Genomic DNA, 114553 nt, shown 5'->3' on the forward strand with positions numbered 1-114553 from the left:
TTTTCCTCATGCTCCTCAGCTCCATCTTCTGGTCACAAGTTTTCTATTGTATTCATTTCTTGTAGTCGTTGTTGACATGTTCTGTGTCTACAAAGCTTTTCTCTGTTTCTGCAACATGAATCATATTTGGAAGTCCTGAAAAACATGTATTTACTTTGTTCGATGTATATTTGGGTGTTGATAGAGGCCAATTGTGTGTTTGGGGTCCTTTGGCTTTGACTTTTCACATTTTCACTTTTGCTTCATACACAAAGCACATTTTATTTTGTTGGGGAAAGAACGGAACTCTTCCAGAAAGCAGTTGGCCTTTGTCTATTTTCTGGTTTCAAAAATGTTATACAGTTTCTGATTTAACGTAATATGGAGCTACACTGGGGTACTTTTGTCAAGAGCACAACCTTTTTATTCTCAATCCCAAAAAAATAATTTGAAAGCAAAAACGAGACTTCAGTGTAAAAGAAAATGTTTTTGCAATCAAATATTTTGTGAAAGAGTGCAAAACAAAAACTCTTTATTCAATTTTGCTATCAACCACCCTTCATTTTGACTAGGCTGCCCCCTTTGCTTGCAGTGCTTCTTTTTAAGCTTTTAAATATTTTTTTTGATTGAAACACTAGTTTGCAAAATAAAATTAAAAGTTTAAAACTTCATTTTTTGTTCTCCAAATATTTCTTGGGAATAAAATGAATGAGGTTTTGCGCTCTATTACCAAATATTTGATTGCAAATGTTTTTTTTTACTTTGATGTCTCATTTTTGCTTTCAGAACAATTATTTTTGATTGAAAAAAAAAGGCAAAAAGACTCTTGACAAAAAGACAAATGTACCTCCATAATATCTGTTATAAAACCACCATTCAATAATTTAGGAAATGATTATGCCATTGAATAGCTTTTTGTACATTTTGAATATCAAAAATGTTATATTTTGTACAGCTTCGTTTTGCGGCATGACTAAAAGTGTAAAGTAATGGATGAGTTTTTTTGAAGCCCAGTTGCTGTATTTCATCTAACATCCACAAGGTGGGAGCACATTTGATAAATCCCCTTTAAGTTATCTTAGTATGTAACCATGTTTTGGTCCACCGTAGCATTAAGATTTGCTCTCTCTGTGTCACACAAACACACACACACAAATGTCACCATACAGATCCCAGAACAGAACCACTTTCATGGCCAACTTTTCCAACCAGAACCTATCAACCTGAAAGCTCCAGGGTGTAAAAAAGGAGCCTCTCATGGTAACGAGTGACAGGCATTATCAGAAGCATCTATCTCTCACACCAGTCACCCCGAGCAGTACACTCTTCAGGGCTTGGGGTGCACCTGCTCCACTTGGCTGGATGTGGGTCAATGACCCATGTGATGACCCATGTGATGACCTTGACTGAGCTGATACAGACAGTGCCTGGAAGACTAACACTTCTTTACACAGATGAGTCTCCTTTACCAAATGTGCCAGGATCCACTATGATCCACTTATTGCTTGGAGATCAGCATGACACATTATAAACCTGTTCCCAGGTTATTGTGCACAGTCTAAAAATGCCTGGTAAAACAAAGTGGGTCGCAATGGACGTACAGCATAAACTTTTCTGGGATGGACCTTAAGGGGTAAAATATTTGTCACGTTTAGATTTTTGCTAATCAAAACGCTGCGAGGCTTGGCTCCAATTGAAATTAGATAATGTGAATAAACACTTTTTCATTACATCCAGTCACGAAATAACCAATTCATATTATAGAAGAGAAGCTAACCAACTAGTAGCCTGCAGCACTGAAGACATTGTTCATTCAATAAGCTGCTAGTTACTGTAATAACATTATTTTATCACTGTGAACACCTTTTAAAGAAGCTGTTAACTGCTTTGTTCTGCCCGGAGACAATACAGAGACAGTTCTGTTGCGCTGTATATTCGGTCTCACAACAGGTTTACTACATTGTAATTGGCATTTTGCTGTGAAAAACATGCAGGATGATGTTGTGGGAGATGGATGGTCAGTAGACTTAGCAGACTAAGGCAATTTCTCCCAACTTTCTTACAGTCTAATCCACAGTAGGCCAAGTTTCAAACATTGTTCTCCCAAGGCATCTGCATAGGATTAGACTTTATGAAATTAAGGCATGATTAATTTAATTCTGTTTTGAATTTGAAATGTAGGAAAAATAATGCAAGTAAACTAATACACCCCTTTATTATACCATTGGTTAATACTAACATCTAAATGTTTCTAGTCTCTTCAAATCAGGGATTGTGTTTCTCTGCATTCTTTTGCACAATTGATAACTAGCATGAGCCCAATGGCTAGCCTGTACATTTCCAGGCATTGATTATAATCAGCTCGCAAAACAATGTCTGACAGGAGGAAGATACATGATAAAATACCTTTAAGTTATTTTGGAATATAACTAGATGAAAGCATTAACCATACGGAAGGAAAATACCTAGAGTATTTCCCGTGAGACAGTGTTTTCCTGCAAGTTTCTCCTTTGTGATCGACACAGTGCTGCTGAGTATCGTGTGTTCCCCATTTTTAGGAAACAAGTAAAAGGTAAAAAAATGTAAGCCCATTATAAGAAATACAATATTTTCACAATCATTCAAAAACATCAAAAATCTCTGAAATAATTCAAATATAATGAATGAGATGAGATGGTATTGACAACAACTCTGTCTCCTGATCAAAGAGTGTGTGATGTCACAGATATGATGACATACCATAGAAACACATCATTAGACATTTGGGGGTCTGGCCTGGCTATAACTGAATGAAGCACAAACTACAGTAGCATTTTATGATTTATGGGTCAGGAAAGTGGTGAAAGATAGAGGAGTTTATGCTGAAAGAGCAGAAGGTGGGATCCTAAACCTACACTGCAGCAGTTCATTTGCACTGGAAGCAGCAGCACAGACTTCTGGGCCACCCTAGGTCTGTGAATAGACTGTTTGTTGAGAACATCGTGGATCACGTGACTGTCATCAAAAGCCCCAAACAGAGAAAACAATCCGTTTTGATTCTGACCAGTGTCTCCAAGAGGCTTCAGACACTCCAAACACCACTTATCAGACTTTGGCCAGACTGCAGACACTATCAGCCGTGCCACAATCATTATATTCCTCCAGTCGACGGAAATGTAAATTGTGAGGTCTGAGAGCTGTGGATTATGGATTATAGACTGTGTGATGCTGCAAAGGGTCGGTGACTCATTGAAAGTGTGATTGGCAGGACTGAAAAGGCTAGGAATGGGTATGTAGATGAGAGTGAGTCGTTAAAGGAAAGGGCACTGGCAATATTGGATTTCTAAGATTCAGAATCTTCAGAAACACTACCGGGAGCCTCAGGAAGTTCACAGCATTCTACTTGCAGACTCCATACAGATAAACCTGCAGCCCTGTCACTGGCTATTGCCTTGAAACTAGGTGTGCACATCATCTTGACCAACACCCAGGCAGGTGCTGAGGTAAGGCTCAACCTGTGCAGAGCACATGCCCTTTTGCTATCTAGTGCCCTTTCCGGTTGACATGTGCCTGTGCGGCTTGGTGACGTGCGTCGCGCACATCGACGGGCATGCGTCCCCCGTCTTTTATACCCGCATCACTCACTACTATGGGCGTGCGCCGTCTGTTTATTTTTCACGCGTCACTCACTTCAACACATCGTCCGTCCGTGTCAGCCGACAACTCAGCCCGCTTTTTCAGATTCAGCACATGCCCCTCGAGTGTTCTGTGCATGGTACTGCCAACACCCTATCAGTGTCCATTTTCTAGACAATCTTTACAGGCTACATAAGGTATCTTATAGCCGATATATAACGCTGAATAATAACAAAAAACTATTTTCTTCCTACGACTCAATCTCCCTCAACTCTCACATGTGAAGGCATGGAAGTGATTAGTATGCTTCGTATCAATTTTATAAAAAACAATACTACAAAAAAAGAATGATCAACTTCAAAAGGGTATTGTTCTTGGTGAACACGGAGATGTCCACACAAATGTCCCTGGTTAGCCCTCAGAAGGAAAAAGTTTTACCTCAGCAGATGTGTCAGTCAGATGAACTGCCTCTGAAACTCTCAACAAAAGAATTGTACCTAGGGAGGTGGCGGCAGGCAAATGACATTTCCACAACTAAATCCAATTTAGTTTATAAACCCCTTTTTACATCAGCAGTTATGTCAGTTTGGACATTAGACTGAAATAAATATATGATAGAAACAAAGGGCAATTTGCAAATAGCCATTGTATTTTAAAACATGCATAATTCGGCCTATAATTGTATAAAATGTATTCAGGCAAACAACAGAAACATAGCAGGCATCAATTTAATGGGAGACACATACAGAACAAACCAACACACACACACATACACACACAGCTCCCTCCCAACTGAATCTTAATCAAACAACCGCCCAACTAAATGTAAGGTCTTATCAAAGGGCCGGTTTTAATTTGCCTCTCTTTTCCGCTCCCAGGATAATTATCCCCATTATTCAATTGACGCAGGGGCCACTGGAAAGCCCTTTAATATTTCACAGCCTCTTTGTTTCCTAACGCAGACACACACACTTTGTTCCCCCCCCCCCGCCCAACACATAAACACTCCCACATCTCCATCCACATGGGTTTCACATCTGCTGCTCAGGGCTATTTTGCAAACTAGTTCACAGCGGTCAGCATCCCTGACAATTAGTGAGGCAATCAACCTGGAGCCTGGGAGTTAGTCAGGATGAGTCACCCTTCCAGAATGTTGTACCTTACGTGGGTTGCCTTGGAATGTTTAACATCATCCTTAATGAAGCTCATGGTAATGTTCAACATCATCCTTAATGAAGCTCATGGTAATGTTCAACATCATCCTTAATGAAGCTCATGGTAATGTTCAACATCATCCTTAATGAAGCTCATGGTAAAGTTCAACATCATCCTTATGATGCTCATGGTAATGTTCAACATCATCCTTAATGATGCTCATGGTAATGTTCAACATCATCCTTAATGATGCTCATGGTAATGTTCAACATCATCCTTAATGAAGCTCATGGTAATGTTCAACATCATCCTTAACGAAGCTTATGGTAATGTTCAACATCATCCTTAATGAAGCTCATGGTAATGTTCAACATCATCCTTAATGAAGCTCATGGTATTGGGCTCCTAGAGGTCTAATGAATATGAGATGACCTTCAGCCTGACCAACACCCCAAGCTCTTCCAGGGTTATATTTGGTTTAGGGTTGGAATTAAGGTTATTGGGTAGCAGTTTGGGTTAATGGTAGGAGTTACTGGTAGGAGGTTTAGATTGAGGTTTAGGGAATATAAGACTTTTTAATGGTAATACATTTTGGACCCCAAAATGTCAACACAAGTGTGTGTGTGTGTGTGTGCGTGTGTCTGCGTGCCTCTTGTTGTCAGGAGAGACATCTTCACTGGCAAGGGGCCTAAAATGAACAAACTATGACATCACTGAGGGGGAAAGATATGGCATGTCACATAATCACGGCTCAGCCCTTATTCTCTGATCTTTCGACCTTCATTGCACTGAACAAAAGGCCTCATGCTATTCTAAAGAATAATCTCCATGGAACATTTTATTACTTGCTTTATCATCAAATTAACTGTTAGTTTAGGAAACGTCTAGTCTTGAGAAAAAGTACCCCCTGGAAACTTCTTCATATTGTTGTCATCAAACATGACTTCTGGCTTTGTAAATATACAACCCCTTTTTGACTCAAAAACGCATAACTCCAGTACTGTTGGTCTTTACATCAGTTGTGTCTTGATATTCCTTCCTGACCTCTTGTGTAGGCCAGGTTTGTGCAGTCTCTTTCTGACAGTTGATTCATGTACTTTAACACTGATTGTGGCAATAGAGGGCTGGGGATCCCTTTTATGTTTCCCTTGATGTTTCCCAGGGGTCCTTAGAGACCCTTTCGAGCAGCTTTTGGCCTGAATTTGGTGGGACGACCTGTCCTATGTAGATTACCCAAAGGTCTGATCTTGTCACCATTTGCAGATGATCCATCGCACAGTGGAGTGATGTACTTCAAATTGCTTGGAAACGGCTCTGTAACCGCCCCAGGGCATCTCATGGGCATCAATAATCTGTCTTCTGAGAGCCTCGGATAGATCTTTTGATCGAGGCATGATGTGATGCCTTAGTTTCTAATTATTCTGGAATCATTTGCAAGCCATATTATGTGATGTTCAAAGTAAACATTTTCATTTTTGCTGATTTGTTACATTTTGTAACCTTTATCCATCCATGTGGTTGGATGTAAGCTCAGATATCCATGTGTCAAAAAAAACTACGAAAAAACGTTTCAATGGGTGTACTTAATTTTTTCATTACTGAACTTACCCTGCCTGGCATCATTGTCAGAGAATAGGATCTAGTGGTCTTGGTGCGAAGAGATTAAGGCAGGCATTTTGATTTTGTTGCTGAGCTCTTTCAGCAGAGCTGTTTATTCTCCACGTGTAATTTCAGCACATCATGTGGCACTGCAGTGGTGCTATGGTTTTTTGGCCTACATATTCTGCGTTGCCCAAGAGGAATGCATGCCTCAGTACAGATGGTTCCCTTTGGGTAGGCTGACCATGGGCGACCTGGTTCATTGTTCTGCCTGGACAGTTTACAGGTAGTAAGGTACTTTGTAGTTAGATACTGTAGGTAGTTGAATGTGAACCCTACGGGCCGTTTTCAAGGACACAAATTGAGCCTATTGTAGGTCAAAAAAAAATTACGCTTATTGGAGGACATTTACTTTCAGTTCTAGACTAGGCTAAATCTGTGTCCAAAGTACTGAGCCTTTGTCTGATGTACCTGATTCCCTCCTTCAATGTAAATTATAACAATTTAGTGTCTTTCATTTTTCCCTTGTTGCCCTTTTGCAATAATTCACACAAACAGTGACATAGCTAACACATCCTAACATACAGTAAATTCGAAGAAATGTTGTCACCCGTCATTAAACTGAGCAAAAGTGAATGCAAGAAATAAACTACATAAACCACAACTCATATTTGGGTTAAAACATACCTCTATTTCAAGACAATAATTTCTCAAACACAAAACATTTAATTGGGTAGTTTTAAATGCAACCCAGAAGAGTTTCACATTCAAGGAAGTAGCTGGTAACAGCTGTAACCAAATGTTTTAATTTTGTTTGACATGATTTACTCAACTGACATCTACGTTACAAGCAGAGTTGTGCTAAAATGTGCTCAGCATTGACAGTGTCTTAAAGCAATAACAAATGATTAACTATTTTGCTAAAAAAACAATACAGCTTGCCTCATCCGTTTATCATGGAGCTCAACTTCACCCTGGCTTCATTAAAGGTCTCTCAACAGAAATTTTAATAAAGAATTTAATATAATACACACAAAGGCATCGGTTCATTAGCAGTTGACTTATAGCCACACATTACTCCCTGCTAGATAGGTACCATAACGGATGGATTTAATTCAAATTCCATTCAAAGCTGCACATAGACCTGTTGGCCTATCATGAAACAGTCTCACAAATATAGTACAGTATTTTGGGAAGAGAACATTTAATAAGATCTCTATGGTAAAACACACAGAACGGCTTGCAGATAACTTATTGCGCTTATATTACAAATCTATGACTCTGTCTAAACCTATATCACAATTAGTCCTAGAATTAGTCTTAAAACCTGTGAAATATGTTTTAAGGTTAATAGTTTGATTTCACTAAAACATAGTGGACAGATAATATTGCAGATTGCTCTTTGTCTGGAAAGATAATTTATTCGATATTGTCCAACACAAAACAAGCTATGAACATTTTTGTATTTAGTTTATAAGGTTCATGTGACAAACATATAACATAATTTTCAAAGGTCACTTAAATGCATTTTGAATAAACCTGGTAAATCTAGGTATTCAAAATAAGTTACTAAGTAGCAATTAAATTAGGCCTATTTACAGCTCCATTATGTAGAGTTGGTCCCATTATTTCTAATTGCATTACAATCAAAGAGGTTCTGTGGGAATAATGATTCTTTATGGAAAAGTTCAAACATATTGTGTGAGTTCAAACATACTGTTCAAACATAAGACAGCCTTTCAAAGCGCATGAAAGTGTAAGCCTGGTGAAATATTGTGTGACATCATAATACATTTTTCCACACACCCTTTTTCACATCAAAAACTGTAGTTCACATGGGATACTTTCTTCTGTGTTATTATTTTTATTTTTCTGAGAACAAAAGTTAGTTATTGTCAATAAAGATTTACGTACTACACCCTCCTTGTAGCCAAGAGAAAATCCATCATATAGACTAATCTATAGGCCTATATAGCCTTGAAGTTGGACATTGGAGCATGGGAAATGAATCTATAAGGAAGATAGATGGTCCCGGCTCGAAAACCCAAATGAAATATCTGCACTATTTCTAAGCACAGTAAAGTCAGGATTTTGACCAAACTGCCAGGGTGGACTGGAAATAATGTATTTAGTGTAATATTTCTAGTCTGCATTAACCTCTTTAATATAAGTATATAGGTTATGTCTTATTACCATACTTTTCCAGTCATGTAATGTATAATGTTCTGTGTTTTGTGTGTACCCCAGTAAGAGTTGCTGCTGCTTCTGGCATTGAAAAATGGTAATCCTAATAAAAGGCTAAATTCCAGTCTGCCAGAAGCACTCATCCACCTTAGACATAAGTCTGTTTCAGTATCAATATGTTCTGTGTATATGTATGTATTCTAAATCTATTTCACTGACACAGTATATGGCTAAATGTAACTGCACTAATTTCTGTGTTTGGGAGCACTTATGTCTGTTTGTGCCAACATCAAGCGAACTGTAGCAATACGCCGTTTTGACACAACTTCGTAACAGCAATGACATAAAACGAGTTACAAACATTATACTAATCATTTATATTTTAAGTATTTTAATATACTTATAAAAAAAACATTTAGAGTAAAATATATAGCTTTAGTCGCCAAGACATCACCACATTTACCAAACATTTTACCATAATATTATCTATTGAATTATAGATTTATATTATGAATAATGTGGATACAATTTATTTTGTACGTCTAATGCAGACAATTACTGCCCCTCTGACGTTTTACTTCCGTTAAGTTTATATTGGTAAATTCTTAGCTAGACTTCCCATGAATATACAGAGGGCCGGTGTCGTGTACACAGACCAAAATATCACTGGAGTTCTCCATTGCAGTACTCCTAGATTGGGCCTAATCTGTGTCCACGAAACCGGACCATAAAAAGGGCATTGGAGTGATTAACGCTGTGTGTTGTTCAGTCCCAATTAATCAAAGAGCAATGTGCAGCTACTAATCTGCTTAACTAATATTATTGGTTTCCTTATCAAAGAGATCTCTAATTCACAACAATCAATGAAGAGGCATTAACGTTTTCACACCTTTGCCACTACAAAGAGCAATTGGTTTCGATACACCACCACCTTGACAGATTTAACCCTTTGAGCTCTCTGTTCTCCCGAGGATCACACGATGACTTCAAAGGCATAAAGCAAGACAGCAGTCTTCAAGGAAGACAGGATTGTTATAAATGTTCCTACTCCAGAAGACAGCATCTCACTTGAGTTATTCTCTCCTGGAAGTGCTGTGACAGGGAGCTCTTCCCAACTCTGTCTCTCACTACAAGAGCTTCACTTGTTTAGAATTTATAGGAAAGTAATACCTTGGAACAGTCAATTTGGAACTATGGAAGGACTCACGTTTTTCTTCTTTGCCCTTCTGGTGGACTTGGTCTGTGTTATTGGAGAGCAGAATACCCCTGTGAACCACAAGGCATTCATCCACGGAATGCGTGGCTTTCCCAGGCCTACTGGAGGTCATCGACATCCTGTACATCATTCCAACAGGTTCCCACTCTATATGATGCAGCTTTACCGGACTCTCCTGGAGGGAGACACCACCAAGGTACCAAGTTTCAGCGACGCCCGGACCAAGAGCGAGGACAACCCCCGCCTTCACGACTCCGACTCGATCCTCAGTCTGGTAGCCAAAAGTGAGTATCTTTACTTTTTCAAACGCGTATATTGTTTATATTGTTATTTCAGTTACACATATTATATATATATATATTCATATAAATGTTGATGTTTTTACAAAATGTTACGTAACAATTAAATTGGCCTCTAACTTAACGTGACATCAAATATTAACTACTATTTTAACACAATTTAATTCGTTTTAGGCTACTCATTAACATTGAGTTGAATGCCTACTGCACATTTTAATTCGGTTACTTTGTAACTGTCTAGGATTCTTACATCGTGCGTTTTCATGAAATTCCACAGGAAGTTAGCTCATTCCTTTAGCGCGTATTTTTAAAAAGAGTGTAGAACTCGATCAATGTCGCTGTTTTTGTTTGCCTGCTCCGGGACAGCCCTGCAGCAAATGCAATCAAACATGGACATTTACAGAGTTGTATTAAAACATTTAGTCAGTATCTGTGCTTGAGTCCCTTGCTTATATGGGCCTTTTCATAAGCGCGTATGATCGTTGATCCATTGTAACCACTGCATGAACTATGTTAACTAAAGACAGGAAGTACAACACAACTGTACCTACTAGGGTTTTTTCACTTACTGATCAAGCGAAGGAGCAATACACTCGTATACAATACAACGTTACAACATTCTACTTTGTTAACTGCTCATCTGATTTTCAAAAGACTGTGTGAAAGCTGTGTTGTGGCCGCATTTTACTTGCTCACTGAAGGCACCTAAAAAGACATGTCACACTTTTAAGTGATTGTAATGAATGGGACATAGAAGTCACAGAGGTGAAAGAGAAATCTTTGCACACTTGTAACTCTTTTAATCCAATGTTATCTCTCCAGGCTGCCATCAGAGTGGTAGGAGGTGGTCTGTCACCTTTGACATGTCCTCTATCTCAGCTAGCGACAACATCCAGCGCTCTGAGCTGCGGATCCGACTGCCCTCCTTCTCTGCCTCTGAGCACGTCACTGTGGACATGTACCATTCCCAAGGAGGTCGCTGCTCCAGCCCGCCATGCCCAGAGGAAAGCCTCTTCCTGGGCCACCTGAGGGCAGAGCCCACCCTCGAGACAACCGCATCCAACTGGAGGGTGTTCAACATCACTGCCTTGCTTCACTATTACTGGCTGCACCAGGCAGGCTCCAAACGTGGCAATGAAGAGAGAAGGCCGGAGGAAGGAAAGGAGGGTCTGGAGAGGGTCACGCACCCCACAGCTGACCGGGTAATGATGGTGGTGTTCTCCAAGCATCAGACAGAGAAGCGGGTCCCCACCCTCATCCGCACCGCTGAGCACTCCAAGTATGTCACTGCGGACTGGGAGCGAGCTGGGGCTGTGGTCGAATTCGCCGTCAGCTCGGACGGTGGGAGGAGGACCAACCGCAGGAAGAGGCACGGGCATCACCAGAAAGCAGGAGTGGCCGGGGTGGCTCCTGGTACGGCCCGCTCGGAGGAGAACGGCCCTCTGTGCCGGAAGGTGGACATGTGGGTGGACTTCGACCACATCGGCTGGAGTGATTGGATTGTTTACCCCAAGCGTTACAACGCCTTCCGCTGTGAGGGAAGCTGCCCCACCCCGGTAGATGAGACCTTCACCCCGACCAACCACGCTTATATGCAGGTAAGTCTGCCAATATTGCGTCACGGCAGAACGCGCCCATTGATTCGTTTCTTATTGTATGATATCCGCTAAGTCTGAGTTCATTCGTCCTAAAGTCTCTCTCTTTCTCTCTTCAGAGCCTACTGAACCTTCACCACCCAGACCGGGTCCCGTGCCCCTCCTGTGTGCCCACCAGTCTGGCCCCTCTGTCCATGCTGTACTATGAGAACGGTGAGGTGGCCATGCAGAACTTTGAGGGAATGGTGGTGGAGGAGTGTGGCTGTCACTGATCAGCCGGTGCCCATGAACATTCATGAACACTGGACATTCAATATGCACTTGACTTCCACAAGAACACCACCCAGGTTTAGCCACGCTGAAGGATGGTCTATGTATGTAGTGAACACTGAAGCAGACTCTGACCGCAAGCACTGAAAAGGATGGACAGAACCTCTCCAAAATGTTTCTTTCATACATTTCTTATGTATACCTAAACACTCATTACTGAGACAACAGCCCAAACAAGGAGAAATGCAGTTGCCATTGTAAATGCAGACACGTAAAGCGCTTTAATTACTCTGTATTAGCATGTGTTGATGCAGAATTATGTAAATATTCATACAATAGATTTTTTTTTAAAGACCGAAATATGTTTGAAATGTAATTTGCATCTTTTTTTATTTATTATAAATCCCCGATTTATTTCAGTCCGCGTCTATGTTTTCTTCACAACATTTCTCTCAGTTAACAACATGGAAAAAAATCGGGTTGCACATTCTTATATTCTGGCCAAGTACAGTAACAACTCAACAGAAAACAAAACTATAATAATGTAATACAATATGTTTGTATTATTATATTTGTGGCTTTCAATTCCTCTTGAAAAATAAGAAAGCACAATGAACATATGACACTAATGCTTGAACAATTTGGTTCATCTGTAAGACAGGATAATTCATAATAATAATTTAATAATATAAAATCAATTGAGGGACTGCAAATGTAGTAGTGTTTTCTTCATTGCGTTACCAGACACTATCGTCCAAATTCGAAAGGTTCTGTGGAATAATGCATCAAACATGGCCTTCATAAGCAAATAACAACATCTTGGGAGAACATCTTGGCACAATAGCATTTGATTAATAGGCTTATTCTGCCCACCATTCATCTTCCAAGACACCTTCCCCCACATCTTGTGCACCAAAGCACAAATAGTTACAATGCAATGTTGTTTTGGGACAGCTGAGTGTCCATGCAGCCCAGCTATTTCAATAGATACTGTACTGATTCAGAGTAGAATAAGGGAGTTTGTGCTTCATTAAGATGTGAATAATAAGAATAATAACCACTGGAACAATACTTACCTGTCATAGAAATGGAATTTACAATTTACTTTTAAAAACATACATCAAGTTACATTTGATCCTCAAACACTTCAGGTATGTTCACATCTTTCTTTATTAATGTTTGTAAATGGTTTGCGCTGGTGTACAGGGAAGATGATCTATACATATATTCATGTCAGAATGAATCTGATTGAGACAAAGGCTTGTATACATATTCATGTTTGTTGTTCCTCTCTCCATGACAATAAAAAAAGAAAACAAATACCTACAAGCCTCTACATTCCCCATGATGCGGGCATTTGCCTATAGTCTAGTTAATATGCTTAAAGAACATCCATAACAACTCTATAAGGGTGCATAGCATTCTAATTAAATATATTTTTTCATATATTTATACATATATTTTCATAAAAACATTTTCTGTGCATGTGCGCAGTTGCATTCCTTAGTATAGAGCAATATGATATTGCGTTAATATTGTCATGTATCCATTCTAAAGGAGTATAGGTGATTTCTATTCTTTGCAACAGTTAAAATTGTACAATACTCTTTTAAAATACATTATAATTTTCCATGTCCTATCGTGTTGTGTGCCTACTTTTAAACCGTTGTCCTCTCCACTCCCCGTTCCATCAACGTCTTGATCACCACACACACACACGCACATGCGCACACACACCCACACACACACACACACACACACAAAGGTGGAGTCTACAGTTCTCACAGTGCAAAGGCTTGTGGACTGGCTCAGTTTTATGTTTGATCTTGAGAACTTCCAAAATCCCAAACCTCTAAACCCACAGATGTAGCTGCCTTTCATCTGAGACTCATTCATTTTAAACACCCTTCGGGACAGTGGTCTCAGTGTCCTGTTGAAGGACATCTGATTAATAGATTGACTGACTTATCAATTGCTGAATGAGAGTTTCACTCTTCTTCATCATCAGCCTATTCAGACCCAAAGCAGAAGCAACATAAGTCAATCAACTCCACTGCTGTATAAACAGAAATATTAAAGGACCTGGTGGACAAGCTTGAAGCACCACATCCCTTTCACCCAGGGATTCCCCCTTCATATTTCCTGTGTCCTTTTATAGTCACTTCCTCTTCACCTGTAACCTGTGACCCCTCCACCACACTCTCTCTCGTTCTTACACACACCATCATGTCCTATTCACACACACCCACACACACCCACACACAGCTCCACACAGACTCCTACCCAACATACCAAACTCTGGGTGCGGCAACACTCATGTCTGGGCTCTTAACTCAAAAAGAGGGCAAAGCTGGGATCCTGGTCAAACTGAAACCTGAGTGGAAAAACAGTGAACCATAAGTGATATGTGATAGATGTGGTTTAACAGATGAGGTTTTAATGTGCACTGTTTAGCAGGGAATGTGTGTCTGATGTTTCTAATCTATTCAGTCAGTCAGTGTCTCAATCACGCTAGCTACAGTTAATTTACAGTGGTTATGTTACATACATTCTCAGTAAATGTGTGCTACCATGAGAAAGTTCATTTCTTTGATACAATGGATGAAGTGTATCCTGGGTAAATTCTGCTACTTCAAATGTTGGACCAAACCCTTTTTCTAACTCTTTGCTGCCCTCCAGCTGCTGCTGCTGCTACAACCCAGTTATGTAGTATGTCATACCTCACCATGACACCAGGTGGCGGTGACACCACATGACTACAACAAAACAACAAGGTCAATGGAACAGAATAGATACACTTTTTGAATGTCAATTGTGAATGCCTCAAAAAATATCACATTTGTGAGGGGAAGAACATTTGCATACTGTCTTGGATTGTACCAATGTATCATGTTTCATGCATGCTTCTGGTTCAATGTCGGATTAAGAGAAATGCTTTTAATGCTACCATAATGTGCATTCAGAACACCCACCCACTGTACATATACATATATATATATATATATATATATATATCCCTTTGTGTTTTCCTTGTCTGATATTATTGCTGTGGCAGACAAAGTAGCTACATCATCAGTCTGACCATACCACTAGAGAGACTTTACTGTATGTGTGTGTGTGTGTGTATTAGTGACATGTGCGCACAAGTGTGTGTGTGTGTGTGTGTGTGTGTGTGTGTGTGTGTGTGTGTGTAAATATGACCTGCGTATATGTCTATGTGTGTGTAACTTCACAGTACAGGGTACATGGGTCAGGGGTCAGTGTTGGGCAGTCACAGTGCTATCTTTTCACCCTGTCCTTACTGGATTAGTTAGGATATTCATTTGCATCTGGTCTATACCTACACATATAACTCTCTCTCTTTTCCATGAATATGATTCTCCACAATGATCATTATGCCCTATCTGCTTCACCCCCTGCAACCAAAAGCACAGTTGAATGTGAACAACAGAAGGACAAAGCCATGTAGGTGCTACAGCCATAGCATAGAGAATGACTGGGAGAGAAACAGAGACAGACTGAGACACAGAGAGAATGTGGCCAAATGTGATCGGGTCAGATCACGGGAACTACAGGAGTTGATGGAGAGGAGGCGTCAACATGCTGGAGGGGAGGGCGTAAGGCGGGGGAAGGAGGCTACTGTAAATCAGTGGTGTGTTGGGGAGGAACGTTAGAGTCCACTGACTGCCACACAATGCTATCACTCAAACAACCTCATCTGGAGAAGCTTAAACACTCCTTTCAAAAACAGGGAGAGAAGGTTAGTCCGCGTCAGAGACGGACCAAGTGGAACTGGGGTGGACAGCCCTAAAGAAACACGAGAAGCACGTTCACAAAGGAAGGACGACACACACACACACACACACAGACAGACACTCACAAGCAAGGGAGCACAGGGACCTCGTTCCCACACTGGAAACGCTGTGACATCACAGGAGCTCTGACCAACCAGGACACGGCTGTATGCCAAGCCAGAAGCGAGAGAATACATGCGGTAGAGATACACACACACACACACACACACACACATACACATACACACAAACACACATCCACAGAGCATAGAGTGCATATATCACATAGAATAACAGGGAAACAGGGTCCACGTGAATGAAGCATTGGTAGGCTCACCATTGGCTTCGCTTGCAGAGACTTGCTTTTTTTGGCTGTAGTGTTACCAGACTCAAATTGCTAACAAAACCCACTCCAATTTCAGGGGGCAAAGGTCCTTAAACTCTCCTCTAACCCAGTCCTGGGTTGGCCACGTACCTTGTACCCATTCAGTTTGTAGATAATGACAGTTCAAAGGTCAAAGGTCATGCACCAGCAGTCAATCATGCGATTACAGTTGACAGGAAGAACGTTTTGTAGCTTTTTTTGGTTGGATTTTCTTAAGCTTTTATAGAAAAAAATCATGCCCTACTCTACTATTTTTTTCTTTTTAAAAATGTTACAAAACTACAAGTAGATCTCCATCTCTTTTCCCCTCGTTGTGGTGCCTTAGGGTCATTCTGCCCATTGTTTTGTGTTTTTATTTGTTGTTTTCACATATTCTTCTTCATTCCCTTCTCCTCTTCTCCCCTTTCTTTTCCTCTGTCACTTGGCTTTGTGTTTGTGGAGGATGGTTTGGCAGTGGATATCAGGTCCTAGGAGACACAGAAAGCACTTATTTTAGTAAACAGGAATTGTTTTTAACATTAATTATGGATTCATTTCAAATGCATAACATTTTTTACAAATGGGATGATGGAGACGGGATATGTTGGAACAATGTTATAAATGTAGACATTCAATTTGATCGATTGTCATGGTGGGATATTTTCGTTTATGCAGAATTAATGAAGAGGGAAATGCCAGTGGAAATGCTTTTATCAGCAAATATTGATAGGAAAGCCCTCATATTGAACTAAATTGAATCATGCGATTATTTCTGTGATCCTCCCACACTATACATGCAGTTCGTTAGGCTACAGATGAAATACATTCATGTGAAAAAGCAGGTTACACTCCCTGGAAAGTTTTGTATTTACATTCTTGGATAGATGGATATTTATTTGCTTCAACACTATTGACAGACAAAGGTAACCTATTTTAACAAATGAAAATAAAAGTTATTCATAAAAAAAAACAACAGAAAAGTGATTTAACTTTACAGAATACTTTGGCTGCAGTAACTTCATGTAGCTGTTTCTTTTAACTGTCAGTTACAAGAAACAGAATCTTTCTCTTTACATAACTGCTTCAACTGTGTTATATTCTTTCTTGCAGGCACAGCCCACTTCTAGACCCCCCACAGCATTTTAAATGGATTGAGATCTGTCTTTGTACTTGGCCATTCCATAGCCTTGCAGTTTTTCTTTTTAAACAGTTATTTTGTAGCATTGCTTTTCTGTTTTGGAACATTGTCCTTTTAATAAGATGTTCAATTTGGTTTAAGTGTTTTGACAGATGGCCTCACATTCTCAAGATTTCCCTGCTACAATATAGAATTCATGGTTGACTCAGTGATGGGAAGTTGACCAGACCCCGAGGCAGCAAAGCACACCCAAACCATAATGCCCACGCCATGATATACAGATGGTATGAGGTTCTTTTTGTTTTTGGTATCGCAGCCAAACTCCAACTTTACACAGTTTTTGTAAGGCAAATGCCAGTTGTCTTGATATTCTTTTTTGAGAGCAGAGGATTCTTTCTTCCTGACCTCCCATGTAGGTCAGGTTTGTGCAGTCTTTTTCTGACAGTTGACTTGTGCAAATTGACATTGATTGATTGGTCTGGAATTTTCTCCACCAGACACCAAACTAAGACCAACTTGCTGGTCCCTCCCGAGTTACGTTCTAATGATTTTCTAATAATTTGCACTTTTTTAGCCATTTTTAGCCATGGTAAAGGTAGGGGAGTGCCAGCATTTTCTGCATAGGGAATTGCATTTCTGTACATTTTATTCACATAAATGGTTTCAAAGTGCATTTTGGTTAGTGTGACTTGTTCAATTGGTTTACTGTTATCAATGAACGTGGTTGGAATGTAGCTCAAACATTTATGTCTCCAATTGTATAATACAAAAAAAATTATGTACTTACTTAATTTGACTATCATAGGGTGGGAAGAGTGCATAGGGATGAGCCTAAGGCTCTTTCCAACAATCAGCCTATCAAGAGTCTTGTTCTGGTCAAAAAATTATTAATGTCTGGTTGCAATTTTACAAATGAAAATAATCTATTATCCATAATAATGTCATCATGTAGCCTAAGGTACCCTCCCTGTACAGTATTTGCAAGCTGTTTCTAGAGCACAGGTGCCAGACCAGAGTTGGCACATCTGACGCAATGTATTTTCGATATGCAGATTTTACATGAAAATATGTAGCCAATTGGATGAAAACCTTGCTAAATTCAATGAAAAGAACAGACGCAGCCAAACAAAATAACAATCTATTGAACTAATTAATCACTTCATGAAAAATAAATGAAAAGGAACAACACAATAACGGGATTCATTCTCATTCGGAAGTGGTGGAATGTAATGTATGGAAACATGCTCTCATGAGGTCAAACATGATTGTTTGCTTAACCTCAAAACATCATTTCAAGTGAGTATTATGCAGGGGTTTTCATTAATATTAGCAGGTTTGACTTCAACACCGTTTGTAGGGTTTGATAGACACCTCCACAAGCATATATTTAACCACTGGAATATATACAGAAATGCTTGTGTGTCCCATACCTTGCGGACTGAGAATGTGTGTTTCAATGTTTTACTCTCCGCAGACTGGTGCGCGACACAGACGGAGGGCCCTTCATCACATCCACACCCACCTACAGTGCAGCAAGGAGGTAGGGAGCAGGGAAGGAGAAACACTCAGCATTTAGCACTTACCTGGGACGTGTGTGTGTGCGTGAGTGTGCATGAGCATGGGTGTATATGGGTGTCTGTTTACATGTCTATATCCTGTATGCAAAAGAGACAAACCAACCTTCCTAGTGACAACTTTTCCATGTTCGTCCACAAACTGCTCCTCAGCCGGAAATTCAGCAGCACAGCCTTCTTTATTAACATCAGTCTGTGCCAAAACAATAGGACATAACACATGATATTACCAAATCATGTTAGTATACAAGTTTACCAACACAACTTTACCCAAATTGCCCAATTTCCGGAAATTATGTTACAAAAACACGACGTATGGATTGTTTGTATTTTCTTGATTGTAACCATGTTGGACGATTGTCCAATCTACAGCAGGCATCGACGCCCCTTGTTGAGGCACAGGAAGCAGGAGGTGATGGGTCAGGGTGTCACTGACCTGGTCCCTGCCTCCACTCTCAAGTACCCCATGCGACATACCGGCGTCGGGTGCGTGTCCGGGGGTACCCGTGACCCAGTCTCAGCACTCTGCCGCGGGAACCTAAGTTTCTGCGACCCTGCCCGGCCATGTTGAGAGTCCTTGTCAGGTAGGTACGGCTGGAAAGCACCACTTCCCACCACACTGAGAGAAGGGGAGAATAAGAAAGGACAGGGAGAAGGAAGGGACAGAGGAACAGATAGACAGAGACACGTAGGAAAGAAAACAGACAGAATACAGGAAAACAGAATGCCATCATGGATTCCAGTCAGACATGGAATGAAGCAGCGGGCTGTACGACTAGACCATCCTAACACTCACCGATTGTTTCCGTTGTGCTCCGTGGCTCGGCTCAGTCCTGACACCTCACACACCTGGCTGTAGACCGGCTGCCCTGTAACAACACAAAGCCCTTCCTCTGAACTCTGCCCTACTGCTCCCCCGCCGGTCACACTGCTGCCCGCCACTGGCGCCGCCACCTCCACCCTCCTGCCCTCCGACCTCTGACCTCCCAGCTGGCCATTCAGGTTGACCTTTGGTACGGCGCCGCTGGCCCTCACCCTGTCCCTGTCCACCACCGCCAGCTCCTGCTGAGCCGTCTCCTCCTCTATCTCCCCTTCCTCCTCCTCCTCCTCCTCCTCCAGCTCCATGATGGAGCCGCTGGCCCCACTGGCCCCGCTGGCGGGGCGCCCCAGGCTGTACGGAAGGGACAAGGTGGCCCCCTCGGAGTCATCCGCTCGGCTGCTACCATCCAGGGACGAGTCCTCTACAGTGACCAGGGAGGGGCTGACCCCCGAGGGCCACACCTGAACATCTGACATCTCCATCAGGGTGTCTTCTTCAGTGGTGGCGATTGGGGCACACTCTAGGCTGGAGACCTCCTGCCAGTAGGGCTCATTGCCCAGCGGAGAGGGCAGGCTGTACTGCATGGAGGCTGGGGAGAGCAGCTCCTCCTGAACCAGCCCGTAACCTGGGAAGGAGGCGACATAAAGAGAGAGCGAGACTAACACCACGCAAGCGCAGGGGATTTTGGGAAGGTGGTGGGTTGAATTGGGACTTGGGACTGTTTCTATGCCCAATCAGAGTCAGGTCTGTGTCACAATATCCTGGGAAAAACTATGCAACTCGATCGGATTTCACTGCTTTTAGTTTATAGTGGTAAAAACCAATGTTCCCTATGTTCATTAAATTAATTCTTTTTTTTTCTTTCTTGGATCATATAACCCAATACCATACAATTTACCATCACCTATTTGTCCCTGGGTCTTACAGAACAAGTTAAGTATGCATCATTGATCCAAGCCATTGATGTACAAACATTTTGGGAAAAAATATGTTTCTGCTCACAAGACCAGGAATTTTGCTCACTGACCTAAAATAAATTAGAGGGAACATTAGCAAATATACTCACTAGCAAATCAGGAGTAGTGAAAAAAAGCTGTCACTTTCCTAGCGTTTAGTTTGGCACTGACTAATTCTTTCCAGGGATTTATCAGCAATTCTTATAGAAAGGCTGTGTGAAAAGTTGAACGGTATTGTGACACAGCCCGGTGTTCACCCTGAGAGTGGTGCTGTAAGTGCTGTTAGAAACAAAGTCTCACCCATTCTCAGTGGGAAAGAGTCGCAGTCAGTTTCAAAAGAGTTTCCCACTACGTAAGAAAGTGTCATAGCAGTCAAAATGGTGTCCAATGTAGGACGAGAGTGCTGGTGAGAGGGGTGTTTGGGGTCAGTTGGGTTGGCACGATAATCTAAACTAACAGTTAATCATCATTATGTCAGTTCAGCAATTCCTGTTTTTTGGAATTGTGTCCATGTTTATCACAATATAATTGTCTTAATTGTCACTTTGATAAATGGTTATTGGCAACAACATTTAGATGTCTCGCATACATTTCTGATTCATGTTAATTTAATTAGTGATATGTTTTTTAGTGTGATACTATTATCGTTCCAAACCAGATCCAGACCAGTGAGAGGGGCAGGATTTTTGCAGAGACAATTGCAAGTTACTTGCACTTTCACTCACCTCCACACAAACAAATGCAAACTCTCACACACACACACGCACAAACACACACACACACACACACACACACGCACACAAACACACACACACACACACACACAAACACTACTAGAGTAACTTTCAAAAGGTATAGAGAAATGAATTAGCTTTATTCATTTATATTGCTGTGTTCTGTTTTAAGTGATGCTGGATAAAGCTCTAAAATAGTCAATACTTAAGCAGGGAAATTCCTGTATTTGTGCATCTATCCATTTGTCTTTGTCCTACCATCTGGCTGAATGAATATCTCTGTCCTGACTATTTTACTATTTTTACTTTTCTGTGTGTCTCTACTAAGGCTCTGTCTGTGTTGTTGGGGGAAATATGTATGTGGTATAGTAATAATAAGGTGTAGAAGGATCTGTCTGTGTTGTTGGGGGAAATATGTATGTGGTATAGTAATAATAAGGTGTAGAAGGAATCCCTCTGTGTTGTTGTGGGTAATATGTATGTGGTATAGTAACAATAAGGTGTAGAAGGATCTGTCTGTGTTGTTGTGGGTAATATGTATGTGGTATAGTAATAATAAGGTGTAGAAGGATCTGTCTGTGTTGTTGTGGGTAATATGTATGTGGTATAGTAATAATAAGGTGTAGAAGGATCTGTCTGTGTTGTTGGGGGTAATATGTATGTGGTATAGTAATAATAAGGTGTAGAAGGATCTGTCTGTGTTGTTGGGGGTAATATGTATGTGGTATAGTAATAATAAGGTGTAGAAGGATCTGTCTGTGTTGTTGGGGGTAATATGTATGTGGTATAGTAATAATAAGGTGTAGAAGGATCTGTCTGTGTTGTTGTGGGTAATATGTATGTGGTATAGTAACAATAAAGTGTAGAAGGATCTGTCTGTGTTGTTGGGGGTAAAATGTATGTGGTATAGTAATAATAAGGTGTAGAAGGATCTGTCTGTGGACGCTGGACAATAGAATTGCCTTTGGCTTAATGTTTTTCAGTGTTTATACCTAAGGACAACAGAAAAACCATGTTAGTGTGCTAGCCTGTGTGTGTCTGTATTTAAGTGGGCATAAGGTTGCTGGAGTGGTAGAGAGATGGTAGAGAGGGGGATTATGGGGCGGACATATTAACTGAATGAAACAGATGTTGAAGACATGAGTTGGAATGATGATGTTTTGTCTGGGTTAGTCCCTGCTGTACCTCTTCATTTAAACACAAAATTGTAACATTACAACATAAAGTAAAGCACAACGACTCCACACAGGTTGTCTGCAAACACACAAACACACAACACATTGCACAGCACTATCAACTCATGTACAACACACACACACACTCATCATACTGAGACACTTGAAACACCCACCATTCACAGGTCACTGTACTCAGGAGGACACGCACACACACATTCTCCACACCATCGAAAACGCGCTAGCTGGCAAATAACATTCTAACAATGTATCTGTTACATTATGACAACGTTGTTCTAATGACAAAGCTGTCACGTCCCAGCTACATTGTTCAGAGAACATTATGTGCAGTGTCACAGCCTAGCATAAACTCAAAACCATAGAGTCAACAGAAAACCAGTGAGTTAGAAGGAGTTAATTGAGGATTTACAACAAGTTGGACAAAAACAGAGAAAGTAAAATACACACAAGGATATAGTAATACAAAAAGCATGCCATGCAAATACAAGGTTCTTATTCCAAAACAGCAACATTTTATTGATAACAACGCTTTTATTATGACACTCCACCATCTCCCACATCAACACAGAGTAAAAACCCAGGTGAGAGACACAGAAAGAGGTACAGAGAGACACAAAGACAATGAGAGGTACAGAAAGAGGTACAGAGAGTTACAGAGAGGTACTGAGAACTACAAAGAGGTACAGGGAGAGACAGAGAGAGACAGAAAACTACAGAGAGAGACAGAGAACTACAGAGAGGCAGAGAGAGACATGTACAGAGAGAGACAGAGAGGTACAGAAAGAGACAGAGAACTACAGAGAGGCAGAGAGACAGAGACAGAGAACTGCAGAGAGAGACACAGTTGTAAGGAGAGGTACAGAGAAATACAGAGAGGTGCAGAGAGAGACAGAGAACTACAGAGAGGCAGAGAGACAGAGAACTGCAGAGAGGCAGTGAGAGACACAGTTGTAAGGAGAGGTAAAGAGAAATACAGAGAGGTGCAGAGAGAGACAGAGAAATACAGAGAGGTGCAGAGAGAGAGAGAGGTACAGATAGATACAGAGAGGTACAGATAGATAGAGATAGGTATAGAGAGGTACAGATAGATATAGATAGGTATAGAGAGGTACAGATAGATAGAGATAGGTACAGAGAGGTACAGATAGATAGAGATAGGTACAGATAGATACAGACAGGTACAGACAGGTACATATAGGCAGGCATCATGCACATGCAGAAACAGACAGCTACATCGAGAGAGGAGAAGAGGGTCCCCGCTCGACTGAACACGGGAGCGCAGGAAAATAAGATGACAGGAGAGGCCCAGAGGTCAACATGAGGTCGATATGAGGTCAGAGGTCGAAGAGGAAGAGCTGTGGGGAGGAGGAGAGGAGGACGGCTGGGCAGCAGATATGACATGTCACAGAAAAAGAGAGCGAGAGAGAGAGAGAGAGGAAGAGGGACAGATCTAGGAGAGACAGAGGGAAGTACAAAGGAACAAGGTATGGAGGCCTCAACTCCCAGAGCACACACAGTAATGTTCACTAATGCCAGTTAGGACAGGGTATACATATCAGGCACACACACTTGCACACGTACACACACACACACACACACACGCAACCACACAATCAAACTCAACCATAAATCAGACTAAACCTTATGCAAAGTGTCCAAATCTATATTTTAGTCTGTACTACTTAACTCAATGTATAGTAATATTTTAAATTACTATATTCAAACTGTATATTGTTAAGGTTTCCACTACATTTTCTATTATATCATGTGAAAACCATAATTTTCTGCCCTAAAGGATGAGGTGTGAAGACAGCGAAGTCACCAAAATGCAGTAAGGAAATGCTTACATGCTTAAATATTACTGGGTTATGGTGGAAATCACACCATTCCTCAGATGTTACTCAAAATCCTTTGAGAATCATCATCAGCAATCAACCATGCAGCCCAAATCCCACTTACCCCTTCTGAACAATGGGTGTTTAATAACTTGTGGCTTGTACACTACAGGTGGACGGCCTGTGTCCGTGACCTCTTGTGGAGCAACAGAGAGAAGGTTCAATCTGTGTTACCCAAACACTTGGGAAGTACCAGTCTTGTCATTGGTAAGGGGCAAGTGAGCTATAACTATATCACTGACAAACTTGGTTAATTGTGTAAGTGTGAGGGGTGATAAGTGCCAAAACGAAAACCTCTCAAGCAACCAAACCAATTCATGATTCACCTAATGTGTCACTGAGCATGTCAAATGTGATACCTTGCTCTCAATGGCCTGACTCTGAACCAACTGCCCCTAAACCAGAAACTTCCTCTCGTATACCTGCTAAGGTTTACCTACACCTAATTTGGCTTTGAGTGGGGCCCCAACAGAGCAGCTTAGGGGCGGTCACAAGCCAACAGGCACATGCCCACCATGCCACTCCCAGCTGCCCTTCAGATATGCTCCATCATCCCATCCTATGTGGTTCGCCTTTTGGTTTTGACTTTCCCCTGAGCTGTGCATCTCCCTGTTACAATGTATATACAGAGGGGAGAACAAGTATTTGATACACTGCCGATTTTGCAGGTTTTCCCACTTACAAAGCATTTAGAAGTCTATTAATTTATCATAGGTACTCTTTAACTGTGAGTTACGGAATCTAAAACAAAAATCCAGAAAATCACATTGTATGATTTTTAAGTAATTAATTTGCATTTTATTGCATGACAGAAAAGCAGAACTTAATATTTGGTACAGAAATCTTGACCAGGTTTGCACACACTGCAGCAGGGATTTTGGCCCACTCCTCCATACAGACCTCCAGATCCTTCAGGTTTCAAGGCTGTCGCTGGGCAATACGGACTTTCAGCTCCCTCCAAAGATTTTCTATTGGGTTCAGGTCTGGAGACTGGCTAGGCCACTCCAGGACATTGAGATGCTTCTTACGGAGCCACTCCTTAGTTCCCCTGGCTGTGTGTTTCGGGTCGTTGTCATGCTGGAAGACCCAGCCACGACCCATCTTCAATGCTCTTACTGAGGGAAGGAGGTTGTTAGCCAAGATCTGGCGATACATGGCCCCATTTATCCTCCCCTCAATACGGTGCAGTCGTCCTGTCCCCTTGGCAGAAAAGCATCCCCAAAGAATTAAGTTTCCACCTCCATGCTTCACAGTTGGGATGGTGTACTTGGGGTTGTACTCATCCTTCTTCTTCCTCCAAACACGGCGAGTGAAGTTTAGACCAAAAAGCTCTATTTTTGTATCATCAGACCACATGACCTTCTCCCATTTCTCCTCTGGATCATCCAGATGGTCATTGGCAAACTTCAGACAGGCCTGGACATGCGCTGGCTTGAGCAGGGGGACCTTGCGTGCGCTGCAGGATTTTAATCCATGACGGTGTAGTGTGTTACTAATGGTTTTCTTTGAGACCGGTCCCAGCTCTCTTCAGGTCATTGACCAGGTCCTGACGTGTAGCTCTGGGCTGATCCTTCACCTTCCTCATGATCATTGATGCCCCACGAGGTGAGATCTTGCATGGAGCCCCAGACCGAGGGAGATTGACCATCATCTTGAACTTCTTCCGTTTTCTAATAATTGCGCCAACAGTTGTTGCCTTCTCACCAAGCTGCTTGCCTATTGTCCTGTAGCCCATCCCAGCCTTGTGCAGGTCTACAGTTTTATCCCTGATGTCCTTACACAGCTCTCTGGTCATGGCCATTGTGGAGAGGTTGGAGTCTGTTTGATTGGACAGTTGTCATTTATACAGGTAACGAATTCAAACAGTTGCAGTTAATACAGGTAATGAGTGGAGAACAGGAGGGCTTCTTAAAGAAAAACTAACAGGTCTGTGAGAGCCGGAAATCTTACTGGTTGGTAGGTGATCAAATACTTATGTCATGTAATAAAATGCAAATTAATTATTTAAAAATCATACAATGTGATTTTCTGGATTTTTGTTTTAGATTCCGTCTCTCACAGTTGAAGTGTACCTATGATAAAAATGACAGACCTCTACATGATTTGTAAGTAGGAAAACCAGCAAAATTGGCAGTGTATCAAATACTTGTTCTCCCCACTGTATGTATATATATATATATATATATATATATATAACATGACATGAGGCCGGTTATTGGCATTTATCACCCCCTCTGTGTATGTTTGTGCGCACACCTGTGTTTTTGTCTCTTACCATTGATGAGGCTGGGGGAGAGCAGGGTGGAGTCACAGTCACCCAGTCTACAGGCACCTTCCTCTGAGGCCCCGGACTGGTGCTGACACTCAACACAACTCACAATGTCTAACCGGTCGATGCTCTTCAGAGCCCCATACAGACTTTCCACTGGGAGGGGAAAAGACAGAGAAAAGGGGTCAGAAAATAAAGAAAGCAATGAAGAGAGTTGGGCTTTCAGACAGTAAGACAGACTCACTCTTGGCCCTCTTGCCTTCCCGACTGGCCCATAGGTTGAGAAGGGCGGAACTCTGGTCCAGGAGGGAGTTAGGATTCTCTACCCTGATCCTGTTAATGTCATCCACGCCGAAATGCAGTTCCCGCGCCAATTCTGAGAGACAATAAATAATTCAGTAAATCACATACTTTACAGGGCCTAATTATTAGGATTGTAAAGCTATATATTTTTTGGGGCTCAGTCCTACAATATTTTGGATTTAACTAGCAAAAAATTACTAATATAAAGTATGAATTTTCTGCTTTGGGCATTTGTATGTATATTGGACTAATGAGTTCAATCTGACACCAGCTGTTATTTATATAATGGCTGTTTTTCAGGGCTCTAAAAGTTGTTTTTCAGGGCACTAAAAGTATTGGGACAATTGCCTTAATTGTTTTCTGTTTAGTCAGGCGAAACCATAACCAAAATCTTAGGCTTCAAAATAATCATTATAGAACATTCTTTAAAAAAGAAAAGCACTGGTGAGCTCAGCAATCACAAACGTCCTGGTAAACCAAGGAAGACATTCCTTATTCCACCATATAAAAAGTGGAATAAGGAACACTCTACAGAAGGTGGGTGTGGCTATGTCAGATGTGTCTTGCAAGGTGAAATACAGAAACTACACTGGAAAGTGCAAACCATATGCAAGCCTAAAAAAACGGAAAAGGCGAAGCTGAAGCAAAACTAATGTACAAATCTAATGCCAGTCAAACTCACTGGACAGCACTTCATTATAAAGCAATTGCAAGACAATGACCCCCAAAATATCTCCCTAAACATAGTTTAAAGGGTGAAAAAGTGAAATCCTCACATGTACATCCAATTTAACATGCCTTTAATATGCTGTAAATGTGTTTAATGACAAGAAGACCTAAAAAAATGTAAAACATATGTTTGCTGCAGTATGGGCTTGGCAGAGCATCACCAGAAAAATGTCCAACTAGTGCAGGAAATGGATCTCAGACTTAAGGCGGTTATTGCTTGCGTAGGATATGCAACCAAATGCCAACCAAGTGCTTAATATGAATATTATATGAATACATCCCACTGGTGAAAGTAATATCTACACAAATACCCTCAAATCAACAACATCTATACACAACTTCATAGTAATCACTGAATTTAAAATCCACACTTTTGGAGAATAGATCCAAAAGAATAAAACATGTACGCTGTCCCAATACAGAAGACGCTGGACAAATAAAATACTGTGTACTTTGATGTAACCAGATCATATTGGATACATGTAGGTTCAGCATGTACAGGACACTGACCTGCCCAGCTCAATCCTAACTGCTCAGATATGAGGGAGATCTTGTGTTCGGTCCTCTCCATGGCATTCACTGTAGCTAAGGAAAGAAAGATACAGTTCAGAAAGAACAGATGTAGATCTAAATACTCAAACTATGTCTGAGGCAGCAAATCTACTGCAAAATACTAGAGTAAATAATTACTACACAACTGTAAAATGTATAAACCAAAACTACAGTTGATATAGATTTGTCAAGAGCTACATATCAACCCCACTATAATAATTTGCTAATATAAGAGATGAGAGCAAACTTACCTTGACAAAACCATTGGTTTGTTGAAGGCAATAACGTATTAACGACAGAGAATAGTGTTTTTGCCCATTCGATCCATGTGTGTTAGCAGACTATAGGCAGGGAAGGTTAGAGGTGGGTTCATTCAGACACCAGTCCTTTCCACAACCATAGGGAACAGATGCACAATGTGGCAGAGCTCTGCTCGCATTGACAGAAAAATCCCCGCCCTCATCTTCACCATGTAACAAATGAGCAGTCTATCCTCTCTTGGCTCATCTACCATGGACTAATCAGAGGACTCCTCTGCCTGGCTCCACTGCGAGGACCCACCCATTCCCAGCGCTGAGCTAAATGCTAAACATGCTAACAGGACTCGCAGTGGAGCGGCCAGCACCAGCGCCATGCAAACCATAGCAGGTAATTCAGTAGGAATGGATCAGGAATTTGGAAGGGCCATTGAACTCTTTCACTGTTTAGGTTTTTGCTCATGTTTGGCACAGAATCAAAATGGCTCCATCATGGCACTGTTGGGTGTATTGGAGGGCAGTAGAGCAGTGCATTGCATCCAAGGCTCATGCGTGTGCCAGAGAGAGACAGAAAGTAGGAGGAGCAGAGGAGTAGGGGTGCAACATTCAGGCCCCGCCTCCTCCTGTATAGTGGGGAGGGGGCTTGACAGGACAGGCTGGACAGGCATGGCGAGACTTACCCACACTGGGCTCATTCAGTGCATTGTAGCGCTCCCTCAGGGCCAACGGGGTCAGAGTTCGCCTGCGCTCTTCACTCCCCACGACCTGGACCACAAACACAAAAGCACACAACGAAATGACTAAACATGGGTCCTGTCTTCGAAGTACTGTATCACATTACTTCCAAGGTCATCTAATCCTATGTTGAATTGGTTCCTTTAATATGCGCTGCTTCTTGTAATGTTGGGGGAAAAAATTATTTGAGATGCGGTGAGTAGGATGCAAAAATACATATTTATATACTTTTGAACTGCCAATCAATAGTGCATTTTTTCCTGTATTTATTTAATATTTATTACATTTATGTCTTTTTGTTTGATGCCTAATTATCTGCTGAAGGTGCAGAGCTCCCCAGGAGGTAATGCCAGGGCTCACAATCTGATTGGTTATTGGCTTTGCAATATCTCCTAGGGAGCTCTGCTAGGGGACCACTGAAGCACAGCCCATTCATTACTTCCATTAAACGAGTGAGATTAACCTATATCAGCTAATGCAGAATGAAAGTCATCCCTTTCTTCATTGGCCAGGTTAAGAGGGGTTGTGAGTGTGTTAGTGAGAGGATTAGAAGGGGTGACAGGTGTGTCAACAGATGAGTGGGTGTATGAAAGACTGAGTGAGAGTATTGTTCATGGGTGCAAACCTAGAACCACTCATGGGTTCATGTATGCTCGTTGTACGAACCGTCAGTATTTAGGAGTTCCCAATATGAGAGAGTGGGTTGGGGTTTGAGCACATTCTAGCGTGTTTACCTTAACACAGGGTGGCATGGTGATGTTGAGGTTACACAGGACATGCTGAGAATCCTCATACTTGGTAGACTTCCGCAAGAACGAAAGGAACCCTGAGGCCTCCTTATTGCTGTCTCTGACCTGATAGGCACACAGAGAGAGGAGATACAAGAGAAAGAAATGGGGGGGAAAGATGGAGAGACCAAAGGGAATGCAGAGGTAAGGAGAGGTCAGCAGAACAGATGAAGGGTGTAGAGGAGGATAAGACAGAGGAGATGGGGGGGAAAGGAGAGACAGTGTGAGAGAAAGAGAGAGAGAGAGAGAGAGAAGAACAGAGGAAAGGAGGAATTAGATGGCTGGCATTTTGTCAGGGCTGTCGAGCAGAAACACAGGGGAAGGAATGGAGGCAGTCCATAGGCAGGCGAGAGAGAGAGATTTACCTGTACATTTACCTGGACGTCTGTCAGATCAGACAGTAACAGTGACCGTGAGAGAGAGAAAGAGAGACAGTGAGACAGACATACAGACAAGCAGGCCGCAAGATTGGCAGGCAGGCAAGAAGGTGAAAGAGTTAAAGGACGTGCACACAGTTACGTATAGAGAGTAGGTAGGTACACCACAATGGAGAACACTTCACAGGCCACTCATCTGACTGAGACGGAAGTGAACGTCACCCACAAAGCCACACAGACTGACTTATACAGAGATATGCGTGGACAGACAGCTGGACAGACAGATATGTGTATAGATAGACAGATATGTGGGTAGACAGACAGCTAGACAGACAGATATGTGGGTAGACAGACAGATATATGGGTAGACAGACAGCTAGACAGACAGATATATGGGTAGACAGACAGCAAGAGAGACAGATATGTGGGTAGACAGACATCTGGAGTGGCAACACTGGTAGGATGTCTGTGAAAGCAACATGTTGGTCGGAAGGTAAGTAAGGATCTTGTAAATACTGACACGATTTGAAATCGATGGAGGGAGGGAGTGATGGAGATAGGGGGAAGTACACAATGATTTTAATGAACATATACAAGATAGAGAGAGCTGGACAGACAAATGCATGGGCGGAGCTTAGCGTTCCCTCCCATGGGTGCGAACCTGAGCGGCGGAGACTCACTCCCCCACCCCCAACACTAAAATCGCACTATTGCTACCTGATTTCCCAAGATAGAGGCACATACATTTTATATTTAATACTCCCAAAAAATGTACTTAAGTATTTGATTAACACAAGCTTGTTATTAGGCTACAACAAAACGTACCTGCATTTACAAAACTGTGCTCCTAGCAGCTGTTGGACCTGGATCATAACTGTATTCCTCCCTTCACTTGAAGCTGCTCCTGTCATTGTAAATCAAGACCTATCCATCTTCTCATGCTTCTGCTGCTCAACAACTTTACTAAAGACGTTTCTCAAGGGCATATATCATATAACATTTTTATAATTTGCTGTGTTTCTTTCCTCTGAGTGGCAGACATACCTACGTTCCATTTTTACCTTTTGTTACATAAGCTAGCTATCTTCCACAGCTCAGATCCTTAGCCAACGAGCCGACAAGATCCGACATTACACCCAGGGTTGCCAGATTTCACAAAATATATACTGCACATCCACTGTCCGATCACACAAATGCATTATAGAATAACAAAACAAGTATATATGTGTATCACTTCAGTGTCAACTAAATAGTATCTGGCAAAAAAAATGTTTTTTTTTTCTTCTGATTGTGATAATTTTTTCAACTGTAAGATAAACATTTTGTGGGCCCTCTGTTTGGCTGCCATGGGTGCCCAGCACCCATCACACCCATTTAAGCTCCGCCTCTGGACATATGGATACGCAGACATACAAGACATGTCAGAAAGTCAATAACAGGCTGAAATATAAACACACACGTCAAACACACAGACATGTAGACTGGATAAACGAACATCAACCGACCGTCAGTCAATTCAACATGTCAAACACATCAACAGACAGCGTGACAAACTGACATGTCCTGGAAGGAACAAAAATGACTGACGGTGAAAAATGGGAAGCCAGACCTTGACTGAGACGGGCAGTCTGTTATCTCTGAAGGCTTGGAAGCTGAAGCTACGAGGCTGCTGAGTGGCCTTCCTCACAGGCACCAGGTTCCCAGAGCACTCCAGGTGTAGTGGCATTCCCTCCATCACCTGAGGGGAGAGAACCAAGGGGGAGAATGTCCCCCACTGACTTCAAACGGTTATATATACCAACATCTGTCTGAAAAGAACGATTTAAAGAGAGTAGAATCTACTGACACACATACACACACAACACTCTCCTCCTTATTATTAAATAGTATGAGATCAGAAAGGTTCAGAATTAATGTACGACAACACAGTGTGGTTGAAAAATGCACAGTATGACACAGAAACCAAAGATGGCGGTCTAGTGAGATAGGTGGGATGGGCTAACAGCAGCTACGCGACGGGGTAAAACCAGAAAAGGAACCAGGCAAGCCTGGTTCCGCCCTCCCTCGATTAGAAGGGATGAATGTTGTTGTCCCTGGCTGGTTTTCGATTCCACAGTTTCCTATCCTATGTGGCAGACTGTGTCTTTAACCATTACGCTATTTAAATAGCTTTTATCATTTTAGATATTATAGATAATTAATATGTTGAAAAAAACTTGTTGCATAATTTATAATACATTTAATTAACATTTATCTTTTCAAACCATCTCTGTCTTCGTAGTGGGGGAAGATATTAAATATAGCCTTATTTTTAATTTATAGCTCTTTTGTAAAAAAAAAAAAAAAACACTCAATAATGCCCCCCTGCTGACCTCGATATCTCTGCTCCGGGCCACCTCGCTGAAGTTCTCATGAAGCTCCAGTGTTTTGTCCATCTTGTCGTCTGTCATGCAGTAGCATCGTAGGCGGCCATCGCGTGCCTCATTCATTTTGGCAAAAATGACAAACTTGGCCATGTAGGGCACAGCCATTAGCTCTCGGTACAGCAAGTTGGCGAAAGTCACCGCCTCAGCTGTGCGTGGACAGTCTGCCAGCCAGAACCTGAGCAGAGGAAGAGAGTAGAGGTGGATATGTGGCACAGAGAAAAGGGTAAGGGATACAAAAGAGTGCCAGCCCTTCACTTACGTCCAACTCAGAAATCCATTTTAAGTTCCAGGTTAATTTGACATGGTAAAGTAAATACACTAAGTAAGTTTATTTTATCTAAATGTTTTATCTAAAAAACATGTTTTTTTCCCCAGACGTCTTTTTCCTGGGTTGCTAAACTTTGCTACATGTAAATAATCACACATACATCCATCAGATTGTTGATGACCAGATGTTGGGGTATTGTTCACACCTCAAAACAATTTAAGGAAATATTTTTAGGACATATCACTAATAAGTCAAATTTTGATTTGTATTGAAGCAATTGCAGTGTCTGCATTGGTAGCAGTTAAAAGGGATCCTAATAAAATACGAAAAACAACACTGAGTATTATAGCAAAATGTATCTCAGCATGATTACAATATTACTGCGTTCAGGACAGATCAATTAAAAAGTATATAGAGTGAAAGCCTGATGTCAATTTGGGGGAATCAAATTTCAGGTGAAATTAATTTCAGATCAATGTTGATTATGGATATAATTAAGTAACATAAAAAAAAGGATTATGGACTGCAAAGTGGACGGAACGGAATATGGTTTCATACAGGATTGCAAATGGTTATATGCATAGGTTAAATAAGCAACAGTTCTGCTTCATACATTTAGTATAACCTATAAAAGGAACGCACACGGCTGACTGACATGAGCGTGAATTAGGACTGACCTTGCGGAGACGTTAGTCGTAAAGTTGGCGCAGTTGTTGGCATACATTAGCTTGGTGGTGCCCGTGATGTCCTCCCACTGGGCTGGTGCTGTTCCACCTGGGAGACAAGGAACCATTTCACCACACACCTCCGCTGTCTCATTCTCTCTCTTCCCCTCAGAGACAAGCTACTGCTCCCAGCAGGCCTGTACCCTTCACCCCTGTCCTAACCTCACTTAAGTTGGCAATTAATGCTTTTGGGAAGGAGCCAGATGTTGATGAGGGCAAAAGGTAAAGTCCAGGGTCAACCATACCGATGACACTGCAGAGGAGGCGCAAGCTGGTGGTGTCTCCCTCTCCTGCGTCACGTGGACTCTCCCTCCAGGAGGGGGGCAGAGGGATGCGTAATCCGATTGGCCGGTGGAACTTGCGTCGTCTTGGCTCAACAGTGACCACTGGGCTGAAGGTTGCTTGGTTACCAAGCTGTCGAGTCAGCAGCTCGTCTGGGATAGGCTGAGCCTGTAGTGGGTAGAATGAGAGGAAAGAGAAAGAGAGAGGATGGATTAATAGAGGATACAAAACATGATAAAAGGAAACAATATAACAGAAAATATTTAGAACTTTCAGTCTCACATTGTTCACCCTGCTGAGAGTAGTCAGACAAAATGACGCGTACTGACTACATAACACACACAGCACCAGTCAAAAGTTTGGACATTCTGACCCATAGAGTGTGTATGTGAAAGTGTGTGTTCAAATATTTGACTGATACTGCAATTGAACATACCACATCTGACCAATTTATAAAGGACACGCAGTCATACTCACACATAAAACCAAGTAATATGCACATTTGAATATCAGTTCATCATCTTAGGCAATGTAGCAGAATGTTCAGGAAACTGTACTGTGATGAAAGGCTGGATAAAGGAAAAACAAAATAAAAATACAATAATGAACCAAAGCAAACAAATTCATGAATGCATAAATTCAAAAGGACAAAGTATAAATGAAAGGCAACTGTGACTAAAACAATATAAAATATTATGATACTATAATGAAAAATGGATGACATAAGAAATGAAACAACATGGAAAACAAACCCAGCTTCGGTGTATGAAGGTTGCCACAAGGGCCAGTATCTATGTGTTAATACCATAGTCAGTTTGATGCATTAAATCCAACCTTTTTTTTAGCAGGGCAGACAGCACTGATTGAGTAAGCTGAACAGAGCAGACACCAAACAAGATGTCCCATTCAATCAAAGCTGATTGAATGCAGCCCTGGGTGTTTGGAATAGCAGCGCTGAAAGCATGACATAGCCTGTTCACTTCCAGGGAGCCTGCATGAAAAACGGCCATACTATTTACACAACCAATAGGGAAGGTTAGGTCTCTCTTTGCTTCTCTCTCCATCTTACTCGTCTTCTTCCTCACCTGCAGCCCAAGGCGAACTCTCTTGGTGACCGCTGTCTCAGGGAAGATGGCCTGAACATGAGGGACCAGCTTGCTGGTCAGTTGCCCGCCCTCTGGGCCAATCAGATCACTCTCTTGCTGGACACGGGACACCACAGCGAAGTAGAGGGGGAAATCGGTGGAGATGATTCGTCGGATTCTCTTCTTCTCTAACTCTTCGTGACTCTCTAGGTCTAAGGGAGTAGAGCGGGAGTGTACACCATGTATGAATACATACATCCATTATGTCTAGAACTTTGTTGTTACAGTAACAATATAAACTGTTAATTAGTTCAATAGGCCACTACGGCTGACAGATCTTTTTCTTTGTGGGTTCTGACCAACTCAGCTAATTCAACTCTTAAACCCTTTCTGCTTAATTGCACATTATCTCCCACACGACCCAGAGGATATTTGGACAATTTAACCAGTGTTCACTTACCTTAAACTGAGTCACAGATATGACCTTTATGACTTTCCCAGGATGTACTGCTAACATCAGAAACCCATCCCAAGACGGAAAAGAGGAGGCCCTCTTTACTACTAGTGAACATACAATTGCTAGAAAATCAGTTTCCTGAGCATCATACAAGACCGTCCAATCAAAATCCCCTGAAAAACTATTGTATTCTATGCTTTACATTCAGTTTATTAGAGATTGACAACTTTGTCTCCAGAACAGCTTGAATTCTTTGGGCGTTCTACAAGGTCTAGGAAACTATCCAAAGGGGTGGGACAATGGTACAGTCATGCTGCGATAAGGCCCGTTCCATCTCATCCCAAACAATCCCTATTAGACCAGGCAATGCTTTTCCACTCCTCAATTATCCAGCCTTGGTGATCTTCTAGGTTTTAGCTAACGGAAGTGGGACCCAGCATTCAACACAATAATAGCCTCCAAGCTTATGACTAAGCTCAGCACTGTGAGACCTCCATGTAACTGGACCCTGGACTTCCTGACAAGATGCTGATAATAGACGAAGATTAGCAACAAACAAAACATTTGCCAGGCTGGCCCTCAACACTGGGGCCCCTCAAGGGTGTGTGTTAATGCTTTGCCGTGCCCAACTCCAACACCATCATCAAATTTGCAGACAACACTACTGTGCCCTGATGGACAGTCGTATGGGACTGCCTTGCCAATGTGTAAGCCCAACACAAACAGCACTGGCAAACCTTTAATTGGCCATCCACTACCTCGTAGCACTGCACAATCCAGTACTAAAACTCTCTGCTTATAGCCAAGCAGTTGTCATTTGTCTTTGTTAAGTATTACGCACTACAACTTTTGTATTATTACTATCTATAACGATGCAGTTCAAACTGGACCCTACTGTAAGTATTTCCCAGTCAGTCTACAAATGACGGCCCTTTTGAACAGGCCTGTCTCTGCTAGTGGGTATAACAATCATGGTTATTACACTGACCTTCATCCATGCCGTTCAAAATGGTCTCTAGAACCTCGTCACCATAGCGATTGCGATGCTCCTTCCAGACAGAACCATTCTCACTGCGCAGAACCACCAGCTCCCGGTCCCCTCGACCCAGAGAAGCGAAGTGAGGAATCTCCACTATCACTGGCCTATGGGTGTATTACACATTACACATACTATTACAAGGAACGATGATTACCGCGTGAAGGTCCTCACTGACCCATCCAATAGAGTTTAACATACAGTCCAGCAGACACACAAAACATGAACGCACTCAAGAAAGGAGGCAGAACACACAGACACACACTCACCCTAGAAACTGCATGCTGGAGGGGCCGAGGGAGATGATCCGGCTGGCCAGGCCCTCTCCCTCCACCAGCGGAGGTGGGGTGGTGAGTTTCTGGGGTTTGACCAGGCGACAGGTGATGCGGGTGGGGGCTGCGCAGGTCCGAGGGGGGATGATGACACGCAGCCCATGGTGTCTGCTCCCACGCATGGAGCCCCCCCGGGCATCAACCATGAAACTGACCAAGAACCTGACCGGCAACCAACGAAAAACACCACAAATAATAGAATGTCTATATCTATCCATTCAAGTCTATCCTGATAACATTATCAGTCAACAGATAAAAAGGATATGATTCAGTAATGAAAGAAATATAAAATACACGGCCAATCCATTACACTTATGCTGGGTCAGTAATAGTATTGTGTGTAGCAGACTGTACAGCTCTTGAGTGTTATAAGCATTGGTAGTAAACTAACCCGGTGTGGATAGGACTAGCCACTGGGCTGACATTGTCGGAGGTCTCTGTAGCAGGACTGCTGGGGATCAGAGAGTCCTCATCATACTCTTTAGGCAGGGGGATAGGTGTGTGCTGTGGAGACAGGGAACCAGACAGAGACAGAGGCACTTTCCAATTGTCAGCTTTAACAATGGTGTTTGATGAGATAATAAACCGAAAGATTATAAATAGCTAGTACATCTAAAATAAATCTAGCACCTGTTAACAATCATGTTAAATTCTTTAAACCATTACCCCTTCCAGCAGGACGGTCTCAGGGGACACACAGGGGATTCTGGGAATAGCAGGAGAGTAGGGACTACAAAAGAAAACCAAAGAGAAAAAAGCTGTGAGTGGGCCTCACATGACCGGACCCTGAAGGACGTTTTCAGGACAACGTTTTCAGGACAGCATTTTCAGGACAACGTTTTCATGACAACGCTTTCCAGGACGTTTTAAGGACAGCTTTTTCAGGACAACCCTTTCAGGACAACGTTTTCATGACAACGCTATCAGGACAATGTTTTCAGGACAACGTTTTCAGGACAATGTTTTCAGGACAACCCTTTCAGGACAACGTTTTCAGGACAGCGTTTTCAGAACAACGTTTTCAGGACAACGTTTTCAGTCCTCTACGTACGTGGTGCCCAGTCCACCCTCAAAGTCTCGAAGGGTCTTCTTAGGAGACAGGAAGTCATCATCCTGGTCCTTCAGGTCATCTAGCTTCAGGTACCGAGCACCATCCATCCCCAGCAACTCATCGCCTGCAGAACACATAGAGACATTAGAGGAAATAACAGGACAATAAGAGAATGAGCAAAAGTCAGAAAAAGTGACAGAGCGTAAGAGAGACAACCTAATGGTAAAGGTATTGTGGCAAAGCTTTCAGATTTGCCACAATACCAATCCCCACTGCCAACCACCCATCCACCCACCCACCCATCCACCAATCGCCATATAATATAATAACACCACCAAGCTGTTTCAGATCAGTCCAAGCAATGGAGTCAAACTGACAACAAATAGAGCCAATGGATACCGATGGAGAAACCAGACAATCGACAACACGTAGTAGTAAACACATTGCATGGTAGACTGCATGGAACCGGTACAGCTTTAGTAAGCATGCCCATTAGAGATGAGACTTCTGTGTGAAAGAGAATGCCTTGGTTACTGGAAAAGGCTATTATAATAACAAGCAGTTCCAGAGGGCTATAGGGAGTCACTGTGTTCGCACTGTAACTTAAGTGCCTCTAAGCTGGAGTTTTATCTGTGCGATTAGCCTGTTAATCAAGACTAGATTCTTCAATAGCAGAATGGGGTTTGTTCTGTATTTCGCTTGTTAATATTGCTATTTAATAACTCTGAAGTCTTGTCAATGATGAATCCAAGGAACATTAATATAAATATCATGACCACATCACATGCCAATGAATCACTGACACTGCAGTTACACTGAGCACTGAGAGATTAGAAAGAGAGAATGAGGGAGGAAGATAGCTAAGAACTGGAGTGGAGAAAGGAGGATTGCAGGTAAAATGAAAAAGTGAGAGGGTTATAAAGTGTGATTGGCAAGAATTACAAAATGACAAAGTGCTTGTAATGGATACACTTTCATAAGCCACCGGACGACTGGAAAAAGCAGAGACAAGCACAGTCCTACCTAAAGTTAGCGCTGCAACGCCTACAAAACAAAATGGAGAAAAGTATTGTTTAGGTCAGTAATTTAGAGTCAGTCTCATGGCAGTGCCTGCCCTCCGAGTTCTTTTCTCTCTCCTAACAGAAAGTCTTGGATCCTCCACTGTAGCCCTGAACTAGGGCTGACAACCACAACCACAACCGAACCACCAAACACTATTTCTGTCAGAAGCCTTATGAGCTACCAATGAATTAGTCTCTTTAGTGCGCCAACCTACCCTCATCCTCGGACACGTCCAATATCTCATCCACGGTCTCGGGGAAACTCATCCGATGTTTTTCTGTTGTTATCTGTAAAAACAACAAAAAGTAGGAGAAAAAAGCATTACAAATGTACATGATTGAATGTAGTTCTGGTCTGCATGTTATAGTGTGTCATGCAGGTTGTAGCACAGTCTTTCCCACCATACACAAATAGACTATTAATGAAGGGAACCTTTAAGGCGGCTTACCACAGAAACAGCCTCTTCAGTGACCAGCTTCAGCACATCAATGACAGAGATGTAACCCAGACGCTTGGCAATACCTAGAGGGGATGTCCCATTCTACCACAGAAAACAGACCAGCGAGAGATTCACAGATCAGACACCAAAGGCTCTAGATATAGCCACCACCGAAAGCATAGCAACTAAGGGAAATAGATGGAGAGGAGGGAAGAACAGAGGAGAGGACAAAAGAGCTGAGGAGGGTAGTAGAGGACAGGAGAGTAGAAGAGGGAATCTACAGGAGAAGGGTGTAGCGGGTGGATGAGGAGGATGGATGTTCTTACGGTGGTGATCTCGTTGGGCTGGGCTCCATGTTTCAGCAGCAGGGTGACGATGTCAGTATGACCCTGCTGGGCAGCCTGGTGTAGGGGAGTGTAGCCCACCTACAGAGGGTGTGGCCAGGGGGAGCAGGGGGGCGTTGCCAGGGGGGGTGCAGGGGGGGAGCGGTGGGGCGTGGCCAGGGGGAGCAGAGGGTAACATGGGAAAGAGAGACAGCAAATGGAATCTTATTACCAAGATTGCTGACATTGACAAGGTGTTATCCAATAGAGATACCACGTCCAATCAAATGTAATGAAATGACGTGACTGGAGCCTCCAGGCAGTAGTGACAAGAGGCAGGGCAGAACTGCTCTGAGAACGGCCATGTCAGCCCCTCCAGTCAGTTGTTTTGAGATATCTGGGGGCGTGTTTGATTTAGTTTTTTTATTATGACACTTTGCAAGAAACCTGCAGTGATATTGTCCCAACATGAAAATACGCTGAATAGGACAATAAAGTTTGCTGGTGCGCTTGATTATACTCCTAGCAACTGTGAGCAATGTTGTTGCAGCAGTGGGTCAGTTCTATGTTCTGAGTGTACTATTGTATGAAGAAACACATAGTGTTTGATCAAATATGTAAGCCCGTGCAAAATCTGCAGGGAATTGTTGATATTGCAGAAACATGATGTGAGGACATAATCCTTAGAGGGACAGTTAGGGGTCCAGTGGCATTCTCGGTAACACTTTATTTGAAGGGGTGTGCATAAGAGTGACATGACATTGTCATGATACTGTCATAGCTATGACATGACACATGTAAGAAACATTATAAACGTTTATAAATGTTGTCATTAGGTGTCATTCGGTTGATTAAATCATTTTTTTATTGAAGGTTGACATTGTTTGGAATGTCTTTGCTATGAAACTTGACATTAACTGAGACAAGATAACATGCCAATGTCTTTGTTATGACAACTTGAAATTAACTGAGACAAGATAACCTGTCAATGTCTTTGTTATGACAACTTGACATTAACTGAGACAACATAACCTGTCATAAACATTGGCCTAATTATCAAACTTGAAGAAACTATTTAGCCAGTATTCTGTCGGCCATAAAAGGAACTTTCCTGAGACTGGTGCTCATACTCAGCATTTTGAGAAATATGGAGTCATAAAGGTAATCACACTCCTGAGTCACTGAAAATTCACCTCAAAATTATAGTGGCAACGCTGTTTAGCCATACACCATTATAATGGTGTCTTGGGAAGACTTTTCCATGATGTGAAAAAACAAGTCAAGTAAATATCAAAGTTTTTTGCAGGAACATAGTTTGTACTGTAATTTTGTTAATGTTGATGCAGGACATCCATTCATGTAACTAGTGGTTTGCATGGACAATAGGCTAAGTCATTTACATTATTCAGGAGATAATATACATAATCCAATGTGTTAATATGATTACAGTGCGGTAATCATTATTAAAAGGTAGACTGGCTACTTGCGTCTTCAAATAGGTGTGAAACATACAAAATGAATGGTCGCATTTGGGGTTGATGTAGAATTTTGAAGGACACTTTTATATTGAAGGACACTTACTACGGTTGGCCTATAGGGGGCAGTTTCACGTGGTCGTGTTGCGTTGGGACTGTTAACGATCAAAATAGCCGCGTGTTCTCGTAACTCTTCAAGGAAAAGGCACTTTCCTGTTTTACTGGTCGGCAAAGTACAAAAGTACACTGGACATTTCGATACAGTTTGATAACTTGCCTGTTAAAGTGTATGTAAAGGGTTGGAAAAGTGTGGTAATTGTATAACTATGACAGAGACCCATGTCTATGTAAAATAACATGACGGTGTTGCATTCCTTTGGAAAAAACTAATTTGTTACTGTACTGTACTGAATAGTTTTTTTTCGAACACAACGCTCCTGACAAAATCCCTAGGATTAATTTCATTTAAATTTGTAACTGTATTGTTTAGGAACTTTGCAATCGTTGCACTGTAAGGGTTAGCGATTAGCTTGTTCCTTGTTGTTAGCTGGCTTCTGTTGGTTTTTAGCTGGCTCCAGTTAGCTGTATGCTAGCTCCAGTCAAATGTTAGCACTGGGGTAGCAGTTCCGGGTAGCACTTTGATAAATTGCTCAGCCATGTTCTATTTCAGTTAACATGAATGTAATTTGTTAAACTATCACTATCTAGCCTACTTTATAAATACTTTTTAATGTGATTATATTATGAATAGTTTATATTAATTAGGCTATTGTTCATGCAAAGAACTAGGTACTGACTGTACATGAATGGATGTCCTGTATCAACCTTAACAAATTGCAGTACTATGTTGCAAAAAACGTTTATGTCCTGTGTCAACATGAGCAAATGACACTACACTCTGTTAATGCATTTGTAAACCATTAATAAAGTAAGGGGTTATCATTGTTAACCGTTTGTTCATGTCTTGTTCATCAATGTTCTTTCAAGGTAACTACTGCATTTGTTAATGGTTGTTCATGTCCCCTTATCGGAAAGTATTACCAAAGTAGAATTGTTGAAAGTAGTATTATTATTTTTTTTAAACATTTGTGCAAAAACAAAGGAAATGTATTGCTTTTGTTAAGGTATTTAAAAGCATTTGACGGACATAATTACATATTTTTGACATGTCCAAATTGTACCACTGTACTTGAGGTCAAGAAAAATATTAATGGCACTGTTATGAATGCATTTGACAGTGTTACAACACGTCATGACATCTTAATGACAAGTACAAATTGTGCCACTTTACTTTCAATATATTAATGACACAATTTTAATGTTCTCATGACAACCAATGTCAAAACCAACCACATATGACAGTTATATTTAATGCTAACACATAAAGCTAAAAGGTTTCTTCAAGTTTGATAAACAGGCCTGCATGTTTATGACAGGTAATGTTTCTGACTAACTGCGCCACAGCATGGTTTGGCGTTTGCTCCGTAGCCCACTGGAAGGCCCTGCAATGGGTGGTGGAAAATCACTGGTACCCAGCTCCCGGCCATCGCAGACCTCCAGCACAAGCGGTGTCTGCACAGGGTCTGCAGCATCATCAGGGACCCTTCACATCCATGCCACAAACTGCCCTCCTTCCATCAGGCAGGCGGTACAGGTCTCCTCATTCCCACACTAGCAGGCTCAGGAACACTTTCCATCTGCTGTAAGCCTTCTGAATTCTGTGACCCATCACTAACCATATCCACCCTTTGTTCTACTGGACTCTGAAGTTTTCAGTTGTTACAGGTACATCTCTACATCTGGAACCTAATTGCTGCTATCCCTGCATTTCAGTTGCACATGCTACCCTATTCCTTCAGTTTTATTGTACTGTACTTGTTCAATAGCAATAAAGTTGAATCTAATCTGTTGTTGACGTGGTTAATGTCAAGTTGTCATAACAAAGACTTGACAGGATATTTTGTCTTAGTTAATGTCAAGTTGTCATAGCAAAGACATTGACAGGATATTTTGTCTTAGTTAATGTCAAGTTGTCATAACAAAGACTTGACAGGTTGTGCTGACTCAGTTAATGTCAAGTTGTCATAATAAAGACATCCCAAACAATGTAAACCTTGCAAAAAAATGACATAATCAACCGAATGACACCTAATGAAACATTCATAAACGTTCATAATGATTCTTACATGTGTCATGTTTATGGCTATGACAGTATTATGACAATGCCATGTCCCCTTCAAATAAAGTGTTACTGCATTCTCTTGGTGTGTAGAAGTATAATATTATAGTATAGTAGCTCCTGGGTTGGACTTTCATGTATAAAGAGTATTGTATTATAGTATAGTAGCTCCTGGGTTGGACTGTCATGTATAAAGAGTATGGTATTATAGTATAGTAACTCTTGGGTTGGACTGTCATGTATAAAGAGTATAGTATTATAGTATAGTAGCTCCTGGGGTGGACTGTCATGTATAAAGAGTATAGTATTATAGTACAGTACAGTAGCTCCTGGGTTGGACTGTCATGTATAAAGTGTATAGTATTATATTATAGTAGCTCCTGGGGTAACTGTCATGTATAAAGAGTATAGTGTTATAGTATAGTAGTTTGTGGGGGGACTGTCATATGTAATGAGTATAGTATTATAATATTGTTGTAGAGTATAGTAATAGTATAGTAGCAGCCTCTCACTCTGGTCTTGCTGTTCACATGAACCTGCTGCTGCAAGAGGAACTTCACCATTTTGATGTTGCCATAGTGACAGGCCACATGAAGCGCTGTGTAGCCCATCTAAAAGAGAGATGAACAGAGTATGAGAGAGAGAGGGAGGAAGGAAGGATGGGAGAGAGAGAGAGAAAAAAGTTGGCTATGTTTCAATGGCCTCATTATAAACAGCTTGATGACTCAGTTGCACCTTGAGAAGTCCAGCCAGTAAAATATATTTGAATTTCAGAGGGCGCATGTGGTATGAAAGCACTGGACATGGCAGGCCATTAAATTGTGTGAATTAAACAACACTGTTTTGCATTGTCTATTACGTCTTACCCGAGTGGCAGCATACACTGATGCCCCATGTTTGACCAGGGTATCGGCTATCCCCACGTGACCTTCCTGGGCCACCAGATGGAGAGGAGTCAATCCATTCTGAGACACACAGGGGAAGGGGATGAACATAGAATGCTGCAGATCAGTCTGTTCACTAAGCAGCTCTGAGTCAGTCTGTTTGCTAAGCAGCTCCAAGACAGTCTGTTCGCTAAGCAGCTCCGAGTCAGTCTGTTTGCTAAGCAGCTCCAAGACAATCTGTTCACTAAGCAGTCCCTGAGTCAGTCTGCTAAGCAGCTCCAAGACAATCTGTTCACTAAGCAGTCCCTGAGTCAGTCTGCTAAGCAGCTCCAAGACATTCTGTTCACTAAGCAGCTCTGAGTCAGTCTGTTTGCTGAGCAGCTCCAAGTCAGTCTGTTTGCTGAGCGGCTCTGAGTCAGTCTGTTTGCTAAGCAGCTCTGAGTCTGTCTGATTAGAATATGTGTCCCAAAATGCATGTTACATTAGTAGGTCTTCACAGTGAGAGGTCTGACACAAAGATAGAAAAAATTTATGTGTTCCTCAACACTTAATCAAACCATATGTCTTATATACCCTGTGTAACATAGCAAGCTATCGCTGAATGCTCGCCTCAACGACTCCTGCATTCTGAGATTGGTCTCTCCAGTCCAGTACCTTGTTCCCCAGGTTGACATTGGCCTGTTTGGATATGAGCAGGGCCACCATGTCTGGCCGGCCCTCCTGGGAGGCCAGGTGGAGTGGAGTTATCCCCTGGAGGGACTCAGCGTTGGCCGATGCTCCGTACTGCAGCAGGCAGCTGGCCACCTCAATCTGGTTCTGCTTGGCTGCAATGTGCAGGGGAGTGTAGCCGTTCTATAGACAGACACAGGGTTGGGGGGAAATATGTGGGTCCAAGTCATCACACCGGATGGCGTAGAGGCGTAAATAAACCTAAAAGTAAGTATGGTCCATCGCTCCTCTTACCCGGGCAGTGCTGTGTGCGTTGCCTCCTTTGCTGACCAACAGCTTGACCACATCCAGGTTGTTGTGATGGACAGCCACGTGCAAAGGAGTCAGGCCATTCTGCTTCAACACACACACACACACACACAAACACAAACACACACACACCTGTCGTCATCGCTAGCTATTTAAAACAACGGAATATCAGCCCGCTTCTGTGGGCATGTCATTTTTTTTAACACTGAATCCTTTTAGGATGTTATTTAAGACAGTCTGTGATACATTTATGTTTTGTCTTTATTAGAAGCACCTTGAAAGGCACTATTGTGCTCTAAAAATAATGGTGCATTTGTTTTATTTCAGGAATGTGGGCTTTATTGGCTGGTTGTTTCACAGGAAAGTTCCATTAGCTTGAGGTGGGTCACTGAACAGTGTGACTAAGGGTAATGAACAGTAGAGGACAGTCAATGCCATGCTACAGGGTCTTCTGTGTACCTTTCCAGCCGCGTTGGGGTTCGCTCCTCTCTCCAGCAGCAGCTCAACTACGTCCACCTTACCGTACTTACAGGCCACGTGGAGGGGGGTGAAGCCTTTCTGCTTGGGCACACAAACACACACACACACATTCAAATTCAGCAAGAAAGAAAAAGCATAAAAACTGTTCAGATGTTAAAAGATTAGGAGTGAGATTGAACTTGGGGAAATAATTAGGATACAGAGAGAGCAAAGTCACTGTGAACCAAAAGGAAACCTTTGTCATCTTGGTCTGTTGCGCTCCTCCATCCAGAAGGATACGGGTGGTGTGAATGTGACCCTCGCGGGCAGCGATGTGTAAGGGGGTGTGGCCAGCTGTGGTAGCAGAGTCAGGATTGGCCTTGTGCTCCAGGAGCAGTTTGACCAGTTCCTTATGTCCCATACGGGCCGCACAGTGTAGAGGGGTCTGGTCATCCTAGAGAACAATAGATGGAGTGAGAGTGAGGGGAAACAGAGGATGGAAAGATATATGCGTAAGTCATACTGAGGTATGTGTGCATCGCGTGGACGCAGTCGTAAAGATGGTCCAGTTCTTGACGTCAATAAATAAACATTAATAACGTGTAGATGTTTAAGGCCGACGGTACCTTCGCCTTGGCGTCCACCTGGGCCGTGTTCTGCAGCAGGAACAGAGCCACCTCACAGTGGCCCGCCCTGGACGCCATGTGAAGGGGTGTCTCCACTTTCTGCCATACAAACACAGGTCAGAGGTCACGTTGCCTGTCACAGACACTCTGGCAACAAACACATGACTAAGCCGTGTTATATCAAAAACAAACGCTGACATCATATACATCATAAACACAAAGAAAAGGGCTTTGTCGGTAAATTATTAAGCATGGACCTGGCTAGTGTTAGTATAATGTTTATAAAAGGGTTCCCTCACCACATTGGATGCATTGGGAGAGGCCCCTCTATGGAGCAGGTTCTTTACAATGTTCAGGTGGCCCATGAAGGCAGCTACATGGAGGGGGGTCAGACCGGACTAATGGCAGAGAGACACAGGCATTTTGAAGACAGAGAAGGGTTACGGGCAAAGGTTCATAAAACACCATTTCCATTACACTGAGAAACATCACACTGACACCAGGCAACGGCAGGCAGTAACACACTGTCATTAGTACAACCCGTCCCGAGGAAGCCCCATGTCTCTGTGACAGAGTGTTATCTCACCTCCGTGACAGCCTCCAGGGAGGCAGAGTGTTTCAGCAGCAGATCCATGGAGCGCATGTGGTTCTTCTTACAGGCAATGTGAAGGGGAGTGAACCCATTCTGAAAACAGCAAAACAGTCAGAAAACGAAGCACGCTGGCGCGCACGAAATGGCAGAAATTATTTGGAAATGATGGGCACGGCCTGAACCTGTCCGGTAACGACGCTCATTCGTGTTTTATGGTGTTTTCTACGGTTTGAGCGAAGCAGACACGAGATCCGGTTAGCTCAGTAAACCATGCACACTAAGCAGTACAGAGAACTCTTTCTTGGCTGCTGACCAGAGCGCGTGCGTTGGCCTTGGCCCCCTTGTCCAACAGCACTTTGGCCATGCGGTGGTGCCCGCAGTGGGCCGCCACGTGTAGAGGGGTCAGGTGGTCCAGAGTGATGTCATCGATCTCGGCGTTGTACTGCAGAAGCTGCCTCACACAGTCCATGTGGTCTCCCTGGGCTGCCATGTGGATGGGGGACAGGCCGTTCTGTAGAGAGACGAAGGACAGGGAGCGGTAAGAGGAAGACACAGCGGCAATGAAGAAGGAGCCGATAAATGAGCCACTGATGGTCTTCAAGTGGAAAATGGGATGGTCACAATAGAGCTCCCTTATTCTTTCCTTTAGAAATTACTCCTAATTTTAAAAAGATCATTACGCCTTTCACAGAATTTTTTTTTTAATTTTTATTTTTAATTCATAATGCATGAATCTATTATATATCTTTCTACCTGATGCAAGAAGGCATTGAGTGAGGCCTTCCCGAAAACCCACACTAAAGAGGATCCACATGCAGAGCTGACCTATCTATACGCCGTCTGTGAAGCTGCACGCTGAGAGTTTCATGACAGCTATTGCTGGGCCAAGTGCTAAAACAACATTCATCACCATTACATCTACCTCGCATAACCAGCAAATTGATGACCTCAAAAGAACGACTGGATATGCTAATGCTTGAGTCGACGAACAAGAGAAAAAGTTTACTGAATCTGAGAGAAACAACCAGATTAAATCAGCTTTTGGTTGTGGATTAGGAGGGCAGCGCCCGGTGTAATGTTCTAAGAATAACTGTCATACCTGAATCACTGGAGAAAGACTCGACCCATGACTCTTCCTAAACGTTTTCAATGGCGATCCTGGGTAACACAGTACTGTTCTTCAGTTGCCTCTGTGCTTGTATCGTGCACATAGCGTGCCAACTTCTCAAGGGTCTGTCCAAGCCCAGAATATCACGAGCAGTTAACCATCTAAGCACTACAACATTGTTCTCTATTGCACTGCTGACACTGAAGTGGAGTTCTTTATCCTGCTTTTAGAACCGTGGTATGTGGCATAATATCCATTACCAACTGATACATTGTTATTATTATTGCAGCATGTAGCCTACAATATACTCTTAAATGTTTTATTATGCTTTCCCCGTCTTCCCCTTCTACCTTTATGTTTGCTACGTCCATGTTGGGTAGGTAACTGGGAACTGGCTGATTCCATGTCAGCAGACTGGAGTTCTGTGTACTAACTGTAAATCCATGTTTGCTAATTTCACTATCTGTCTCTGTGGTTTTGCCAATGAGTTGTGGGGGCGTTTTGACTCCCAGCTCGCAGGAAATCCTGTTTGGGGCGCACTGCTTGGGTGGATGGGCTGCTCGTAAAGCTCTCTGTTTTGCAATTGAAATTGTATTAATTAAATACTTTGTTAAAAACATCTATTCTTTTGTCAAAATAGGAAATAAAATGGAATCTCACCTCATGGAATACGCAGATTCAACCAATGAACAGAGACAAGGCTCTCGCCCCACTAAAATCTCTGTTATGATATGTTCTTATAAGAACGAATAGTGCAGGATAAGACTGTGAATGGCGCAGGATTGTCACTGTGTCATAGGTGGTCAAGCATGTCTTTTGACCTATGCCCTTAAGCCCTCCTGTTTAAAATGAAACTGCTGAATGGGGCCTTTCAGCCTGGAGATACTGGTGGGTGGATGGGGGGGGTGTGACTGCCTATGGTTGCTGAGCTATGGATCCTGGCTCCATCAGGGTCATCAGGGTCATGTAACTGTTTTCATTCCATCCAAACTGTTTTCATTCCATCCACAACCCAATTGAAAACATTCCATTATTGCCCCCATCCCTGTTCTTATTGCTTCTACAAGCAATGCAGAAATACTAATGGGCATCATTAAACCGGGTGAAATCATCCCACTGCGCTCAGTGTTGGTTTTTTTAATAAAGGGTTTGGGCCAGCTAAACCCAGAATATCTTCTCAATGGTCTGACAGATTACTGCAGCAACAACTGCCACATCCCACTTAGATGTAGCTGGGTAGGTCATGTGTGCCACTCAACTTTGAGGCCATTCTGATATGGAAGTCAATTTTCTTCCAGGACAAAACCATAATTGCTAATAGGGATGTTTACAGTTTGATCGAAGCAGGACAGATCCTCTCTGCCCTGATTACACTAAACAATATGGTTCAAACATTTCGAATCACAACGTTTCTTTCTGAAAAGACCTTGCCCTAATACCAGATATCATCCACTGATAAAAGGACAGTTATAACAGTTACTTTTAAATAAGGGAAGGGTCCAGAAAAGTTTGGTCCATACAGACCGTTTTCTCTCCTCAACACAGATGAAACGATTCTCGCACAGCCTTGCCAAATTCAGGCAAATTAATCCACTCATGTCAGACCGACTGCATCCCCTAACAGGAACTTGTTCTCCGGCGTCTCTTGAAAATAAGCTCCTCTGCCAGGGTTACCTAATGTGGACATTGCTGTTAGAGCTCTTGATTCTGAGAATCCTTTGAACACGTTGAAAGGCTCCTACCTATTTACAGTTCTATAGAAAAGTAACTCTGGAGGCGAATTACTGAAATGGATCCAACTGCACCGGAATTTTCACCAATGAATCAGACGTCTGAATTCAGCTCCAGGGACGAGACATGGTTGTGCACTTTCATCACAACTTTTCACTCAAGCCATAAGGTCTTACGTAGAGATACTTTTTTAATACCAAAGACACTCTATAGGTCTCTATCCATGGAGGACATTCTTCTCTATGTAACTGAACCCCAACCTAGAAGTCAAGTCACCAATTTGTTCGGCACATTTTCTGGATGCAGAATCAGTTGGAATCAACTACAATTGTGAGCTTATGCCCATATAGCTAGAGAATTGGCCATCTAGGATCATATTTTTACATTTACATTATAGAAATTTAGTTGACGCTGTGATTCAAAGTGAAATAATGAATCAATTGGAGGGAGTGCTATGATCATAGGAAGGCTTGATTGTGAATTTAACCAGGACACCCGAGTTAACACCACTATTCTAATAGGTCGTGCCAAGGACTCTTTACTAGGAAAGGAGTGTCAGGACATCCAGGTGTGCTTTTACTTGGTGGTCAGGAATGCTTTCTCCTAATTTTGTATTTAATGTTTAAAAAAAAGAAAACTCAAAAGAAATGGTTATGGCTGTTTGTTGTATGTTTTTAACAAATATCTTTGAGAGGAGAAAACACACACGCATCTATAACATAGTCATGCAGCTGTGTAGTTGGCAGAGAATATTTTGGCACAGGTTAATGTTGAAAATTCATTGGTTAATGGGAAAAGGTGCGGGCTTGTAGGTGTGATGTAGAGCCAAGGTGGCCATTCGTTTTCCTGACTGACCTTGGTTTTGGCCTGGATGGGAGCCCCCTGGTCTAGCAGGAGATCAATGATTCTTACATGACCGTTCCTGGCCGCACAGTGCAGAGGGGTCAACTCATCCTATGGAGAGGGGTCAGGTAGGGTCAGACAGGTCTCAAATCAGATGTCAGAAAGACATAGTGGGAGGTGGAAGAAGAAGGGGTAAAAGAAGAGGAAGGAGTGGAGCAAGTGGAGGAGGAAAAGGAGGAAGAAGAAGAAGAGGAAGAGGTAGAAGAGGAGAAAGTGGAGGTTTCTAGTACCTTGGTCATAGCGTCTATCTGGGCCCCTCTGTCCAGCAAAAGCCGAACCATGATTGCATTACCCCTCCTGGCGGCTATGTGAAGGGGGGTGATACCATTCTGAGAAGAGAGGCAGAACAAGTTCTAAACCAGCTGAATCAACATAATGTTTGTTTTAATTGGATATTCATGTCATGGATGAGGATGAAAGTTACATGAAAGCTGAGGGTCAACAGACTGACCTTAGGGGTAAAGTTGACATTTGCTCCTCTGTTAATTAGCAGTTGGGCCACACTCAGGTTCTCATAGTGAGCCGCGATGTGGAGAGGAGTGAAGCCAGTCTACAGATGGACAGAGAGAGAGATCTCATTATCATTGTCCATGTCTGTAGTCAGCTTTTGCTGGCGGCTTTTCAGTTTATCCATGTAGTCACCTTTGTTCCTATTGTTATTTTTTGCAAGTCAGCACAACAATGACATGACTGATGTCACCAGCTAATGACATCAGCATATTAGGGCTTAATGAGTCATCGCAGACAGACACACACACACACACACACGGTGTGCGGTACCTTGCTGAGGACGTCAGGGTTTGGGTCGTTCTGCAGCAACACTGCAGCGGTACGCGTGTCATCATTGCGTGCAGCGATATGCAGAGCGGGCAGGCGGACCTTACCCTTGGTACCATAGTTGATGAGCAGGGCCACAACGTTCTCATGACCCTGCTGGAGAGCCACGGCCAGGGGTGTGAACCCATCCTGACGGACGGAACGAGAGAGAACAAGGGTTAGTAGGAGGGATGTCGAGGGATAAAGGGAACGAAGGAAGAAGGAATGGAGAGGGAGGGAAGCGGGAGGAGGACAAGGGAGTAAGGTAATGAAAGGAGAAAGAGGGTAAATGAGAGAGAGCAGGATAGTAGAATGAGTTGAAGGGATACGTTTGAGAGGGTTGGAGGGAAACAAACCAAATGATAATGGAGGGATGAGAGGGGTCGGTTTAGGGAAAGGAAGAGAATAAAGACAAGGACATAGGATGAGAGAAAAGGGACATCTGAAGCAATATAAAGCAGCTGAGAAGGTTAATGTGGAAATATCTATTGGACTGAAGTCAAAAAACATCTGATGTCTGTTAGACCATGTTCACCTCTGTTGGAAGACTCTGATTGGCTCCATTCTCTAACAGGAACTTGACCACCTCTAAGTGGTTCTCTTGCGCAGCCATGTAGAGGGGACTGAAGCCTTTCTGTATGGGGAAAGCACATGACCAAAGGTTACAAGTAACACATAAGCACACACAAACTCACACATCATGGAGAGGACTGGCAATTTTGTACCTTTAAAAATAACTATTTTACCTAACCTTAACTTCAACAACCTAACCTTCAAGCCTAACCCCAAGCTAATGCTAACTCCTAAACCTAACCCTCAATACCTAAACGTAACCCGAACCTTAATTGTACGACTAATTTTAAACTTAACCCTAATTCTAATCCTAACACTAAACTTTGCCCCACGTCAAATAAAGCTTCTTGTTAAAGAGAGGACCAGCCAAGTCCTCACTCAGATAGTAAAACAGGAACTCTCACACACACACACTCACTTGTCCTTGACTCAGCATACAGGGTAATAGTAATATGCTGTATAATGTCTTTGATGACTCACCTGGGACTGAGAATTGACGTTGGCTCCATAGTTGACGAGCTCAGCCACCACTTTCTCCTGGCCTGCCAATGCAGCAATATGGAGGGCAGTGTTCCCTTTCTAGAGGTGGTTCACACACACACACGCACACACACACACACACACACACACACACACACACACACACACACACACACACACACACACACACACACACACAGTCAAGCCTAATGACCCACTTCTTAAGGGAAATTACTTTAATAATGATACAGTCCTCAGAAATACTGACTTGTGACTTATGAGACATTATCTGGATAAAATTTGATGAATGCATTTATAGGCCTATAAATGCATTCATCAAATTTTATCCAGATAATGTCTCATAAGTCACAAGTCAGTATTTCTGAGGACTGTATCATTATTAAAGTAATTGTTAACAATAAACTCTAAACAGTCTGTAATGTACTGTATAAGTGGTGTATATCAAGACACGACTGACAAACAACTAAGAAAATGTCAGGAAAATACTAATAGAACAGCTGAACTTTATTTGTGATTAATCAGAGTCACAGCCACATCCCCAGTTATAAGAGGGACTTATGCAACCAGGTTATTGTCTTTTTTTTTTTTCTCTCTCAAAGATTTCAGTTTGTTTTTCAATTGAATTGTTTGACATTATATGTCACATTAAAGGTGGAAAATGTTCTGACATGATTTATCTTTGTCTCATTCTTTTACATCATAAGAACCTGGCATTTTAACATGGGTGTGTAGACTTTTTATATCCAATGTAGATGAGTCAAAGGTATAGTTGTTCAGCCGCAATGCAGAAGAACCTCACACCAACCATAAAGCATGGAGGCAGACTTTATGGTTTGGGGCTGCTTTCATGCCTCAGGGCCTGACCAATATTAATTGGTCAGGCCCTGAGGCATATAGAATGTGGCATATAGAATGTGAGGGGCACTGTCAAACAGTTGAAGCTGAATAAAACATGGATCTATAAGCAATACTACAATAGAATTACGCTAAAATAAGAAATGGTATGGCTGACTCAAAGCCCAGATCTCAATCCTATCGAAAGTTGTGGGGGGGAATTGAAGCAGACCTGGTATGTAAGAAAGCCCTGAGACACAGCTGAAGCAGTTCTGTAAAGAAAAGTGGGCAACATTTCTTCCTAATCTAAGTAAGAGACACAGTTAAAAGAAATGGCTACCTCAAGTAATTTCAGTAATTTCCCCACTAGGAAATTGCATTTCTGTTGATTTTTGCAGTGTAATTTGTTTAATTAAGTTACCTTTATCTGTCATTAGTGCTGTATTGAACATTACAGTATATATCCAAATGTCTGAATATCAAAAGAGATTTACTTTGCAGGGGGTGTATTTACTCTACATCTGAATCCTAAGACAGAAGTGTACTTTCATTTGTGGGGTGTGAAGTAGAGACGGGGGAAACACTGAGTGGTACCTTAGTGGTGGTCTCCAGGACAATGCCTGCGTGTAGCAGCTCCAGCACCATTTTGACGTGGCCTTCTTTAGAGGCCAGATGCAAACCGTTGAGCCCATTCTGCAGAGACAGTAACAGAAATCAGCAGTGACAACACAAAACTAACAGACCAAAATGTCAGCATTCTGAATGAGCGTTTTATTCCATCCATCACAATGATTTCTGAGCAGTGGATATGCTAAAAATAACAAGCATGCAAACTGAAAACCTAGCGGCTACAGAAGCAGAACTAAAATATGTTTTAAAAAAAATTGAAGACCGTTTAAGTCTCAAAGGAAGCAGACAGTTTCATCTCAGGGCTGTCTGGGTACTGCTGCAGAAACGGACAGACTCACAGTACAGCCGGCAGTACCGGGTCTGGCCACAGGGAGACTCTGCAAACCACACTGGTTCCCACGCCCTCACACTGCAGTGTCACAAAATTCACACGGATAACGCAGAAATAGAACACGGAGCCAGACATACCATTCCCAGTTTCTATCTGGTTCAATGGAATTCAGTGAACTAAGCATTTCAGAACCAGTTGCTATTGAATTGGTGACTAAAGGAGAGTATCACTGTTAAACAGACCGGAATAGCCTGATAGAATTATCTTTATTTATACACCATATTTGGATAATGTACTGTATGTAGAGTGCATGTGCACACGGAGGGGGTGACACACAAACCTTGTCCCCAGGTTAGAATTGCTGGCAGTGTCAGAGTGGAACATAAAAGTTGCAGGATGCTACTACTGCAGTATTAGATGACTTTATTATTTTTGGGGAGGCCAATGGATTCTAAGATTGGAGATGTAACAATTATTTATTTCTAAGGTTTAACCTAAACTAGAGCAATATTTTGGCCAGTTTAACCCAGCGGCTGTGTTTACAGCTCCTGCAGGTCAAGCCATGTTCCAAGACACCTTGAAATCAGGTGGTTCATCAGAGAAAGAGAGCGAGACTGCACAAACGCACACACGCACACACACACGCACACACCCGCGCACACATACACACAAGGAAACACAAACATCTGAGGTAGTGTGTGAATCCTGGGTGTGTGTGCAATGGCAGGTTGGTAGATAGGGCGAGGGCCTGGCGGGCAGACTGACACCCCTTTACAAATGCTGAATCATAGTGCTTTTTATAACTGCAACAAGAATTATATCAGTATATTAGAATATGCACCACTAATTCTAGACTAATTTGAATGTATATAGGAAACATATCAATATACATGCCCGTATGGGCAATGCACACTAATGGATCATTGTAGTTTAACTCTACCTTTGATCCTATACTAGTAGGGTTACGGCAGTATTCTTTGGTATTGGGTTTTACAACAATGACAGCATTGTGCCATGGTTGTTTTTGTTTAAGGTGCTAAGAGGTTGCATCGGTTGCTTTAGAGTGGGACTATATTTTCCAGGGTGCCCAGAGCCCAGGCTCCCCACCACTACTGAACTATCCATTCACCAAAGTACTTAGGAAAAATATTGAATGGATTCACTTCCACTCGAGCTGGTGTTCACTCATAAATAGGCTGGCATACATGTTGATACATTCTGTATATGATACAAAAGCTGCCACAATAGATAAAAACATGCATGCGTGTTAGCTACACTGTACATGAGAGGTCATTTAACCATCTTACTTCTGTCATGATGCAACAAGGTGAAATGGAACAAACAGAGGAGAGCAGAGCACAGTAAGGAGTGCAAGAAAAATGGTCTAGCTGTCTGGCTAATAATGAACATTTTCTCATTGCTGTTGTTAATGAATGGTGTTAGTACCACAGCAAACATAGCCGAAGTGCAAGGACACAGGAGGCAATGTGATGACATAGTTATACAGTATTTCAGCATCCACGTGCAAGCATCCACACACACACACACACACACACACATCAAAACACACCCCCATCTAAAACACACACCCACCCCCATCTACACACACGCACCTCAACACACACCCCCATTTACACACACACACACACACACACACACACACACACACCCTCACCTCAACACCCACACCCATCCCCACACACATGCACCCAACCACACACACACACACACACACACACACACATACACAATGAATCTTGAAACTACAAGTGTATCTAGGCTAGACTTTATCGTTAATGGCTGTGATTAGCCAACAAATAATGTAATGTGTCTTTAACAAAAAACACATCTATAATTACATCTTAAAAAGCCTGATGCATGAATGTTTTATGAGTCTGGCCCAGGGACACTGTATCAGACTGCGACTTTGGTCTGTGGGAGGAACATCTGATATACCTGATTGGATATGTTGATGTCAATTCCATTCTTTATGTGGTCCAGAGCCTTGTCAAGGTTCCCTGAACGGGCCGCACGGAGGAAACTGGTGGCAGCATCCGCCTGGGGAGCACAGAGGTAAAGACAGCGACAAAGACACACACAGAGAGAGAGAGAGAGAGAGAGAGAGAGTGAAAGAGAGAGAGAGAGAGTGAGAGAGAGAGAGAGAGAGAGAGAGAGAGAGAGAGAGAGAGAAGGATTGTATGTTTCAGTTAAATCCGGCACAGATGTCCTTTACAGACTGGTGCAACTATGAGACCTAACAGTTTTCACAGTTGAGTCAGCACAACAATGACTACATTCTTATTACTGAAAAAAGGGAAACGTATATCCATAATAACAGTGTTTTCCCGATGTTACGCTATGAGACACAACAGCAGATTGTTCTCTTGTAGTAGACCCAAGCAAACATCTAAACAAGGAACACCATGTAAGACCAATCCGGTTTACTTTAAAAACAGAAGCATCCAACTCGAGGGTATTTTGAAGTGCTTGCATGGATGGTTTATGAAAAATGCCTTGTTATGGGCTTTTAGAACGGCCACATAGGGCATGTTGAATCGTTGCAAGCGTGGGTCTCCCAGGGACATCAGCAGACTCCAACTCTCCCCTTCTCCTCTGTCTGAGCCTAAAAACGGATGACAGTACAAACCGGTGAGCCTCCCACTCACTGGGCTTTTGGCAGCTATCTAAAGCAGGACTCACGCCGGCTGCAGCCCTCCCACCAGTCTGACTTCTAAGGCCTCTGGGAAAGCGGTCACCTTTGCCACCGCAATCAGACCGGGATATTCTAACATGGCTGCCTAGTGCTGTAGTCCAGCACGCTTTCTCTGCCTCCAGGACAGATTTGGTAATGATTTCATACGGTATGCCTACTCACCTCCACCCACACATGTCATGTGCAATGATATTCTGTAAGGGGTGTGTTCTCAAGCGAGATGGTGATGTTAAACTGATCCAATACAGCGTTATCCCTTACAGTATAGAACTGTGTACAATGTAGACTTGTAAGTTCCTCTTCTCCCATTTCCTGATGATACTGTTTTCTCCCCACCGTCTGTCCTTCTGATTTAATCATAAATCTGGAACTAGTATTTTGCATCTCACTGTAGAATACATTTTCCTCTGCTATCAGCTTCTCTTTCCATATTTCCCAAGGGCAAATGTGTACCTTTTTCAACCCAAACTCTCCCTCTACCTCTTAACCACGGCCCCTATAACTCTCTCGTTTTCCTGTTTGTACCCATCTGGGTCTTTACATCCCTTCACTCTCTCCTTCATAGTGTTAACTGCATTTGTTATTTCTCTCTTATTCCCTCCATCTCTCTCCATCCCTCCCTCTCTACTTCTCCCAGGGTCTCTGTTTGTTTCCTTTGATCGCCTGATGTGAGCCATCTCAGTGGGAGGGGTTGTAAGCTCCTCTACTCTCCTCAGTGGTATATGAATGATGTATCCAGGCTGAAGTCTTGCCAGCATAACGCTAACGCTATCCAGTCTGTGTATTTGAGTGGGTTGATTAACACTTACGTTTGTGCATATGTATGTATTCTCGTGTCTGTATGCCCTACCGAATGGTTTCATATCTTCCTAGAAATTAAAATGAGTGCTGAATCACTTTTCACATTTCATGTGAGATGGGCCGACTACACATTTTGCTTACAATTTTCCTTATAATGTCCCTGCTCTCTCTCATCTTCATCTGTCCGTGACACATTATTTGCTCAGTTTAAATTAGAATGTAACCTGTGTAATGCAGTGGGTTTCTTCTTTTCAGTAGCAGCAGCAGTCTATAGACACCCTGTAGACACCCTCACACATTTTGCTTTAAACAATGTATGAGTCTGCATAGGTATCCAGCTTTGATATCCTGCTCAGTTCAGATGTTCCAAATTGCCAGTTTATGTCAATTGTTACTATTTCCAAGATTCTCCTCTCTCTGAGTGAAGTGGGCGGTGTTATTGATACAGCCACTTCCAACACGCGGATGCTGGCAACAAGGCAACAATGTTTACTTTACTGGGCAATGAAGAAATAGCTTTTAATATGGAACCATCTGGATGTCCCACAGATTTTAGCAGATGCTATCCTAGATAACGTTAATGCTCCCTAGACGTAAAGTGATAAGCCAGTCCAAGTGACCGACATGACACGTTGATCCCAAACAACTGGGCAAATGAAGTAAACATGTTGTCCAGAGATAGCTAACAAAGCCAATTTCTCTCCCCTCCCGAACCAAATAGCTGTCTACACGAGAAATTACTTGTAATATTGGCACAATGACTGTTACCACCATTAGTTACTATGCTGCTATGCAGGAGCCCCACCCTCAGACACAGCTAATGGTAGCCATGGCAAATATTAATGACTGATTAAGATTTTTTGGACAACATATATACATATTTATATATATATATATACAATGGGGAGAACAAGTATTTGATACACTGCCAATTTTGCAGGTTTTCTCACTTACAAAGCATGTAGAAGTCTGTCATTTTATCATAGGTACTCTTCAACTGTGAGTAACGGAATCTAAAACAAAAATCCAGAAAATCCCATTGTATAATGTTTAAGAAATGAATTTGCATTTTATTGCATGACATAAATATTTGATACATCAGAAAAGCAGAACTTAATATTTGATACAAAAACCTTTGTTTGCTATTACAGAGATCATACGTTTACTGTAGTTCTTGACCAGGTTTGCACACACTGCAACAGGGATTTTGGCCCACTCCTCCATACAGACCTCCAGATCCTTCAGGTTTCAGGGCTGTCGCTGGGCAATACGGACTTTCAGCTCCCTCCAAAGATGTTCTATTGGTTTCAGGTCTGGAGACTGGCTAGGCCACTCCAGGACCTTGAGATGCTTCTTACGGAGCCACTCCTTAGTTGCCTTGGCTGTGTGTTTCGGGTCGTTGTCATGCTGGAAGATCCAGCCACCACCCATCTTCAATGCTCTTACAGAGGGAATGAGGTTGTTGGCCAAGATCTCGCGATACATGGCCCCATCCATCCTCCCCTCAATACGGTGCAGCCGTCCTGTCCACTTGGCAGAAAAGCATCCCCAAAGATAGATGTTTCCACCTCCATGCTTCACGGTTGGGATGGTGTTCTTGGGTTTGTACTCATCCTTCTTCTTCCTCCAAACACGGCGAGTGGAGATTGACTGTCATCTTGAACTTCTTCCATTTTTTAATAATTGCGCCAACAGTTGTTGCCTTCTCACCAAGCTGCTTGCCTACTGTCCGGTAGTCCATCCCAGCCTTGTGCAGGTCTACAATTATATCCCTGATGTCCTTACACAGCTCTCTGGTCTTGGCCATTGTGGAGAGGTTGGAGTCTGTTTGATTGAGTGTGTGGACAGGTGTCATTTATACAGGTAACGAGTTCAAACAAGTGCAGTTAATACAGGTAATGAGTAGAGAACAGGAGGGCATCTTAAAGAAAAACGAACAGGTCTGTGAGAGCCGGAATTCTTACTGATTGGTAGGTGATCAAATACTTACGTCATGCAATAAAATGCTAAATAATTATTTAAAAATCATACAATGTGATTTTCTGGATTTTTTTTTACAGACCTCTAAATGCTTTGTAAGTAGGAAAACCTGCAAAATCAGCAGTGTATCAAATACTTGTTCTCCCCACTGTCTATATATATATGTATATATATATATATATATATATATGTGCCGTACAAACAAAACCCGTTGAGCAATTCCTATAGCATTTTCATATAGAATTGTTTTTGTTATTTAAATGATGAAGGCCTATAGTAGCCTTTATATGGTGCTCAACACAGGCCGGCTACCTTTTATCAAATATTACAACATTAAAGCCTGATTTGCATATAGCTATAATGTAGCCTACCTGATTGGCTATGGCGCCCAGGTCAGTAAAGGGTTCAAGACTGACACATTGCTGAACTCTGGCTCTCTACAAAAGATTTGTAATTATGCTATGTTGCAAAAGCTTTCTGAATCTGATACTATGTTTGTGTTTTTTATACTGAGAACTAGTAGCGCAAACCAGTGCTAAATCTGTAAATTGGGAGGTCCCGGAACACATCGAGCCACGGAAGAGAGATGGTAGAGGTAGGTTACCGGTCGACATTGAGGTAGGGCTGTGCTGAACACTATGGCAAGCCGTTTTAACATTTAATCCAAAAAACTCACTAGCAACTATTTTAAAGTGACTAGTACTTATTCTTTAGTTACTGTAAAGGCCATTCCAGTACCATCTGTAATCATCATGTGTTGTCACTCCATCAGTTTCACCCCATGATCAGATCTTCAATCAAAACAAGATGATGTCCTTAGTCTGCCCCCAACCACATGACTTACCTTCCCATGGCTGTCTCTCCTGGATCCCTCTTGCACTCTTTTCCTCACTCTCCTGCTTCTTCCCTGGCATTGCAGGCTCCCTGCCTTACATACACCCCTCCCCCAACAAGCTAAGATCATTGTGCCCCTCTTGCTTCATATTGACGTGGTGCTGGGTAATCAGGATGTGTTGCAGTATGGAGTGGTATATCAGAAGAATTCCTGCACTTCCAACAGCAGTGAAATAGAAGAGGCTTGGGAGATCAGAGAGTTCCTGTGTTAACGCAAATTCAATTAAAGCCTTTCATCTCATATCTTGGGACAAATCTAATACAGTATCATATCGTTGTGTTTATATGCATTCCTCTCTCCAGATAACCACGCTCCTAGCACCCAATGCTATCCCTTTGGGTAGATGTTTCCAGAGGGTATGTTCATACCGTGTTTAGGGCTTTTAAAGGACTACATCCATTTGGAAGAAAAAAGCTGATGTGTTTCTAGGTAAGTGGATGGAAACGTGTAGACTGTAGAGTGGGTGTCTCAAATCAGACATCTTAGATAGAGTCAATTTGTGTGAGAAATCCTTCACATTAAATCATATACAGTCATATACCCTATTAAAGATGGACATGAAAACACAACCAGAGTGGTAGACAGGAGAGCCCACACTAATAAACAGTTTAGAAACAGACATACATAAAAACAGATTCCATTCACGGTGAAGAACGCAAGCATGTGCACCAATAAAATCACCACACACTCTCACATACTCAGTAACTGTGCACCAACACATAAAGGCAAACAGGTAAAGTTAAAGACAGAAAAGCGTTGAAAACACATTAGATACGAAGTACTGCGAAACACCACCAAACCTAACTACACGGACCAGCCACATCACGACAAAAAGCACAATACAGGAAGTTGAACAGCTCAAGAAGCCACAAGACATCACGGGAGGAAGATCCCAAAGAAGGAAGCGAGGACACAACCAGCAGTAGTTACAGTAAAGCTGCCAAAGAGATACAGAGAGAAAGTGTTGAGGTAAACAGTGTGTATCAGATGATATTTACTCTGTCATCATAGTGCCATATTCCCCGGGCTCGATGGGCTGATCTCTCTGAGCTCACACTACTGTCCTGATGGACAAGCCAGCGCTGAACCACATGAGCCTAGAAAAACACATCAACACCAAGACAAGGCCTGTTAATGTGACGCACATACACACATACTGTATGCAGCCAAACATACCGCATGGCATAGGCTATATGTTAGTCTTGCAGACACTAGGTGAAGTCAAAGCAGGTTGCGGTAATATGATTTAACAACATGTACCCACACACATGCACGAAAAAGGAACACGCTCATAAACACAACATAAACATTTTTCCCCATACCACCTGACAGAAAGTATGAAGCTGAGGACACAGACACGATTTTATGAAGATATGAATGGAAGCAGAAATGTACAAACATTCTTTAACATTTATATTTGGCAAATAGGTTACAACATTTTGTCAATGTAAAATGCAAAAGTAAAACCAAACACCAAATACTACGTACATTTCTCAAATACTGTGAAAAATAAACCAAAAAGATAACACCTATTATGTAAGAAAAACACAAAAAAAAACACTAGTCGTCCTTGAGCTTGGAAGACTCTACAACGATCACACAACCAAAAAACACAAACACACATTCAAACATGCTGCCATATGTACTGTACGGTGGCTTTAGAGAAAAATGCATGCACACACCATCCAAACAGGACTGTTACTAAATCAGCTAAACAAATGGCACCAGCACCTCTAACAGCAGCAACCATTCTAATGTGTCAAAGAAGGACAGAAGACACCACAGTCCAGGACATCTACAGCTCTGCTCCACTAACCAACGACTAACAGAGTGACCACAGAGGCCATCACACATCATGACTGCGTAAGGCCATATCAAACTTCACTATGTTTTGGCCAGAATACACTAACGGGACATTCTATTGTCACTATATCGGATGTAGTCCAGTGTTAGCACACTGGTATACAACACACTGTGAAGAAAACTCTTTGTCACTCTATCCCCCAGTAACAGCAGCCAGGTTAAGCTGCTCAGCCCAAGCTTTAGAAGCACATCAAGTGCAGCCAATTAGAGGTGGTCAGATGCTGTTGAACAGGCCAGCTTGGAGAGACATCCAGCTGCCAGTTTGGTTGGTGGCCATGAGGCATTTCATTTTGGGTTTAAGGCTTTAGTTTAGATTTGCCTTTTTAGTTTCCTTTTTATATGCAGTATAATTATTCTTGTCACCATCTGAACCAAGGACAATACTCTTGCAATTGGCCAACCCAAGGAGTCAAGACTGAGCTGGCCCTTGAAGGTAGGTACCGGTACATGTATTAAACACCTGGTCATAGAAGCACTCATTCATGTTTGAGAGCCTATAGCCAGGCCTAAGACCTCTAGATGTAATGAGTGCAAAGAAGGAAAAAATCTATCTACTGTTACAATTAATCTACAGAAATTATCCTTTCCAAAAACACACAATGGGAAACAACTGAACCACTACTCCACAACATACAAATGTTCAAAAGTATAATTAAGCATCTACAGTGGATATAAAACTCTACACACCCCTGTTAAAATGCCAGGTTATTGTGATGTAAAAGAATGAGACAAAGATAAATCATGTCAGAACTTTTTCCACCTTTTATGTGACCGATAACGTGAACAATTCAATTGAAAAACAAACTGAAATCTTTGAGAAAAAATTAATAAATAGAATCACAATAACCTGGTTGCATAAGTGTGCACACCCTTAAACTAATACTTTGTTGAAGCACCTTTTGATTTTATTACAGCACTCAGTCTTTTTAGGTAGGAGTCTTTTAGCATGGCACATCTTGACGTGGCAATATTTGCCCACTCTTCTTTGCAAAAGTGCTCCAAATCTGTCAGATTGCGAGGACATCTCCTGTGCCAAGCCCTCTTCAGATCACCCCACAGATGTTCAATTGGATTCAGGTCTGGGCTCTGGCTGGGCCATTCTAAAACGTTAATCTTCTTCTGGTGAAGCCATGCTTTTGTGGATTTGGATGTGTGCTTTGGGTCGTTGTTGTGCTGAAAGGTGAACTTCCTCTTCATCTTCAGCTTTCTAATGGACGCCTGAAGGTATTGTGCCAAAATTGCCTGGTATTTGGAACTGTTCATAATTCCCTCTACCCTGACTAAGACTCCGGTTCCAGCTAAAGAAGAACAGACACAAAGCATGATGCTGCCACCACCATGCTTCACTGTGGGTATGGTGTTCATTGGGTGATGTGCAGTGTTGTTTTTGCGCCAAACATACCTTTTGAAATTATGGCCAATTATGGCCTTTTGGGGGACTTGATGTTTCTTTTTGCGCACAGGTCCTTTCAGAATCGTTTTTGCACTGCGGTAGTAGTTGTGTGAAGTGAGTCAAAGAATGTTGATAAAGAAATGCATGTTACTAGGTAGCTAGAGAAATCGCAAAATTGTTGTTATTTAAAAAAAATTATGTTAGTGATATCTTTAGATATTTTTGTTTTGTTAGTTAACTGTCTGGTTTGCTAGCTAACTAATGTTTAGCTAACACACTGAACCCAACTGGGTTTGATTCATTAATTTAACTTCCTAATATCAAAGTAATTAAAACCTTGGCTAATATCCAAGCTACACAAATCTAGCTTTAACAGTGATTAATTACCTAGCTACATTTTTATTGAGTGAGTCCATTAAATATTTAAGCTACTGTTGATTGTATTCCAGTGAATTACCAGGGTAGAGTGATATATTGGCAAAGACTTTCCTTTACACCAATAGAGTGATTGACAACGGGTTTCTTTTATTCACTGACACATTGGAAATGTGAAAGATAAAGCCAAAAAAGCTAAACTTTTGAAAGAAAGAGACAAAGGCTCAAACTTTCCTAGGTCAGTGGAAGTGATCACAGGGTTAAGCCAATACAATGATCTTGTTTGTTGGAAACTGCTTCTATATGTTAATAAAAAAAATTTATACTGCAGGACAGTACGTACATTACAAATCATCAATGTTCATGTTGGGAGGGTTTTAAATTGACTGAAGCGATCAAAGAGCAGCAGTAGCATACATTAAACATTAAATAAAGGCTATGAAGATATATATATATAATGTTATGTAAAGAGATCATGTACTCAACATTAATACTGGCAAAATAATAATAGTTTTTGCTCTCTAAATTAAAAGAAATACATAGATTTGAATTATGGAACTCAACATTTTCTTGTGGAGAGTGTTTGCTTTGACTCATGACCTCAGTATTTCTGGGATCCAAGGTATGGCCTTGGGCAGATAGGGTGGACAAAATATTGAAAACAACACATTGAAAAAATTTTACTTTGAAGAAACAAATAAAAAATTACAAAGGCAGCTGCAGAGTTAACATTAGGTGATTGCCAATTAGCCAATGTGTCAGCTATTAAAGAGCTCTGACAATTGGCACTTTGATATTTGAGTTTTTAAAGCAACAAGAGGCAACTATTACAGTTTCAAAGAGGCCAAATGGTCGGTGTCCATATTGCAGAAACATCAGTCATAATTTGTTTTTGCATTGGCAAAGAAACAGTGGTCGCAAGTCAAACCTGACTGACAGGTATAGACAGATATTTAATAGGATGGTTACTCAATGCCCCAAAAGCACCGCCTCAAAGAAACATTACATTGTGAGCTACACAAAAATATTTTGGCCTGCCAATGTTTCAAACTTGGCTTACCGTCCTATACTATTACATTCTTCTAGTATGTGTGGAAATACTTTATAATGTTTTATGTTCAATAAGTGACTACATCCATAATAGTATTTTGAGGGAACAAACAAATTATTTTGAGGGCAAAAATATTTTTGAGCTCATGTCAAATAACGTCACATAGACCAGCATAGACCACCATAGTGGTCTATATATTTATAGCTGATCTGCATAATGACCTTCTAGGTCCAGCAATTGTTTTAGCTTACCCATTCCTACTTCTACTCCTGAGCTCCCACTGGCTTCTGTGCTGTAGCAAAGCCTGACTGTCCCGGGACCAGTGGGACTGTCACCTCTCTAAACCTCAATGCCCTGTCTACTGCTAACAACTGAGCCTTACCATGCTATGTGTGGTTTGTGTGTGTGTCTCATCTGTCTTGCTCGGTGGAAGTGAATCTTTGAGTAAAGCCCAGGAGGGTTCATCACTGTGATCCATTTCTCTCTGGCAGTACTGGTGCTTACGCAAACACGGCATGACGTTGTTCGTGTGTGTAGCATGCGATCGTATTGATAGGTTTGAGTCTTCAGGGGCAAGTCTTTGTGTGTGAATTTGTGCCTTCATGTTAGCTCATGTCAAGACCATTTACAGTTTTATTCCAAATGTGCTAGACCTGAGTTGGAGCAGTGACAGCTTATACCAAATCCCTGTCCCAGTCAATAGCCAGCTGCACCTCCAGCCACAAGCAACTCATCCTGGAATCATTAAGGTGGCACTTTCTAACTGGGTGCCCAGATGCCATTCTGTGTGTGTGTATGTGTGTGTTGGAGTGTGTGTGTGTGTGTGTGTGTAAAATGTCCATTGCTGCTGCATCACTGTGCCTACTCTCCTGTACTCTGCTATCCAACTTGAAGAATTACTGCCTGCGACGTGGGAGCGTTTTTTTGGACGGCCAAGTAACTCACTTAGGGGAAGCACACCAATGCCACACCGGTGCTTATTTACATTAACATTTATGAATCTCATGGCCATTCACGTTTTAGCACATGCGACTTTGAGTCAGGTGTCAGCCAAGCTAATGAAGGTTAGCTGGGTGGCAAAGATATTGTTTAAACACATTCTTTTTGTTTACAGTTTTTAACCAGATGTGTCAGTGAAAATATGTTTATTACAATAGGTGAGCAAAATATAATCTTACATGCCACTAAGCTAATGTAAACTCCTCTGGGATTCAGAAATGCTTGTGAGAATGTGCCTGGATGCTGAGGGTGTGTATACCCTCAGTAAGTTGAATCCCATTGGGGTAGCCAAAAAAACTTTGCCAGCTCTACTCTATTTGGGACCTGTCTTTTCTCCCGCTTGCTTGGAGAAGTGTGGCTGTCCACAGCATGTAAGGGAAGCTAGGCCTGCTAACATAAGTGCAGCTAATATCAGGGAGACTGCTACATCACTTTACAAGATTGTGTTTTTTTTACTGAGACAACGTTGCTAGGTGAATAAAAGAAAACTGAAACTTAAAAGTCCCAATACAAAACTTGGTGATGTCAATTTGACGTAAGTTGTATCCCCTTTAGACAGGACCAGTGAATAGACCAGAGTGAGTGTGATGTCACTTTGACATGAGCTGTATTCCTTCCATAGATTTAACTATTTTGGTTCCTCAAAATCATTATTTTGTTTCCACAAAATGTATTTTGAGGCCTCAGAATAATAAATGTCTTTATTCATGTCATCTGCTCAGCAAGACTCTTATCGAGTGGTTGCTTTTCTGTAGGTGTATTATTTTACAATGAATACATTCACTTTGAATGCATATATAATAATTACTGTACTTTGGATAATGAATGGAGATTCTGGAGTAATGTTTGTGTTTTCTGGCTTTCGAGGTTTTCCAGGTGACCTCTTCAACTTACTACTGTAAGATGCTAGGCAAGTTTTTTCCTTGTAATCCTATGTTTGTTGTATGTAAAATTTATTTATCTTTTTTATCCCTGATCAAAAGCAGTGATCAGTGATAAACCCGCAAGGATTCAGCTCTTTCTGCATCTCTCTCCATCTCTATATTGGTAAATGGCATGTAGATGGGGATTTACTGAAAGATTTTTGCGCTGTGTAGAATTACATTAAATCTACACTTGTGTTTTTAAAGCAGACTTCCCAGAAAGCATTGCATCCTGCCTGTATGACTGGCAAGACTGTGTCGTGGCCCGGAGAATGAGAAATCAATGACTAGCCCATGAGGTGCTCAAGAGTGGGAGTTAAATATTGATAGTTGTAAGAGTATCAGACAGTGTATGGGAATGAAGCACTAAAACATACAGACACCCAGTCACACCCATGTATCCACACAAACATAGTACATAGTCATGTATGCATTTTGTGGACGCACACTCACATGCTGTACACACACAGTTATCCATATGTTATAGGACCAACACCAAGTAAAACCACAGCCAAGACACATCAACCGACTGTTTAAAGATAAAGAAAAGCATGCCAGAAAGCATTGTCCCTTATCAATAAGTAAAGAGACACTTCAAAATTAGGAGCTTCCTGTTGTATCTTCTCCCTCCTGTGCTAAAACGGAGGCTCTGAAATATTTATAGTCTCTGTCAGCTCACTGCCTCTGCACTCCATTACAATCAAAGCATACTTTCTCTTACTTTTATCTTTCACTCTCTTTCTCAAGCTGTCTTAACTCAATCAAATTCATGGACATACTGTGCACTACTGTTCAAATATTACATTACGGTGTAAAACCAAGGCATATATGATTAACGTCTGCAGACCCAAAATACACAAGCATGCACAAATATGTTAAAACACGCTTAAAAATGCGCACATGAACACACGGACACACAAACACACGTGATTGTGACTCAGCGTGAGTCGGAACCATCTTTTATAAGATGTATAATTGATACAAATGAAACACAGCAGACACTGCATACCCATTCCTAGACACTGTGCTCTGTATGAATCCCCATCATTGTGTTCTCTCAGCTCCTCTGACCTCCAATCAGACTGGTTTAGGATCACTCTCCATTATTAACTATCCAATATTAGGATAATGGCTTCATGGAGAAGAGACCTGCAGATCATATTCCCCCTTTCTGTAGACCTTAATGTTTCGGTCCAGTTCTCTCTCCCTCTGTCTCCCTCCATATACAGTACCAGACGAAAGGTTGGTCTAATCTACTCATTCAAGGGTATTTCTTTATTTTTACTATTTTCCATTTTAGGTGAACTGCAGCAAACACCAAACCCGAACCCCATGGTGATTTGTTACAATATATCTCTCTCTCTTTCTACCAAAATGCTATAAAGAAATGTTGGTGCTTATCAACTTGATCTTACACTCAAACAATCATATAAATCTAACCAATTAATTGTATGTCTTTTTTAAAGAAAATCATATTTTCATCATCAAGAAAACATGATGATGAAAACAGTATTCAAAAACAAGTGTGCAATTGTTATTGGCAGCCCTAGAAAATCTTAAATTAAAATATCACTTTTTAAAGTTCATTACTTTTATGAACTCTTAAGTAATAATATTTTTTACTGGGGTATAAATATGAGGTGACAGACAGTCTGAACTCATTTAGTCATCCAGCAACATGGGAAAGGCCAGAGAACACACTAATGAAATGAGACAAAAGTTTGTTGACCTTCACAAATCAGGCAATGGCTATAAAAAGAAAGCTACTTGCCTGAAAATACCCATCTCCACAGCAATAATTCCGAAATGTAAAACAACTGGAGTTGTGATCAATCTTCCTGGACGAGATCACAAGTGTATTTTTCCCCCACGCACAGTGTGAAGGATGGTTCAAGTGGCACAAAATATCCAGGAATAATAGATGGAGAATTACAGAAAACGCAAACTTTCTCCATCCTTGAGCACTATTTTCTCCTGTATCAAGTAGCCTATGTTTGCAGGCACTGACCTTGAAGATGAAACTCTTCATACCCATGCTGTTGTGCATGAGAGGCAATATCTCAGGGCCACATTCTATCTTAAAGCAGATATCATCTCAAAAAACATCTTATGCAAACACTTTCCAGATGGCTTATATTGCATTGTCAGTGGCTGCCACTTCTGTGGGTCATTGCATACAATTAAGGTATTTTCCCTAGTCAAGGTATGAAAAATAAACGCAAATAATTCTTCCAAAACGTCTATGTAATAAATAGCATTACTTTTCTGGAAATAAAAATCGAGCCCTGATCACCACCAGTGAACTGTAATTTCGGTGTAGCACCCACATAAAGAATTGAATGCAGATGGACGATGTGTGCACTTTTTGAAACTGAAATTTGCTATTAAAATATTGCACATATAGCAATTTTGATTATATATTGATTAATTGTGCTACCCTAACCTGGGGTTTGCTAAACATTAATGGAGCTATGACTGGAAGCAGGTTCTACGGTCTGATGAATTTAAAATGTAGCTTTGTGGCAACAAACATCAGAGGTGGTTTGGCATTAAAAGAGCCATGGTCATGTAGAAAACAGCCTAAAACTAGGGCCCTTTGAAATCTATTTCATTTTTTGGCACAATCAATTTTTCTGTTTTTAATATCACACATCCAGATGATCACACTAAGCATTAGTATCATTGTAACATTATATGACCCACCTGCACTGTGGAATAGTACTGTGAGGACTGCGGATTATAACCAGCACATAACTATAGGCCGGTAGACCTGTTTGAATTCTGTGGCACTGCCCATAGGTGCCTGCAATGCGTTAGCATTACATTGGTGGAATATGAGCCTCTGGAAACACAGCAACAAAATCATAAACATAAATTCAGCCTTAAAAGTAGATTCTGTGGAACAGCGCTTCGATACTTTTCACGACAGTAACATTACACAGCGAGTGACAAGTTACACATAGAATTCCACGTGACACAAATTCACTGAGGAGTCAGGTACAACCTACCTTTTAGAGTAGTCAAATAACTCTATTATTACTAATTATTACTATATTGGATTATTGTTTATTATATAAAATCATATTTTATTAATTCCATTGTTTATGTCCATATTCCGTAATTCCGTCCGCATATGTGCAACAAGGAAATTATAGGGCCCTTGTTGGGTTCTGTTTTTGTTCTGTTTGGTTTCTGCTTATGTTTGTGACCGTGGCCTTTTCTGTTTGGTTTTTGTCTTTTGATTTCAAACCTAGCTTGTCCTTGTGTATTATTGTTTACTCTTGTGTCTTGTATGCCCCCTTGTTGTGTCCCTATTTAAGTTCCTCCTGTTTCTTTTTGGTCAATTTGTTTGTTTGTGGGTGTTTCATGTCGACTACTGTGTCTTTGAGTCTGATCAGTAAACCACGTTTTTCATTGAAAACCTCTGCGCCTGTGTCGTGCCTCCATGCTAAACTGTGAAAGCCCTATAATACCTACTTTTAAATATGGTGGTGGATTTGTGAAGTTGTGGGGCTGTTTTGCCTCCAAAGGCCCTGAGAACCTTATGAAGATATGTGGCCAAATATTGACTCCAAGTACCAGAAAATGTTAGCCACTAACAAGAGGCTAAAACAAGCAGGACCTTCAAGCAGGACAACAATCCAAAGTATCTGGAGACTTTCTATATGGAGTTTATTTGTTCTCCAACCTCATCAATCATTATTAAGGCTGTTATATTTGCAAAGGAAGGCCTATATAACAGCATTGCATCAGTCTATATACAATATCTCTCAACTATCTCTATATGCATATATATATATATATACTGTATATACAGTGGGGAGAACAAGTATTTGATACACTGCCGGTTTTGCAGGTTTTCCTACTTACAAAGCATGCAGAGGTCTGTGATTTTTATCATATGTACACATCAACTGTGAGAGACAGAATCTAAAACAAAAATCCAGAAAATCACATTGTATGATTTTTAAATAATTAATTTGCATTTTATTGCATGACATAAGTATTTCATCACCTACCAACCAGTAAGAATTCCGGCTCTCACAGACCTGTTTGCTTTTCTTTAAGAAGCCCTCCTGTTCTCCACTCATCACCTGTATTAACTGCACCTGTTTGAACTCGTTAATCAGTTATTAGAAAATGGAAGAAGTTCAAGATGACGGTCAATCTCCCTCGGTCTGGGACTCCATGCAAGATCTCACCACGTGGGGCATCAATGATCATGAGGAAGGTGAGGGATCAGCCCAGAACAACACGGCAGGAACTGGTCAATGACCTGAAGAGAGCTGGGACCACAGTCTTTTTTTAAATTGTTTTATTTGATTGGGACAATTAATGTTAATGAACAAGACATGGAGTACATGCATGTAAACATGCCGAGTTTTATCCAAGGGCTAATTTCCATCCGTACTCCCACGGGCTAAGATCACACAGCTCACAAAAACATTGCAAAATAAAATTTACATCTACAGTCAATTCATAAAATAGCTAAATCCTATAAACAAGACTACATTCAACTTCACAGACACTCATCCATATACACATTACAAAGTAAAACAATTTAAAAAAGGATAAAACATACATACTAATGTGTGCAACTTTGATTTGCCCATAGCCATTTCTTCAACTGGACTTTAAACGTAGTACATGTAGTACATTCTCTTAATGTTAGAGGAAGACTATTCCACAGGTTCCCACCCCGGACAGACAGGACCGTCTGACCGAAGGTGGTGCACCTGTGAGGTATTATCAAGTCTCCTCTGGTATTATCAAGTCTCAAAGAAAACCGGATTAAAATCCTGCAGCGCACGCAAGGTCCCCCTGCTCAAGCCAGCACATGTCCAGGCCCATCTGATGTTTCCCAATAACCATCTGGATGATCCAGAGGAATTGGAGAAGGGCATGCGCTCTGATGAGACGAAAATTGAGCTTTTTGGTCTAAACTCCACTCGCAGTGTTTGGAGGAAGAAGAGGGATGTGTACAGCCCCAAGAACACCATCCCAACTGTGAAGCATGGAGGTGGAAACATCTTTCTTTGGGAATACTTTTCTGCAAAGGGGACAGGACGACTGCACCGTATTGAGGGGAGGATGGATGGGGCCATATATCGCGAGATCTTGGCCAACAACCTCCTTTCCTCAGTAAGAGCATTGAAGATGGGTGGTGGCTGGGTCTTCCAGCATGACAACGACCCGAAACACACAGCCAGGGCAACTAAGGAGTGGTTCCGTAAGAAGCATCTCCATGTCCTGGAGTGGCCTAGCCAGTCTCCAGACCTGAACCCAATAGAAAATCTTTGGAGGGAGCTGAAAGTCTGTATTGCCCAGCGACAGCCCCGAAACCTGAAGGATCTGGAGAAGGTCTGTATGGAGGAGTGGGCCAAAATCCCTGCTGCAGTGTGTGCAAACCTGGTCAAGAACTACAGGAAACGTATGACCTCTGTAATTGCAAACAAAGGTTTCTGTACCGAATATTAAGTTCTGCTTGTCTGATGTATCAAATACTTATGTCATGCAATAAAATACAAATTAATAAAAAATCATACAATGTGATTTTCAGGATTTTTGTTTTAGATTCCGTCTCTCACAGTTGAAGAGTACATATGATAAAAATTACAGACTTCTACATGCTTTGTGGGAAAACCTGCAAAATCGCCAGTGTTTCAAATACTTGTTCTCCCCACTGTATTTGGTTGCATATACCTAACTGGAACCACTTTAGAGTCATGACGGTACTAGTGATTCAAGGAGTGCGATTCAGGGAGGGTGACCCTGCCTTTCTGTCAAAATCAGCAGTGTATCAAATACTTGTTCTCCCCACCGTACATCCCTCCTTCTCTCCCTACCTCCTCTAAAAATGTATGCATCTCCTTCTGTCTATTTACCTCTATCTCCCTCTGTCTCTGTTTACCTCCATCTCTATCTGTACGTTCCTGTTTCACTCTCTGTTGATCAGCACCAGCTCTTTCCATTCTCATCACACTGCAGCCCTCAGCCTTCAACTTCAGCCTTCTTTTTTTACCTTCCCATTTTCTACCATCTCTACCACTCCCTGGCTCTCTGTGTTGTCTCATTCTGTTTCTCCCCATGTTTTCTTTTTCCCTGCCATCGTCATGTGCTCTGCGATTTCTCCATCTTCCTGAGATTCTTTCACCCACATCTCTCTACCTCTCTCTACACATCTCCCTGTTTGTCATCCCCCTTCACTATCTCTTCCTCTTTACCCGTATCTTCATGCTTTCTCTGTCCCCACATCTCCATCTCTCACATCTCCATCTCCCTGCCCCCAACCGCTCCATCATTCTCTTCGACTCGTTCCCCTTTCCCTGTCTCTCCATTTGTTTTCAATATTCATGAGTACTGCAGAAGCTCCAGTTGCTAAGCATGCTGGGTAGAGCTCCTCTGAGTCTCTTTATGACATCATCTCTCTATGCCAATACTAGGCTCCCTCACCTCTCTGGAGATTAGTGCATGGCATAATCCAGCATTTCACTACATAGTTTTTCATCACTGGCAGATTATATGCTTTATTATCACAACATCTATAATTCTGTCAATCAAAATAACATATTGAAAGCCATCTCTATGTTACAGCAATGGAAAAAAAAGACAACTATCTACAGTATCTCACAAAAGTGAGGAAACTTTGATTATATCTTTTCATGTGACAACACTGAAGAAATCACACCTTGCTACAATGTAAAGTAGTGAGTGTACAGTTTGTATAATAACAGTGTAAATTGGCTGATCGCTCCAAATAACACAACACACAGCCATTAATGTCTAAACCGCTGGCAACAAAAATGAGTACACCCCTAAGTGAAAATGTCCAAATTGGGCCCAAAGTGTCAATATTTTGTGTGGCCACCATTATTTTCCAGCACTCCCTTAACCTTCTTGGGCATGAAGTTCACCAGAGCTTCACGGGTTGCCACTGGAGTCCTCTTCCACTCCTCCATGACGACATCACGGAGCTGATGGATGTTCGAGACCTTGCGCAACTCCACCTTCCGTTTGAGGATGACCCACAGATGCCCAATAGGGTTTAGGTCTGGAGACATGCTTGGTCCATCATCTTCACCCTCTTGTCTTTGTAATCCTCACCTGATTGCCACCACACACGCTTGACACCATCTGAACCAAATATGTTTATCTCGGTCTCATCAGACCACAGGACATGGTTCCAATAATCCATGTCCTTAGTCTGCTTGTCCTCAGCAAACTGTTTGCGGGCTTTCTTGTGCTTCATCTTTAGAAGAGGCTTCCTTTTGGGACGACAGCCATGCAGACTAATTTGATGCAGTGTGCGGCATATGGTCTGAGCACTGACAGGCTGACCCCCCACCCTTCAACCTCTGCAGAAATGCTGGCAGCACTCATACGTCTATTTCCCAGAAGACAACCTCTGGATATGACGCTGAGCATGTGCACTTAACTTCTTAGGTCGACCATACCCAAGCCTGTTCTGAGTGGAACCTGTCCTGTTAAACCGTTGTATGGTCTTGGCCACCGTGCTGCAGTTCAGTTTCAGAGTCTTCGTAAGCTTCTTATAGCCTAGGCAATCTTTATGTAGAGCAACAATTCATTTTTTCAGAACCTCAGGGAGTTCTTTGCCATGAGTTGCCATGTTGAACTTCGTGATCAGTATGAGGGAATTTAACACTCCTGCTCCCCATTCACACCTGAGACCTTGTAACACTAACGAGTCACATGACACCAGGGAGGGAAAATGGCTAATTGGGCCCAATTTTGACATTTTCACTTAGGGGTGTACTCACTTTTGTTGCCAGCGATATAAACATTAATGGCTGTGTGTGGTGTTATTTTGAGGGTACAGCAAATGTACACTGTTATACAAGCTGAACACTCACTACTTTACATTGTAGCAAAGTGTCATTCCTTCAGTGTTGTCACATGAAAAGATATAATCAAATATTTACAAAAATGTGAGGGGTGTATTCACTTTCATGAGATACTGTATATAGATGTAATATGCACAGCCACAGTGGAAACTGGAGCACTGGAATAAAAAAACCTGTACTTTGTGTCATCACTAGTGAGGCTGGATAAGCCCGTCTGGAGCAGCTGCCAGCAGCAGAGGAGAACGAATGGAGTCTGTGTGTCTGAGAGTGGCATGGTAGCAGGTCCTACATATACCACTCATCACCAAAAGACCAAGGACTCATCAGCTCCCAAAGACAAAAAAAAAAAACATATCTGTGATAGGGAGAGGAGGAGATGTGTCACAACAGTGAGAATTGAGGCAAAGACAATATATGAAGATTGGTGGTATGTCACTGCACCTCCCATAATACTGTAACAGTACGTTGTTGTTGGTAGTGGTTACACTATTATGTAACACCAATGCATTACCATTGGTCATTCATGACACAGTGGTCATAGCATGGCCACGGATGCTCTGATGTGATAAAGTTCTGCACATGCCACTGTATTGCAGATCCAGTGGCCCTTCATCAAACTTTACATGTCTAACAGCGTTATTTTAACTTAAGCGTTCATTTCCGTGTTAATTGTCACACGCAAATACCCAAACCGAACCGTTCTACAACTCTCCGGTATAGCTTGTTATGAGACAATGTCAAAGCATAGTAATTATTACTAATGCAGTATCAAATCTTTTTGTTTCACAGTTGTTTTCACTGTTTTTTAAGCACGGTGGAACAGGGGTCTCAGCTTTCGGCACAGATGGTGAAATTGTCACCTGCCACAGATCAGCTTTGAAGCCTGATGCTGTGGACAGGCTAATTACAGTAGTATTTCTAGCAAGAAACTTGTAATTTGCACATTACTTTAGAATGTTATATATACAAACATACATCCATACATACTTCTTGTATCCAGATTTCCCTCAAAAGTCTAAACAGTAACATAGTAACATAATGAGAATCAAAACATTTTTGTACAGCATTACAGTATTCACTTTTACAAGCAAATATGTTAGTACCAAGTACTTGGTTTTATTCACCAGTTTTGGGAATTTCCTAATTAAGACTTAAATTACCAGGTTAAAGAAGTTCATAACTAATCAGTGAGCTAAATTGATAATTTTTCTCTCTTCATTTTCATTATATTACCCACTGGTAATTATGAACTCCCTTTACACTGTAATTCATGTCTTAATTCAAAACTTTTCTAAAGTGGTGAACACAGCCAAACCCAGCCAAGTAGTTTTACTTTTTACACCTCCGTTGATATGTGACAAATATGTGGCACATGCTAACCTGTTTTATTTCTGAGGTAAATTTCCTCAAATGGTACAATCTTTTACAATACATCAGTATCAGTATTGTATTATATCGTTATATCAATGTTGGCCAATATCGACCAGCCATACGACTCGCTAAAATAATGTTTCTACTTATAGTGTGTTTTATTGCCATCATGGTCACATCTGTGCACCTCTTTCTCACTCCTGTTCTCTCGAATCTGTGGCTTTCACACACTGACAATCACAAACAGAGACACACTAACCCAAATGTCAGTATCTGTTCAGCACCAATCTCCATACAAAAACAAATCTTTCAAACTCTGCTCTTTTGAACAGTGTGAGGTCATCATCCCTACATGATCCTTCAATGTATCAGTGTAGATTCATTATCTATAAATGTGCTGTTGAACTCAGTCTGGACAGGCAAAGGCCAGGTCCCCTCTCAGCCTGATCACTGGCATAACACGGAATTATTAAGCTCTGTGTCACATCCTCGTTCTGGGCTTCCCTTCCCCAGAGTATTGATGCACACCTGTATTCTGTTGTGGGTGATTGGGGCTGGTAAATACTTTCAGGAGTGGGGCTTGGTAGTGGCAAAGTATTATTTGTTCAATCAACTTGCCGAGCGTTTATTCAGTATACTCTTGCCTAGCGTTTATTCAGTATACTCTTGCCTAGCGTTTATTCAGTATACTCATGCCTAGTTATTCCTCAATCTAGTTTTGTAACCACGTTTATTCTCTTGCCTTTTTGTACTGTAGCTCAGTTATTTGGATCGCCTGTGTTTCTGACCTTTCTGCCTGCCCTCTGACATTGTTTTTTTGTATGAAATATTTTATATTAATAAATTCAGCGCTCTGCGCATGACTCCATCTACTGTGTCTAGAGAGTCGTGATACTCTGACTTGGACCGAGACACATTTCACCATTAACATATTTGCCATCAGGTATAAAAGAATAGGAAGTCAAAATTAATAACTCCACTAAATATCATAGTTTTATGATTATATTCATGTAAATGTTTTACTTTAAATAACGTTTTGTCTTCATTTGTCCCAGAGAGAACATGCACATGAGGTATAAAACACAAAAGATTAACAATGCTAGAACATACACATGGGGCAGCTGGGTAGCCTAGTGTTCAGACCACTTTAACCAGTAACACAAATGTTGCTAGATTGCATATAACAAAAATTATAAATATTACCTCCCGGGAAGAGTGCACATTTACATTTTACCTAGGCACAGTCAGAAGCTTGGTTCAGCTGGAAAGAACATCTCCAAGGATCACAGTTGGACACTTGCAGATGTTGGAAAAATCTTGGGGTTACCCATTCTCCAAAAATACAATGAGATGAGACCTCCATGCCAGCAAGTTATTTGGAGGGGTTGACAGAAGAAAGCCTCTGCTGTCACCAAACCACAAAAATAAGGTTAAACGCCTGGAGGTTGATTGAAACTTTGATTGGAAGCAGGTTCTATGGTCTAATCAGACTGAAATGTCGCTTTTTGGCAACAAACAGGTGCAACATAATACACACTATGAAGAACGGTGGTGGATCTGTGTTATTGTGGGTCTGTGTTAATTCCAAAGGCCCTAGTTTAGGATCTGGCGACAGTGACTCCATAAACGACTGGGACATTTAGGCTAAAAGCAAGGACCAAGAACTCAGAAGGATTTGGAGAGTTTCTGTAGGGAGGAATGGTCTAAAATCCCTTCCTAATTGCTCTTCCACCTAATCAAACCTTATAGAACACAAGGGTGCACAATGTACTAAATGCACAGATGCCAATAATTGTAGCATGGCATTCAAAAGGCCTGCTGTGGTAAATCAGCACTTGTACCACTTCATTTTACCAGTGATAGCCAGAGGATGGGAAATGGTTGTCATGGTGCCAAACTGCATACAGCAGACTTTCACTTTGTGGTGTAGCGCATGCTGCTTCCCAGACCAGTCTCCCGAAGACCGGTCACAGCTTGGCGTGCTGTTAGAGAAACTAACCCACAGAAGAAAGCATAGAAAAGTCCTATAACTGTATATCAGATGTAAGACAGCAGTAAGAAATTCTGGTCCTCTATGATGAAAACTTTGTAGCAAAAAGCTCCAGTCCTGAATCAGTGTTAAGTAAGGCCACTGTGGTGCACACACTCCTGTCCTGCCTTGTCCTGATGCTGACTGACTGCCTGCCAAATCATCCCTGTCACAAATCACCAGCGCAGAGAGTTCTAAAGCTGACAAAGACACACATCCACAAAAAAACACACACAGCTAAGTCCAAACACACATGCACATACACCCCCCCCCCCCCACACACACACACACAGCTTCTACAGTATGTTGGCAGGCCAGGCCACATATTACAGTCAGCACACACATACACACACACACACACACACACACACACACACAGCTTCTACAGTATGTTGGCAGGCCAGGCCACATATTACAGTCAGCACACACACACACACACATACTACCCTACATCATCCTAGCCATCCTGCCAACAGCCACTCCCAGGACATCACATATGTTCTTCACTGCACGCATGACTACAAACAACACACACCAAATGCAACAGTCACAGAACATGGACCCACACTCTACACATAGTACACTGTAGCCATCCTTCCTACACACACACACGAACAAACACAGGCTGCTCCCTCTGATGAGCAGGGCCATAGTCTTCTGATGAGCAGTAGCCTTGTTAGCACCTTCACAACAACAAGGAAGACAGGATTGCAGATAGGAATGATCGATGGACCCTAGGGGCAAGGAGTGAGGAGCCAGCTAGAGTCGAAAGCTCAGAGGAGAGGAATACAAGTGAAATGAGTTGGCCACCCTGCCTGGTATAGAGAGAAACACAGCGTGGGATATTGCAGAGAGGACTACAAACCAGAGGTGGAATGAGAAGAAAGGAGATAGGGATAGACAGAAATGTGTAATGAGTACGAAGCCAAGCCTCACTCACTGAGGCCAAGGTTCTGGAACCTTTGATCAGATATGACAGCAAGAGACGGATGAACACCTGGGAATAGGCTTGAGGTTGGAGTGGGTCTTTGTGTGTTTCTCTGTGTGAGTAAGTGTGTGTGTGTGTGCGTGTATCTGATGCAACTGTGCCTCTCTGTGTTTGTGACAGCAGGTCATCACTAATCACTCCGTGGGTGTTGTCTTACGGCTCAGCACCATGCTGAGAGAGGGGAAAGGAAGGTGGTGCAAGGACCACAAGGGGGAGTAGAGGACAAGATCAATTCAACACGAGTATGTATACCTCCCCCTTGTGGACAGTCTGTAACCGCCTCCCAAACAACCATAATAGCACACAAATGAGTACATAAAACCATGTCACTTCACTCACAGTTATGTGTTATAACTACAAACCACTGTTCTCAGGAGACGTTTAATATGGTTATGACCAATCCCTGAGGCTGGTCAATAGTCACTCTGAATCAGCATTATCTTCAGGTCTGGAAGGGGGGGTAAGGAACCCATTCATCAGATGTATTGCTGAAGCCAGGGTCAACCATAAGGCCTATGGTTCAAGGGGTTAATACATTTTGTGTATTTTTTTAAGCTGATACAAGACATCAACAATGGTCTTTCCCTGGGGATAGGCCCGTTTTCTGTAAGTGTGGTCTTTAAGCAGTGAGAGGAAGAGTAGAATATTAAACAAGGATCTGATCTAAACTCATTAGCTAGCCTAACACCCCCAGGCCTAGCTAGCTACTGAGACAATCACAGTGACACCGACAGAAACACTGTGAGATGACTATAATCCAGTGAAAAATGTTGATGGCAATCCAAATCTCTTGTCTCTGTCTCAGCACAGCTAGTACAGCGTGACAGTCAAGACATGAAAAAATCATACAACCCATTTAACAAAAGAGCAGTGGCGTGACAACAGTATGTTGACATATATCTTATGACGCCATGCTGAGACCTCGATGACACATGGTGTAATGAACTGGATATGCATTTCAGTCCACCATAATACATGTCACACATCCACACTAATCAATAATCCAATTGATTGTGATTTGGAAAAGCTACCGAAAATTTAGAAATGATCTCGGTCACTCACACACAGGTTGGCGTTGGGCTCTAGGACCGTGCACGGTGTGGAATGTAAGTATCTCACCTTGCTCCCCCCTCCGTGAGGGTTGCTACTGAGACAGAAAGGCAGGGTCACCCTCCCTGAATCGCAATCCTTGAATCACTAGTACCGTCATCACTAGTACCGTCAAGTGCTTCCAGTTAGGTATATGCAACCAAATACAGTGGGGAGAACAAGTATTTGAAACACTGCCGATTTTGCAGGTTTTGCCACAAAGCATGTAGAAGGCTGTAATTTTTATCATAGGTACTCTTCAACTGTGAGAGACGGAATCTAAAACAAAAATCCAGAAAATCACATGATTTTTAAGTAATTAATTTGCATGTTATTGCATGACACAAGTATTTGATACATCAGAAAAGCGGAACTTAATATTTGTTACAGAAACCTTTGTTTTGCTTTGTAAGTAGGAAAACCTGCAAAATTGGCAGTGTATCAAATACTTGTTCTCCCCAATGTATATTTGCTGTGCAAATTGCAAATATTTAGAATGTTGTGAGAACTGTGAAAATAAATGTTGCTGAAAACTATATATAACCACAACACCACACACTGCACAGTCCTTACATCTTGGCCACCAGCTAGTTAACTAAATACCCTTTAGCTTGTTGTTCAGCATATGCTGTCATGATTTTTGGGACTGTTCCCCTTGACATAATGAATAATTTTGCAGTTTTTATGACCAACGCACCTGTAAACTGGGCTCAGACAATTTGGCCTCTTTGGAACTTTGTAAGTTACCTCATGATGTTTTTAAATCACAAATATCAAAGTGCGAATTGTCAAAACTCTTTTTTCACTGACACATGTGGACTGCTAATTGACAATCAGCTTAATGGGACCTTTGCAGCTGGTTTTGTAATTGTGATTTAGTTACTTCAAAGTAATGGGGCTTTTTCATGGAGTGTCTGTTATTTTGTTCACCCCCTGTACTGTCTAAAATAGTTATGCTGGTGGCCATTGCCCAAGACACAGAAAAGGCAAATTAGCAGCAGAAGCAGATCAGAGCCTGTTTATGCTGCCCTGATGCAATGAAAATACAAAATATGAAAATTAGGTAAACTTGATGTGATATCTTTGAATGTAAACACAGGGGCCTAGACCATACCCTAAAAGCACAGCCCCAGGCCATTATCCTTTCTCCACTAAACTTTACAGTAGGCACTATGCATTCCGGTAGGTAGCGTTCTCCTGGCATCCGTCACACCCAGATTTGTCCATCAGGCTGCCAGATAGTGAAGCGTGATTCATCACTCCAGTGTCCAGTGGTGGTGTATTTTACACCACATCAGCCAACGCTTGGCACTGCGCATGTTGATGTGAGTCTTGGGTACAGCTGCTTGCCTTTGGAAACCCATTTTGTGAATCTCCTGATGCACAGTTCTTGTGCTGATCTGGCTTCCAGAAGCAGTTTGGAACTCTATGATGGGTGATGCAACAAATGATAGACAATTGTTAAGTGATATGTGCTTCAGCATTCACTGGCCCTGCTCTGTGAGTTTGCATGGTCCTACCACTTTGTTGCTCCTAAACACTTCCATTTCACAATTATAGCACTTACAGTTGGCCAGGGCAGATCTAATTGTGCAGAAAAGGTGGCATCCAATAACAGTGCCACGTTTAAAGTCACTGAGCTCTTCAGTACGACCCATTGTCCTGCCAATGTTTGTTTGAGGAGATTTTATGGCTAAGTGCTGGATATGATGCACTTGTGCGCAATGGGTGTGGCTAAACTCTTTAATTAATAGGGGTGTACTTTTGGCCATATAGTGTACTTTGCAGATAATATATTTTTCTCATGGTCTGACATTTTTAATAGAAATCATGTCCCTACGATGGAAGAAGCCTCTTTTCAAACAAATTATTCATTATGTAGTTGGTGAACCAGGAGGCAGTTATGAATGAGATGCATTTGTTTGTTGGAAAAGAAAACAAAATACTGTGGGATTTCATTAGCGTGTTATGGCTTTTCATTAGCCTATTAGTGGCTTTTCACTGGCCAACATAATATCTCTTTCCGATTATCTACCCAAACTTTTGGCAACAATATAGTGTTTTACATAAACGCCAAAATCCATGCTCTAGTGTAAGGTCAAATCCATACCATGGCATACACCGATCAGCCATAACATTATGACCACCTGCCTAATATTGTGTAGGTCCCCCTTTTGCCGCGAAACCAGCCATGACTCCAATAGACCTCTGAAGGTGTGCTGTGGTATCTAGCATTAAGACGTTAGCAGAAGATCCTTTAAGTCCTGTTAGTTGTGAGGTGGGGCCTCCATGGATCAGACTTGTATGTCCAGCACATCCCACAGATGCTCGATTGGATTGAGATATGGGGAATTTGGATGCCAAGTCAACACCTTGAACTCTTGTGTTCCTCAAACCATTCCTGAACCATTTTTGTTTTGTGGCAGGGTGCATTATCCTGCTGAAAGAGGCCAACACCATCAGGGAATACTGTTGCTATGAAAGGGTGCACATGGTCTGCAACAATGCTTAGGTAGGTGGTTTCCCAGCAGAACATTGTCAAAAGCATCACACTGCCTCAGTCGTCTTGCCTCCTTCCCATGGTGCATCCTGGTGCCTTGTGTTCTCCAGGTAAGCGATGCACACGCACCCAGCCATCCACGTGATGTAAAAGGAAACGTGACTCATCAGACCAGGCCACCTTCTTCCATTGCTCCCTTAATGCTCTTGTGCCCATTACAGGTGCTTTTGGCAGTGGACAGGGGTCAGCAAGGGCACCCTGACTGGTCTGCGGCTATGCAGCCCCATACTGCGATGCATTGTGTGTTCTGACACCTTTTTTATCAGTACCAACATTACCTTTTTCAGCAATTTGAGATACAGAAGCTCATCTGTTGGATCGGACAACACGGGTCAGCTTTCGCTCACCTGGTGCATCAATGAGCCTTGGTTGCCCTGTCGCCGGTTCACAAATTTTCCTTTCTTGGACCACTTTTGATTGGTACTGACCACTGCAGACCAGGAACACCCCACAAGATGCTCTGATCCAGTCATCTAGCCATCACAATTTTGCCCTTGTCAAAGTTTACTTGCCTTATGCTTGCCCATTTTTCCTGCTTCTAACACATCAACTTTGAGGAAAGAATGTTCACATGTTGCCTAATATATCCCACCCACTGACAGGTGCCATGACAACAAGTATATCAGGGCTATTCACTTCACCTGTCAGTGGTCATAATATAATGGCTGATTGGTGTATATTTCTACTGTTTCTAAAGTCCATACCGCTCACCCATAATATAATATGGAAGGGAGAGGGTTAGCGAGCTGTTTGTATCTGTGTATTATTTGTTGTGTATGTTTGCTATGTGATGATGCTTTTGTCTGTAGGTGTTTATTTTGTATGAGTGTTTATAGGATCCCCTCGAATATGAAATGCTACTTCTCAAGGGGCTGTCCTAGCAATAAATTCAATACAAAATGTGTATAATTATATGATATTTTTACTGCAGTTCTGCAATTTTTGTTTGGTCACTTTTGTTCTGGCACCTGGCAATTATTCAAATACACAAAAGCTATGCTTACTTCCGTTACAGTCACACTCAGGTATAGTACGGACATACCTATAGTTTAATGTAAGTACCATAAAAAACAGCTATATACATAACAATATTGTTTTACATTCATGAATGCCATTATCGAGAAGCCATTTGTTGTGAAATCATACCTTTTAGCGAAGAACAGTCAAGCTAACTTATCAAACAGAGAGAGATAGCAGTAGATAGAGAGAAAGGTAGCTAATGGAGAAAGGGACGAAAAGATGGTGATGAACAGAATCCGTCTGACTTTTCCTTCCCTTACACAGTTTAAAATTGAATTAGCGATTAAGTATTTATACGAGTACAGTGTGCATTTTCCAGTCCACTGCATCCACACAGCTGAGTGAGAGAGAGGAGGGGTGACAGAGTGACATACTACTATAACTGGAATGTAGCACAGTCGGTTGCTCTCTGTTCCTCTCTGTTCCTCTCTGTTTATGTGCTAAAGGCGCAATAACACACTCACAAGCACATGCAGACTGCAGAGAAAGAGAATGAGAGAAAGAAATAGGGGAAGGGGAAGAGACATGAGTGAGCCTATGGACATGCTGATATGTACAGTCTGTCCTCCTAGCTCCTCTATTTTCCACCCTGTTCAGGTACCCGTGGTGAATGATGCGTGCTCTCTTGTTCAAGCCCACTGGAAGTGATGATGATTATAGAATAACTGCCACGCTTGGTTTAAACAATATGTAAATCAAGTTGGGAATCCCCTAGCAAGAACACTCCGCAATTTGCGTGGCATTCAACAAATATTTCGAAATGACTCCGAACGTAAGGCACACCGTGGACATTGATAAGAAATGCCAGGAGGTTGCTGTCTGTTTAATTAAGGATATAATAATATTGTGTTATTGTCTTGTTAAGATGGGGGACAGCACTGCACAAATGTTAATTCCCTCTGTGGTGGGCACATTCTGCCATGGTAATTGGCGAGTTAATGTTTTTCGGGAAGACGGGCCGAACACGGTAATCTGAGTATCAGTGTCTTTAGCTAACTGTCCAATCCTTGCCTCCCTAGTTCTTGGTACATTACATGGAGCACAACTATTGGAATGTACAGTACATTTAGAAAAATGGCAGTCATTAAGCAGATGCTCTTATCCAGTGTAACAATCAGCTAGTGCATTATTCTTAAGAGAGCTTTGTGGGGCAAACTAACAACACGGTAATAGGGTAGCATATATAAGCTAAAGACACCACACCCAGGTAATGAGCATGATGTCTCACCCCTCCCCTTCCTCTGCTCACTCATTTGATAATGATATTGATTGTTATCCAACAACCCAAAGTTCTTTTTGTATTGTACTTGTACCTGGACTAATCCCTTAATTGTAGGCTACAATGCACATAAGTGGCAGCCATAAACTATGTAATATAGGCCAAGTTGAAAGTGGACTGATGTACATTTTTAAATGTAAAAGATAATGTGTATAATGTTTCTTGGCTATTTGCCTTGTTTTGTTCAATTGCTTCTTGGTTTTTAAATGTAAAGTTGAGTTAAAACTGCAACTGCTAGCGACGTTGTCTATTTTAAGCTAGCAAGTGGCACTGAGATATTGTTCCACATACACAACAGCAGTTGTTATGTAGCAAATCCAGTAAGGACTACTGCTTTTACGCCCACCCCTTGTCTCTGTTCAGTGTGCCCATGCATGCCGCAAGCAGAATGTTTTTAAGGTGATTCCCAACATTCTCAGGGCCTGGCAAGCTTACTCAGCCTTGCCAAGTATTCCTCAACTATAATATTTACTACTACAACAACACACAACTTCCCATTTGGCTTTTCTTGGCACTAAGAAACTTGATCCCTGGTACACAGACAATACTAGAGCACTTAAGCCTCCAGAAAATTGGAGCGAAAGTGGCGCTTCACCAAGTTGGAAATATTCAGACTAGCCTAGTTAGACAGTACACTACAATTCCAAAAATCACTCACGTCTGCTCGATCAGCTTATTTCTCCAACCTGATTGAGGTGAACAAAAACTATCCAAAATTTCTCTTTGATACAGTTGCAAAGCTAACAAAAAAGCAAAGCTAAGCAAGTGAAGTGGGTCTTCACTTTAGTTGTAATGAATACATTAACTACTTTGATGAAAAGATCATCACCATTAGAAAACAAATAACTGACTCCTCCTTAAATAGTTATGGTCCTCAAAATCTCAGTTGTCCTAAAAATGTCCTGAACCTCCCTGACCAGGTGTCAATGGGGACACTTGACTTTTTTGATACCGTATCGCTTGACACATTTACTACATTTTTAATGAGTTCTAAACCCACAAACTCTCAGCTAGACCCGATTCCAACAAAATTACTTAAGGAGCTATTTCCTGTGCTAGGTCAGCCAATGCTGAACATAATAAATTGCTCCCTTTCCTCCGGATGTGTACCAAACTCACTAAAAATAGCGGAAATCAGACAAAGGTTCCGCATCCGTCCTGTTGCTTCTTGGTCTTAGTGCTGCTTTTGACACTATTGATCACTCCCTTCTCTTAGAGAGACTGGAAACCCATATTGGGCTATGTGGACATGGTTTAAATCTTATTTATCTGAAAGATATCAGTTTGTTAGTGTGGATGGTATATCCTCTGACAAGTCAAAGGTATGCTTTGGTGTTCCTCAAGGCTCGGTTCTGGGCCCATTATTGTTCTCACTATATATGCTCCCTCTGGGCGATGTAATCAGAAATCACAATGTAAACTTTCACTATTACGCTGATGACACACAGTTATATATTTCAATGAAGCATGGAGAAGCCTCTAAATTATCTACCTTGGAAGCATGTGTTTCAGATATTAGGAAGTGGATGACAGAGAATTTCTTGCTCTTAAACTCAAGGAAAACAGAAATGCTCATTTTAGGACCCAAGAAACAAAGAGCGTTGTTAGCAGATCTCAGTGTGAACCTCGACGGCTGCATGGTCGTATCCCAAAAAACTGTAAAAAACCTTGGCGTTACCTTTGACCCTGACCTCTCCTTTGAAGAACATATAAAATATGTCTCAAGAGTTGCTTATTTTCATCTTTGAAACATTGCAAAAACTGATGCAGAAAAATTAATCCATGCTTTCGTTACTTCTAGACTAGATTACTGCAATGCTCTTTTTTCTGGTTATCTAGACAAATTAATAAATAAACTTCAATTAGTGCTGCACACGGCTGCTAGAATCCTAACTAGAACTAACAAATTTGAACACATTACTCCTGTCCTAGCGTCCTTACACTGGCTGCCTGTTAGGGTTAGGGCTGATTTTCAGGTTTTACTCTTAACCTATAAATCAATACATGGACTTGCTCCTACTTACCTTGCTGAAATGATCCAGCCATACATACCTACACGTAACCTACAATCGCAAGATGCAGGCCTTTTCATTGTACCTAGAATTTCTAAACAAACAGCTGGCGGCAGGACCTTTTCTCATAGAGCTCCACTACTGTGGAATGATCTGCCAATTAAGGTTAGAAATGCAAACTCAGTGCAAACTTTCAAGTGTCTACTAAAAACTAATCTCTACAGCACGGTTTATAATTAGGTTTAGCCTGGCCCGGGGGCTTGAAGGTGACCAGTAGGCTTGAAACTGTCCACCCTTGCTGTCTTGCCAGGTGGGCTTTCGTCGCCACTGGGATGCCCTCCCTCCAATGCCTTTCGGGGGAAGAGTCACTGGCTTGTTGTTGACTCTCTGTTGCGCACTTGTGCAATTGGGCTGTACTCTGCTGGCAATACTCGGCCCTCATTCAGGGGGGTTGCGGTTGGTGGGTGTCTCTTTGGTTGATGCTTGGCAATATGGGTGGATTGATTTCCTGCCTGTTGGGCCCTGTCCGGGGCCTCCCCCGGGTAGGGCCACAGTGTCGCCGGACCCCCCCGTCTCAGTTCCACGGTGTTACGCTGCTATATTATTGTGCTGGGGGATATGATGAATGCACTTCTAACTTTTCTCAGTCTTCTCCAGTTTTACATTTTAGGAGGAGATGAGGTCCTGGTCCACACCTGCGGAGTACCTGGTTTCGGGGGCCCGTTGCTGTCCCTGTCCATCTGGTCATACTTTTGACCTAGTCTAGAATCAAATAGACTCGGGATTTAGCCCAGAGAAATGTATTTATTATTCCAATTGGACTCTTAATATCTCACCCGGCACAACCAGAAGAGGACTGGTCACCCCTCTGAGCCTGGGTCCTCTCTAGGTTTCTTCCTAAAATTCGGCCTTCTTAGGAAGTTTTTCCTAGCCACTGAAATCCAACACTACTGTTGTTTGCTCCTTGGGGTTTAAGGCCGGGTTTCTCTGTAAAGCAGTTTGTAACAACTTCTGTTGTAAAAAGGGCTTTATAAATACATTTGATTGATTGATTGACTAAACAATATTTGGTCTGCATTTTCTAGAGCAACAACCTCCTTTGGACTATGTGTCTCAAGTTATCTGCCCTTTCTAGAGATTCCAACTGAATTTCTTTCAAAGGGCAATTGTACAAACTTTGGAAGTGTCCTCCAGGCCTCTACTTGCCCTCAACAGCAGAAGCATGTGTGAGTGGTACATGAAGTATCACTGATGGGGGGAGATTCTTCCCAAGGATTTGGCAAGACACAGGGCAAGATGATCCACACAGATCTTGAGCATCTCTGATTCTATTTCATAACCCTGGCTCACTGTGTAATTGCCAGCCCCTGCACCAAACTGGGAAAATGATCATCGATACAACAAAAAAAAAATGTAATTGGGAGGATCAGATTTTTCTGTGTATTACATGTCATATCATCAGGTGACTTCACTCTCCTTGAAAAACATCAGGGGCTGAGAGCACAAAAGACTTTGTCTCACTGCAGTCATCTCCGATGCACGCCTCTTGACCCAAAGTCCAAATAAACGTTGCAAATATGATGAACTTCCTTGAGCTAGAATGGCTCTGGTTGCTCCTTGAGCAAGCCAATGGGCTGATAGATGAGGTGAGGGCTGATAGATGAGGTGTTTGATTGGTGGGTTCAGACAGGAACATCTCTATCTCTAACAGCATTGGCAGACTGACTTCCTCAACCCACTTATTTTATGCATCAGGTTAGCAGGTTGTCTGTTGTGTCAGAGCTTAGGCTGACATAAAACTACCTCAGACCAAGTTTCAGAAATTCATCAGTTACTTTTTTGTAAGTAAGCTTATTATTAGTGTGTTTCTTTTCTTTATTAGGGACCTTGTCAGTGTATCTCCTTTACCCAGCACTGAGACTTGCCAAAGACGTTTGTTGTAAAACAAAACAGCTGACTGAAGATGAGATGGCATGACGTTGAATTCTGCACAACCTGATGAAACTGAAGCCTCTGTGATAATTACTGTAAATATTTTTGTACTAATAATATATTATCATAATATGAAAAACCAGTGATTCAGACCGCAATCTTTTCAATGAAGAAGATATAGGGCCCTAGTAAGCCTCTACCATCTATGTACACCTGGATTTGAGCAGGTCCTCCCACTTTCCCTCACAGATCCGCTCAAACTCTATTAGAGTGGATGGGGAGTGTGGGTGAACTGCAATCTTCAGGACTCCCCACAGATGTTCAGTAGAGTTTTCAACATTTGCAAAATCTATGCTTTGGCTAGGCCACTCAAGAATGCCACTACAGCATTATCTTGGCTGTGTGCTTCAAAAACCTCTCTGTATTATTCTTTGTTTATCCTATCCTCAATCCTGACCAGTCTCCCAGTCCCTGCTGCTGAGAAACATCCCCATAGCATTATGCTCCACCACCATGCTTCACCAAAGAGATCCAATTGACCAGGTAATAAGCAGTGCCTTCTTTTAGCCAGGCCATTTTTTTTTACGGCTACAGAGACACTTGTTCTTCTAGTAGGTTCATCTCTGCAAAGAAACTCTGAAGATATGTTGTAGTGAACATTGGTCACCTCCATGACCAAGGGCCTTATTAACCGGTTACTTTGTTTGTCAGTATGGCTTTCGTCCCTAAGCAATTAGACAATTGACCGCTCAGCTGTTTCTTGGCAACATGTGTGTTGTTGTAATGTTGATTCATGCAGGTAGCCTACAGGAAAGAGTGCTACATGAAAGGATTGTTTGACAATCAGTTAAAAAATATTAGGACAGGTTGGTTTTATACATACAAAGTAAGTCAAGGTTATGACAAATCAGCAAAAGCCCATGAAGATTAGCCCATGGAGAATTTATATATATAACCTTTGTAGTTCTATGATTATGAAAACACCAGTCTCAACGTGAAAAGTAAAGAGGCAACTCCGGGATGCTGGTCTTCCTCTTTCCAGTTCTTCCTCTTACCAGTGTCTGTGTTCTTTTGCTCATCTTAATCTTTTCTTTGTATAGGCAAACTCGCCTAGAAGGCCAGCATCCTGGAGAAAGTCTCTTCACTGTTGACGTTGAGACTGGTGTTTTGCAGGTACTATTTAATTAAGCTGCCAGTTAAGGACCTGTGAGTCATCTGGTACTAAAACTAGACACTCCAACATATTTGTCTTCTTGCTCAGTTGTGCACCAGGGCCTCCCACAACTCTTTCTATTCTGGTTGTGCTGTTCTGTGAAGAGAGTAGTACACAGCGTTGTACGAGATCTTCTGTTTCTAGGCAATTTCTCGCATGGAATAGCATTAATTTCTCAGAACAAGAATAGACTGATGAGTTTCAGAAGAAAGTTATTTGTTTCTGGCCATTTTGAGCCTGTAATTGAACCTAAAAATGCTGATGCTGAAGATACAAAATTTTTCAGCTTACAGCTCAGTAACAGCACAGTTAGAGCAAATTATGAACACAGTCAACTCAACCTACCTGAGTCACAATGCAAAACAGGCTACAGCTTCAGTTCTCCACTGAATATCTTTTAGTACTGGCAAATGTTTAAAAAGTACTCTTTCATGAATGGCTCTTTCTTCATGACTGTATTACTAATCCAGCCATTAAGCCTTTGACATGGTGGTAATAAACCTTACTGAACCAACAAAGAGACACGTCTAAGAGCTTATGATCATGGATCTCAAGATCATGCGCTTGGGTAAGTCTATGCCTAAGGAGCTGTAAAAGATGTAAACCTTCAGTCCATCCACATGTACTGGAAATACACAAATATGTTCAAAGCATTCTGTAACATTGAAGTCTTCTTTAGGTCTCCCTTTTATGTAATTGAACACCTGATTTATTTAACAGGAGGCATAATCTTAATACGTGGTCCAGGTAAACATGACACTAGTGCGGCAGATGGGCCTATCCTCCTTGGTTGTTCACCACGAAGAAAACAGACTTCCATATGTACACACAATATGTCAGATATAACCTAATTCCAACAAAACTTGAGAGAATGACACATCTTACAATATTGATCCGGCATTTAGAAAATGATCTTGATTGAGCAAATGGTAGCATTTTGACAAGTGATTGAAAATGCAGACTTTGCAAGGTCATGCCCTTCGGCCCAACTGACCCAAGTCATGACAGCCAGGCCACTTGTCGACCTACGGTTTAGTACCATAGGAGCAGATCTACATTTCCAAGAGATTAATTTTACCTCCTAAAATTCAGAACAAGCAAAGGGTTTAATTTCTGAACCAAACAGATGTTACAAAAAAGGATTGTTAAAAACCTGCCATGGAATGGTATACTAATTTGCTAGCTAAATGAATCAATCTGTACTAAAATATATGGGTTGATGAATATAACAATGATACTCGCTTTGACATTATAGGACCCCTGTAATGTACCGCTATTTGCTGTAAAGATAACCAAGCTAGTGATGATGACATTTTGCTGAAATTGTCTACCTTTTGTCTACCTTCTCAGTAATTATTGTTATCAAGTATATTGTATATGTGTCAATATTTTATTTGCTAACGTAGTCATAGCCAACAAATGAAGATCATACTTTGTTATTATAGGACCAAGCGTATGCGGATATAGTCGGCTTCACGCCGCGTGAGATGAAGCAAGCCATGATACTTTCTGGCTTAGATGAGTTGACAGATATGCCTTTTCTATTCTATGATTGTCTCTGCGGTAGGCTACTAACATATCCTACTCTTACTGATTTTAATGATGGGACATGTGTTGATCCACGTTCCTTTAGTTTTGCAACCAGGTAGTTCATTAAATATCTATCATTTCCACCACTCACCCATCTACAGTTTCATAGAGTAAGTGTATTTAATGAAATCTGCACCTAGGCCATTAACATCCTTCCCTGGCTACTACACACCCCATCATTCTCATAATGGAGGGAGGTTGATTATGGAATACACAAAGCATAGGCAATTAAGCCCAGTATTCATGTTTGTCAATGAAACTGGCATCAGTGACATGAGTATGGAGTTCTGGTTGACTCGTTTGCATGTATAACCAGTCACTCATGTTATTTTTTGTTTGACTGTTGTTCAGCGCTCACCTGCAACCAGTATTTTACCCGGTCATGTGCCCTACACAATGCTCACTCATGCAACACTGCGTAGCCAATCAAGGCTTGTGTTTTAGAATGTTGATTTATTGTTTTTCTAGATCTGGCAAGAGACACTATTCATGCATATTTCCAACCTGACATTGTGGAGGAGGATGGACAAAATTAATGTCTGTCGTGTTTCCTTTAGCAGAAAATGACCCACAGACAACCACAAAGGCCAGATGTAGTTGAACCTAAAAGGAAATACACCTTTAAGTACCATCTGCAGCAGGGTGGCCAAAGATTGAATCTCTGCAAACTGACATTCATGTCAGTATCTCAGCTGACCAATAGTCATCTACATGGAAGTTAAAAAAATCACATCAAATATTTTCAGCCTTCAGGACAGGTGATTCAGGAAAATATGTCAGTCTGAGGCAGGTCAGGGTACAGGTTCAGGGTTCACAGGAAAGAATATAATTTAATAACCTTTAATGCGTATACATAATACAATATATATGTATCATTATGCATGACAGGCCTCCATCGTTTTAAGAAATATAGCAATTTATTTGAATGATGTTAGAATAGAGACGGAATTCCCCTTGTCTGGGGACCTTTAATAAACAGTAAAGGAATGAAAAGTACAATAAAACATAGAGCAGTACGAACAGTATAGTCAAGAGAAGTACAAAGGAGTAAACTATTAGAATAATAATAATAGCCAATGTGTCAACATTTTATATCTTCACTCGTTTTCAAATACCTTTATTTTGGTAATATTTCTCAGAATTCCTTGTACAGTTTGTATGGATATAAAAATAAAAAATGGGTATACATATACGGTTAGGTCTGGAAATATTTGGACGCTGACACCATTTGGGCTCTGTACGCCACCACAATGGATTTGAAATGAAACAACTGATATGAAATTGAAGCGCAGACGTCCAGCTTTAATTCAAGGGGTTGAACAAAAATATAACGTGCAACCATTTTCAGGGGCTCAGATGTAATTGGACAGATGAACACAATCATCAAATTTTCATTTTTAATACTTTGTTGAGAATCCTTTGCAGTCAATGACTGCTTGAAGTCTGGAATGTATGGACATCACCAAACGCTTGGTTTCCTCCTTTGTGATGCTTTGCCAGGCGTTTACTGCAGCTGTCTTCCGTTGTTGTTTGTTCACGGGACTTTCTGCCTTAAGTTTTGTCTCCAGCAAGTGAAATGCATGCTCGATCGGGTTGAGATCAGGTGATTGACTCGGCCATTGCAGAATATTCCACTTCTTTCTGAATTTCACAGTATGTTTTGGGTCATTGTCCATCTGTAAAGTGAAGCGCTGTCCAATCAACTTCGCTGAGTTTGACTGAATCTGAGCAGACAATATATTCCTATACACTTCAGAATTAATCTGGCTGCTTCTGTCTTCTGTCACATCATCAATAAACACTAGTGACCCAGTACCATTAGAAGCCATGCATGCCCATGCCACCACACTGCCTCCACCATGTTTTACAGATGATGTGGGATGCTTTGGATCATGCCATTCCAAGCCTTCTCCATACTTTTTTTTTCCCATCATTCGGGTACAGGTTGATCTTAGTTTCATCTATCCAAAGAATGCTTTTCCATTACTGGGCTGGCTTTTTAGATGTTTAATCTGGCCTTTCTATTCTTGAGGCTTATGAATGGTTTGCACCTCGTGGTGAACCCTCTGTATTTGCTCTTGTGAAGTATTCTCCTTATGGTAGACGTGGTAATGATATGCATACCTCCTGGAGAGTGTTCTTCACTTGGCTGAATGTTGTATAGGGTTTTTTCTTTACCATGGAAAGGATCCTATGATCATCCACCACTGTTGTCTTCCCTAGATGTCCAGGCCTTTTGTGATTCAGAGCTCACCAGTGCATTATATTTTTCTCAGAATGTACTAAACTGTTCATTTGGCCACTCCAAATGTTCCTGATATCTCTGTGATGGATTTTTTTTTTTTTGCAGCCTAAGAATGGCCTGTTTCACTTGCATTGAGAGCTCCTTTGACTGAATGAAACAGCTTTAGAGTCAATTGTAAAAAATATAAATAAAGGGGGCTACATATTAAAGCTGTAATTCCTAAACCCTTCCTCCTGTTTGGATGTGAACACCCTGAAATTAAAGCTGAGAGACTGCACTTTAAGCTTATTCATTATTTATCTGTAACATGATTTTTTTTTGGTAAACAGCCAAAAACACAAAACTTGTGTCAGAGTCAAATTACTTCCAGACCTAACTGTGTATGTTCTGTTTATTTGTCATTGTCATTGTCAACATACAAAAAAACGAGTGTAACCTATCCTTTCTGTTTAAATGTGCCAGGCTTTTTACGTTTTTTAAATGTCCCTCTTTATATAAGCAATTAAAGTTAAATAAGTATGACTGCAGCTGGCATTGATCTGTTATGTTGGATGAATTTGGGACCAGATCCATGATAACATAATGTCTCTCTATCTTGGGGGTGGCAGATAAATGGGATGGATGAGATGGACCACTGTAGGTCTGTAATCCACATTGAGAACTATAGTCTGTCTTCACTGAAATGTTAGACTGTGTTAAAGCCCTGATTTCTTTGACAAGGATGGTACTTAAAATGGTAGATTGAATTTGAGGCATTAAGGCTTGGTTTGCCAAAAATGAGCGAGGTGTCAAGCAAATCGATGCTAGCCATTAAGCTCAGGTGACTCTGGAGTTGTTAGTTAGGAGTTCTGCTGAGATGTGGCAGCAGCCTGCACTAAGGATAACCTCCACCTTTGACCTATTACTGAAGTATTTCATCCAGTCTTTAAAACACTAATGTCAATCCAACTATTTACCGGAGTGCTGCCACTAGTTGCACTTGTTTTACACAGCAGTTACCTGCCATAAAGACAGCAGAGGGTATGTTTCTGTTCCAGAATGTTCCTCCAGAATGGGCTTTGAGCTTGGGTGCAGTGAAACACATGGCTTAGAGTATAGCTAGGGCTAAGAGGAGAGGTGCTTACACATCAGCCCGACCTTGTCTCATCAGACCTGGTCCTCTGAGATGCGTGCTCAAACACATGCACGGCATGCACTCACGTACACACACACACACACACACACACAAACACGCAAAGAAATGCACAGGTCTCTCAGAATCTGGGACACTTCTGTTTGTACCACCCCAAACACACACATACACACACACACGGAAAGATGCTCTTGAATATACATTGTCGTTCTTTTCATACCTTTCATAGCACAGCAGGAAGACTGAATCTAGGGCAGCATTTCTCCACACAATAAAAGCCAAAGTGTGTGTAATATAGAAGGAGCTAGGTTAAATACCCCAATGCCTGGTTATTAGTAAGTGAGCCTTTTGGATTACAACTACCAGCTCTGTAGTGAGTGATACACTTCTTTAATCAGTGCTCCACGCTACAGCCCAAAGGCTAATTGGCACACACAGATTTAGCACCGTCAAATGCAAACAGATCATAGCTATTTCAGCTAGGCTTCTTACAATGTTTGTGAAAATGTTTCATATTTGAAATCACATTTATCGAAGGTCTAAGACACATATGCCTGATCACTGAACCCTTTTTTTTGTCATCTCCACCTATGTAGGAAGAGCTCCTCCTCAAGACTGAAGCAACGCTAGAGAGTGAAGCCTCATTGAAGCCTCTGAGCTCACACAGTGATGGTCCTTCGAGGTCTGCATCTAGGTGCTTACATAAAAGCGGAATGAGATACCCTGAAGCCATTTCATTTCACACACACACAAACACACACTAGCGACATCCAGACACGCGGATACACACAATGCCTCAGCAGGTCTTGAGTCTGATATTGTATTAAGTCCACGCCCAAAGAAGAATGTACTGGCCTGTGCAGTGCTGTGGGATGACAACACAAAGGCATTTACACAGCATCCTTAGCACAGGAGAAAAAAAATCCTTTAGAAAAAACATTGATTATCAGTTTTCCATATTGTCCTTAAATTCATGCTTTCCGACCATGTAAAATCAAAGATCACTGCTAAATGTGTAGGCATGTGTTACAGGAGTACCGCTTTTTGAAATATTGACAGAAAATAGCTTGTTAGAAGACAAGAGGAGAGTACTATTACACACGCAGCAGTGATTTATAGGCAGTGGAACTAATGAACGTCTAAAGGACCATTATGGCCCTCTCCCTCTCCACAGCAGGGTTTGCACAATGGCGTCGAGGTCTGCCGAGACTGCCACAGTCCAACGGAATGTGAGATGGGAGAGAGTGTGTTCCTGTACATCCAAGAGCCACCATGACGACAACCGTCAGGGGCTGCCCTGCACTCCCTCATCTCCCTTTCTCTCTTTATTCTTAATCCGCTCTCTGTCTTTCGCCCACAGTCCTCTGACTTCACCGAGATCCCACCACGGTACACGGCGACGTCACTGTGTCTTCTGGCGGTGATACACACACACACAAGGCATCAACGGTGAGATGTCGTGTCACCGTCTTTACCAAGGGAAACGGGCAAGTGAGCAACAGAGCAGGTGGACATATTACCGTAGTGTAGAGGGCAAAACAAACGAAAGAAATAGAAATAGAAGCAGCTGCAGCGCACCCTATTGGAGAGCATCTTTTTTAAAACCCACAGGTAGACCTAGGAGGTGTGCATTAACAGGCTGTACTCTATAGGGGAAATAGTGAGCTTACTGCAGAAATCCTCTCTCATCCAAGGAGGGGTGGACCATCTCTATCACAGTAATGGGAAGGTGCCTGTAAAAAAACAGCTCAGATAATGTGTGGCACATACCACAGCAGGTCCACAGCAGGGGAAACAATGGAGTCTAAAAGGGCAACACATAAAACCCCTGCCAGCAGCAGCCCGGACACATAACGACACAGCCTGAAGAACAGGAGAGGGGAGGGGTTGAGAGAGACGGAGAGGATCCCTGCATGCCTCCCCGCACCGCCCCAGCCCCTGTGTGACTCCCCTCTGCAAGAGGAATGACATAATGGAGAAAACAGAGTAAAGAGCAAGACACCTCTCCCAGGGAGAAGCGGGACTCAGGGCAGCTTAGTCAGTGGCTCATTTCATACCAGAGCCCCCAGCGCTTTGCACTCATCAACACCAGCGCCAATACCACCCTATGCTAATTGTCCGACCGAACAAACACAACCTATGCGCGGGCTTCTGTGCATCACTGGTTAAACACAGAGAGTGTGTGCGTGTGACTGCATGTGTCAGGCATGCGAGACCAGACCCAGCACAATGGAGGGGAGGACAGGCTGAGGGGAAGATACATTTAAAGAGAGTGAGAGACAGGAGAAATCGTCCCCGTCCTCAGACAAAATACCTTGCGCCTGCGGTCCCTAGATCGATTCCTCTTCTTGTTCTTCTCCTCCTCCTTGTCCTTCAGCTCCTGGGCTGCGAGCTCCGCTAGGTCCTTGTTCTTGCGAAGCTGCTTGGCGGCTTGCGCCATGGTGCCGCTGCTGCTTTATCCGCACCTCCAGTCGTAACGGTAGCAGTCCCTGCCCCAGCCCCGGCTCTGACCACGGCTGCCACTGCGCGTGTGAGATGGCGGCGCCGGGAGCGCCTGAGCGTGTGTGAGCGGGAGCGCAGTGCTCCAGTGACTGAGCCCGCAGAAGCCTCAGAGGAGATGCTACTAGTGCTACTGATGGTGCTGCTACTCATTCAGTCCGGCTGCGTTGCACTGAGCTTTCCTCCCCTCCCCCTCCCTCCTCCCCCTCCCTCACCCAGAACAGACCAGTCACGCAGTCAACACTCAGCACCGTGAGGATCCTGGTGCAAAGCGCTCTCTGTCTCTCTTTGTCTCTGTCTCTCTGTCTCTTTTTGTCTCTGTCTCTTTCTGTCTCTCTGTCTCTCTCTGTCTGTCTCTGTCTCTCTGTCTGTCTCTGTCTCTCTGTCTCTCTTTGTCTTTGTCTCTGTCTCTCTCTATCTCTGTCTCTCTCTGTCTCTCTCTGTCTCTCTCTGTCTCTGTCTCTCTCTGTCTGTCTCTGTCTCTCTGTCTCTCTCTGTCTCTGTCTGTCTCTGTCTCTCTCTGTCTCTCTCTGTCTCTGTCTCTCTGTCTCTGTCTGTGTCTCTCTCGGTCTCTTTGTCTCTGTCACTCAGTTATTTCATCTTCATCTCACCTCTTCCTCTTTCCATCACTGACTAGGCTGCGGAGAACCATGTGTGTAAAATTGTTTCCTCATGTTATTTTTGTCATGCTTCTTTCCTCTTCCACAGTTTCACAATTATTAGACCAGCAGTCCTGTAATAGAGCAGAAGTTAACTTATTCTTTAAGCATTTATATATATACCTAATATATATATATATATATATATATATATATATATATAAAACCTCAGGCTTTTCTCTAGGCTGTTCGTCTTTGGGTGTTCTATATTATGGCATTGTTTAGACTGCATTTCCGTCAGTGATTTATTGACATGCATTCACTGTACACCAGCAGTGAGATGGTGTTCACATTAGCTGGTTGTATTGTGTTTTCTAGTCTGCAATAGACAAGGAAAAAACATAAAAATCATCCATGTTTCATTAACATTGCATGCACGTTGTCCCGCTCCATCTCTGCTTCTCTACGGTATAGCTCTCTGTCTGTCTTTCACTCTGTCTGTCGCTCGATGTTTCCCTGTTTCTCTCTGTCTCCGTCTCTCTCCCCCTCCCTATCATCAGGCCGTGTTAAGAGGACTCATGCATGGCTGTTGATGCAGTAATTCAGGAGATTTAAAAGCAACCGAGCATGAGAGAAGAGGATATAGAGAAAGACAGTGAGAGAGAGAAACAAGCAACCAACCGTACCTGTTCACTGCATTAGGTGTCGCAAAGAATCTCGCTCCCTTCTATCTGTCCGTAACTCATTCTCTTGTTCCCACTGCAAAACACAAAGGAGGCATCCGGTAAAATCTATCTCCATGCATTGGTCGTATCCCTTTTCTTTTCCCTGTAGTTAAATAAATAATCATTCCAGAAGATACTGATGAGTGCCTTGAGCAAATGTTGAGACTAAAGAGAAGCAAAGCAAATATTAATTATTCTCCCACTCATTTAAACTAGTCACTCTAAACGCTATGCGCTATACAGTTGTGCTCATAAGTGGCAGAAATTGTGACATTTTGGCATACATTTTTAAAATATGACTGATCATGCAAAGAAACTGTATTTTATTTAAGGATTGTGATCATATGAAGCCATTCATTATCACAAAGTTGTTTGGCTCCTTTTTAAATTATAATGATAACAGAAATCACCAAAATGGCCCTGATCAAAGGTTTACATACCCTAGAATGTTTGGCCTTGTTACAGACACACAAGGTGACACACACAGGTGAAAATGGCAATTAAATGTGAATTCCCACACCTGTGGCTTTTTATATTGCAATAAGGGTCTGTGTATAAATAGTCAATGAGTTTGTTAACTCTCACGTGGATGCACTGAGCAAGCTAGATACTGAGCCATGGAGAGCAGAAAAGAACTGTCAAAAGACCAGCGTAACAAGGTTATGGAACTTCATAAAGATGGAAAAGGATATAAAAACATATCCAAAGCCTTGCTAATGCCAGTCAGTACTGTTCAATCACTTATTAAGAAGTGGAAAATCCAGGGCTCTCTTGATACCAAACCAAGTTCAGGTAGACCAAGAAAGATTTCAGCCAAAACTGCCAGAAGAATTGTTCAGGATACAAAGAAAAACTCAAAGGTAACCTCAGGAGAAAAAGACGGTGTGATTGTTTCAAGGAGCACAATACAACGATACTTGAACAAAAATGAGCTGCATGGTCAGGTTGCCAGAAGGAAGCCTTTACTGTGCCAATGCCACATTAAAGCCTGGTTACAATATGCCCGACAACACCTTGACACACCTCACAGCTTCTGGCACACTGTAATTTGGAGTGACGAGACCTAAATAGAGCTTTAGGGTCACAACTAAATGCGATATATTTGGAGAGGGGTCAACAAGGCCTATAGTGAAAAGAATACCATCCCCATTGAAGCATGGTGGTGGCTTACTGATGTTTTGGGGGGGAGGTGAGCTCTAAAGGCACAGGATATCTTGTGAAAATTAATGGCAAGATGAATACAGCATGTTATCAGAAAATACGGGCAGACAGTTTGCATTCTTCTACATGAAAGATGTGCATGGGGCGCTCTTGGACTTTCCAGTACGACAATAACCCTAAGCACAAGGCCAAGTTGACCCTCCAGTGGTTACAGCAGAAAAAGATGAAGGTTCTGGCGTGACCATCACAGTCTCCTGACCCAATATCATTGAGCCACTCTGGGGAGATCTCAAACCTGCAGTTCATGCAAGACGACCAAAGACTTTGCATGACCTGGACGAATGGGCAGCTACACCACCTGCAAGAATTTGGGGCCTCACAGATAACTATTACAAAAGACTGCACCCTGTCATTGATGCAAAAGGGGACAATAAACAGTATCAAGAACTAAGCGTATGCAGAATTTTGAAGGTGTTTGGTAAATTTTTACTCTTTTGGCTCAACTGTTTAAGTTTAGACCAAGTTCCAACAGGGGTTAAGATTAGAAAAGGTATGATTTCTTTAAGGGCAATGCACTTTGGTGTCTCTGTTTTGATGGCCCGTCATGACACGAGAAAAGGGTATACAACACAAGATAAAGGAAACAAATAATCGTTTTCAATAAATAAACTATGCTATGGGTGGAGGAGCAAGATCTCAATGTAACCAAACCACCTTTATACTGCCACCAGGTGGATCCATTTAAACAAAAAAAGTATCCAAAATGTCAGTATCACTGTGACAATACATTTTATAGTGCATTTGGCCTACAAGAAGATATATAATACTGCCCCCTAGTGAAATGTTACAGAATAATATATCCTTTATTTTGCCAGTGACAAAACACAATTAAAGATGCTGTCTGTGCTTTTTGGCCACAAAGTGTCCATATCCTACAGTTACAGTGTGCCTATTAAAGTACAAGGCAGCAACATGCAAAATTCTGGCTGTTGGAATCCAAGAGAAAAATGCTGGATTATTGCAGTATTGGTAAAATGAGTACAGGAGGAGCTGTTGCAAAACCCGATTCAATACCGCCATCAAGTGGTTTGAAAGTGTCTCTACCCACCAGTGAGAAAACAAAAACGTTGCCATTTGATCCATTAACCTACAGGTGCTGGTCATAACATTTTCATATCATCAAAAAGTTGATTTATTTCAGTAATTCCATTCAAAAAGTGAAACTTGTATAATGTATACATTCATTCCACACAGACTGATATATTTCAAGTGTTTATTTCTTTTAATTTTGATGATTATAATTGACAGCTAATGAAAACCCCAAATTCAGTATCTCAGAAAATTTGAATATTGTGAAAAGGTTCAATATTGAAGACACCTGGTGCCACACTCTAATTAGCTAATTAACCCAAAACACCTGCAAATGCCTTTAAATGGTCTCTCAGTCTAGTTCTGTAGGCAACACAATCATGGGGAAGACTGCTGACTTGACAGCTGTCCAAAAGACGACCATTGACACCTTGCACAATGAGGGCAAGACACAAAAGGTCATAGCTAAAGAGCCTGGCTGTTCACAGAGCTCTGTGTCCAAGCACATTAATAGAGAGCCGAAGGGAAGGAAAAGATGTGGTAAAAAAAAGTGTACAAGCAATAGGGATAACCACACCCTGGAGAGGATTGTGAAACAAAACCCATTCAAAAATGTGGGGGAGATTCACAAAGAGTGGACTGCAGCTGGAGTCAGTGCTTCAAGAACCACCACGCACAGACGTATGCAAGACATGGGTTTCAGCTGTCGCATTCATTGTGTCAAGCCACTCTTGAACAAGACACAGCGTCAGAAGCATCTCGCCTGGGCTAAAGACAAAAAGGACTGGACTGCTGCTGAGTTATGTTCTCTGATGAAAGTACATTTCGGATTTCCTTTGGAAATCAAGGTCCCAGAGTCTGGAGAAAGAGAGGAGAGGCACAGAATCCACGTTGCTTGAATTTCAATGTAAAGTTTCCATAGTCAGTGATGGTTTTGGGTGCCATTTCATCTGCTGGTGTTGGTCCACTGTGTTTTCTGAGGTCCAAGGTCAATGCAGCCGTCTACCAGGAAGTTTTAGAGCACTTCATGCTTCCTGCTGCTGACCAACTTTATGGAGATGCAGATTTCATTTTCCAACAGGACTTGGCACCTGCATACCATGCCAAAGCTACCAGTACCTGGTTTAAGGACCATGGTATCCCTGTTCTTAATTGGACAGCAAACTCGCCTGACCTTAACCCTATAGAAAATCTATGGGGTATTGTGAAGATGAAGATGCGATACGCCAGACCCAACAATGCAGAAGAGCTGAAGGCCACTATCAGAGCAACCTGGGCTCTCATAACACCTGACCAGTGCCACAGACTGATCGACTCCATGCCACACCGCATTGCTGCAGTAATTCAGGCAAAAGGAGCCCCAACTAAGTATTGAGTGCTGTACGTGCTCATAATTTTCATGTTCATACTTTTCAGTTGGCCAACATTTCTAAAAATAGTTTTTAAGTAATATTAAATATAATAATTAATTTGATTTTCATTTTTATTAGTTGTCAGTTATAATCATCACAATTAAAATAAATAAACATCTGAAATATATCAGTCTGTGTGTAATGAATGAATATAATATACAAGTTTCACTTTTTGAATGGAATTACTGAAATAAATCAACTTTTTGATGATATTCAAATTTTATGACCAGCACCTGTACATGAGTGGCATTCAACTCTTTCCCAACCAGGACAGACGCCTGCAGGTTTTCTGTTCAATATCATCATAAATTGCACCCACTTGGTCTCCCAGGTCGAAATAAGTCCCTGATTAGGGGTTGCAATGGCAAAATGCAGTGGAACTGGTTTTTAGGGCCAGGGTTGTATGCCCCTGATGTACATTTGGAATAGGCTTTGCTCAACTCTGACAGAGATAACAAATAAAAAATTAACATTACAGCATAAATGTAGTGCTTTAAATTAATAAACAACCGTTAGAGTGGATACTTTATATTTGAGTAAATTATTTATCTTTCTGAGCATTCAGTATGCAGGAAAAAAAAATAAATCTGTGCCTAAAGCATTTTTTATAGCCAGGATGTGGGTGGGACACAATCCCTAACATTCTGTTTGCCATGATAGTTTCACAAGAGTCCACACATTTATTAAGATGCACTGAAACTAGTAGTGTGTTAAAGGGGCGTTATCAGCCTTGAGTGTTTTGCGACCTGACATTTGACAGGGATGGTGTCAAAAGAAAAACAAGTACTGATGAGCATTTCTTATCCACGCCACGGGTTTTCAATTGTGCAAGACTGGTGACATCAGTGGGCAAACATACAAAATCAGCAGGGGATCAAAAAAACAATTCTCTCACTTTAAACCTCGGCTATCAGCCAGTCAACATTCAGGTTTCAAACTAACCGCTTTAGCCTAACTACACGCTTTGAGAAATCTTATACCATGGGTATGACATGACATCACTTCATACACTTCTGGTTTATAATAGCAATTAGACCTTTTAGTACTCATCTACTGTGTACTCAGTTGGCAAGAGTAAATTAATGTTTTACAAAATCGATTACCTGAATCGGGAATACAGTGAGGGGAAAAAAAGTATTAGATCCCCTGCTGATTTTGAACATTTGCCCACTGATGAAGAAATTAAAAGTCTATAATTTTAATGGTTGGTTTATTTGAACATGCCACCTTCTCCCCAACTGCTTGGCGATGGTCTTGTAGCCCATTCCAGCCTTGTGTAGGTCTACAATCTTGTCCCTGACATCCTTGGACAGCTCTTTTTGGTCTTGGCCATGGTGGAGAGTTTGGAATCTGATTGATTGATTGCTTCTGTGGAAATGTGTCTTTTATACAGGTAACAAACTGAGATAAGGAGCACTCCCTTTAAGAGTGTGCCCCTAATCTCAGCTCGTTACCTGTATAAAAGACACCTGGGGGCCATAAATATTACTAATTGAGAGGGGATCAAATACTTATTTCCCTCATTAAAATGCAAATCAATTTATAACATTTTTCACATGCATTATTCTGGATTCTTTTGTTGTTATTCTGTCTCGCACTGTTCAGATAAACCTACCATTAAAATGATAGACTTATCATTTATTTTTCAGTGCGCAAACGTACAAAATCAACAGGGGACAAATACTTTTCCCCTCATTGTATGAAATCCAACCTTTATTTACCTGTGTGTCACACCACTACCATAACAATTTTTTTTTTGCTGCGGGCTTAGGGGCAGACAGCCTACTTTTAGCAATCACAGAGAACCGTGACCTTGGACCACAGCCTTCTAGAGCCCTTACACAACACCTCAGACCACCTCATTGATTGTGAAGTGACTGTGGGTGGCATTTGAGCAACCAGGCTCCTTTAACCCTTGTGCGCCCCTCTGGCATTTTTGTACATTTTTCTCACATATTCTTTTTGATTTGGGGATCATTTTGTCTGTGTTGCAGCTAGGGGCATGATTTTTTGTAATTTTTTTTAAATCCAATGTCTTTAACTCTTTCATGTCTTTCATACTCTGTTTATGAATTTTGCACCCTCTTGACATCTTCGTGGACAAAAATGCCCCATTGACTTCCATTAAAAAAATATTTTTTAACTCACTGCCATTAGAGTATAAAACCATGCATTCTGTAATATAAGTATTCCATTTTGAAGAAAAGTAGTGATATTTGAAAATTTGACTGTATTCCACCACACACACACGCGCGCACACACACGCGCACACACACCCACACAATAATTTCTTCCATTGGCCTACAATGGGAAAATGGTTGAATCTGGTAGAAGAGTTTTTGTGTGCACGTGTGTGCGTGCGTGTGTGTGTGTGATGGAATACAGTCAACATTTCATCAAAATGAAATGCTTACATTACAGAATGCATGGTTTTATTTTTTTAATGGCAGTGAGATAAAAAAGAATTTTTTTATGGAAGTCAATGGGACATTTTTGTCCACAAAGGTGTCCAGAGGGAGTATCTGGTATTACATAAAATATACTAAAGCAATCAAATCAATTTTGTTGCAAATCTTTGACATATCCAAGACTCTAATCACCACCAAAGCCCCATGCCGCTACTATTTATTGTATGGAAAATATGTTTTTAATGATTTTTTGTAATAAATAATGAGGTAATTCAAACAATCAAGCTGGCATTTAAAGTGTTAAAATCCTGAAAATTATTGAATGTTTGGTTGTTTTGAGCAGGTTTCAGGTTTTTTAAGATATTTATGGAAAAGAAAGCTGGAAAAAACATTAATGTATAAATATTTTGTTAGTTTATTGTATGTGTACATTTTTGTCCACGAAGGTGTCCAAAGGGTAGTACATTTGAGTGGCGCACAAGGGTTAATTCACCCTCCGCATAGAACTAACACTGCTGACCCTTTACAGAGGCTAATGCCTCAAACCCAACTTCAGTCAATCACAAACATCAGGCTTACAAAGATCTGGGGTTCATTCTTCTCCTGGGTAATCCAAATGTTTGTCTGGTTGTCCTTGTTACCTTCAAGATTAAAGGTGAGATGAGGAAGGTGTCAGATATAGATGTAATGTAAATTGGTGTTACATGGGCGAAAATGTTTTCTTATTTTGGTTTACAGATTAGGTTGGTCTTATTCACAAGACATAGAATACATACAGTGCCTTCAGAAAGAGTTCTACATGATTTCCATATATGGATACATTATTGCACTGTTAGTGAAGACATTTTCTATTATAATATATGCGCTTTTATCAGGTCCATTTTAAAGTACAATAGGTAAGAAAAATGCTTTTCAAATAACATTTTGGTGAAAAATCTTTCAGATTTTCTATTTTTACACATTTTTGTCAATGTCAGTAAACTTTATTGGGGATCAAAAGCCACACCAGGAAGGCCTTTGACGAGATTTTCCATGTTATTGACTGGTCCGGCTCCAACTTTAGCCCCTACGACTACAACCAAACACTTCTTACAGTAGTTGATTACAGGCATTCACAAGGTAATAACTTTAACCCACACTCTGAATGTCAAATAAATAGGAGTAATTAAGTACTTTAGATTTATTTTAGATGTAAAAAATTTAAAACAGGATACTGATACAATATAAAACATTTTGGGTGATTAAAAATCTGAATGGGTATTGGGGGAAAAAAGTATAACTCCAAAGAAGTCTTGACAAGGAACGCAATTATTGTTTGATGCATTCAATGTCTGAATAAGGGACAGCGATAAAACACTTGAGAAATGTTGCAAAGCAACCAATCAACCACTAAATTCTAGACCTGAACAGGGACGCTCCGTGCTATTGTCTCCCTGACTGGCTGACAGTTCCATAGCAGAAAAAGCTGCTTCTACAAGGTGAGCAGGGGAGTCCTCCTTGGCCAGTAGGTTGTTCTTTCGGAGGTGGCAGGCCTGTTGGTAGGGTGGTTGAATGGGAGGCTGGGTAGGAGGCGTGTAGTGGTATTCCTCACTGGCATCCAGCTGTGAGGATGAATATAAATGAAAGGTTTGTGAGTACAGCAGGGGGCATCCATGACAAAGAAAAAGTGGAAACACTGGACTACAACAAACAGATGTCAACACCAATGAGTCAACTGCAAGGTGTCAAGTTCTCAGCACCTGAAGAGGGTAAGTCCGGTCCGAATCGAAGGCGCTCAGGTCCCCACAGGCCAGGAAAGGAACTATGATACGGTTTGGCCCCTCTAATTGATTAAAATCTACATCTGAAACAGAAACCAATGGGAGTACTGCAGTTATTTCCAGAGTGTAGTACTTGGCATAAGAAACAATGAACATAGCAGGTACTGTACTGTAATAAGTTACCATATGAGTGATCCAGAAGAGGATTGGACATGTTGGGCACATATCCTTCTGGAGGAGAGTAATTCTGACACACCACAAACGCCTCTAGAAGGGGAGAGACAAACAGTTTCTAGCAGCCCTCGCTGCCCCATGAATCACTGTTCTGTCAAAACTTTCCAGCTCCCCATGACCACTGTCAGTAGTGGTCTCCAGCTTACCTATGCTGGAGTTCCTACTGCTCCGAGGCTTCGCACAGGTCACGCCGCTGAAAAAGATCTTCAGCTGGGAGTACAAGAGGGTCACGTCTTTCCCCCGGAATATCTAGACAAGAACCATGGAATAAAATCACATTCACATGAATGGGCTGCTAAAATTGTGTTGAAACCACTACATCCATAAGAACGAAGTCAGCTTAAACATAGCCTACCTTGGCAACAAATGTTCCTCCGGGTTTCAGGACATGAGTAGTGATGTTTAAAGCCTGCGAGGAGGGAGGGAGCTTGCAGACTTAAAAGGATATTCATTGAAAAGATAAACAGATTATTTCAGTTTATAGTTATTTGGATAAGTGCACTGCTTACAGCCAATAGGAGCTGAGCTTGGATGTATTCATCCACATCATGGAGTCCTGTCACTGTGGAAACAAACCAGAAAATGACTGAAAAAAAAACAAATCCCACATTGTCCAGTAACAGAAACGATGCAACTAAATGCGAGTGGACAGAAACATCCAGCGGAGATGAGACTCACCATCTGGAGCCCCATCACAAACTACCAGATCTGCAGGCTGTCCTTCAAAATGCCTGATGATCTCCTGGGCTGTAGAGATCTAAAAGAAGCACAGATATTTTTGACCCACAAGACTTGTGGAAATACAGCTTCAGACTAATTCAAATCTTCCAATCAATGGCGGGATTCTAACCTGAAACACTGACTATTCCCTTGATGCCTCACACTTCCTTTTCTGAGAATGTGTTCCAGAATAGAGATTGTAGTCTCTAGAGTTGCCTTTCTCAAAAGACTAACACAGGTCTGGATCCAAACCCAGGCCGCCTCAATATGGAGCGGGATATGGCCTTAATTAAAAACTCAGTTGAGCTTTTAACATACTGCTTTTGAGAGTAGTAATAGAAAGCACTATTATTTCTAACTCGTATTCCCTTGGCAGTTTTCCACTAGTCCACAGACAGATGTCAGAGCAGCCATATTAACAAGACAACATTAACACTGTCCAGATCCAAATTTAGAATGTGTTTAACATGAACAGTGCATATCAATGCCATTCACTGATAAATTAGAGAACCCATTTATAATTTGTCTGATATGTCCAGTTGCCATATTAGCTAGGTAGGTTAGTTAAGCAAATATACACACACGGACAAAATTGTTGGTACCCTTCGGTTAAAGTAAGAAAAACCCACAATGGTCACTGAAATAACTTGAAACTGACAAAAGTAATAATAAATAAAGATTTACTGAAAATTAACTAATGAAAATCAGCCATTGCTTTTGAATTGCGGGGCAACAGAACCATTTAAAAAAACAATAATGACCTGGCCACGTGTATCTAGGCTAGTTATAATTGCGACATTACATGCCAAAATGTTATGTCTATTGTGTGGATCTGTCTGCTGCATCAGCGTTACAGCAATTCCCTCAAGAGAGAAAGCTAGCAGTTTCCGGATCCTTCCTGTTACAAAAGTTACACCCCAATCACAAACTGCATTTTCTTTCCTTTATGCATCCCATAAAGAAGTCCTACTTCCAAATCAATTAGCAGTATATACCAATTAAGGTTTAATTTAACAGTAAAATAAGATAAATGTAATGGAAAATGTGAGTTGTCTTCGTTTAGCATCAATCGTGTTGCTGAAGTGCACCAAGCTATGCTGATACTGTACTAGTTGTGACATGAGGTGCGAGCGCTAGCTCAAAAAAACATTTTCAGTTGGTTACAAATTCTATTAAACCAGTGAAATGGTAAAACATGCAAGAATAAAAAAGAATCTCATACTAAAGACATTAAGGGCCGATTTCACAGACACAGAATAAGCTTAGCTCAATGTTTTTAGTTATAGACTAGGCATATTCTGTGTCTGTGAAGTATGAGTATCTGCACAGAAAAGCCCAGAAAATATGAAAAATGTGATTATCTGGGAGTGTGTGTGTGTGTATGTAACTGTAGAGTAACCCTGAACTAGAGCAGGGGTTCTAAAATCCTGTTTACCAGCCACTACCTGGATTTGATATATTCCAGAACAAAGATACCGGACTCAACTATTCAACATATTATCAAAACGACTGACTACTTTGAGGCAAACTAATACACGCTCACAACAATGTTGTCCCCCAGGAGATGCTTGAGAATAATGTTTCAAGAGGTTTGGGTGTCCCATACTTTAGTGATGTCCCCCTGGATCTGTGTCACCCCAGGGAGAGGAGCCATGGCCTGGAGGTCCACTGCCACTATCTTCACCTCCTCAGCCATCTCCTTAATCTTCACATCCTTTCCTCTTTCAAAAACATTGAGACAGTATTATGAACACTATTTATAAAAAAATCCATACTAACAGATGCCAGCTTCGGTTTGTGGATAACAAGGGTGAGACATACCTGAGCTTACGGCTGAGGACCTGGCTCCAGCTGCCTGGGGCGGCACAGAGGTCCACTGCCCTCTTTACACCTGGGAGTGAGGTATGGAACATGTACATATCATACAAAAATGTGCACCACTAATGCATGATGAAACATCATCCTATTCATTTGGCATGGGTTTACGACATCCACTTTATTACAAAACAGATAACTAGCGTAATCTTGACCTTTAACCACCCTATTAACATCATGCCTAATCCTAACGTTAAAATCCTAACTTTAAATTAACCCAAAAAAAATAATAATACTTGGAATGTGACTACTACATCAGCTTATGACTGAAGAAGGTAGTTACGTCACATGAAGACTTGAGTTACCCCCCCATTGTTACAATACCCAATAAAATAAGCCATTGCAGTCTGATACTAAGCTAGGATAAGACCCTACAACCATGGTCAGAAAAGGTAACCCAAGTGGCTTGCTTGCCTTTGAAGAGGCCAAACTCTTCATCCAGCTGCAGTAATTTAAACGCACTCCTGGCCCTCCAGCCCTCCTCCTTGGCTAGACGGTAGTAGATATCTCGTTTGTCTTTTGAGGAGCGACCCATCTTCACCTACACTCAGGAATTTAAAAACAATCAAAGTTCCAGAAACATTAGGTTAGCATTGTTGCCATTATTATTACCACTATTAACATTTCAGAACAAATGTACAACTAGCAAGAACAACACTTCTACTGCTGTAAATGCCAAGGTTTAGGCTAACTTGTGGACTTTTAAGGCCATTCCTTCTTGGGCACGTATGCACAGGCCCCGGTTCATGTGTTGGATGAACTAGCAAAGGTAGCAACACGACATGAGTCACATTGCTTAAAGATTAAGGTAGTTAGCTATCCGCAACAAAAGGTCTATTAGCTTACACAGTAGTAGCTGGCTAAAGTCAGAGTGTTGGTAACCCCAAATTTAATGGAATCTTTAATTTAGCTTTCCGATTACCTCGGAAAGTTGCTAGATGTGTTAGTATTCGCGTATTTGTCGATCAGTCTATCACATTAAAATGCAAGACTAAAATACAAGGAAAATGTGTTTGTTTTATTCACAATATACTGACTCCGGATTGATTTCGTCCTTGCCGTTCTCTCGCTGGCTCACATTTATGTTGTTGATGGTGAGGACCCTACATAGTTGCCCTGTTCGCCTGAAAGAAAATGTCAGACGTCAGTATTGGTCAAATGTTTTGGGGGCTTACCTCTGGTGTGAAGTGGCAGACGCATAACACATCTTACAGAACCTGGATAGGTACTACATCCATAATTATATTGTTCGTACACTTTTTTTTTTATGTTTGAAATATATGTGAAGAGTGAGATCATTAGAAGTTGTGCAATACAGTGGTAAACATGCACTAGTCCCAATTTTTTTAAACGTGTTGCTGGCATTAAATTCAAAATGGATTTTGTTTTCAAGGACAATAACATTTCTAAGTTTTAACGTTTGGTATGTTGTCCTTGTACTATTTCCAATTAAATATAAGGATTAAATGATTTGCACATCATTGCATTCTGTTTTTATTTTCATTTTACACAGCGTCACAACTTTTTTGGAAACGGGGTTGTACACTGACATTGACTAGCAAAGAACAATTTGGGTCTAATGATAGATTCATAAGGTTAACATTACATTTCCTTTGACAACAGATGAGAATGGAAAACAATGAGAATGACAGTGGTGCTGTCAACATTACTGTGGGTGTCACCATCACTAAACCAACTAGTGAGTCACCCAAACAAAATGTAAAGACCAAATAAGCCTATATGTCAGGATTTGAAGCATGTTAGGTTATCCTCAACAAAATGCATTTATACGTTAATCAAATCATGACCTTTATTGCAGAAAAAAACTAAACAAGGCAATGAGACGAAGGATGCAGTAAGTTAGTAAGTTAGTGTAGAGTCTGTGTTCCCTAGGATGTTATTAAATTATTTTTTCTGAACACAAAACTGGGAATAGTATGTTTTACAATGGACCAGTTGTTTGCTGGCTCTTGCACCTCCATAAAAATGCTTTTCTACAGAACTTCTGGAAGAGAAGAACAGCGTTTTGAATCTCCAGGCTGTCAAACAACAGTATACAGCACTGTAAGTGGATAATATTATGTGATGTGATCTTGATGATGTTAGGATATGTTGTTATTCACATCACTAGCAGAGGGAAAAGGGGCAATATGCAGTTTTAAACTGTTAGGTTTTATGGTGGTGTTTGATAATATGATATGTGTAAAAGCAATTGAAACTTTTCACATCTCTAATTTGAATTGATTTGTCAAACAATTCTGAAATTGGTAATAAACAAATTGGAAGAGCACCAGTGTCTGCCCTATTGGTCTAATGGTCCAGTCAAGGGCATCTCATGTGGTAGACCCATGTTCTATTCCCGTTGAATGCAGGAAACTTAGAATATCAAATGGGAAATTCTAGGAAACTCAATGTTAACTGAACGTCTGGTGAAAAATACTTGCAAAATAATCAAGAGGAAAAATATATATATTTTACACGCTATTTATTTGAACAGATTTGTATATTTGTGTAAGAGATTACATGTAAATTGTGTCTGTCACAGCTCTGAAGACCTGAAGAAGACGAAGAATCATCTTCAATCTCAACAACTTTAGACCTGTGCTGCTGAACATGCGCTGGCTATGGAGAAGCAGGAGGTGAAAATAGCCCGCCAGAAGTGAGTACAACAGCCAAATAATTCCACAGAAATTCCGTTGCTTCACTCTAGTAGAGGGGTGAATACCTTCAATGACAATCTGGAGTTTTAAAAGCACCGATCGCTACACACAAAATAGTAAGGTCACGCCAACTAGAACATAATCGTATTGCAGTATCATTTGTATGCACATAGATGGCAGTCTTGTTTAAGAATCAAGTGTTTTCCATAGACTAGACATTGTTTATTGAGTTACCATTGACAGTAAGGATTTCCGCTTCGAATGATATATGCCGAAACGCCTTGGGCAATCTACCGTCACAAGATTAAAATCTGCACGAGAGTGCCTGGATGATTTGCAGTTTTTCCTTCCGCTTGTGCATGTGACTCAAACTTGTTCATGTTACACAATAAAAATAAAACGTTAATAGGACCTGTTACCAGGACATATCGAATCTAGGTTTTTGCCTAGGTTTTTTAAGTATTTCACTCATACTAATGGGAATCAAACTCTCAGGCCAAAAATGTTAACAAAAGTATTTGTGGTCTAAGTGCATAATTGAGGCATAAGACGGATCCAGGCATTCACACGAAACAATTGATATGCATGGCTTCATTACATGGCACCAGTGGGTTTTCCGAAGTTGATGGGTTTGCTTTTCCCCTTGACATTCTCTGGAAGCCACTCTCAGAGTTTTGTCAGCAATACATGACATTGGAGGTTGGTAGGGGCAAAGGGCTGGTTTTATATTCACAGGGTAAATCACAAATAATCTCCTTCCCCTTGACTCTTAGCGCCTCCACCATTTGCAAGTGTTCTAGAGCCGAGGGTGTTAAAGATGCAGTGGCGTTTTTATATGTAAAGAATTGTTGGGGCACAAACCATTTCAAAATATAGGATACATACCAGTAAAGCTACAAAACTCCCTCTTGCTACTGATGTGTTTATTTAACACATCAACAAACAGGGTGGCTCCACAAAACACTTTTAACGACAGAGCGGCTTGCTTCTACCAGGTATTGTAGTACACATACTGGAGAGAGAGAGAGAGAGAGAGAGAGACCTTCTTGTATAATTGCTCTCCTTGTCTCTCACACACTTGTACAAATACCACTGTCACATTTACAAACCTAAATTAGGAATGCAACCAAGCTCAGAATGTGCCTACAGGGCCATAGAGCTCAACACCTCTGTAGGCCACAACGAAGCGTAAAAGACAACTTTTTAGGGATACAGATCCATTCTATGACAACAACCTTAATAGATAAGCATTGACACACTGACACTTGTCACCATCTATATCAATCAATCCAGCACAAAAATATGACCAAGGCACGGACCAGCACCACAAAGGCAGGATGATAAAATATGCTTTCACTCACCAAGGCTGAGGGCTCACTTGAAGAGAAAGGTGGCATGGTGGTTCTTCCTCTGGGCAAACTTCTCGATGACAGTGGGAATGAAGTCATGTAGCTGCTGAATCAGCTGGCTTTTGATGGACAACATGGCCAATGCGTTGAGTCGCGGCTGTCCCATGGTATTGCAAGTGAATGTTTTTACCCTCTTCAAGGTGGACAAGTTACTCTCTGACTCTCTGATGTTGTCATTGGTGTTGTTA

The 114553-nt window shown here is 41.7% G+C and overlaps 3 protein-coding genes across 17 annotated transcripts; 1 reads left to right on the forward strand and 2 right to left on the reverse strand.

Annotated features, from left to right (window-relative positions):
• The first annotated feature begins 9725 nt into the window (after nt 1–9725).
• ndr1 (nodal-related 1) lies at nt 9726–12137 on the forward strand. The gene is made up of 3 exons (XM_010877941.3): nt 9726–10032; nt 10870–11645; nt 11762–12137. The coding sequence occupies exons 1-3, from the start codon at nt 9726–9728 to the stop codon at nt 11912–11914; spliced, it is 1236 nt and encodes a 411-aa protein (XP_010876243.2). The 3' UTR covers nt 11915–12137.
• Nucleotides 12138–13064: 927 nt separating this feature from the next.
• Nucleotides 13065–98464, reverse strand: ank1b (ankyrin 1, erythrocytic b). Of its 14 annotated transcripts, none has more exons than XM_020053626.3 (45): nt 98129–98464; nt 61887–61985; nt 56456–56557; nt 54133–54231; nt 52684–52782; nt 52166–52264; nt 51595–51780; nt 51266–51364; nt 51045–51143; nt 50767–50865; nt 47386–47583; nt 47067–47165; nt 46780–46878; nt 46481–46579; nt 46111–46308; nt 45855–45953; nt 45381–45479; nt 45072–45269; nt 44400–44498; nt 44046–44144; nt 39883–39981; nt 39566–39658; nt 39332–39404; nt 39079–39099; nt 38056–38179; nt 37671–37734; nt 37396–37508; nt 36942–37166; nt 36625–36779; nt 35180–35391; nt 34058–34262; nt 33765–33861; nt 32766–32994; nt 32003–32131; nt 29963–30082; nt 29174–29258; nt 28195–28269; nt 26897–27028; nt 26659–26808; nt 24448–24519; nt 19579–20227; nt 19260–19401; nt 18889–18975; nt 18639–18730; nt 13065–16558 (listed from the first exon to the last, which is right to left on the reverse strand). In XM_020053626.3, exons 1-44 carry the CDS (start codon nt 98252–98254, stop codon nt 18662–18664), a joined length of 5814 nt encoding a protein of 1937 aa, XP_019909185.1. In that variant the 5' UTR covers nt 98255–98464; the 3' UTR covers nt 13065–16558; nt 18639–18661. The 14 variants fall into 14 exon arrangements, with proteins under 14 accessions (XP_019909185.1, XP_019909182.1, XP_019909184.1 ...); XM_020053623.3 differs by having other exon boundaries at nt 45381–45482; XM_020053625.3 differs by having other exon boundaries at nt 45855–45956.
• Nucleotides 98465–106863: 8399 nt separating this feature from the next.
• ftsj1 (FtsJ RNA 2'-O-methyltransferase 1) lies at nt 106864–111418 on the reverse strand. Of its 2 annotated transcripts, none has more exons than XM_010877913.3 (11): nt 111334–111418; nt 110711–110837; nt 110243–110312; nt 110028–110142; nt 108380–108458; nt 108211–108263; nt 108057–108110; nt 107848–107950; nt 107651–107734; nt 107447–107550; nt 106864–107308 (listed from the first exon to the last, which is right to left on the reverse strand). In XM_010877913.3, exons 2-11 carry the CDS (start codon nt 110829–110831, stop codon nt 107090–107092), a joined length of 1002 nt encoding a protein of 333 aa, XP_010876215.2. In that variant the 5' UTR covers nt 110832–110837; nt 111334–111418; the 3' UTR covers nt 106864–107089. The 2 variants fall into 2 exon arrangements, with proteins under 2 accessions (XP_010876215.2, XP_010876216.2); XM_010877914.2 differs by lacking the exon at nt 111334–111418 and adding an exon at nt 111219–111327.
• Between the last annotated feature and the right edge of the window lie 3135 nt (nt 111419–114553).

The sequence above is a fragment of the Esox lucius genome, chromosome 14, assembly GCF_011004845.1.
Source record: "Esox lucius isolate fEsoLuc1 chromosome 14, fEsoLuc1.pri, whole genome shotgun sequence".
NCBI classification, from domain to species: Eukaryota; Metazoa; Chordata; class Actinopteri; order Esociformes; family Esocidae; genus Esox; species Esox lucius.

What these genes read in the sequence shown, in the direction of transcription:
- ndr1 (XM_010877941.3), top strand. Translation starts at nt 9,726, where the DNA reads ATGGAAGGACTCACGTTTTTCTTCTTTGCCCTTCTGGTGGACTTGGTC. An exon ending in CCTCAGTCTGGTAGCCAAAA is followed by an intron (nt 10,033 to 10,869) that starts GTGAGTATCTTT and finishes TTATCTCTCCAG; the next exon opens with GCTGCCATCAGAGTGGTAGG. An exon ending in CCAACCACGCTTATATGCAG is followed by an intron (nt 11,646 to 11,761) that starts GTAAGTCTGCCA and finishes TTCTCTCTTCAG; the next exon opens with AGCCTACTGAACCTTCACCA.
- ank1b (XM_020053622.3), bottom strand. Translation starts at nt 98,254, where the DNA reads ATGGCGCAAGCCGCCAAGCAGCTTCGCAAGAACAAGGACCTAGCGGAG. An exon ending in GAGTTCGCCTTGGGCTGCAG is followed by an intron (nt 34,263 to 35,179) that starts GTGAGGAAGAAG and finishes TACCCACTACAG; the next exon opens with GCTCAGCCTATCCCAGACGA. An exon ending in GACTGCCCGTCTCAGTCAAG is followed by an intron (nt 30,083 to 32,002) that starts GTCTGGCTTCCC and finishes TGTGCCTATCAG; the next exon opens with GTCAGAGACAGCAATAAGGA.
- ftsj1 (XM_010877913.3), bottom strand. Translation starts at nt 110,831, where the DNA reads ATGGGTCGCTCCTCAAAAGACAAACGAGATATCTACTACCGTCTAGCC. An exon ending in TTGTGATGGGGCTCCAGATG is followed by an intron (nt 108,264 to 108,379) that starts GTGAGTCTCATC and finishes TTGTTTCCACAG; the next exon opens with TGACAGGACTCCATGATGTG. An exon ending in TCTTCTGGATCACTCATATG is followed by an intron (nt 107,551 to 107,650) that starts GTAACTTATTAC and finishes TTTCTGTTTCAG; the next exon opens with ATGTAGATTTTAATCAATTA.